The sequence below is a fragment of the Ahaetulla prasina genome, chromosome 2 (genome assembly GCF_028640845.1).
Source record: "Ahaetulla prasina isolate Xishuangbanna chromosome 2, ASM2864084v1, whole genome shotgun sequence".
NCBI lineage: Eukaryota > Metazoa > Chordata > Lepidosauria > Squamata > Colubridae > Ahaetulla > Ahaetulla prasina.
Window position 1 is genome coordinate 184,757,128 of NC_080540.1, and position 108,510 is coordinate 184,865,637.

A 108,510-nucleotide genomic window follows, 5' to 3' on the forward strand; every position below is an offset into this window, starting at 1 on the left:
ACCGAATAAAAGAAATAGATTAGATCAAGACAAGATTCAATCACAAGCCTAAATAGATTAACTTCAAACCAAAACATATGGAAAACAACTAACGGGAGGGAGAATACTTGAGGAAATCAAATCGTTACAATGAACAGATTAAACCGGAACACACACCCAAACACGAAACCCACCCACATTAATATAATCAGAAAGACAAAACACAGAGAACTTAGCAAACACATACACAAAAGGAAAACCCATCAAGTACTCCCGAAACAAAGAAATGAAAAGGGAAAAAGAGTATAAAAAATGTACACTTACTGTATATGGTTGTCAGCTCACCCAGGAACGCGGTCCTTGCAGCTTGCTGGATTCGTCTTCCTGAAAAATAAAGAAACCTTGCTTTCACGCAGCTCGCTTCGATCTCAATTCTTCTAATACATCGGCAACGCTCCAATCTGCTGGAGAGGCTCTCCCAGCCGGGAAATTCGAACCCATTCGGGGGACGATCTATCAGTTCGAAGGTCAGGAAGTTGGCGGAGTCCTGGGGGAAGCTCGTTCCAGAGGGTGGGAGCCCCCACAGAAAAGGCCCTTCCCCTGGGTGTCGCCAGTCGGCACTGCCTGGCCGGCGGCACCCTGAGGAGTCCCTCTCTGTGAGAGCGCACAGGTCGGTGAGAGGCATTCGGTGGCAGCAGACGGTCCCGTAAGTAGCCCGGCCCTATGCCATGGAGCGCTTTGAAGATCATTACCAAAACCTTGAAGCGCACCCGGAAGACCACAGGCAGCCAGTGCAGTCTGCGCAGGAGAGGTGTTACGTGGGAGCCACGAGGGGCTCCCTCTATCACCCGCGCAGCCGCATTCTGAACTACCTGGAGTCTCCGGGTGCTCCTCAAGGGGAGCCCCATGTAGAGAGCATTGCAGTAATCCAGACGAGATGTCACGAGAGCATGAGTGACCGTGCATAGGGCACCCCGGTCTAGAAAGGGGCAAAACTGGTGAACCAAGCGAGCCTGGTAAAAGGCTCTCCTGGAGACGGCCATCAAATGGTCTTCGAAAGACAGCCGTCCATCCAGGAGGACGCCCAAGTTGCGCACCCTCTCCATTGGGGCCAATGACTCGCCCCCAACAGTCAGCCGCGGCTGCAGCTGACTGTACCGGGATGCCGGCATCCACAGCCACTCCGTCTTGGAGGGATTGAGCTTGAGCCTGTTTCTCCCCATCCAGACCCGTACGGCTTCCAGACACCGGGACAACACCTCGATAGCTTCGTTGGGGTGGTCCGGTGTGGAAAAGTACAGCTGAGTGTCATCAGCGTACAGCTGGTACCTCACACCGAAACCACTGATGATCTCACCCAGCGGCTTCATATAGATATTGAACAAGAGGGGCGAGAGAATCGACCCCTGAGGCACCCCACAAGTGAGGCGTCTCGGGGCCAACCTCTGCCCCCCCGTCAACACCGTCTGCGACCGATCGGAGAGATAGGAGGAGAACTACTGATGAACGGTGCCTCCCACTCCCAATCCCTCCAACCGGTGCAGCAGGATACCATGGTCGATGGTATCAAAAGCCGCTGAGAGGTCTAATAGGACCAAGGCAGAGGAATAACCCCTATCCCTGGCCCTCCAGAGATCATCCACCAACGCGACCAAAGCCGTCTCAGTGCTGTAACTGGGCCGAAAACCGGACTGGAACGGGTCTAGATAGACGGTTTCCTCCAGGTACTGGGGTAGCTGACATGCCACCATTTCTCTACAACCTTCGCCGGGCGGGTTGGAGACCGGACGATAATTACCTAAAACAGCTGGGTCCAGGGAAGGCTTCTTGAGGAGAGGCCTCACCACCGCCTCTTTCAAGGCGGCCGGAAAGACCCCCTCCAACAAAGAAGCATTCGTAATCCCCTGGAGCCAGCCTCGTGTCACCTCCTGTGCGGCCAGCACCAACCAGGAGGGACACGGGTCCAGTAAACGTGGTGGCGTTCAACCTACCCAGCAACCTGATGAAATGGTAATTAAATTAAATTACCTATTTTTTTCTGTACGTATATGTTTGTGAATGCATACACAGATGCACGCAAGGATGAAGTTTTGTACGTCTGATAGCCTATTTAGCTATAAATCGAATTTATTGGCAGCCCTACTCATAAGCTGACTTCAATAAGAGAAGACAAAAATGAGGTGATGGGTGGCAGGGAAAAAGTGGAACTGCTTAATTCATTATTTGCATCTGTCTTTATGCAAAAGAAAAAAATAATCCAACCTATCAAAAGCAGCATCATAGGTGACAAAACAGGAACGAAAGTCAAAATAGGCAGGAAAATGGTAAGAGAACTTCTATCCACTCTAGATGAGTTCAAATTGCCAAGACCAAATGGATTACATCCCAGGCGCTGCTGTGCCCATTTCACCAGTAGAATAGGAATAGAATAATAGAACAGAACAGAACTTTATTACGGTCATAAACCAGCAATTTTACAATATATGTTTACAATATATTTAAAAATAGTTGACATTAATAGTGGATAATAACATCCCAGTTAAGAAAATACATGTTCTCAAACAGTTAGGGTCACTCCCTAGTTTCTGTGAGTGGAGAGCTGATAAGTATGTGAGTAAATACAATTTTCCAAAAATTGTTAGAGATATCTCCAAAAAATTGGCACAAGTTGACAGCTATAATTCTGTAACCAATTTTTTTCTTGTGGACATTGCAGCAACACAGAATTTTGCCACTGCATGCGTGATAGCCAAGTTTGAGTCCGAATGAGAAAGCCTACATAAAAATTGTCTGTCCTCCCTGGCAATCTCTCTAATAGGGAGAATATATACTGACTTATAAACTCTGTATAACTCACAGTACAATAAAACATGTGAGATATCTTTGACTTTTCCTTTACCACCCGTTCTCCTCATAGAAGAGAAAAAGGCGGATTTATCAATAGTTCGGTTTTAATTTCTCCCAAAGGGTGTTCCTGGATATTGAATCGAAGACGTACTTAAAATCAAGGAAGGCCACGAAAAGAGGATTTTTTTTATATGTGTATTTTTGAACCAGATGGTGAAGTACCAAGATATGATCCACCATTGATCTTCCTTCTCTAAAACCAGCTTGTTCGTCTTTGATTATCCCGCTCTGAAATTAGCCAATCCTGAAGTTTATAGTTTAGGTATTTGGCATACAATTTACTAATAACACTCAGAAGACTAATGGGTCTATAATTGCCTGGGTCATTTCTATTACCTTTTGTATAAATTGGTATAATAATTGCTAATCCCCAGTCTCTTGGCATATGGCCTGTTTTATCTATAAATGTAAACAGAGATGCTAAAAGTGGAGCCCACCAACTGGTATTCTTTTTTATTATTTCTGGAAGGACATTATCAGCACAAGGTTCCTTATTAGCCTTGAGGGCTTCGATCAACCGGGATATCTCTTCTGGTGTAACAGGGCCAGTAAAGAGTTTGGTCCAAACTAATTTGGCTCTCCTTAGTTACATAGTCGGGGTATGTATATATATAGCTCTCTCAAATATTCTTCCCAGGCATGGATCGGTATCTGATTAGTTGGGGGTAGTGGGGATTTCCCCAATCCTCTAGTGATGTACCGAAAAAGGGATGTATATTTCCTCTTGACTGATGCAATTAATCTATGCCAAGACTCCTTGAGAGCTGCACTTTTCTTTTCTTTTAGGAGGGTCTTATATTATGCCTTCAACTGCGTTAAGTAGTGTGATTCTCAGAAGGGGCATTTTTACTTTTTCTGTACTCCCTATTATATATCCTTTTCAGTTGCACGCAATCTCTATCAAATCATTTTTTATTCTTTAAAACCGGCTTTTTGGAGTGAGCTAGTATTCTGTTAGTGAGAACCAATTTCAAATTTGAAATTAAGATTCCAAACCCCTTTAAGTATGATCCTTCAAACTCATTTCTTAGCAGAGATGTACGTAGTTCTATGGTTTCTGGAACTAATATCCATTTAGTAACTTCCTTTGCATTTTTCTCCATCCATTTAATTTTTACCTGGGTATTTTGGCTCTCTAACCTGGGTAGATAGATTGAGCAGTCCTTAAAAAATTGTGGTGTAATGTAAGAGTAAGAATTACTGAATCATAATCGCTTTCCAGTCCCAAGTCTACCTCCATCTTCTGTAAGAATGTCTGGAGGTTGTATGATATTATCCAGTAATCAACTGTAGATTTTCTTCCTGCTCCCCAATAAGTATATTCTGCTGGGTAGTCACCCCAAGTGGAACCATTAAGGATACAAAGCAGGGGTGAAATGCTCCCGGTTCGGACTGGATCGCCCGATCCGGTAGCAATGGCGGCAGGTGGTTCAGAGAACTGGTAGCAAAAATCTTTGTCCCTCCCCTGCCCATGTCCAACTGAGCCACGCGATCATAAATTGTTTTTTTTTACTTTTAAAAGCATTTTTTCTTTGGCCGAAAAAATGCTTTTAAAAGTAAAAAAAAGCCTCTGATGATCATGTGGCTCAGCTGGGTGCTAGCCAAAAAACAGGGGGTGGGGGGGTCCATTTTTCCTCCCAGCAGGCTCTGCTGGGAAAACCAAAAAATGGGGGGGAATTCATTTTTCCTCCCAGCAGGCTTCAGGGAAACTTCAGGGAAGACTGCTGGGAGGAAAAACGGACGCCCCCCTGTTTTTTGGTTTGCCTAGCAGAGCCTGCTGGGAGGAAAAGGGGTGGGGGGGTTCGTTTTTGAGAGAGAGAGGGTGGGGGAGGTAGAAAGAAAGAAAAAGAAAGAAAGAAAGAAAGAGAGAGAGAGAAAGAAAGAAAAAGAAAGAAAGAAAGAAAGAAAAAAGGAGGGAAGGAAGGAAGGAGTACAAACCTGGCACTAGAGGCAACTTCAGAGGATAATCCAGGGCTGGAAGGGACCTGGAGGTCATCTAGTCCAACCATGCTCCAGCAGGACATTGCTAGTGAGTTTCTGTCTTTTGATCCCCCAGTCACCTAGCCATGCCCACCCAGTCACATACCCCCACCAAGCCATGCCCATCAAGCCACTACCAAACCGATAGCAAAAAAAAATAAATAGATTTCACCCCGATACAAAGGTCCAAATGTACAGTCATCTGTCCTACACACAAACCTGTCCAATTTGCTTTAGGGTCTTTAAACTGTCTGGAATGCAGGAACTCTCCTGGTACAGTCTCATCATAATGGATCTTAAATTGATTAAATAATGCTTGATCGTTTGGGCCCATCCTTGCGTTTAAGTCCCCCCCCTATAATTATTGCTGCTGTGGGGTATTTGTCTGAGTAGCCAAGGATAAAATCTATGCTGTCCCAAATCTTGTTGATCAAATTATTTTTATTAAGTGGAGGAATATAGATATTAAAAATGTTTAATTAAGAGTAAGGTAGGTGGCTGAAAAGGTGGCAGTGATACACATTTAAATTGCAGGGATGTATTAACTAATGTCACAATAACCTCTTTAGCTCTCCCGCCCACCTTACTTGGGACAGCCAGGATAGAGTTAGTTCAATAACCATCTAACTCTATCTCTGCAGAGGCCCAAGTTTCCTGTAAGAAGATGTCAAATTGTGATATATTGTCAAAAAAGAGTTGGTCTTTTGATGGAACAGCCCAACTCGCTATATATCAGGTTATCAGGGAAAGAGGGTCATCTTTTGTGGCTCATCAGGAAATTTCCTTTATACAAAAGGAAGTTGTAGGGTTGTTGTAATGGATTGAGGTGTCGTCATGCATGAAATTGGCCTTTTCTAAAAAGGGGAGAGTGTCATCCTCCGCTTTATTTAAGTGTATTTCACCTACTAGATTGTTTTACTGTTTTATTACTTTGTTAAAGGTTTTCTTCTTACTGAATGTCTTACATGATGTATGGAGGAGGGGGGAGGTTTGTACTGTTGCCAGCGTTTGGCTGACATTGCATGTGTGTGGGGGAGATAGTCTTTCAAACAGACGTTTGAACTGATTTGGTGCGTGACTGTAACGGGAGTTGCCTGCTTCGCATTCCATCTAGAAGATTGACAGAGGGAGAATATCGGAAGTGAAACTACATGTGGCCAAGAAGGAAGATGACATTGGATTATGACTGTTTGAACTCTAGTGGGAGGAGGGTTCAACAGAGGATATGACGTCTGTGTTTTTAGTATACTTTCAGTTCTGGCTTAGTTTTGTTTGCAATCTGACGTGTTAAGTAAAAATCACCAATCTCTTCAAAATGATGGAGTTGGGTCTTTATTTTCTTAAACATTGATCTGAGGCAAGCTGACATTAAGCCAGAACTCAAAAATATCAGTCATCCAGGATCACAACCTAGGGGACTGAAAACTTTTTCTTAACGATGTTGGAGCATGAATGCGGAGCTGATAATGAACAGCTGGCAGACATCTCATCCCAGGACTATTCCAGAGGAGCTGATAAGGAATCTTTTCTGGGGAGAAAGCCAACCCCAGATGAGCCGGAGATGGGAGCAGGCTTGGCAGCCACATCGTGCCCTCCCAAGTATTCAGGAATTTCTGCAGAGTGGCTGGAGAAACTACAAATAGAGGAGAGACGGGAGAAGGCCAAACTGGTTTTTGGAAAGCTTCCAGATCCGGCAGAACTACAATCCGGAGTTACTAGATGTAAGCAGAAAAAAAAACCTCTCTGCTTGGCAACATGAACAGCTAATTAAGGATGAATTACAAATCGCAGAAGCCGTCAGACTGTATCGTGAGGTGATAGAGCGACAGGCAGACCGTGAAAGGTATGAGGTCCCCACCCAGAATCCCTGGAGGGAGGGGGAAGAAGTGAAAACAGAATTTTTGACAGCCACCAGGGGAGCAGCATACAGCAGAGAAATTCTGGAGGAACGAGAGCCTGAGCTGCGTTCTCCAGGGGCTGCAGATTTTGATAGAGGCCGGGGGACCCCTGCTGGACAAATGTTGCCTCGCAGAAGGAAAAAACCTAAAATTCCCTCAATTCCCGGGAAGTTTGAAGGGGACCCTAAGGAATTAGGGTTATTCCAGGCTATGGTGGACAGCCACATGCAGGAATGGGGTGAAGATTATCTGTCAGAAGCCTCTAAAGTGAGAAGAGTGAACCAAGTCTTGAGTGGAAGGGCGGCTTCCTGATACGTGTCCTTGTACCAAGAGAATTCCCCTCTCCTGAGGAACTACCACCACTTTATGGCAGCCCTAACAATGAGATTTGAGGACCCCTTGGCAGAGCAGAAGGCCAAGATTCGCATGAGGTCCATCAGACAAGGGAGGAGACCAGTGGCTGACTACAACCAAGAGTTCAGCGATCTGGTACCTTTCATGAGAGGGTGGTCAGAAGTGGCTCTTTTGGACATATATAAAGATGGCTTAAACGGGGATTTATATAAGTTGTGCAGAGCCTGAGCGTCCCCAACTATCCTGCATGGCTAGTACACCCTGGCAGCAGAAATGAAGATCAACCTAGCCAAGGACCGCCTGCGAAGTGATTGTGTTTGGAGGCAAACCCCAACTCAGTTCCAGAGAGAACCAGCCAAAGATTCTGCTGCAGCGAAAGGTGGGAAGAAGAAACCCACGGGCTGCTTCAGATGTGGAAAGGAAGACCATCGAGCGACTGATTGTCGCACAAAGTTGGCACTAAAGACGACCCCTAGTGGCAAAAAAGCAACGCTGCAGGCGAAACCTAAAATGCGAGAGGTCGCAAAGAGGGGAGCGGATGTCGCCAAGAACGCTCCTCCCATTAAGGAGGAACTTGGGACTCCTTCCGGGTCAGATGACAGTGACCCATCTTCAGAATCAGACGGGGATCTCCTGGTGAGTTGGAAAGGGGGCCCCCTTACCGTTCCAGTAAAACTGTGTGTCCCATCCTCGGGAATGCAGGGGGAAATGCTAACCCTCTTAGACTCTGGGTGTACCCGATGTATCATGAGCCCCGAGGTGGTGGAGAAAATGGAACTAAAGCTAAAAACGATGAGCAGGCCCATAGCTTTTTGACAGCTAGATGGGTTGGTGGCGGGGGGAGGCCCAGCTCACTTTGTGACAAAACCCTTAGAGATGACCATAGGAGACCAGCGAGAAATCTTAAACCTTATTGTGGCCCCAGGGATGGACCAGCTACTCGTACTGGGTCTCTCCTGGCTCCAGAAATAGAACCCGAAAATAAACTGAGAATGGGGTGAAGATTATCTGTCAGAAGCCTCTAAAGTGAGAAGAGTGAACCAAGTCTTGAGTGGAAGGGCGGCTTCCTGATACGTGTCCTTGTACCAAGAGAATTCCCCTCTCCTGAGGAACTACCACCACTTTATGGCAGCCCTAACAATGAGATTTGAGGACCCCTTGGCAGAGCAGAAGGCCAAGATTCGCATGAGGTCCATCAGACAAGGGAGGAGACCAGTGGCTGACTACAACCAAGAGTTCAGCGATCTGGTACCTTTCATGAGAGGGTGGTCAGAAGTGGCTCTTTTGGACATATATAAAGATGGCTTAAACGGGGATTTATATAAGTTGTGCAGAGCCTGAGCGTCCCCAACTATCCTGCATGGCTGGTATATCCTGGCAGCAGAAATGGAGATTGACCTAGCCAAGGACCGCCTGCGAAGTGATCGCGCTTGGAAGCAGACCCCAACTCAGTTCCAGAGGGAACCGCCCAAGGATTCTGCTGCAGCGGAAGGTGGAAAGAAGAAAACCATGGGCTGTTTCAGATGTGGAAAGGAAGGCCACCGAGCAGCTGATTGTCGCACAAAGCTGGCACCAAAGACGACCCCTAGAGGCAGAAAAGCAACGGTGAAGGCGGAAACTAAAATGCGAGAGGTTGCAAAGAGGGGAGCGAATGTCGCCAGAACGCTCCACCCATCGAGGAGGAACTTGGGACTCCTTCCGGGTCAGATGATAGCGAGCCATCTTTGGAATCAGACAAGGATCTCCTGGTGAGTTGGAAAGGGGGGCCCCTTATCGTTCCAGTAAAACTGTGCGTCCCATCCTTGGGAATGCAGGGGGACATGCTAGCCCTCTTAGACTCTGGGTGTACCCGATGTATCATCAGCCCCGAGGTGGTGGAGAAAATGGAACTAAAGCTAAAGATGTTGAGCAGGCCCATAGCTTTTTGCCAGCTAGATGGGTTGGTGGCGGTGGGAGGCCCAGCCCACTTTGTGACAGAACCCATAGAGATGACCATAGGAGACCACTGAGAAATCATAAACTTTATTGTGGCCCCAGGACCAGCCACTCGTACTGGGTCTCTCGTGGCTCCGGAAATGGAACCCGAAAATAAACTGGAAAATGGGGGTGTTGCAACTCCGCACAAGGGCGCAAAAGAAGGAGAAGATAATTTTAAAATCCCCTGACCCCGATCCCACTGAGATACTGGGGTCAATGTTTGAACGGCTGGAGGGGGAGGAAAAAATTTCTAAAGAGTATTGGGACCTACGAGAGGTGTTTAATGAAAAGGCCTCTGACGTGCTACCTCCCCATAGGCCTACAGACTGTGCTATAGACATCCTTCCAGGGGTGAAACTCCCGAAACCGAAATCATACCCCACGACCCAGAAAGAATTGGGAGAATTGTGAAACTTTATAGATAAAAATTTGGAGCGAGGATTCATTCAACTGGTCAGGCCTCGGGTTGCCGTGCCAGTCATGTTCCGGGAAAAGAAAGATGGCACTTTTCGCTTAATAGTCGGCTATAGAAATTTAAATTGTGTATACGTGGAGAATGTGTACCCCATGCCTCTCATGAAGGATATGCTTGCCCACTTAGCCAAAGAAAAATTCTTCACCAAACTGAACTTATGTGAAGCGTATTAGAGTGCGCATAAAAGAAGGGGATGAATGGAAAACGGCGTTCAATTGTCCCCTTGGTTGCTTCCAATTCCGAGTTCTTCCTTTTGGATTGCAAGGGGCCCCTATAGTTTTCATGCAACTAATAAATGAAGTACTCCATGAACATTTGTTTAAAGGGATTCTTGTTTATCTTGATGACATACTTATCTACACGGAGACCATGGAGGAGCATGTGAAGCTAGTAAGAGCAGTACTCAAGAAATTACTGGCCGCTGAGCTTTATGCAAAATTGTCTAAATGTGAATTTCATCAAACGAAAATCGATTACCTGGGATACCGTATTTCCTCTGAGGGCTTGGAGATGGATCCCACAAAAGTCCAGGCAGTATTAGACTGGGCACCCCCTCGCACCCGCAAATAGTTACAAAGTTTCCTGGGATTTGCTAACTTCTATTGCCAGTTCATTCCCTCGTTTGCTGACATTGCCCTGCCAATCACCAATCTCCTCAAAACAAAAGGAAATACTAAGCCCAAACCTTCCTTACCACTGGAGTGGTCAATGGAGTGTCAAGCTGCTTTTGAAAAGTTGGAGCAATTTGTTTGCCGCCGAGCCGGTCCTCGAGCACCCTGACATGGAGTCCCCATTCGTGGTTCAAGCAGTTGGATGTGGCTAGTGATGTGGCAGTTGGAGCTGTTTACTCCAAAACAATGCGAAAGGTGAGCTTCAACCGTGCGCGTACACATCTCGTAAGCTCACTGAAATAGAGCAAAGATGGGCCATCTGGGAGAAAGAAGCTTTTGCAGTGTATTGGGCTCTCCAAACATGGAGACAATTCTTGGAGGGAGCCAAACACCCCTTCGAAGTGTGGACTGATCATAAAAACTTAGAGGCCCTGAAAACTCCCAGAAAATTATCGCCAAAGCAAGCTCGATGGGCCCAATACTTTAACCGTTTTAACTTTTCCTTGCGATACATTCCAGGGGGAAAGACGCCCTTTCCCGTTTACCTCAGTACAATAGTACGCACAAGGAAGTGGCGCCCCCTATACTCCCAGTTCAACAACTAGCCCCGGCAATTACCCATAACCAAGCACAAACCAATGCATCATTACCAGATGACCTCACCAAGTTGCTGAAGGAAGCCTTAAACAAGGCTGGCTGACTCCCACTTTCTTTCTCTCCCTTTCCCAAGGTTGAAAATGAGGAAGAGAGTGTCTCACTGTTGAGCAACTAAGCATCACTCATGTGTGTGTCAGTACATGTTCGTTCACTACATTTTACAGGTTAGCTATCAAACAACTCCTTTTCTTTTTTTAAAAATATAGTATTATGTTAAGATGGTTAATTGTACATTCAGTAAATGCTCAAGAATCTACTGAATAAAACAATAAAGAGCCCAGTTCTTCAGTAGTTATTGCTGTCAAGCAAAGTGTTTAGAGCAGGTGTGGTAATATGAAGCCTTCCTGGTTATGTTAAATTCTATCATTCTGTCATCAGCCTAACCTGTACTGGCCATACAGGTTAGGCTGATGAAAATTGAAATCCGTCATTTGGAAAATTATAACTACTTCTCCTATTTAATAGTTAAGTAATCCTAATTGAATTGCTGTATTCATACAACATGCCAATTCCTGATAAATTAACATGATTTACTAAAATATAACCAATAAGCAAAGCCAACCCATGGTTTTGTTTAAATTTTAGTGTATTGTGTGAATTCATAATATTGAATTAAATAAACCACAAGTAATTTACATGTAGTAAACATGTTTTATGAACATTGCTTTTCTTTAAGAAACAAAATGTACTGTACATCCATTAGGAAACAAGTGACTTGTTTCTTACAATTAAGATTTTTTGATGTTCTCAACTCTCAGCTGTCCGTGGTTTCCTGGTAGATGCTAGGCATTTGGCAAGGATTCAAAACAAGTTGCAAAACAAGCTCAGCTGTCTAAGGTTTCATTTTTAAAAATGTTCTATCTCTTCCGTGCTTACATCTGTAGCTGCACCCAGCCTTCCCCTATTCCTTACAATGCTTGACAAGCAGGCAGACAGCTGGTATTACAAAATATTTAGCTTCCTTCTTTTTCTGTATCCCTGAAGGCCACACCTAGCAGCTGGGACATTATTCTAGGTGATAAAGTTCAACTCTCTAAGCCACAGGTTCCTTTCAGTTTTCTGTCTAGCATCAAGTAGTCCTGCTGTGCTATTTTGGTGTCTCAGGACTGTGAGAGCTGCATTAGAAACACAAACCCAGTACAATCTCAACACAGACTGAAAAGTTTCCTCCTTCCAATGAAACATCAACAAGCAGGAAATCTGAGTTATGATTTACATGACTAATATAGTAGTAATCTTTAAAAAGTAGTATGAAGACTATGGAACAGCTCCCTCTAGATTTGCTAGGGATTCACCAAGGCTTATAATGCATGTATTGGACAGAGAGTTCTGTCAACTAGAACAGCAGCCCCCAACCTTTTGGCCACGAGGGACCAGTTCTGTGGAGACAAGTTTTTCCGCGAACCTGAGGGGTCGTGGTTTCATATGCTCTCTGCATCCAGTGGATCGGGCTTCCCTTGTTGGTGTGGTTCTGGCATACAGCAGACCAGTGCTGGTCCATGGACCAGGGATTGGGGATCCCTGAACTAGAATATACTTACAGAAAGCAGTTTTTGAATTGGGTGATACCCAGTGCAACTTTCACTTCTCTTTTCATCCTAGAGACAAGATACATTTTGTCAGGTACATTTTGCTTAGTCTGAATCCATCTTACCTTGTCAGAGTAATTTCAACAGTATTAATTTTACTTCTACTATGTCTGTCTGTAATGATCCTACTGGATCATTACTTATCCAAAACAGTAAATTCTAGCACCAGTTTGATTTTGTGTTGCTGCACATATTCAAGGAATATAAAGTACAATAACAAACTTAAATTATTTTTTCAGGACTGGGACAATGTATTTCTGACAAAATTGCCAGACCTCTAAAGTTATAAGGTTATAACCTAGCAGATGTTCCAAACTAGGGATGGGGCAGCCTATGGCCATCTAAATACTGCTGAACTACAATTCTCAAAAGCCTGGCCAACCTACCTCATTTGATGAATGAAAGGTTTTCTTTTCTGTGCTCAAATTGAAATGAGCCTAGAGAATTGAGGGAAACAAACTTAAATTATTACTAATGAAGAATTAACAGAGCTGGCTGGAAAAGTTCAGGTATTTTTAAGGAATAACAAAAATTTGTTTACCCCAGTGGTGACATCCAAATTTTTTTACTACCGGTTCTGTGGGTGTGGTTTGGTGGGCATGGCGGGCTTGGCAAGGGAAGGATACTGCAAAATCTCCATTCCCACCCCACTCCAGGGAAAGGATATTGCAAAATCCCCATTCCCTCCCCACTCCTGGGGGATTATTATTATTTTTTATTATTATTTATTCGATTTTTATACCGCCCTTCTTCCGAAGGACTCAGGGCGGTGTACAGCCAAAATAAAACAAAACAATACAATATACAATTAAAACCCAAATTAAAAAACTTATTACACCATTGACTTTAAAACATATAAAACTAAAAAACCCAATAAAATTCATAATAAAAATTTAAAAACCCAATAAAAACCCAATAAAATTTAAGCCAGCCCCGCGCGAATAAAGAGATGTGTTTTCAATTCGCGGCGAAAGGTCCGAAGGTCAGGTATTTGGCGTAAACCAGGGGGAAGTTCGTTCCAGAGGGTAGGAGCCCCCACAGAGAAGGATCTTCCCCTGGGGGCCGCCAGCCGACATTGTTTGGCGGACGGCACCCTGAGAAGTCCCTCTCTGTGTGAGCGTATGGGTCGGTGGGAGGCATGCGGTAACAGTAGGCGGTCCTGTAAGTACCCAGGCCCTAAGCCATGGAGTGCAAAATATTGCAAAATCTCTATTCCCACCCCACTCTGGGGCCAGCCAGAGGTGTTATTTGCTGGTTCTCCGAACTACTCAAAATTTCTATCGATTCTCCAAACTGCTCAAAATTTCAGCTACCAGTTCTCCTGCTGGATTTCACCCCTAGTTTACCCTTTTTCTCCCTTTGAGCAAGTCTGTTCAATAACACTTTTTAAAAAGTATCTTTTGAGTCAGTCTTGACTCCTGGTGTGTACATGGACAAGTCCCTGCAGTGATCTTGGCAACATTTGCAGAAGTGATTTACCCTTTTCTTCTCAGGGCTGAAAGTGACTGACTCAGTTACCCGCTGGTTCCATACCTAAGGCAGGATAAGAACTCACAGGTTTTATAGCTTCTAATCTGGTACTTTTAACCATTTCAACAAAATGGTTCTCATTGACTGGCCTTGCATTTCTAATATCCTTCAAGGATCAGCCTAAAAGGGAGAAACTTGGAACAAACATCTGACCTTACTTGAAGCTATTCTAATTTATCTGTCCCTATAGGAATAAAATATCGATTACTATTTAAGAGCTGACCTGCTTCAAGTCTCTCTTTAGCTGCAAATCCCATTTGGCAAGACCGAATCCTTCCCCTCAGAAGTTTTTAAGTTTTAAAAATCCCATAAAGCCCAGGATCCTGGGTGGGTTCAAAAATTTATTAAGAATCCCAAAGTTCTTGCTGCTACAATTCATGGTCACTAAATTTTGTTCATAGGAGAAATGTTTCTAATATTGCAATAGGAAATACTATTAGAAGGGACTTAATTATAGAAGAGGATTCCAACCTTTTGAAGTGTTTTCTTGAAGAGGGGTGTAAAAATTTTATTGAGGGCCATATCAGCATTATGGTTGCCCTCAATGGGCCAGTTGCATGTAAAACTATGCCTCACAGCGACCAGGTGGGTATGGTTGGGTAGACATGGCTGGGTGATCACAGCCAGGTCACTACGACTAGATGGTCATGGCTGGCTGGCCGCCAAAGTTGTTGAAGATCAGTGTGCAGAGCTCCAGTAACAGCACTGCACCTGCCACCACTGTCTCTGCGGCCCACTTGTCAGCCCAGCCTCACCCACTGGCCCTGCAGCCTGCGAGCATTTCCTTTTCATTGAGGACACCAGCCTCCACGCACTCTCCACATTCTTTATGCACACTCAGGGAAAGCGGCCAGCTGGGCTGGGACATCTCTAAAGTGGACCCACAGACCAAATTCGCATTGTGGGCTGGATCTGGCCTTTTGGCCTTGAGTTTGACAAGTCTGTTCTTGAGAATCATGTATTAAGGATTCTGATTCCATAGCATTCTTAATGGTGCTGATAGTAAGAGGCATCAGAGCATACAAATCTTCAAAGTTTGTAAGCTTCCAGGACTGTGATATGAAGCAACCCCCTTCTATTTACAGTACAGAGCGTTGGGCAAGAGCAGGGATTCACACTTTTTCCCCTACAGACTTTTGGGATTCAACTTTTATTAAGGGGTTCTCAGAAAGATACCTATAATGGTCAGGAATGAGCCCCTTGAAAACAAAAAGAAAATTTTCACGTTAAGAGTATTTCCCAAGATCAAATGTCAGTAAATCACAAATAGATTTAATGTTTTTAATAATTAAATTAGTCATTCCATAAAATGCACCCTTGCAAATCACAATAAATAGAATACATTTTGTCTCCTTTAAAACCTACTATATACATTGATTGGATCCACAAATTCATTACAGGGAACAAGCTTTCAAAACAAGCCTTAAACTTTAGCCAAAGATAAAAGATTCAACACACTTTAGAAGTGCGTAAAAGGCAGGGCCAACCACCAAAATGCCAAGAGGGAAACAGCTACTAATGGCTCAGGAATCATAAGATCTCCTGAAATAGAAACTAAGAAGATCACAAAACGGATGAAAACTTTTTTAAAAAATAAAGAGTTAGTCTCCTATACAATTAGACCCTGTGGAGTTCTGGAACCCATATTTGGCAGAGAAATGGGAATGAATATTTTGTCCACCAAGAAGAAAAAAATCCTAGTCATGTTTTCCATTCAAAGCTAGTTTTCTGCCAACTACCATTTAATATATTTACTGTTGGTACGTTAGTATGATAATCACTATAATTCTTGTTAGGAACCTACTGCAATGCATCAGAGAATTGCTAGATCCTTACATATACATTGAATAGAAGGAGGCAGAATTATATCCCTGAAAGGAAAACACCAAGCATCACAAGACTGCTGAAATTCTGGGGTAGGTGATAATGGAAGGAGGTCCCAGTGTAGTAGCAAATGCAGGCTTTATCTCAAAAAGACCCTAATCTGTTGAACCTGAATGGTATCCAAAATGCTTCTTCTAATTTTGGGGACCATTTCAAGGGAAGAAATGCAAGAGGATAGTAACTAGAGAAGGTCAAGCAGAACTGCTGCAGTGCAATGTGATTCCCAAGGGACTGGCACATTTGGAAAAAGCTATAAATCAGAAGTACAGAGGAGAACTCATATAATATGTATAAATAGAAACAAATAATTCAACACATATTTTGAGGTAGGGCAGAACTATCTTTGTTCCAGAGCTCTGAGGAAAAAAGGACAGTCTTGGGGAATAGAGGCCTAGCAGGCAGGGGAAAGTTAGCTTGGTCCAGACCAGAGGGCTTTTTCTGAAATTAAGCTGGGACAGAGAGGTGCTGCTCAAGGATGCACTGGATGTGTGAAAGCCCAAGATGCTCTGCTAGCTCCAATGGCGTTCGCCCCTTGGCATCCTTCTGCTGCAGTTGGGATTGAGGTGCCAGGAAGCAAACCACATCTGTGTGACCTTCTCGAATAGCAACATGGATGGGCAGTGAGCCAGAAGCATCTGGGACATTGACATCTGCACCATGCTCCACCAAGATTTTCAAGGTGTCAAGAAAGCCAGTGCGGGCAGCATCGTGGGCAGGTGTTGTGCCAGACCCATCTTGGATGTTAGGGTTGGCACCTTGCTTTAGCAGTTCTTCAGCCACAAAGATATTGCCAAACATCATTACCTGTGGAAAGATGGATGAAAGAGGATGAAGTGGGATATTTACAGGCTCACCTCCTGTCAGTAGGTGAGCAGGCAAGCCTTAATCCCATTTCCTGATTATGGGAAGTAATAGGGAAGGCTACCTTCTATTGAAAGCTGTGTTTGTACAACATACTGAGACATAAACAAATAACTGTAGAACAGTGGAGTTGGTTGGTTGAAGAGCCTAGGCAGATCTTCCTGTAATTATACAAGATAGGGTATACCTCTTTTCTCCAAAATAGCTGTAAACAAGCTACATCATGCCCTTTAAATGACCCTATTTGGCTTGAACCCAACAGGAATTGGCTAGCCTGTTTGGCCTATGTCTGTGTGCTATTTATTTAAAACACAACAATTGTTTAAATGCTGGGTGAGATTTCATGCAAAGGTAGAAAAGATAGGACTGACTATAAAAATGTAGTGAGGATCCTGCAGCCTTAATCAATTATTGGGCTGCAATCTAGAATCAATTTTTGGTTGAGGGAGATGTCCTTGAAACAGGGGGGCCCATCTGGCAACAGCCACTTTTCTTAGAAGTGCCAGACCAATGGGAGTGAACTGAGACAGGGGGAAACTACAGAATCGGAGCTCCTTCACCTAAGCCTCTGGTGTCTCGAGTCGACACTGTTCTCTCTCTAGGTGCCTCACTTACTTGCAGTGCTGTCTTGCCAAAGCGATTATGGGAGTCGGGATGCACCAGTTCCAGATGCAGGATATGTCGGACTTCAGTTATATTCCCCCGGGCAGCAGCTCCGGTTAGCCGGTCTCCAGCCCGGATCTCGGCATTTCCCGGCTGCATGCCCGCACAGGCACCTACAGAGAAAAAGGATAGGCGAAAATGAATGAACTGACGACCAGCGGAACAGAATTGTTGTGCTACCACAAGCAGTTTTCTTTTGCAATGAGAGGTGTTGGCACCGAAGCTCCCGCAAAAGATCTACTCCACACCGTCCTGCTTGGAAGCGGCCACTACTTCCAAGATGCAGGAAAAGCGTTCTGTACAGGCGTAGATGCTGCGCATCGCATTTCATCCTTGATGTTTAACAACAGGCCGGCAGGGAGTAGTTAAATTTTTCCCATCTCCCCGGCGGCAGCGGCCTTCCCTCGGGCGGGAATCCTGCTTGCTCTTCGGCGCTTACCTCCACTCCCGGGAAGTAGGCTCTTCTCCAAGTACGTGTCAAGCAGAGCAGAAATCAGCGCTTTGCTCCGCGTTGCCTACCCGGCTACAGGACTGGCCTCGCTGCTGCCCCTAAGGAGGAGTTGGCCCGATTCAAGGCAGCCGCCGGGTCTTGACGAGACAGATCGATGCAGAAACTGCTAGAATGCCGACCCAGGGAGGTGTTTCTGGGGGCTCGGCTCCCTCCGCCTGTACTGTGAAGGAAAGCCGGCGAGGACTGCCGTGGCAGGCAGCGTCGCCCGCTCCTTCGCCTGCCCGTCCAAGCTAAGAGCCGGCACAGATCGTGCCAAGCCCGCCCCACTATTTGAGCTCTCAGCCTCGCCAGGGCAACCTCCGCTCCCTTGACCCCGCCCTCTCATGACAGACGCTGCTTGTGGCTTTTTTAATTTCATTCCGCGCTATTAATTTGGATACATTGTAAGCTGTCCGATTCTCCATTTCACCGCCCTCGCCTGATCCGACCAATCATGAGCCAGCTCCGGGTAATGGGCTGGAGAGCCTCGTCTTTGGATTGGTTCACTAGTGGCGGACTGGTAGGCGGGTCTCTGATTCAAACAGTATTTCGGGCGGGAAGAAGCTATCTCCGGCTCTCCCCTTTAGGTCCCAGGCAGGCAAGGCAAGCCAGAGGTCGCGACCTGGGAGGGGGCGGGAGGAACGCGAGGCGGCTGTCCAAAATTATTCTCGCCCTACCCGTGTAAGCGAGCAGCCAATTCCTTCCCTGTTGAGTTTGGAAATCAGTGTTTTCGACTATCCAACTTTTTCTTGTAAAATCCACCTTGCTGACTCTTGTACACAACAGGAATAATTGCTTTTGAGCAAACAAAACTACATGCATTTTATCTAGTCAGGATTAGCTTCACAGGTGGCTTCTCAACTGCAGGCGCTGGACTTAGTTTTTTTTTTTTTAAAGAAAGCCAAGTCAGGTTTTCTATCCATCACATAGTGGTTTATCTGTCCTTCCATAGAAAGGATTTGGAAGAGCTATTTATTATAGCTCTGCTTTCAATCTTCAGTTATTATACTCAGTTTTGATGAGTTTGCCACAACTCTCTAATACCTCAGAATTTTCACATATCCCTGATTTTTCATGTGTCCTTCACCTCCCCCACCCCTCACTGTAGAGGCAGCCTTTGCCTGTTTTTTCTTGAGCTGTAGTAAAATTGTTTATCTGATTTCCACCAGCCCAGGCAATACTGTCACTTCTGGCAAAGCTCTTCATTTCATCATAGGCAAACATCTCTGCTCTAATTGGTGAATGTGAACTGAGATCAGAATGTCCCTTCTGTCAGTTCATGAACTGGAATAGACATGCTAACAGGTCAGCCAATGGGGACTGTTTGGGCACTGCTTAGGTTCACTGATTTGTATGTATATGATTGCTTCTGTGATTCTACAGCTTCTGTGATTATTGATTCTGTACTTCTGGATTCTGAGTTCTGCTTCTGGCTTGTGCTGTATGGTATTGTATATAAAGAAATTTCTTATATAAATGAATGCTGCTGAATTTTTTATTTGTTTGCTGGTTGGATTGCTGCAAACTCTAATACCTTCCTGGCTTGTGGCTTGTGCTGTATGGTATTGTATATAAAGAAATTTCTTATATAAATGAATGCTGCTGAATTTTTTATTTGTTTGCTGGTTGGATTGCTGCAAACACTAATACCTTCCTGTCCTATTGCTGGTCCCTACCCTCTGCATCATTTTGTCCTTGCCACTTTTAAAGAGATCTTCACATGGCAGACTGCTGAAATCTACTTTTGTTTAAATTTTTATAAATTCACCAGTGAACTGGTAAAGGCTAGATTTTCATTTTTAAAAAATATTTCAAGTTCACTGTTGGGTCATTAGAACAGTGGATGCTTCTTTAAAAGAGAAATTAGCAAAACTACAAATTTCCTCTTTTAACCCAATGTTGTGCGCAACCCCCCCCCCCGAAAAATGAAATATTGGGAAATATTAAAAAAGGTAGAATATTATATTTCCCTAAAGGAGAAATGGAGAAACATGTTTTAGAGACAGAAAGCAGCCCCCAGTCTTTCTTAATAGCCCACAGCAGATGCCAGCACTTAAGGAGATAAAGAGCTTACTGAAAGAGGAACCCAACTATATAGATCAGGGGTTTCAAACTTGATTTCATTGAAGGCCACATCAGGGTTGTGTTTGACCTCAGGGGACCAGGATGGGCATGACCAGCTCAACATCATTCGTGTCAGGGGCACCTGTGGTGGCCTGAGCACTCTGCCAGCGAAAATGGGCTCCTGAGCCCCATTTTCGGCTGTGACGGCCTCCTGCAACCCTTTGCCAATGAAAATGAAGCTTGGCCCTCCCCAGCTCTGTTTTTGTTGAGAGAGGCACCACGGATCGGTCCTTTGCTGTTTCCAGGGTGGCCTCGTGGGCCAGATCTAAGTACCCCATGAGCCAGATCCTTGAATTTGACACCTCTGATCTAGATGGCTCTATTCATAAGCAAAGCAAACACTGCAGGCATAAATCCATTCAAGACAGGATATTTTGAAACTCTTTGCAGCAAAGTTTGACAGCTAATAAAAGCAGAATGGTAGGATTAGTACAGCAGCTCCTCACCCAAGATCCAGCACAGGATGAAAGCCATTAGCCACAAAAGGAATTGCCCAACACCCTTTCAGAACACAAGCCCCTCCATTGCACACACATACACCCAAGTAGCATTTCAGGACCTGTATAAAATCCTGGCACTCATCTAGCTAATTGTTCAGCTGACTCAGAACCACAAACCCTGGTGGCTCTGTTTTTCAATAAATGGACCTTCTTTCCAATCAGCCTGCAGCCTCCATTTTATTTCCAGGATCTTTCACCTTGGAACTGAACCAGATGGATTTTCCTTCCAACAATAGGAAGCAAGAAAAAGTTATGGTTCCCATACTCCTACTGGTACATCAGAGGGCACATTTTAGGAAAGGTGTCAGATACAAAAAATCAAGAGAAGGGTTTTGTACAAAAGATCTATCAGTGGAAACGTCAGGCTGATCCATGGAAAGGAAGTAACTGGTGATTCCTTTTCCAGCATAAATGAGAGATAAAGGATCAGATGGATCCACTAATTTAAGGCATGGAGAAAGAACCAAGTCAATATAATTTCAAACTGAAGAATAGATTGATATCTGGACAGTATACATAAGGTATGTCCAATTTTACTAATTGATTGATGAAGATATTCTACAGTACTTGTTCAGGAATAACAACAGCAACAACATACTTAAATTAAAAATACCTGGAATTATCTGGTATTGGAATAAAAGAATTGGGACCTCCATTTAATGTTAATGCTCAAAACAAATCTATCCAGTCAGGGTAGTAATTATTAGCCTGTAATTAGTATCTCAATAGGTTAATAAAAAGGTATATCCACAAAGCAGCTATTCTGTTTTGCTCATTTGCTTTATAAAACAACTGCAGTTATATCTTAAATTACAGAGTAACAAATCCTTTTTTTGGAAAATCTTTTACTGTAAGCTTTATTTTAACATTAAACAAATGTTAAGCTTGTAACTTGTAATATATTAATAAACTAGAGCAAGTTAAAAGAAGGGCTACCATGATGAAGAAAAGACTGGAAAGCAAATCCTATGAATAACAGAAGAAGGTTGAAAGGGAGCAAGTTTTCAAATATCTGAAGGCTGTCACACTGTAGAGGGTTTAAATTCTCACTTGCTCCAAAGGATAGGATTAGAACTAATGTAAGGGTGTAGATACCGATCAGATATTTGGAAGAACTTAACAATAAGAACTGCCAATTGGTAGAATAAATTACTGCCAGGAGTAATTTCTTCCCTTTCACTAGAGGTTTTCAAAATCATCTCTCAGGGATGGTTTAATGAATCTTGTACTGAGCTGAAGATTGGATTCTTAAGTCCCTTCTAATGCTATCATTCTGTAAAAGAGAAATTACATACTATATACATCTGCATAGATACACATTCATTTGTAGGATAATGGATAGTCAAATGACAAAGGAAATAATAAAAGGATGAGGACCATAATAATATCATTATCTGTTTATCCTGCAGTTCCAAATATTGCGTTTGAAATTACAAAATCCAGATCAAGGAGGGAAGAAGTTAGAAGGCTGTTGGGGGAAGAGAAATGAAAATAATTGACAAATGCCAACATATGGTACACAAAACATTTCTATTTCTTTTTGCTTGCATACAGAACTGCCTAAAATTTTCCTAGTTTTTGTTTATCATCCTTTGAAGGAGAATAGGATAAACAAAAAAATTCCCAGGAAGCAACTTCCAGAGCTGACACATTTTGCTTTGATACGGTCAGACAAATAATTGTTTGTTGACTAGTTTGCTAATATTTAGATGGCACTCCTATCCAGTAGGACTCCTGAGAGCACTGTTAGATGTCCCAAATATTTCATATCTGTAACTCTAACTTCAATTTAAGGGTTCAAACACTGGAGTAAAAGTAAAATGCAAGACTGATCTTTTGGGAACAAAAAGGAAATAAGGATGAATATCATGCCACAATATAATATTAATTTCACTGAAAAAAATTTATTTCTGTCCATTTAAAGATTGTCATACTTTAAAAACAAGAAAATTATTAAGTCATTTCATCATCTTTATAACAAAAGATAGGCAGCTACTATTCTCATTTTACAAAAAAAGAAAAGAGATTAAGCATTTCCCACAATTTCTCAGAAAATTCATGAACAAGTTGATATTTAAACCCAGATCTGCAGTTCTTGATTCCATAACATTGTAGATTCTTCTTTCTGTCACTGCATTTCTCCTGCACACAACTCTCCCTCTGAAGAAACTTGGTTACATTTCAGGATGAACTGAATTCTATTCAGGCACTAGTAAGATGCAACATCAAATCCCCTGGATAAAGTTTTCCAAATAAAGAGACCCACCCACCCACCAGTGGTACTACCACATCTGCTCTTTTGTCTCAGGAATTCTCTAAAAGAGAAATTCTGAATGAAGCAATAACACTAGCACTTAGACTTATATACCACTTCACAGTGCTTTTACAACCCTCTCTAAGTGGATTACAGAGTCAGCATATTGCCCCCAACAATCTGAGTCCTCATTTTACCCACTTTGGAAGGATGGAAGGCTGAGTCAATCTTGAGTCTGGTGAGATTCAATTTGGCAAATTGCAGTCAGCCAGCAGTCAGCAGAAGTATCTTGCAGTACTGCATTCTAACCACTGCGCCACAGCGGCTCTTTTACTTATCAAAGATTTTTCACCAAAAAGCCTTGCAAGGCACAATATATAAACAAGTTGCTTCCATTCAAGCCAAGAAGCAGTATACATGCCATTGTAGGCAACAAGAAGAATAAGAATAGGCTATGATTCTCTCCCAGACCAACCTTAGATGTAATTCTCCAACAACTATCAACCCAAGCTGTGGTTGGATGAAATAAGGACCAGAGCAGCACTTTGCCAGGAAATATACAAATATACAAGATCAGATCCAGATAGAGCCTGGATTAAAAGTCATTCAGACTTCTTCATTCTTGAGAGTATCAGAATCTGTCCAATTATACGATTAATGTGCCCGAAGTTGATAATCTGGAAAAAAAAGTATCAAATAAGTTAAACTTAAGCTCTCATGTAGCAAGGAATCTCCTTGACTGCATATAGTTCTATCTCTTTCAGAGGTGAACTTGCAACGTTTGCTGAGAAATGAAATTTTTCACATATTGAAACTTACTAAGTACCAAAGTTTTCATGTGGAGTAGGACTATTATTGTCTACATATCTGGCAACCTCACAATTACCCCAGGAAAATACACAATTTTACTAAAAGTCAACATCTGGAAATTTTCCTCTAGATCAAGGCTAGCATGATCAACTTGATGGACATTACATTAGATGTGAAACTATTATTGCACTATGGAGTTATGTAAAACCTTTTTTGTCCAAATGAAAAAACATTTGGACAAAATTAGGCTGTAAATAGCATGTTCTTATAACAAGACAGGGCAACTTTTTCAGAAATTTTTACTCTAAGGCAGGGGTGTCAAACTCATGGGCCATGAGCTGGATGCGTCAACTCCACACTCACCCGCATTTTAGTTACAATACATCACATGTTGTGATGTTCTTATACACTGCAAATTTGGCCTACAAAGCGGGATAGCATAGATGCAACAATTTTTGCTGGCTTCATATTTTCTCATTTCAAGAGTCTATCATAAAAGGATTCCATACATTTAAAATTCCAATCCAGAGCTCTTAAGAATAATCATCCATATTCTAGAAAAACAAAAGAATGTGGTGGGAGGAAATAATTTAACATAATTGAACTGATCATATATCTGAATCTAAATAAATGGCTACTTGGTAATTAAAATTTGTCATTCATCCTCCAGGAAAATGATACTGAGTGTAGGAATTTCTATAAAGCACAACACTTCATCTGTTCTGGCTTTGTATTTCAACTCCTATGAGTACAGAGGATTATTTAATAAACAAAAGGGCCAGGGAAAATATTAGTTCTCTTTCATGGCATGCAGATTAACCGTAACTCCCACATATGTAAAATTGGAGATATGAAGGGAACATTTCATGCAAAGATGGGCATGATAAAGGACCAAAATGGCAGGGACCTAACAGAGGCAGGAGAGATTAAGAAGAGGTGGCAAAATTACACAGAAGAACTATACAAGAATGAGCTTAACATCCCTGATAACCACGATGGGGTGGTCACTAACCTTGAGCCAGACATCCTAGAATGTGAAGTCAAATGGGCCTTAGGAAATCTGAGCAACAACAAAGCTAGTGGAGGAGATAGTATTCCAGCTGAGCTATTCAAAATCTTAAAAGACGGCGCAGTAAAGTGCTACACCCAATTTGCCAGCAAATTTGGAAAACTCAACAATGGCCACAGGATTGGAAAAGGTCAGTTTACATTCCAATTCCAAAGAAAGGCAATGCCAAAGAATGTTCAAACTATCGCACCATTGCACTCATTTCACATGCTAGTAAGGTTATGCTTAAAATCCTACAAGCTAGGCTCCAGCAATATGTGGATCAAGAACTACCAGAAGTACAGGCAGGATTTCGTAGAGGCAGAGGAACTAGAGATCAAATTGCCAACATACGCTGGATCATGGAGAAAGCTAGGGAGTTCCAGAAAAACATCTACTTCTGCTTCATTGACTATGCTAAAGCCTTTGATTTTGTGGATCACAACAAATTGTGGCAAGTTCTTAAAGAGATGGGAATACAAAACCATTTTATTTGTCTTTTGAGAAACTTATATGCAGGTCAAGAAGCCACAGTGAGAACTGGACACAGAACCACTGATTGGTTCAAAATTGGGAAAGGAGTCCGTCAAGGCTGTATACTATCACCCTGCCTATTTAAATTATATGCAGAACACATCATGAGAAAGGCGGGGCTAGATGAACCAAAAATTGGAATTAAGATTGCCGGAAGAAATATCAACAACCTCAGATATGCAGACGATACCACTCTAATGGCAGAAAGCGAAGAGGAACTAAAGAGTCTCTTAATGCGGGTGAAGGAGGAGAGTGCAAAAGTTGGCTTGAAACTCAACATTAAGAAAACTAAAATCATGGCATCCATCCCTTTCAATTCCTAGCAGATAGATGGTGAAGAAATGGAGGTAGTGACAGATTTTATTTTTCTGGGCTCCAAGATTACCACAGATGGGGACTGCAGCCAAGAAATTAAAAGACACTTGCTCCTGGGGAGGAAAGCTATGGCAAATCTAGACAGCGTACTAAAAAGCAGAGACATCACCCTGCCAACCAAAGTGCGTATAGTCAAAGCTATGGTTTTCCAGTTGCAATGTATGGCTGTGAAGATTGGACCATAAGAAAGGCTGAGCGCCAAAGAATTGAGGCCTTTGAACTCTGGTGCTGGAGAAGACTCCTGCGAGTCCCTTGGACTGCAAGGCGAACAAACAAGTCAGTTCTAGAGGAGATCAACCCTGACTGCTCTTTAGAAGGCCAGATCCTGAAGATGAAACTTTGGCCACCTAATGAGAAAGAAGGACTCACTGGAGAAGAGCCTAATGCTGGGAAAGATTGAGGGCAAAAGAAGAAGGGGACAACAGAGAACGAGGTGGCTGGATGGAGTCACTGAAGCAGTAGGCATGAGTTTAAATGGGCTCCAGAGGATGGTAGAGGACAGGAAGGCCTGGAGGAATGTTGTCCATGGGGTCGCAATGGGTCGGACACGACTTCGCAACTAACAACAACCCACATATGTGACTGGACATTTTTAAAATATTGATTTTTGCACAAAACCAAACCAACAAGTGTTGGTTGGCAAAGATTATTCAGATAGCTACCAGAAAGACGATTAATAAGTCACGCAAATGGTGGTTTTCTTGGTTTCTGGAGCATATTTGAAAGTTAATGCTATAACTGTGCTCAATATTAAATTTAGTATGCTGGGTGAATGTGGTCAATATCTATAAATAAATCCAGGTTACTCATGGGCTTTAAAGTTTACCTCCACTCTGGGTGATATAGCGGACCCATGGCAGAGCCTGGTACCCACTCTTTTCAATGATCTTCATGTACCGTACCTGGTAAGAGTGAGATAATAGACAAGAGAGAGAAAAGAGAAAAAGAATGCACATTAACTATCTTTAATTCATTCAGATTTGATGGCACCTCAAGGCTTCCACTGAATTTTAACTTCACACTATAATGTGGTCAAAGCATCTTTCCCTCTCCAGCTTAGAATGATAACGATCCCAAGTATTTAGCATATATAGTAATTTGAATAATTGTGAAAAAATTTGCAGCAACTAGTAATAGTGACCTGTTCTTAACTGCAACCATCCGCAGGCTATACAGCTCGCAACCTTCAGTCATCCTAGCTTTCTTTTCTCTTCCTCAATATCACCTGATTTTATATAGTCCTAAGGTAAAAAATGTCCCCATTCCCACTTCATCAAATCTGGCTTACCTGAATCCCAGAGACTGTGAAGTAGGGGATTTCAAATCGGACTGAGATGGGTGGCCGACCTTCCAGCTCCTCGTTCTCAACACTGGGCAGCCCAAAATGGGCTCGCATCAAATATTCTTTACCACCCTGCAAATACAAGAGTCTTTCCTGGTTATCTGAATCCAGATTTCCTGGCCAATTGTTTCCACAGTCTGCTCAAACAACTAGAAGACAAACCCTCACCTCCATTATTGCCAACTTTTTCATAGTTGAAGCTCCATTATAATCTAGTTGGAAGGAATTCATTATCTATTATCTATTATATTATCTATATTATCTATATATTATCTATTATAACACCCTAGGAGTTACAATATTTTTCTTACAATATTTTCTTACAATATTTGTCAGAGACTACAGGATACAATTAAAAGCTCTCCAATAAAATAGTGCCCCAGTCCAAATTCAGCAAAAGAACCATATAACTTACTGAATGTTCCTGGTAAAAGCCTAAATGACTGGAATATACTACTGATATGAAAGATGCAGGACACTGGTCAGAGAAAAACAAAAGGAATTTTTCTTACTGGGAAGGACTTTATATTCCAGATAACAGTATTCTTTTCAGGCAGATATTTTGCATTGCCGATGTTGGTTTTGAATTTGGGTGAGTCAGCATCACTTGGGACAGGCACACTTATCTCCACACCATTGGCCACTGATTGTTTTTTGAACTGACCCTTTGCCTTTTAGAGAAAAAAAAAGCAGAATAAAAAATAACATATGGAAAAAGACATATTTCCCTGAAGAATTAAGTGTCTGACACAAGAGAAAGATCCAAAACTCAAGATGGTTTGGACTCATTTTTTTTATCCAATGAAAACAGTCATGCCCTTTTCTGTAAATTCCATGCCTTTAGAAAATAGAGCATACTGCAGAGTGTAGAATCATAGAGCTGGATGGGGTCTCAGAAGTCTTCTAGTTCAACCCCCTGCTCAAGGCAGGAGCCTTACACCATCCCAGTCAAATGGTTGTCCAGTCTATTTCTGAAAACCTGCAGTGATGGAGCACCCACAATTTGGGAGGCAAGCTATTCTTACTTTTAGGTTGGATCTCTCTTTATGCTTGCCAATTTGAATCAATCAATAGCATTTACAGGAATAAAACATAAGTGTACATTTTATTAGGATCTAGTCTTTTTTATTTTTTTACACTGGAAGTTTTGCAGAGGAATGATGATATTGCTCAAAATAATTCACCTTAACCATAATCTCCACTCGGCTGTGAGAGAACTTCTCAATGACGGATTCGATCCAGATGAGAGGTTTCACCTTGTTGGGATGGGGACAGGGAGAGACAGAATGAAAAATATGCATGAATTTCAAAGCTTCCAATATAATAGAAGATGTAGAATAGTCCAAAGATTATTCCATTAAATATGATGAAATTTATCATCTCCTTGGAATTCATTATAATTAGAAATCCATTAGTTTTAATTAGACCTGCACAGTTGAGCAGCCTTATTTAATGTAGCAACAGCAGGGGTAATATTCTATGACAGCAGTCACCAACTGGTGCTCCGTGGACCACTGGTGGTCTGCGAGAAAATTTTGGTGGTCCGCAGAAAAATTATTTGCATTTTTTATATAGCACTAAATACTATTTATTTTTTAAAAAAAATCATATTAGTGGTCCACGGTATTTAAAATTATGAATTTAGTGGTCCCTGAGGTCCGAAAGGTTGGTGACCCCTGCTCTATGAGACATAGTCTAACTATAGCAGCAATAGCACTTAGACTTATGTATCACTTCACATTGCTTTGCAGCCTTCTCTAAGCGGTTTACAGAGTCAGCCTATTGCCCCCAACAATTTGAGTCCTCATTTTACCCACTTTGGAAGGATGGAAGGCTGAGTCAACCTTGAGCCTGGTGAGATTTGAACTGCCAAATTGCAGGCAGCCAGCAGGCAGCAGAAGTAGCCTGCAGTACTGAACTCTAACCACTGCGCCACTGTGGCTTATCCATCAATAATCATTTATAGAGCTTCTAAATCATTTTTTTAAAATAAATTTTTAATTTTTTTAAAACAAACATAAACAGTAATTTTTTTCTGAATCGAGTATTGACCGAGTCAAAATTTACAATTTATAATGTAAGTACTTCTCAAATATAATTTATATATTTCAATTTCTGTCATAATCTTTTTTTTGTAATTTATTTTTCATCTCTACTTAATATTTATTTTATAATCAATATTACCATCCACCCTAACCTCCAATCTTAATCTTATTTCATTTCATTATCTTATTTCTCCATTTATCATATATATTTTTCAAAATCACCACATTTATAAATTATCATCAATTTGTTTCCTCTTATTTCCTTTTTTCTATTGAAACTCTTTAATTTAAATATAGTCATTTCCATCCTTAGTTTCTATTTTTTTTATTATAGCTTGATATTTCACATTTATCTCTTAATGTCAATTATTTTCTATGGTGGTCCAATTTATCATTTCTTATTTCCCTATTAATCATTTTACCATTTTTCCAGAAACAATATATTTCTTCAGTTTTTACACCACCTTTTTCAGATACAGACATTATCTTAATCTCTTAATCATCTTCTTTTTCTTAATTTCTATTAATATCTTATTCAATTTCAATTTCATTTGAAGTTCCATATCTTAACCCCTTCTAAATACATAATATCATATGTATTCTACCATTCTTCTTGTACCATTCTTTTTGTATTTCAGCAAAGTGTAGGTGTTATATTGGTGAATCCACAAGCAAGAGAGGGATACCTATCTCAGCAGAGGGAAGATGGTACATGAGATCATTCTTGTTGTGAGTAAAGTCCCAGGATATTTTTTTCTCTGTTCCATTTCCAGTAACACTTCAAAGATCTACCTGTGTACTCAGGCGATATGACATAAGCTCAAAATCTCCATCAGGTGGAATGAAGGAAATAGTACGATCATTGTCAAAACGTGATAGTCGCACACACTGGTGGAACTTTACATCCTCGAGTTCTACAGATTTATTTTTTCCACCTGAAAGTCAGAAGTATGGTTATTAAAAGACATATATAATCTCTGGCACACTTTTAGCACTAGATGTATTAAGAAACAATTGCCTGTCTTTGGTTGGAAGCTTCACAAGACTTTAAGTCTTCAATAAAAATAAAGATTCACAAAAGAAAAGGAAAATAATGAGCCCTACTTTCTGATAATTAAATCCTATGACTATGCTGCAAAATAAACATATAAAGTTATGAATAGCTTTGTGGAGGGGAAAACTAAAAACTAAATAAAACTTAACAATACAAAATTCCAATTAAAAATTATAGCATAGTCTATTGAAATTAAATCAAAATGTAAGGTTTAAAGCAAAATTGAAGACTTGCTCTTTTTCCTAACTTTATAACCAATCTGACACATTCCATAGATGGATATGAAAGTGCAAAGACATTATTGATATGAGACTCAAATTTGAGACTCACCTAGTATGTCCATTCCTCCCCAAATGCACATGTCCATTCCTCCCCAAATCACACACTGTGATTTACTTACGTCCTGTGAGCTCAAAAAGGACCCTATCATTGAGGCCCAGACGTAGCTCCGGCATACCAGAAAGGAACACCTTCAATTTAATGGAACCCACTATCTCACTCAGCAGGACACTCCCATTGGCATTAACCTGAAAGACAAAGTAGGGTCTGAGGTCCTCCATTCACTCTCCACACTCTTCTCCATGAGGAAATATGGCTCCTCCTCCTCTTGAACATAGTTATAGAATAGAATAGAATAGAATAGAATAGAATAGAATAGAATAGAATAGAATAGAATAGAATTTTATTGGCCAAGTGTGATTGGACACACAAGGAATTTGTCTTGGTGCATATGCTCTCAGTGTACATAAAAGAAAAGATACGTTCATCAAGGTACAACATTTACAACACAATTGATGGTCAATATATCAATATAAATCATAAGGATTGCCAGCAACAAGTTATAGTCATACAGTCATAAGTGGAAAGAGATTGGTGATGGGAACTATGAAACGATTAATAGTAGTGCAGATTCAGTAAATAGTCTGACAGTGTTGAGGGAATTATTTGTTTAGCAGAGTGATGGCCTTCGGGAAAAAACTGTTCTTGTGTCTAGTTGTTCTGATGTGCAGTGCTCTATAGCGTCGTTTTGAGGGTAGGAGTTGAAACAGTTTATGTCCAGGATGCGAGGGATCTGCAAATATTTTCACGGCCCTCTTCTTGATTCGTGCAGTATACAGGTCCTCAATGGAAGGCAGGTTGGTAGCAATTATTTTTTCTGCAGTTCTAATTATCCTCTGAAGTCTGTGTTTTCTTGTTGGGTTGCAGAACCGAACCAGACAGTTATAGAGGTGCAAATGACAGACTCAATAATTCCTCTGTAGAATTGGATCAGCAGCTCCTTGGGCAGTTTGAGCTTACTGAGTTGGCGCAGAAAGAACATTCTTTGTTGTCCTTTTTTAATGATGTTTTTGATGTTAGCTGTCCATTTGAGATCTTGCGATATGATAGAACCTAGAAATTTGAAGGTTTCTACTGTTGATACTGTGTTGTCTAGTATTGTGAGAGGTGGAAGTATGGAAGGGTTTCTCCTAAAGTCTACCACCATTTCTACGGTTTTGAGTGTGTTCAGTTCCAGATTGTTTTGGTTGCACCACAAGGCTAGTCGTTCGACCTCTTGTCTATATGTGGATTCGTCATTGTCTCGAATGAGACCAATCACTGTTGTGTCATCTGCGAACTTCAGTAGCTTAACAGATGGATCATTGGAGATGCAGTCATTGGTATACAGAGAGAAGAGAAGTGGGGAGAGCACACAGCCTTGGGGGGCCCCTGTGCTAATTGTACAGGTATTTGATGTGATCTTGCTTAGCTTCACCTGCTGCTTCCTGTTTGTTAGGAAGCTTGTGATCCACTTACAAGTCTGTTCCGGTACCTGTAGCTGGTTTAGCTTAGTTAGAAGAATGTCTGGAATGATGGTATTGAATGCTGAACTAAAGTCTACAAAAAGGACCCTTGCATAGGTCTTTGGAGACTCAAGATGTTGTAGGATGTAGTGCAGAGCCATATTAACAGCATCATTTGTTGATCTATTTGCTCGGTATGCAAATTGCAAGGGGTCTAACAGCGGATCCGTGATGGTTTTCAGGTAGGAAAGCACTAGCCTTTCAAAGGTTTTCATGACTACAGGTTTTCATTTACAGTTCATGACTATGCTGAAGTTCCCAACAAAACATGGAAACAAAAACTTCACCACCATTAAATCAGAGTGGGTAATGTTAGGAGACTCAAAAGGTGGAGTAATAATGATAAAATGAAATATGAATGACATCAAATAAAATAATTTTATATTTATTTTAAAAAATTAAACTGAATTGTTAAATTATCCTGTGGTTAGTTGTCTTGTGGCAAGTTGGCCATGGTGAATTGTCCCACAGCGAGTTGGCTGTGGTGAGTTGGCTGTGGTGAGTTGGCTGCAGTGAGTTGGCTGTGGCTGGTTGTCCCATCCCATTCCAGTGATGGAGAACCCATGTCTGAAGGCAAGTCTGATTACCGTATATACTCGAATATAAGCCGATCCGAGTATAAGCCGAGGTCCCCAATTTTACCCCAAAAAACTGGGGTAAACTGGGGACTCGAGTATAAGCCGAGGGAGGGAAATGAGGCAGCTACCGGTCAGGGAAAACCTCCCTCCCTCAGCCGAGAAGGCTGGCGGCTCCCCCGCCCCGCCCTCTCACTGCACCGGCAGGGCTTCCCCGCGCTAATGCAAAAGCCCGCCAAGTTTGCACCATCCGGTATAATGTGAAAAAAAGAAGAAGAAAAAAAAACTCGAGTATAAGCCGTATATACTCGAGTATAAGCCGAGGGGACGTTTTTCAGCACAAAAAACGTGCTGAAAAACTCGGCTTATACTCGAGTATATACGGTAATTGTTCTCACTGTTAATAAATTTCTCCTTAGTTCTGGGTTTCTTCTCTCCTTGATTAGTTTCCCACCATTGTTTCTTGTCTTGCTTTCTGGTGTTTTGGAAAATAGATTGACCCTTCTCCTTTATGGCAGCCCCTCAAATATTGGAACACTGCTATCATGTCCTCCCAGTCTTTCTTTCCACTAGACTAGACATACCCAACTCCTGCAACTGTTCTTTTTATGTTTTAGCTTCTAATAATCTTTGTTGCCCCTCTCTTTCTAAAGTCTCAACATCTTTTTATAATCTGGCAGTTTTCCAGATGTTGTCTTAATAAAGCTTTATAACGCTATACTAGTACTTCACATGATCTTGATTCTCTCCCTCTGTTAATTGGTTTTTTTGGCTGCTGCTGCACACTGCTAGCTCATATTTGATTGCCCACTAGGACTCCAAGATCCCTCTCTTAATGCTATTGAGCCAAGTTTCACCTAATCTGTACCTGTGTCAGATCCCTAAAAGTGATACTGCCATTCAGTTGGGAGAAGGGGGGCTTTGGATTCAATTCATTAATATTGCCTGTGACAACTAATATTTTGTAACTTGCATCCTGGCGCCAAAGCACCTGAGATCTTCTCACCTCTTGGGGAAATATAGGAGGGATGGCCATATGGGATGTTTCACTTTGATAGCCAATGGAAGATAGCCATGGGAATTTATGATTCTCAGAGCAGCTGGCAAAATAACATCTTCACACCTCTGGATTGGCTAAATTTGCATCTGGCTAAAGGGAGGGGTCTCTACTGCTTTAATTCTACTTGTCTTGCCTAAGGGTATTCAGGCACTGCTTTGAATTCATTGCTGTCACTTCTGCTTAATAAAAAGTTCCCTTTGAAATACTTCATTTCAAGAGTTTACACTTTCTTAAATCAGGAGGAGAGGCAATGCTTACAACCTGTATGTTTTGTTTTTCTTGCCTAAGTGTAAGACCTTACTTTTTTCTACATTGAATTTCATTTTGTTGGACAGGATCCAGTGTTCAACTCTGTCCATTTGGATCTTGAGCCTATCATCTCGGATGTTGGCTATTCCTGCCACTTAGTGTCATTTGCAAATTTGATGAGTTCCCCTTTTATTCCCTCATTTAAATCATTTATGAAGTTTTTAAAGAGTATTGGGCCTAAAATAGAACCTTGGGATACTCCACTGCTTCCTTCCTTCCATGTAGATCTTGAGGATTACATGTTGAGTGTGATTTGTCAGTCAGCCAAAGAAAAAAATGAACTTGTGGCTTTGAAGATTAGACATATAAATTATAGAAAGAAGAATATCATGATGTTCTGTAAGTTTAGAGAGCTTAAATTGTACTTATAATTGTTGTAAAGAATATCAGAAGCCTGATTTCTCACCGCCCAGCATACTTTCCACTGAGCGCTGTCCCAATTGAGAGGCTGTCATGGAAGTTGTTTTTTCCCTATTTTCATGACTGTTGTTGTCATACTCATCATTTTTAACCAGGGGTGAAATCTAAAAAATTTCTCTACTGGTTCTGTGGGTGTGGCTTAATTGGTGGATGTGGCTTGGTGGTCAGGTGACTGAATGGGCATGGCCAATAACAATAAATAATAAAAATAATAAATATACAAAACTTGGGAGCACACTGGTTTACCTTCTTTAAAAATAGAGGCACTGGTCTACCAATTGCCTTTTTTTGGGGGAGGCATTGGTCTACCTTCTTTAAAAATAGAGGCACCAGTCTACTAGCTGCCTACAGCGCTGATCAGCTGTAGTGTGGCCCTTTGAAGTACTGCGGCAATCATTTAAGGCCGTTTGCAGCTATATCACCACCAAGAGCTTCAGGGATAGAGAAGAGGAACAGCGAGCCATGGGCGGTGGGGGGGGGAGCAGGGATTTTTGCTACCGATTCTCCGAACTACCCGCCCCCATCGCTACCAGATCACATGATCCGGTCCGAACCAGGAGCATTTCACTCCTGTTTTTAATGTTTTAAAAAAATGTTTCCACAATACCATATAGTAATTACACTTATTTAATTTGTTCCCACTCCTTTTATCTCCATCATTGATCTACTTTCTAGTTCTAAGTCTATTTATTCTAATTTATTCTAAAGGAGTAAATAGCGATAATTTGAATATAGAGGTATTCTACAAACATAAAGATATTTACTTTGAATCTTATAAATTATAGGATTTTAAATGACATAAAGAATCAAAACTTAGATGTATCTGAAAGATATCTATAGTTCTATGATTGAGTTATTAGTCTCTAAACATTTAATTAATTCATATTAACTCAATTAATTAATAGTTCGTAACTAAGTTCATATATTTCTACACAATCTGTTATGGTTATTTATCAAATATATTTAGAATTTCCTTAAATTCTATATTACATATATAAAACTATAAATATATCAAGATCTTCATGTAATCCTATATATGCTATTGAATATACATAAATATAACAGTGCAATAGAGTAACAATAGCTCCAATAATATAAAATTTGTATCAGTTAATATATGGATGGATATAAATATTTAGATAGAAATATAAATAGCATATATAAATAGGCCATCTCTGTTAATGCCAAATTTGGTAACTGTCTTTAAATCCAAGATGTCTCCCTTCTATTTAGCCCACTCACTGTTATTTCTCCAGCCAGCTTTCTCTTTCCAAACCTCATATTTTATCCCAATCCTGGTCCAAGCTTGTTGTCTATCATTAAAACACTTCAGAAGATGCCTCTCCAAAGCTTTTCCTTCACACCTTCCACACAGTCTTTTTCGATATCGTTCGCCACCTTGTCTCCGCTCCCACTGCTAAATCACCACTTTTCCACCTTCTTGGAGTCTCACTCAGCAGCTGATGTGATACATTTACTCAAAGTCACTGAGACTCTTTCCAATTTCAGTCTCTTTTTCGTCCCTCCTCAATGGTATTTCAGGCTTTTTTACCTCTTTTTTCTTCCTACTCCATTCAAACAATCAGGTCGTCACGCCTCTGGATCTGCCATGAAGGCCGATTTCTTTCGCAAAGTACTATTCAGATGAGGGTATATTAATTATGTGGCAAGACAAGAAATTCCGAATAGATACCTTGGACAAGGCACAAGAGTTCTATGACCATTATATAATTGGAGAAGAAGAACAAGATAGTAGAGAAGAAATAGAAAATAAAAGTCAAGAAGATCAGGTATCAGAAGAGAAAATATTCGAACAAGACATAAGAGAAAAGATGGAAACGGAACATTATGAAAGGGAAGGAGCCAGGACAAGAGCACAAAGGGAGACAAGAGCAAAGAAAGGACCAAAATCTACCTACAAACAGTAAGCTGAAAGAAGTAATTAAATTGTTATCACTTAACATCAACGGTATGAATTTTCCGGCTAAACGAAAATAAACACTGACAAAGCTTCAAAGACAAAATACGGATATTATTTGTTTCCAGGAGGTCCATATTAAGAAAAAACACAGCAGTATTCTAGAATCCCCTAAATTAGGAAAACTTCATCTGGCACTGGCATCAAAAAAGAAAAGAGGTATAGCAGTATACATAAAAGAATGGTTAAACCCGAAACAAATTTATGTGGCTGAAGATGGAAGAATTTTAGTAATAGATTTAACAACTCAAAAACAAATGCTCTTATTAATAATATACGCACCAAACACAAACCAGAAGAAATTTTATCACAAACTACATCAGAAAATAATAGTTAGAATGGGATAATTTATGTGTAATAGGTGATTTCAACATGGTGGTGAACAATAAGGGAGACTATATGAGCAAAAAACAAAAAAACAAACAAGAACAAAAGAAGACAATTACCAACCACATTCTCAGAAATGATGCAAGAGTTAAATCTCTGAGATGCATGGAGAGAATTAAATCCAAGGAAGAAACAATATACTTTTTTCTCTAATCCACACAACTCTTGGTTGAGAATTGATATGGCATGGATAAATCCAGAATTGATTAATGGTATTGAAGAAATAGAGATACTATCAAATACATGGGCTGATCACAATCCATTAACAATAAAATGAAAGGGACAAAGGAAAAAAGTGAGATGGACGTTAAAATCAGAGGATATTAAAAGAGAAAACATTCATGGAAATGATGGAAAAAGAACTTGGATTTTTCTTTACAGAAAACCAGAAAGAACAAACAACACTACAAAAATTATGGGACACAATGAAAGCGCAAATTCAAGGTTTAACAATAACCTATATGGCAAGAAGAAATAAGGAAAAGAAAAAATAATAAAAGATGCTTCACGAAAAAGTTAAAGAATTGGAATGTGCATTGCAAAAAGAACCACAGAATAATAAAATCAAAGAAGAAAGAGATTTAGTGAAGCATAAATTTAATTTAACATTACAAGAAGAAATGATACGCAACCTTAAAACAATAAAACAAAACTTTTTTGAATATGTGAACAAACCAGGGAGATGGTTGTCATTTAAACTTAAGAAAGAGAGAATGAAAAAAATTAATACAACAATTAAAGGATGAAGATGGGAATCTCCATTACCAATCGGGGGAGGGAGGGGGAAGTATTATTCAAAATTTCTTTAATAAATTATAGTCAGGAGGATATTCTAGAAGAAAGCATTAAACAATATTTAGAAATAAGGGACCTACTGAAAATACTGGAGGAAATTAGGAAAGTGCTAAATGATAAGATAACTCTAATGGAGTTAAAGGAGGTGATAAAGAAACAAAAAAATAATAAAACACCAGGACCAGATGGGATTCCGGCAGAGATATACAAAAAATTTCAGGAGCCATTGGAGGGAATAATGCTAGAATTGTATAATGAAGTGTTAGAGTGAGCTAAATTACAAAATTCATGGACTGAGGCATTTATAACACTAATACCCAAAGAAGATATGGATACCAAACAGATTAAAAATTATAGACCAACTTCATTGTTAAATGCCGATTATAAAATATTTGCTACGATCATAGCAGAAAGACTTAAAAAATATTGAATGAAATTATCCTCCCCGACCAAAATGGGTTCCTCCCAAAAAGACAATTTAAGAAATAACACAAGAATGGTCATGAACATATTAGAACATTATGAAAGTCACCCAGAAAAACAGATCACATTAATTTTTACGGATGCACAAAAAGCTTTTGACAATCTAAATTGGAAGTTCCTCATTACCCAATTAATTAGTATGAATTTTGGAGAAAAATTTGTAGGGATGATTAAGGTGATACATTCTGATCAAACTGCTAAAATAATAGTAAATGGGAACCTAACAGAGAAAATTAATATAAATTAAGGGGTTAGACAAGGATGTCCACTATCCCCTCTACTTTTTATCTTATCATTAGAAGTGTTGCTAACACAGATTAGACAGAAACAGGAAATAAAAGGATTAATAATAAAAAAAGAATATAAAACACAGGTGTTTGCAGATGACCTAGTCTTTTTCATAGACAAACCGTTAGAAACAGAAATTGTATTAATGCAGGAAATAGAGGATTTTGGTAAAGTAGCAGGACTAAAAATAAACAAAGAGAAAACAAAGATATTAACTAAAAATATTACACATAATCAAAATGAGAAATTGGAAGGGAAATTGGGAATTCAAATAGTAAAGAAAGTAAAATATCTTGGAATTTGGTTGACAGTGAAATACTCTTCAATAAAAGAGGACAATTACACAAAATTGTTACAACAAATACAACAAAAGGATTTTTGGAAAATTGGGCAAAACTACAGTTGTTAATTGGAAGAATTGCAACAATAAGGATGAATATTTTACCTAAGATCTTATTTTTATTTCAAACAGTACCAATAAAACCTGGGATTTTTTTTTGTGTGTGTGTGTAGAATTAAATAAAACAATCTTAAAATTTATTTGGTTAGGGAAGAAAGTTCGAATAAAACTTAAACTCTTATAAGATAGTAGAAGCAAGGGATGTTTTGGACTCCCAGATTAGGAATTTTACCATCAAGTGGCAGCTGTAACATGGTTTAAGGAGTGGATAACTCTTAAAAATAAGAGGATACTAACAACAGAAGGCCACGATCTACAGCTTGGCTGGCATGCGTTCATCTGGGAAGGGAAAAATAAATCTCATACATATTTTCAGAGACATCAGGTAAGAGACCCACTACAAGACGTTTGGGGGAAAATAAAGAGAAAATATTATACAAAAATCCTGAGGTAGTTATCAACCATGGAAACCATGATATACCCCAACGTCTTAGACTGGAATAAGGTGGTGACATATAATGAGCTATTGGATGGACAAGGAATATTAAAATCTAATCAAGACTTAAAAACTCAAGGACTAGAAATAGATTGGTGACCATATTTACAAATTCAAACAAGATATAAAAAAGACTTCTAAAATTACAGCTTCCAAAGAGAACAAAAACTGGACAAAATATTAGGGGCAGAGGAAAAAATGATAACTAAAACTTTCAATGGTCTTTTAAAATTTAAAATGGAGGAAGAAACAGTAAAAGAGATGATAACATGGACCAAAAATTTCAGATATAATGTTGATTTGGAATATTGGGAAAAAATATGGGAGATAAAACTATAAATTAACGATGTTGGCGTCATATAAGGAAAACATCTATAAAATGTTTTATCGTTGGCGTTTACCACCGGCAAGGCTGGCCAAAATGTACCCCAATAGATTGCCAAATTGTTGGAGATGCAACCACGAGCAAGGGACATTTTATCACATGTGATGGACTTGCCCGAAAACCCAGAACTATTGGATAAAAAACAAAAAATGGTTAGAAGAAATTACAGAACAAAAAATTGAGATGAAGCCAGAGTTGTTTTTATTGGGTATTATAAAAGGAAATATAAGTAAAAAGATTCAATATGTTATACTTCATATTACAACAGCAGCAAGAATTACATTTGCCCAGAATTGGAAACAGGAAAACATGCCATCAAACCCAATGATAATAAAATAGTGCTCAATTGTGCAGAAATGGATAAATTAACTATGGAGTTAAAAGATAGAGAGGAAATAGAGTATTACAATAATTGGAATATGTGGTATCACTGGCTAGAAATTAGATGTAAAATTAATGCATAAAGACTATATAGAAAGTTAAATAGAAAATTGTATATATTTATGAATATGATAAAAATGTTAAAGGATAAAAGGAATATGTAAGTACACACACACACACACAAACACACACACACACACACATACATATATGTATAATTGATGTTAAAGAACAAATGTAGAATGTAGTAAAATATATTATGTATTTAAAGGTGTACATAATATATAGAATAATAGGCCATAAATTGGAATTATGAAATTTGAATTGATACCGATAATTGAAAGCTGTAAAAATGGAAATGTGTTTTTAAAACTAAAAAAGGTTGAATAAAGACTATTTTTTTTAAAAAAAGAATATCAGAAGCCATTTCTTTCTGTTATTTTTCCTTTTCTATTTTTCTTTAACTTTTTTCTTTTCTTGCATTGTTTTTTCTCTTTACTTCCTTATTTTTTTTTCTTTTTCTTTTCTACTTTATATTAGTTTATTAGTTTTATCTTTCTAAAAACTAATAAAGTTATATATATTTATATAATTATAAAATTACATATATAACAAGGCGGATGCACAGATGCAGATGCAAAATGGAGATCCTTCTCCATTTTTCTATCCATTGCCAAAATGATAGTCTTCATCTGCTTCATAAGGTCATTCTTTGAACTAATTTTCCATGTTTTTCAGTTGCTCAGTTAAAAATCATTGCTTAAGGTATGACATCCTTATAAAATTCTATGCCGACTACATTTTTTTCAAGTATGTTGGATATATATATATATATATATATATATATATATATATATATATATATATATATATATATATTTACACACACACACACACACACACACACACACACACACACACACACACACACCCCATGTTCAGGGCATAAACTAAAAGTTCACTATTTTTGTATCTTACATACATTAAAATAGCTTTTTGAACCTGTTACAATCATGTTGAAGCTTCTAAAAAACTCATTTATATAATCTTCTACCACAAATAATTGAAATCTGACTCACCAACAGGTTAACAGATTCAATGACATCAATGAAGACCTCATTCTTCTTGTATTTAAGCCCCTCCGATCTCCAAGAGACTGCATTGGTGACAGTGGCTGGAACCCGGGATTTAGCTATCTCCAATTTGTTGCCCTGCTGAGTGATGTACCTATGATGCAGTGAAATAATTCTTCCTGATCAAACATCCTACTACAGTATAGCTTGTCTCATATACATTTTGCTGTCTAGAGTAGCATCAAAATATCAACAGCATTTCAGGGCAGGGAGGGGAAGGGTATGCTGGCACATGTATTTTCCAATGCAAGAAGTCCTTATTAGTAGGACTAAGAATGATCTCTCTCTGAATCCTTCCTAGTTATAATGCTGAGATCTACCTGTATATCTGACAAAAAATTTAAAGGTTCAAATTCAAAAATTAGAATCTAGTTATACATGCACGTTAGGTTTTCAAGAAAGCCAAGTTTAACAGAAGATGGGACTCTATGGACAGAAATGGGAATGAATTAAGTCAAAGGAGGAATAGGAGGATTGGAAACTTATTGAAAATAAGATACCAGAAGTTCAATTTCATAATGTTCCACCTCAACGATAACAAAACAAAGCAGACATTATTGTGGATGCATAGGGAGTTTGACTGAACTCAGAGTTACAGGAAATGGAATAGGGCATAATCATCCAGGAGGTATACCAATAAGTCATTAATATCTGCAGAAAGACAATTAGAAAGCTTAGCGCACAACATGCATTTAGGGCCATAAGGAAAGTTAAAAGCTATAACGACATGTTTTTTTATTATGGTAATAATAAAAAGAATAAATGCAAAGAAGTGGGCCTGCTGCCAAGAGACTGGAAGAGCTCCTCAACTATTTTGCTTCAATGTTACTCCCAAGGGGGATCTGTGTTCAGATGGACCTAAGGGAAACAATTGCCAAAGCTAGAGTGTAGTAACCCAAAAAAGATAGTGATGAGAAAAAGTCTGTCTCCAGGATAAAACTAATTTTAAATGTGAAAATCTGACAGATGTCATGTAAGAGTCCCTTTCTGTGAATCTTTGAAAAATGTAAGTATAAATATCTAAACTAAAAACCTAACATTTTATGCATCTTGGAATTTTGTTTCACTGCAACATTTACAGTTTTTAAAATCCTGAACAGCAAGAGAAAAACAGATATAAATCCTGGAAGAACAAGTAAACAGATTACTTACTCCTGCAAAATTTTACTATCTGTCGTCTGAGGAAACCCAAAGTCCATCAGCTCATCCAGTAGCTCATACACAATGACAAAATTGTCACGGATGCTCTCTTCCTCCAACTCCTTGAAGTATTCAGAAAAAACCTGACAAGGAGAGAATGGATTGAAGAATTGAAGATATTATTACCCTGTAGTTAAGTTTCCGGAATTCTGATTGCTTGGCTCAAGTGTCTCTTTGGAATGTCCAGTTTTGTACACATATAGAACTCGGAAAAGACAACAGGTAGGGACTCAGGTCAAACTATTCACAGGGGCAGGGAGGAGACTATAAAAGAGGCTAAGTATAAAATTGAGTGAAGTAGCCTCCCTTCAACCTAGCCTTAGGTCCTGCAAGCAATATTCCCCAAACTTCTGTTAAAATATCTTCTTATTCAGAACGTCCACCAAATTGAGTGTTCCAATTCCACTATGCCTGCTTCTCTATGTATAGGGTATTCTGCTATGCTTTTGTACTAGAAGTAAATAAATTACATGGAGATGTGGAAGAAAACTGAAAATCCTTACTAGAATGAAGGTTGCTGAAAGAAAAACAGAATTCTTTTGAATGATAAATTGCTTTAGTTGTAGGCCCCTCACTGTTCCCTATTCTAGCTAATCAGCTGTTATTCATGTTCCAATACATCTTCCTCTGAAGATGTCTTAAAAATTACCTTAAAATTACTTTAAAATTATATCTTGTAAATTGTTGACAAGTATTAAACGGAATAAGTGAATGAAAATGTCTTTTGCTGTGGGCTTGATTACTAATCTAAGATTATTCAGATCCTTGGTGCTAAGCTTTGAAATGGATTCTATCATATTGTCAGGACTGCCATGCTGCTGCACCAGCCATGCTTCATCAGATGTCAGTCTGTCATATGCAACAGGGGAGGAAACTGTGGGGTGGGATAAGATGGCAGGCTAGCATAAGGGAAATCAAAACTACTCGTCTTGACATCCCGTGAGAGCTATTGGCCACTCTAAGGTCACATCATGGAATGAAACACCTTCCAGCCTGTCAAGCCAGGGACTATTACCAAAACAATTTGTTTGAATGTAATTGCACAGAGATAAGTGGGGGGAGTGGGGAAGAAGGGAAAAGTTAACCAGATGTCATGGATATGAAAATTTAGATCTGGCTTTGCTACACTGTAACCACTTGGCTATACTTTTGATAAAAGTCTTTCTTTTCTAACTGATCAAGTTGAGACAGCTGACACATATGTCAGTGTTCCAGAAAACCCCTCCTGCAGAAAAGACTCCGAAGCCAACATCTTTCAAAGTTCTTTTACTAGCATAGGTAAACTGGGTGTCAAGGTTCCAGAAAAACCTCTTCTGCATAAAAAAAACTCAGAAGCCATTGTCTTTCAGAGTTCTTTACTAGCATGAGGAAACTGGCACACGATGAGTGAAATTCCAAAACTGAACTTCCGGATTCTTTTCCCAGTTATACAAACCCCAAGAGTCCCACCCCCCTAACCCCTTTGCTGGTCACATGGTCCCACGTTCTCCCAGTTCATTCGAATATCTTCTCGCCATTCCTCCTGCAGATGTGAACACCATCCGACCTTGACCGCTTGAAGAATGTTACCATACCCCTCAACCCCCCTTCTTCCCCTCAGGGGAAAAATGTGGCAGCGTCTGGAACCCTAAAGTCTAGTATGGTTTCCAGGCCTGACAGGCGTCCCCCCTTGGAAAAGAAGCTATATCCTAGGAAAGAAAACAAAGAATTAATAAAGAAGAGTGTCAGTGGTCCACACTTCCCTTCTACCCCCCTCTACCCCCTCCAAGAGGTTTTTTAGGTTTGTCAGGGAAAGTGTCGTGAAATTGTTTAATCAAATTGTCCGCATTTACTTTCCAACTTTTGACCCAAGTAGATTCAGATAATGGATATCCCTTCCAGTGGACTAAATATTGTAATTGACCTCTGTATAGTCTAGAGTCAAGGATTTTCTTGATTTCATAGTGGGTTTCACCTTGGATTTTCAAGGGTGGTGGGGGAGCGGCAGGTTGAGGTCTCAGACCAAATTGTCTAGCAGGTTTTAATAAGCTGGTATGGAATACCGGGTGTATTTTCCCCAACATTCGAGGGAGCTTGAGTTGGACGGTAACGGGATTAATAATTTTTACAATGGGGAAAGGACCCAAAAATTTTGGACCGAATTTTCTGCTGGGTATTCTCAACCTCAGATACTTAGTAGATAAAAAGACTTTATCTCCAATGCGAAAAGGGGGTTGAAGGGAACGGTGTTTGTCAGCTTGGGCTTTGTAATTCCGAGCTGTCACAGCTAAGGCCTTTTTTGTATTTTCCCAACCTTTTTTCAACGAATTCATCCAGTCCGTTAGGGAAACGGAAGTGGGGGGTTGCACGGGGAGTTCAGGCATTGGAACGAAGTCCATGCCGGTGGTTACTTGAAAAGGGGTTAACCCCGTGCTGCTGTGTACAGCATTATTATATGCAACCTCTGCAAATGGTAACAAATCTGACCAGTTTTCTTGTTGGTAATTTACATAACACCGTATGTATTGTTCCACCATCGAGTTCAATTTTTCAGCCGCCCCATTGGTCTCCGGATGGAACCCAGAACTAAGTCCTTGAGACGACCCAATGGACCGTAGGAACTCCTTCCAGAACTTGGCTGTGAATTGAACATCCCTGTCGGATATTATCCTTTTAGGAACTCCATGCAGTCTGTAGATGTGTGTTCTGTTTCCCTTCCCCCAATACTCCCAGCAAAGAGTCAGTCAGAGGCCTCCTTTTCTGATTTATTTACATATATATAAATGTCCTGGCTACGTCTACCCACGGGCCTGCCAAGTTTCTGGAGATAACAAGGAAATTACAGATAAGGCCAGAATTACTCACAAATATATTCTTCCCTCCGTTGATACAGATTGCCCGCCCAAATTCATTACTTTGTCCAAGACAAAAAACCAGGAAGTCCCGCCTCCTATTTATAGTCTCTGCAGATGTCACTGCATGACAATTATGACTTGGCTTTGTCCCAACTCTTCCGCTGCTGTGCACGCCGATCATGTCTACGTAACCTTGCATCACTCCAAAACTGTTCTTGGGGCATTGCCAAATCAGAAGGAGGCTCCATGGAATCAGGCTTTGCCGGCCCCTCCTCCTCCCTTTGAGTGGGTGCCAGGGAGGGAAAGGGCTCAAGAGAAGCAGGGCTGGCCAGGTCTTCTCCCTCACTTTTTGAATCATCCGAGTCCAGGAGTCCGGGTCCAGGAACCTGGGTCACAACACTGTGTTTCATGAAGAGCTTTGCTAATTTTCTCGCCGATGGCAATCCACTGCACACAGTGAAGTGGGCCTGTTTAGAGAACAAATCCACTACGGTCCATATCACCGTATTTCCCCCACTAGGTGGGAGTTCAACAATAAAATCCATGGCAATCTCTTCCCAGGGTCTGGTGGGTTCGGCTACGGGTTGTAGGAGTCCAGGGGGTTTCCCTGGTCTGGACTTCATGGTGGCGCAGGTAGCACAGCTCCGCACATAGTCTTCGACATCTGATTTCATTTTTGGCCACCAGAATTGTCTTCTAGCCAAGTGGAGAGTTTTCAAAAATCCAAAGTGACTTCCTAGGCGAGAGTTGTGGCTTCTCTGTAGTATAGCGACGGGTACATAAATCTTGGTTCCCTTCCAGGGTATTCCATCCCTTAAGGTGAGGTCTGGCAAGTTTTCTTTAAACCAAGCATCGTCAGTGAGTGCTGATTTTAATTCCGCTAGTAGTTTATTTGGTGGGATGTTAGTACCACGGCGTGATCGCGGTCGAGTAAGTGCTTGGCTGGCCGGTTCGCTATCGGGAATCATCGCATGTATTACCTCTTCGTGTTGGCTGTCAAATTGCGGTTTCCTAGATAGGGGATCAGCCAGTAGATTTTGGTCGCTGGGGATGTATTTGAGGGTGAATTGGAACCATTTGAAAAACTGAGCCCATCGAACTTGTTTGGGAGAAAGCTTTCGAGGGGTTTTTAAGTATTCGAGGTTTTGATTGCCAAAATCCACGTTCTCGAGGTACAGGTACCGAGGCGTCCAATTTTTCAAGCGCATAGTCCACGAATGGTTTCCAAGTCTTCCAGAAAATATCTTCTTTATACACACGACTTCTAATTTTAATATCACATGTCATTTTATCATTTAAGGCTAATTTCCACATTTCAGAATTCCACTCTTCTATTCTAAAAAACACATCTAATTTCCAATATCTAGCTATTATAATTCTACCTATTATAATCATAATTCTAATCAATTCTTTTTCATATTTTGTTAATTCTATTTCCTTAATTACCAACAATAATATAGTTTCCACTCTCAATATTATTACTTTCCCCATCATTTCAAATATCATTTTCTCCAATTGTTGCCAAAACTTTTTAACCTTATCACATTTATACCACATATGTTCATAAGTCCCCAATTCCATCTCACATCTCCAACATTTTTTACTAATTTTTTTAACCATTTGTGACAATCTTACTGGAGTCAAATACCATTTCCAAACAACTTTATAATTATGCTCTTTAATCCTTATAGATAAAGTTCTCATAATTCTACTATTCCAATTCACATTCCAATCTGACTCTGGTATTTCAATATTAAGATCTTTTCCCAATTTGTCCTCATCACTCTTTGTAATTTTCATCAGAGTTTATAATCTTATAAACCCTACTAACGAGTCCTTTAGCCCAATTTCATCTTTCATAATCCGAGATACTAAATATTCAAATTCAGTTTCACATCTATTTATCGAATAGTTTTCCTTAACTTTTTGTCCATTTTCTATCTGTATTTTTTCAAACCAACTTAACCCTAATTTTTCAATAATTTCTTTATTCCTCCTTTCATTTTCCAAAACTTTTATCCAATCTCTAATAGTTTCTATATTTTCCTCTTTAATCACTTCATTATGTCTTATATTGTTTTTAATCGGCCAATTTCCAATTGTCTTCCCCAAAAAGATTATATCCGGAATTAAAATTTTAACAAATTTATTCCACATTTTACTTAATCCCTTTAACCAATAACTTCTAATTACACATTTTGAGTTTGCTTTATCTAAAAACCACCTTGATCCAAATTTCTCTATATCCCTTAACTCTAAGTCCCTCCAATAGTTATCTTCACCTTTAAATATTTTTACCACTATCCGGATACCATACGCACAGTAATAATTAAATAATTTGGGGATTCCTAATCCACCTTCCTTTTGATTTTGATACCACATTTTCTTCACTAATCTAGGTCTTTTCCCACCATTACAAAATTTGTCCAATTTTTTCTGATATCCTTCAATATCTTTCTCTGTCAAATTTAGCGGTAGCATCTCGAATAAAAAGTTAAACTTGGGCAGCAACATCATCTTACACATTGCAATTCTACCAAACCAAGACAACTTTAACATTTTATATTTGTCTATCTTCTTCTCAATTTCATTGATCACCACATCATAATTAAGTTTTTTCAATTCTTTAACCTTGAGTGAGAGCACTATATCCAAATATTTCAATGTATTTTTAATCCTTATCCCAAATTGCTCTTGCATATTCTCGCACTCATTACCATTATTATCCATCAATAATTCTGACTTTGACCAATTTACTTTCAGACCTGTCATTTCCTCAAATTCTGGATTTTGGCAATCATGAGGACATATCCGAAGACCCAAATCTTCCTTTTTTATGTATAGCACAAGGGTGCAATAATGTATTTTCTTTTTTGTTTGTTAGAAAAAAGCAATAAAAAATAATAATAATAAAAAAAAAAAGTATTCGAGGTTTTTGTGGTCCGTCCACACCTCGAATGGTTCCTTTCCCCCTTCAAGGAAGTGTCTCCAGGAGAGGAGTGCCCAGTGCACTGCAAAGGCTTCCTTTTCCCAAACTGCCCATCTGCGTTCAGTGTCCGTCAGTTTTTTAGACACGTACGCGCAGGGCATAAGATTGTTGTCGGTATTCCGTTGTAATAAGACAGCGGCTACTGCTACATCACTTGCATCAGCTTGGACCACAAAAGGTTTATTTGGATCCGGGTGTTGAAGAATTGGTTCCATCGAGAATAGGCGTTTCAGATGTTCAAAGGAACGTTGGCAGTCCATTGTCCAAGGTAGGGGTTGGTTAGGTTTGGGTTTGGCGGGTAATGGCCCAGTTTTTAGCAATTCTGTTAATGGTAGAGCTACTTCTGCGAAAGAAGGAATGAATTTGCGATAAAAATTTGCGAATCCCAAGAAACTTTGAAGTTGCTTACGTGTGCGTGGCGGTTGCCAATCCAACACCGCTTTTACTTTTCCTGGGTCCATTTCGATACCTTTGTTTGATATCCGGTAACCTAGGTAGTCTAGGGATTCCTTATGGAATTCGCATTTGGAAAGTTTGACATATAGCTTGGCTGCTAGGAGCTTTTTAAGGACTTGTCTGACCAATTTGATGTGTTGTTCGATATTGTTTGTGTAGATAAGAATATCATCTAAGTAGACAAGAACCCCGTTGTAGAGATAGGGGTGCAGGGTTTCATTAATTAGTTGCATAAAAACAGCTGGAGCCCCTTGGAGGCCAAAAGGCATGACACGGTATTGGAAACTGCCTAAGGGGCAGTTGAAAGCCGTTTTCCATTCATCACCTTTCTTGATGCGGACCCGGTAATAGGCTTCCCTTAAATCCAATCTGGTGAAAATTTTGCCTTTTGCTAAGTGGTTCAACAAATCGTGCATAAGTGGTAACGGGTATGTGTTTTGTATGCAAATTGCATTGATATTTTTGAAGTCAATACACAATCTAAGCGAACCATCTTTCTTTTGTTTAAATAGCACAGGCGCAGCTACAGGTGATTTTGCTGGTTCAATGAACCCTCTGGCTAGGTTAGTGTCAATGTATTTTCTTAGTTCAGACATTTCGGCTGGCGTCATTGAGTACATTTTGGGTTTTGGTAATTTTGCCCCCGGGTGCAATTCAATTGCGCAATCAGTTTGTCGGTGGGGGGGTAAGAGGTTACATTCATCCTCGCTAAAAATGTCTGATAAATCCATGTATGCTTTAGGGATGCGTGGTTCATTAGGAGATGGATTGGATATGGTGGTTGTTGGTTCCCTCTGGTAGTCATTTTGGATAAGGTTTTTTTCGGCAGGGGGAATTGGGTCTAAGGGTCTGAAAGTCCATATAATTTTCCTGAATCCATCCTCCCACTTGATTGTGGGTTCCCATTTGTCCAACCAAGCTAAACCCAGGATGATGGATTCTGACATCTTTGGAATTACTATGAATCTTATAAATTCATGATGGGCTCCAATTTCTAAGCGAACCAGTTGTGTGATTTGGGTCGCTGGAACGCCGCCAATCAAGGTTCCATCTACTTGGTGGAATTTAATTGGGTGTTTCAAGGGAAATGTTTTTATACGCAGTTGGGCGACCGTAGAGGTTGAAATTAGGCATCTGGTGCATCCTGTGTCCACAATAGCCTCTAAATCTTTTTTGGCCCTTCCCCCTGGAATTATTAAGTTTACTTTGATAGCAAAAGGAGGAATGGGTGCACTCACCATTGGGTCGTTTTCTGCTTGGTTTGAGTCATCAGGAGGTGAATCAGATGACGGAAGGTTAGTGGATACTTCAGTAGGGAGGTCTATGGCTTGTCTCGCAAAGCAACTGGTATTCGGATTTTTTCGAGGGGGTTTGTGTGGTCGGGTAGCAGTTGGTGGGCGATACTGTGGGAGGGGTGTTGGGGCTAGGCAAACTGACGCCTGATGTCCTAGTTTACCACAACGGTAGCATTTGATTATTGTTGAAGGCTGAAAGGTGGAGGGTGTGGTTGGTCTTAAGAGGGAGGGTCTTGTAGGTGGTCGTTGTGGAGTTGTAGTTGGTGATTGGCTTTGGAGGGGGTTGAATTCTCTGTCCAGAGCTATGGACACGTTGTACCAGTCATTTAGTTGTTCTGGGATTCCTCTGGTGGAGCAGGCTTTTCTGATGTTTTGATCGATTGCCTCTTTGAAGTAGTGGAGGAGGATGCGATCTGGCCAATGTCTAAGATTACCAGCAACCCTTCTGAAATCCCATACAAACTGTTTTAGAGGCCTGTTACCTTGCTTCATCGTTTTTAAGGTGGTTTCACATTCTACAATTAGGTCATCATCTTGAAACCGGTTGTGAAGTAGTGCCATAAATCCGTGAACATCGTTTAGTTCTGGTGCACGTTCATTGTGTAGTTGAGCTATCCACTCTGAGGCTAGCCCCACGTTCATACCATCCGAGATGGCATTGATTAGGCTTCTTTCTGATGGATATTGATGTCTATATTGTTCAACGTAAGCCTCAATTCTGCTGAGAAAGTAAGCCAGGTGGTGTGGATTCCCATCAAAGGTTGGTTTGAAAGGGGGAGGGGCTGGGTGAGGGGGTGCAGGTGGGTTTAGCTGGCCTGCTTGCGGTTGAAGAGGGATTTGTGGGAGGGCCATTGCTATTGTGGCTGGTTGTTGAGTTGTAAAGGGGGGTGGAATTCCCCCTGGCTGCTGAGAAGGAAGTCCTTGAAATGCTTCAGCTGACGAGGCAAAAATTGGCCTGGGGCCCCCAGGAAAGAAAGGTGCTGAACTGGCTGGTTGCCATTGATATTGGATCCATCCTTGTCCAGAATAAAATGCCCAACCGGGAGGAATAGAAGCAGCAGGAGGCAGTGTAGGCCTCTGTTGGTGGGAAAAGTCAATTGGAGGGGGGAGTTGCAATTCCCCCCAAGTCCCTGGTGCTGCCTGAACTCCCTGCCGTCTGAAGGAGGGAAGGGAGGTCCTCCTGCATTCATCGGAACTGCTTCGAGCTTCAGTAATTTCTCCCTCTCTGGTGGGAGGGAAGGTGAATTTAGGCTGAGCTAAAGGCTCTCGAGGTGGGTGAGCTGAGCTTATACAAGGCCTCACTTCCAAACGCTCAAAAGTTTCCGGGAGGTCTAATAGGGACTGGGATTTCAGGGGGTTTCTCAGGTCCCAATCCAGTGACTCTCCCGATTCTTCGGGTTTTACTGTCCTCCATTGAGGTTGAGAAGAGGGAGGGGGCTCTCCATTCCGCCCCGGGGAAATGTTTTCTCCCAAACGACAGCTTACCCATGAATCGGAGTCTTTGGGCCATGCACCAAGCTGACAAGCAGGCTCTACCACTTCGGGTTTTTGAGTCATATCTTCCGATGGGAAGTAGGTGATTTTGACTAAGTCCTCAGATTCCAACCTCTGTGCTACTTCCACACTTTCAGCTTGCTGCCCTTCCATCTTCACTGGGTCTTTGCACCGCTGTGGAGGTTGTGGAGGCTGGGGCCCAGCACCCCCCTAACAGGCCCCCTCCAAGTGGAGGAGAGGGTACCGTTAAGCAAAAGAAAGTTAAGAGTTTTGGAATAATGTCAAGGTTCCAGAAAAACCTCTTCTGCATAAAAAAAACTCAGAAGCCATTGTCTTTCAGAGTTCTTTACTAGCATGAGGAAACTGGCACACGATGAGTGGAATTCCAAAACTGAACTTCCGGATTCTTTTCCCAGTTATACAAACCCCAAGGGTCCCACCCCCCCTAACCCCTTTGCTGGTCACATGGTCCCACGTTCTCCCAGTTCATTCGAATATCTTCTCGCCACTCCTCCTGCAGATGTGAACACCATTCGACCTTGACCGCTTGAAGAATGTTACCATACCCCTCAACCCCCCTTCTTCCCCTCAGGGGAAAAATGTGGCAGCATCTGGAACCCTAAAGTCTAGTATGGTTTCCAGGCCTGACACTGGGACAGTTGGATGAAAACCGAAACTGGGGATTTGGGTTCCTCCCTCAGTAATACAAACTCCAAAATCTCCACCCTCATGACCCCTCTGCCAGTCACATGTTCCAATCCTCAACTGTCCTATGTTGAAGCATCACTCCGGCCACTCCTCCTCCAGATGTGAGCCTAGCCTGACCTTGACTGGCAGGAAAAATGTTGTTATGTCAATAGCCCTTTCTACCCTCACCCTCCTGTCCTACTTTCCCACACCAAAGAAAGTGGCAGCGTGTGGAAGCCTTCGGCCTAGTATGGCTTCCAAAACTGACAACATATTTATTTACTTAATTATTTAATACTGTTATTTATACTGTATTAGTTATTTATAGCTGTTTGTTTTATAACCAAATCAATGAAGGATCACCTTCTCCACACAGGAGGTCATCTTGTGTGATTATAGGCAAACAATAATTGAATGTACATGTAAATAACCTATTTTCCCAGATTTAGATAGAATTCAGAAGTGGAATAAACAGGAAAATGCAACAAAAAAGTTAAGGAATAGTAAATGTCTATGGAGATTCACATTCATCCAGGTCATGGTTGTCCCAAAGGTGTTTTTCAAGAGGCAACTGGACTTTCTGGTTTTTCACTTCTCATCTAAGAAGCTTCTGTGACTGGATAATATTTCTGGACACGTTCAATTGTATTGATGTCAGAAATGTGGTATGGGTTCCAAACAGTCGAGCTGTATTCAAGAATTGGTCTAGCAAATGTTTTCGATGCTCTGGTTAGTAGTGTAGTGTTTTGGAGAAGAAGCTACGCAAGATTAGGTTTACAACTTTTAAGGCCTTTTTTGTGATGTAGTTACAGTGGGCTTTGGCACTTAGATCATTTGATATGAAAACTCCAAGATCTTTAACAGGGTGGGGGTCATCAGTAAGGTAATGTCCATCAAGCTTGTACTTAGTGTTTGAGTTCTCTTTTCCAATATGTAAGACTGAGCATTTGCTGGTTGAGATTTGGAGTTGCCAAGTTTTAGACTATTCAGATAAAAAGTCAAGGTCTTTTTGGAGGATAGCTGTATTGTTGGTGGTGTTAAATAGTTTGACATTGTCAGCAAAGAGAACACAATTACTTGTAATATGGTCACAGAGATCATTACTTTTTTACATTACATTACATTTACTACCAGCTCTCCAGAACTGGAGTGAACTGGGAGCAACCCACCACTGGTTCAGTTACCTCTTGAAAAAGCACCTTTGTGTTAAGCAATGGCAACTTCCTTTTTCCTTCAGAAGTGTGAAAGAATATTTTTTCCTTGGTTTCCTGAATGTTTGAGAAAGGCTACTTACCTCAACCACTTTATAGAGAAAGGAATATACCAGTGAGGCATTGGCATTCTTCATGGTGATGGCCACCACTATATGAAAGATTAAGGACAAAGATAAGAGACATATATGAACAGTTACATTAGACACCTGTACTCTAAAAAAAATATTAACACAAATGACAAAACTGCATATACTTCATAGTGGTTAGTTGATAGCCATCATGCATAGATGTATTACTGTGGAAAAATGGCACTTCCGTTTTAATCAGAGTTGATTTATCAGGTGCATAAACATGCTTGTTGCAAATAGCATGATCAATAATTCCACTTATGTACCCTTCAAATGTTTCCCTTATTGTGATGCAGTTATGTTGAATGTGTGGAAACATTTTCAGACTTGTAGAAAAAGCAGGAAAGTTTTGTTTTAAAATGGCATGGATTATATAGAACAGTGATGGCTAACCTTTTCCGGACTGAGTGCCCAAAGTGCCCAAAGTGCACATGCGCTCGCGTACGCCCAAACCCCCAAAATGCAATGCATGCACAGCTCCCTGCACACACACCCAAGCATGCACGTGTGTCCCCTGCACACCTCCTGCACATGTGCACATGGCCCCCCTGCACACACCCCAACCCCGTGCATGCACAGCAGAGACCCGAAGACCAGCTGGCCAGCAGGAGGCATGCGCATGCACAGCGGAGCTGAACTGGGGCAATGGCTCACGTGCCATCAGAGGGGGCGCTACCTGCCACCTCTGGTAAATGTGCCATAGGTTTGCCATCACGGATATAGAGCAAGTTCTTCACTTCTTATGTTAAAATCATTTTTATCCTTTTTTTCTTTTTGAGGTGGGTTAGCGTGAGGGTAGCACTAGAATTCACTTCTTAGTTTCTTATCATGTAACAAAGAATACATTTGTTATGTATCTATTGTGACAAGGTTCGTATAACACTCCAAATTAAAAAAGGGGTCACTTGGTTAGTATGCTATGTGAGCATAGCCAATTACATCTTATTCAGTGAACCATAGTTGACTACAATGTGTTAACCCAGCCATACTTACAAAAGCATTAAACTTGTGTTTTGCAAAAATTAATCTCTGCTTATGTCTGATGTTGCATTCTTCTTCTCCAAAGCCAACCGTTGTGCAATTTAGCTTCATTTGTGCTAGAAGACTGAGCACATTCTATTATATGTTTTATGCTTAGATTTTTTTTTTGTTTCAAAGCATGCCAATAATAAGATTTCTGGAGATAATTTAGCCACTTTGACTATTTTTTTTTCTCTAGTAGAAGTAAATAGTTGTATCATACACATTCTAGCTAGCAAATTGCATTGTTTCACAGCTTAGTTTTACTCCCTTCTTGTGAAATATGTAAACTATGTTTGCCTCATTTGTATATTTTTATTATAATCATAATACTTCATCTGTCAGGTCCCGCTAGTTCCTACCATCAAAGGCTGGAGTGGGGGGAGGGTATGGACAAATGAGCAATATGATTGTGTGTATGTGATGGGAAATAGGAATGTGATGAAAATGAGAGAAGTTTGGAACTGGTTTGCACCAGAGGCACAAAGGCCATGCACCCTGGGAAAGGAATGTGAATTGCCCATAACGTCTCAGCATTCTCATAACAGCTTGGCAAGCGCCGATTGTCAAAACATGCACTAGTCACAGAGGGGAGGGGAGAAGGAAACTTTTTCTATATTTTTTTTGCATGGGAAAACCTTAGAGCTAGCCTGACTTTATTGCAACCAACTCCTTTTGTAAAAGAACCTTTTGCTTCAACATAATGGAGTCAAGGGTCTTTCTTTCCTAAGAGATCAGATCAGAGCAGGTCTAACATTAGGCTAGCTTGCAATTGAGATCAATCTGGAGAGAAAATTTCCTCTACTGTGGGGAGTGTGCAAATGAAGTCGGATCAAGGAAGTGACCAGGAAGAGATCAAAGCCTGGGGGAAAACATCCTTGAACCCCTCTGTTGGAGGGCTGGATCTATCCAAAAGGCTGGGAGAAGATGACCTGCCAAAACCCCAATGGTCCCTCAGGGTCAGGAAAAACGAGGAATGGGAAGAGAAGTCCATGGAGGTAATGTTCACCAACAGGAGCCATGGCAGCCGTCAGTGAGAAGTATGCATGGAGATGGAGAGGCTGGAAGAGGAACAGAGTGCAGATGAGGCAGATTGAGAGAACTTGATGCTGGAGCAAACTATAAAGTTCCTGAAAACTGCATTTAACAACCTCAAGGCATGAAAGACACTAACATGGGCTTAGAACCTTACTGACCAGCTGGCTCTAGCCATGATGAGTGATGGAGCAATTGCTTCTGCCACCACAACCACAACAGCAGCAGGCATCTTGGCTGCAACAACCACCTCTGCATTGGTCCTTACAGCCCAACCTGCCCCAGCTGTGGAACCAGATTCTGTATGATGGAGAGGTCACAAGACGCCTGCCCATAGCATAAAATTCAACAGAGAGCCCAAGCACTGGGGTTCTTCCTGGCATATGTCTGGACCTACATGTAGGAGTATGGTGTAGAAATAGTCACCGAAGGGGCAAAGGTGCAATGTGTGACCATGACACTGGAGAGGCCCGCTGCTGAGTGGATGGTCATCCTCCACAATGACAATGCCCTGGAGCTGAGAAACTTTGACTGCTTCATGACTGCCCTTAGGAAGTGCTTTGAGGACCCCTTGGCCAACTGAAAAGCCAGAGATCACATAAAAACCATCACCAAGGGATGAGAGGAGTGGAGAATTCCACAACCTATCAGCTAACCAGTTAGCCAGAAGACATCTTGATCGGCTGCTTCCGAGATGGGCTGAGTGATGAGATCTATAATACCTGCATAACCAGGGATGCCCCCACACCTGCCATGTTGGGTACATTCTAGAAGAGGAAGTGGACATTGATCTGGTGTAATCCAAATATCATCTGAGCTGAAGGGGGTATACCTCCCTGAGAAAAATAGGCAACAAAACCACAGCCACATGAGCAGGGCCCAGGCTGGTGGTCCACAGGCTGCTTCAGGTGTGGAAAAGAAGACCACTCGGCTGCTGACTGCCGAGCTCCATGCCCAACCAAAAAGGCAACCCTGGGAGCTGCCAAAAAGAAGGGAAAGACGTCATAGAGAGCCCATGAAACAGCCCGAAAAGGAGTGGAGGTCATAGAAGGCAAGAGAACACTGACCAAACTGCTGGACAGCCCAGTGGAGTTCAGACTACAATGATTATCCCTTGGTAAATTCCCTGGTCAACCCAGTGAGCATCCCCATAGAACTGATGGTCTAATCCTCAGGCTGCAAAGGGAATTTAATAGCCTTCCTGGACTAAGGGAATACCAGGTGTCTAGTCAAGTCAGCCATGTTTGAGAATTTGGGCATGAGACTTGGGCAACATAGAGTGCCCATAGCATTTTGCCAACTGGATGGCTCAGTGGCAGGGGACATCCTGGGATATTCATCACCAACCCAATAGTAATGATGGGCATGCATACTCTAAACTTTATTGTGTCTCTGGGTATGGAGAGGCCTCTAGTTTTAGCACGATCTTTGCTTTTGAAGTGTTCTTATGGGAACTGGGGGAGGGGCCTATTAAAGATCTGGTGGGCTACTTGTGATGGGAGGCAGGACAAGGACTGTAAGAAACCCATCCCTAAACTGCTACGAGTAACACCGAGGGAGGTGGGGGCTGAAACCAAAGAATGGCCCCATTGGTGATCTTTGGTTCTCCAAAGAATACTGGGACCTATGGGATGTTTTCAGTGAGAAGAGGTCAGATGACTCCCACATCACCAACCCACTAATTGCTCCATAGAAATCCTGCTTGGGGCTAAACTGCCCAAGCCTAAATTGTATTCAATGACCCTCCCAGGGAATTAGAGGAGCTACACGTTTATAGACATCCAAAACTAGGTATGCACGCCCCTTACCTCTTCAACACCAATCACTACAGATCTCAAATGCAAATTGATAAATGCAAGAAGCATTGTTAACAAATTATCTGAATTTATCCTCTTGTTAAACAGTGGCACATTTGATATCATTTTTGTTTGTGAAACATGGCTGAACTCATCCCTTCCTGACTCCATTATCTCAAACAAAGAATATCAAGTCTATCGATCAGATCGTGAAAACCGAAGAGGTGGTGGAGTAATCTTTTAATCTTTTTTGTAATCTTTAACAAAAAGTCACTGAATCTAAAAAATATCCAAGTAGCACATAAACTTTCTCTTCCTGAAACTATTGTATGCGACCTATCCCTTAACACTACTCTTCGATTCTTACTATGCTACAGAGCCCCTGACTATGACATTACCCATGCAAATATGCTAACATGGGCTACCTCTTGCCCATATCCTCTCATCTTCCTGGGTGACCTAAATCTACCTCTCATTAACTGGATAACTAATGAATGTTCAACTGACCCAATCCATACCACACTATACAACGCTGTTACAAACCTAGGTCTTGAACAACTTGTAACTAACAATACAAGACTCAACAACTGCCTTGATCTCATCTTCTGCAACAACCCAATTTACAGACTACAAATTAAAGAACCTTTTTCCAACAGTGACCACTGCATGATTGATTTTCGTGTCAATATATGTCCATACTTAAATCGTTATAACAATAGTATTCCCAACTACAACTTCAAAAAAGCCAATTGCGACCTTATAAACAACGATCTTTCATTTCTGGACTGGCAAAATCTGTTTGCAACCTGCATAACCGCTGAAGACCACTATAGAGTCTTCCTACTCGAAATCAATAGAGTCATTAAACTATATGTACCACAAATGACTACCATGATCAGGAAAAGCAAATTACCCATATCAATAAAAAAGCTTCAATCAAAAAAAAAAAATCCCACTGGAAAAGAAACAAAAAAGGCTATGTTGCAAATTTCAAAATCCGCTACAGAAATATATGCAACCAAATAAAAACTGAATGCACAAATTACCACACCAAGCAAGAAGAGAACCTTCTGCGCACAAATTCCAATTGTGCCTTTTATAATTTTGTTAACAATAAACTTAAAGACTCAAGATCCATCCCACCACTAACAGATGCTAACAACAAAGAATGCAATGACGAAATAGTTAAAGCAAACCTCTTCAACATTTTCTTTGGCTCAGTTTTTGTTAACTCTGATAACACACACCCTACATTCCACAAACGTACCAGCAATGATTATGATGACTTAACTCATATAGATTTCACAGAAGATAACATTGGAAAAGCTCTTCATAACTTAAAACCATCGCTATCTATTGGACCCGATGGACTATGTGCGTACTTCTTAAAAAAACTTTCCATTAATATAATAGAACCCCTAAGCATTATCTTTGATAAAGCTTTCACTACCAGTTCTCTTCCCAAACTTTGATCACTAGCCACACTCATCCCTACCTTCAAAAAAAGAGACCCCAGCTTAGTCGGAAATTACAGACTGATCTCTTTGTGCTGCGTCACCTGCAAAGTCATGGAATCAATCATCAACCAATCCATTACCTCACACTTAGAAACTAACAACCTACTCTCCAATAAACAATTTGGTTTCAGGAAAAATTATCATGTAACTTACAACTTCTCCACTGTAAAACATATGGACTACAAATCTTGATCAAGGCAAATCAATAGAGTCATTAAACTATATGTACCACAAATGACTACCATGATCAGGAAAAGCAAATTACCCATATCAATAAAAAAGCTTCAATCAAAAAAAAAAAATCCCACTGGAAAAGAAACAAAAAAGGCTATGTTGCAAATTTCAAAATCCGCTACAGAAATATATGCAACCAAATAAAAACTGAATGCACAAATTACCACACCAAGCAAGAAGAGAACCTTCTGCGCACAAATTCCAATTGTGCCTTTTATAATTTTGTTAACAATAAACTTAAAGACTCAAGATCCATCCCACCACTAACAGATGCTAACAACAAAGAATGCAATGACGAAATAGTTAAAGCAAACCTCTTCAACATTTTCTTTGGCTCAGTTTTTGTTAACTCTGATAACACACACCCTACATTCCACAAACGTACCAGCAATGATTATGATGACTTAACTCATATAGATTTCACAGAAGATAACATTGGAAAAGCTCTTCATAACTTAAAACCATCGCTATCTATTGGACCCGATGGACTATGTGCGTACTTCTTAAAAAAACTTTCCATTAATATAATAGAACCCCTAAGCATTATCTTTGATAAAGCCTACACTACCAGTTCCCTTCTCAAACTTTGGTCACTAGCCACACTCATCCCTATCTTCAAAAAAGGAGACCCCAGCTTAGTCGGAAATTACAGACTGATCTCTTTGTGCTGCGTCACCTGCAAAGTCATGGAATCAATCATCAACCAATCCATTACCTCACACTTAGAAACTAACAACCTACTCTCCAATAAACAATTTGGTTTCCGGAAAAAATTATCATGTAACTTACAACTTCTCCACTGTAAAAACATATGGACTACAAATCTTGATCAAGGCAAAACAATAGATGCAATCTACATAGACTTCTGCAAAGCTTTTGACTCAGTAGTACACGATAAACTTTCCTAAAACTAAAATCCTATGGCATCTCAGGACCCCTTCACAAATGAATATTTGCTTTTCTGTCTAACAGACAACAAGTGGTCAAAATTGGCAATGCTCTATCAAATCCTGTTCCTGTCAAGAATGGCGTCCCTCAAGGCAGCGTCCTTGGACCAACACTCTTTATACTATACATTAATGATCTTTGTGACCATATCTCAAGTAATTGTGTTCTCTTTGCTGATGATGTCAAACTATTTAACACCACAGACAATACATCTATCATTCAAAAAGACCTTGATCATCTAACCGCTTGGTCTAAAACTTGGCAACTCCAAATCTCAACCAGCAAATGCTCAGTCTTACATATAGGAAAAAAGAACCCAAACACTAAGTACATACTAGATGGACATTACCTTACAGATGACCCCATTCCCGTTAAAGACCTTGGAGTTTCCATGTCAAATGATCTAAGTGCCAAAGCCCACTGCAACTACATAGCAAAAAAAGCTCTAAGAGTTGTAAACCTAATCTTGTGTAGCTTCTTTTCCAAAAACACCACACTACTAACCAGAGCATATAAAACATTTGCTAGATCCATTCTAGAATACAGCTCACCTGTTTGGAACTCTTACCACATCTCTGACATCAATACACTTGAACGTGTCCAAAAATATTTTACAAGAAGAGTTCTCCATTCCCCTGAAAACAACAAAATACCTTATCCCACCAGACTTGAAATCCTAGGCTTAAAAAACTTGGAACTCCGTCGCCTTCGACAAGACCTAAGTTTAACTCACAGAATCATCTATTGTAATGTCCTTCCTGTTAAAGACCACTTCAGCTTCAATTGCAATAATACTAGAGCAACCAATAGATTTAAACTTAATGTCAACCGCTTTAATCTAAATTGCAGAAAATATGACTTCTGTAACAGAATCATCAGTGCTTGGAATATTTTACCCGACTCTGTGGTCTCTTCCCATAATCCTAATAGCTTTAACCAAAAACTCTCTACTATTGACCTCACCCCATTCCTAAGAGGACCATAAGGGGCGTGCATAAGCGCACAAACGTGCCTACCGTTCCTGTCCTATTGTTTTTCTTTTCTTCTTTCTATATACATATATGCTTATACCTCCTTATATTTACTCATATATGTGTTTATATATTATATAATCTTTTTGTATGATACCTACATATATTGTTATGACAAAATAAATAAATAAATAAATAAATAGACAAAAACCTGAACCTTCATCATCCAGGTGGACGCCAGTGATGTCACAGTGGCAGCAGTTACTTCTGCAGGATAATGAGCAAGGGGTCCTACAGCCACACTGAAAAATATGATCATAAAAGCCCAGTCCAAAAAAAAAAACACCAAGAAATCCAAGAAGAAACCAGCATGGTTACACAAAGATCTTTCTGATAAACTGAAAGAATAAGTACAAAAAATGGAAAGAGGGACACATAATTAAGGTAGAATATCAGCCAATAGCCTGAATCTGCAAATATGAAGTCAGGAAAGCAAAGGCTCAGAATGAACAAAGACTTGCAACAAAAGTCAAAGATAATAATTTTTAAAAAGTTTCTTTCAACATATAATTTTTTTAAAAAGTGAAGAAAACAGTCGGTCCATTAAAGACAGAAGATGGCAGGGAAGTAACAAGCAATAGAAAGAAAGCAGAGCTGCTTAACTCATTCTTTGCATAAGTCTTCATGCCAAAACACACAGTAGCTCAACCTATCAAAACATAACTGCAAAAGACAGACTAGAAAAAAAATTAAAATAAGCAATGAAATAGTAAGAGAACACCTCTCTGGTATTGATGAATATAAATCCTCAGGACATCTAGGATCACAGAACATCCTAGAGTTCTGAAGGGGTCACAGATGTTATCTCAGAACCACTGTACCGTGTACCATTTCAAAAATCCTGGAGCAACAGGGAACTAACTACCAAAGGGTTGGAAAAGAGCTGACGTGGTTCCCATCTTCAAAAAAGGGAGGGGGGATAAAACAGACCCAGGAAACAACAGACCTATCAGCCTAACATCAATACCTGGGAAGATACTGGAAAAAAATAATAAAAAAACAAATATGTGAATATCTAGAAACAAATAAAACCATAACTAGTAGCCAGCATGAGGTTGTTAAAACAGATCATGTCAAATTAATCTTATTTCATTCTTTGACAAAGTAAATTAGTAGACCAGTGAAATGCTGTGTACATAGAGTACTTAGACTTCAGCAGGGCACTCAACGAAGTAGACCATAACCTACTTCTTGATAAATTAGAAAAATGTGGGATAGAGAGCATCATCACCAAGTGGATTTGTAACTGGCTGACAAATCGTATCCAATGAATAGTCCTTAATGGTACTACATCTACTTGGAGAGAAGTAAGCAGTGGGGTACCACAAGGTTCCATCTTGGGCCCAGTACTCTTCAATATCTTCATAAATTATTTACATGAAGGAATAAAAGGGGAACTCATCAAATTTAGATGACACTAAGTTGGCAGGAATAGCCAACACCTCAGAAGAAAAGTTCAGGATCCAAAAAGATCTTGACAGACTTGAACAATAGTCTTGATCCAACAATATGAAATTTAATGTAGAGAAAAGCAAGGTTTTACACTTAAGCAAGAAAAACCAAAAGTACAAGTACAGATTAGACAAAACCTGATTCACAAACAATAACTTTTAGAATAGAATAGAACTGGAAGGGACCTTGGAGATCTTCTAGTCCAGCCCCCTGCTAAAGCAGGAGAACCTTTGAATACAACAATACCAAAGGAAAAAGACTTTCAATAATTTGTGGAAAAAGAATTAAAGCTTTTCTTCGAAATAAATAAAAATGAAGATACATCAATTCAAAACATAGGGGACATGATGAAAGCATATTTTAGGGGACTAAAGAAGAACAAAAGGAAAAGACAAAAACAGAAAGAATTGGAAAAAGAATATAAGATTTTAGAGAAAATTTCAAAAAGATAGTCAAAATAATAAAATTAAAAAGAAAATGGAATTGAAAAAACATGAAATAAACTTAAATGAACAAGAATTCCTAGCAAACAAACTAAAAGCATCCATACAGAACTTTTTTGAAAATGAAAATAAACCAGATGTCAGTTTTGGAAGCAGTACTAGGCCGAAGGCTTCCATACGCTGCCGCAATTCTCCTCTGTGGGAAAGGAGGGGAGGAGGGTGGTAGTGCAAGGGATGATTAGACATAACAACATATTTTTCCTGCCGGTCAAGGTCAGGGTTCACATCTGGAGAAAGAGTAGCTGGAGTGATGTTTCAACATGGGACGGTTGGGGATTGGAGAATGTGACCAGCAGTAGGGTCATGAGGGTGGAGATTTTGGGGTTTGTATTATACTAAGGGACGAACCGGAAACCTCAGTTTCAGTTTTCATCCAGCTGTGCCAGTTTACCTATGCTAGTAAAAGAACTTTGAAAGATGCTGGTTTCTGAGTCTTTTCTGCAGGAGGGGTTTTCTGGAATGTTGACATTAAACTGAAACTCATTTTGAGCATTGCAGCACCCCCCTCTCTGGGGGGCCGTTAGGGGGTGCTGGGCCCCAGCATCTGCCAAAACCCCAAGGTGGTGCAAAACCCAGCGAAAAGGTGGAAAGAAAAGAAGAAGTCCTAGATGGGGCGACGGGGCCAGAGACTCAGGAGCTCATCAATACCAGATTCTCCCTGTCGGAAGATCTGGTGCGCAGCCTCAAAGCTGCAGAAAAGGCTCAAGAGCTAGGAGCACAGCCCAGCAGATCTGATTCCTGGAGAAGTTGCCGTTCTGACCGGACTCCTAAAAGGGGACCAGAGGTGAGATTGCCAGAGGGGCGTGGGTTTCCCAGGCAAGCGAAGTTCTCCCAACCTACTTTCCAATCACAGTGGAGAATTGGAAAACCTGGGGGATCTGGAGATTCAATGGAATGGAGTCTGCCCACCCCCCTGAAATCCCAATCGCTTATAGGTCTCCAGGAAAGGTTTGAACGGTTGGAAGTTGGGAGCCACGCTAGTCGCCCCCGTCTCCCTCAAGAAAAATGGATCTTAGCCTAGCCTAGGTTCACCTTTCCTTCTCACAAAGAGGGTGTCAGCTCGCCTCAGATCAGTACTTAAGAAAATAAAGACCCAACTCCATCTTTTTGAAGAAATTGGTAATTTTTACTAAGCAAGTCTGATAACAATTCAAGCAAAGCCAGAACTGGAAGTAAATCAAAACCACAGAGTAATATCCTCTCCTGAACCCTCCCCCTACTAGAGGTCATACAGTAATTATCCAATGTCGTCTTCCTCCTTGGCCACGTGTAGTTTCACTTCCGATATTCTCCCTCTGTCAATCTTCAGGATGGAATGTGAAGCCAGCAGCTGCTGTTACATTCACACGCCAAAACAGTTCAAACTTCTGTTCAAAAGGCTAACTCCCTCCCCCACACATGCAATGTCAGCCGAACACTGGGAACAGTAAAAACTTCCCCTCTCTTCCATAAATCTTGTAAGACAGTCAGTAAAGCAAACTTTTAACAAGGTAATAAAACAGTAAAACAGTCTAGTAGGAGAAATACACTTAATTAAAGCGGAGGCTGACAGAGGGGGAAATTAGGGAGACTCAAGTCCATTCCAGGCCTGCTGGTGGCTCAGCAGACTAAGTCTGTCTGTTATTAACACAGCTGCTTGCAATTACTGCAGGTTCAAATCCCACCAGGCCCAAGGTTGACTCAGCCTTCCATCCTTTATAAGGTAGGTAAAATGAGGACCCAGATTGTTGGGGGCAATAAAGTTGACTTTGTATATAATATACAAATGGATGAAGACTATTGCTTAACACAGTGTAAGCCGCCCTGAGTCTTCGGAGAAGGGCGGGATATAAATTCAAATAAAAAAAACATTGCAGATTTTGTTGCACTGCTCAGAACCAGATTTGAAGATGAGGATCGTATCACAAATAGCGAAGCCACCTTAAAAACAATGAAACAAGGCAACAGACTCTTAAAAGACTTTGTATGGGACTTTAGATGAGTAGTAGGAAACCTCGGCCATTGGCCAGACCACATTCTCCTCCACTATTTCAAAGAGGCAATCAATCAAGAGGTCAGAAAAGCCTGTAGCATAAGGGTGGGGTGCTGGAACAATTAAGAGACTGGTATAACATGTCTATAGCTCTGGACAGAGAAATCAACCCCCGCCACCCCCTCTCTACCGAAAAACCTCCCCGAAGACCATTATCCAGGCCTCCCCTCTCAAAAATTGCAACCCATCAATCACCAATGGTTATAAAATGCTACCGCTGTGGCAAATTTGGACACCGAGCTTCAGCCTGCCTAGCTCCAAAACCCATCCCACAACAGTGTCCAGCAACTGCTGCCCAAGGAAGCAAACCTCCAAGAAGAAACCCAGACACCAGTCGATTTGCAAGACAAGCCGTGGACGTTCCCCTCCCCACTGAAGAAACCAAGGCACCTCCATCAGCTGAAACACCTCCCAACGACCCTGCCGGAGAAGATGACCCGATGGTGAGTGCACCCATTCCCCCCTTCTCTATCAAAATAAACTTAATAGTTCCGATAAGTGGGGAAAAGAAAGAGGTGCAAGCCATTATAGACACCGGCTGTACCAGATGTCTAATAGGGATGTCAGTTGTAAACCAACTAGGCATCAGAACATTACCCTTAAAACATCCAATAAGATTCCACCAAGTCAGTGGAACATTAATTGGCAGAGTCCCAGCCACCCAAATTACGGAATTGATTGGCCTAGAGATTGGAAGACATCATGAACTTATAAGATTCATAGTAATTCCTAAAATGTCAGAATCTATTATACTAGGCCTAGCCTGGCTAGACAAATGGGTGCCCACAATCAAATGGGAAGATGGTTTCAGAAAAATCATATGGAATGTGGGTCCCTTAAAACCTAACCCCCCTTCCAAAAACCAACTGATCCATGGAAACTACCAGGGGGAGCCAGCATCCACTATATCAAACTCACCTCCTGGTGAACCACGCATTCCTAAAGCATATGTAGATTTGGCAGATGCCTTCAGCGAGGAGGAATGTAATCTCCTCCTCCCCCCCATCGGGCCACTGACTGTGCAATAGAGTTACAGCCTGGCATGAAACTACCAAAACCTAGAATGTACTCAATGACACCCGCTGAAATAACTGAGTTAAGGAAGTACATCGACACCAACCTAGCCAGAGGATTCATCGAGCCAGCAAAACCACCACTGGCCGCACCCATGCTGTTTAAAGAAAAGAAGGACAGATCTCTACTATTATGCATTGACTTCAGAAACCTGAACTGCCTTTGCATACAAAACACCTACCCATTACCACTAATGAAGGACTTATTAAACCACCTAGCAAATGGCAAGGTTTTCACTAAATTGGATTTACGAGAGGCTTACTACCACGTCCGCATTTGAGAAGGAAACAAATGGAAAACTGCTTTCAACTGCCCCCTGGGCAGTTTCCAGTTCCAGGTCATGCCTTTTGGGCTCCAAGGGTCCCCAGCAGTCTTAATGCGACTCATCAACGAAACCCTGCACAGCCACTTATATAATGGGGTTCTTGTCTACTTGAACGACATTCAGTGAGAATATGGAAGACCATATTAAATTAGTTAGACAAGTCCTTAAAAAACTCCTGGCTGCCAAACTATATGTAAAGCTGTCAAAATGTGAATTCCATAAGGAATACTTGGATTACCTGGGGTACCGGGTGTCAAACCAGGGGATTGAAATGGACCCAGGAAAAGTAAAGGCAGTATTGGACTGGCAACCCCCAGGCACACACAAACAGCTTCAAAGCTTCCTGGGATTCGCAAACTTTTACCGCCAATTCATCCCTTCTTTCGCAGAGGTTACTCTCCCACTGACAGAATTGCTAAAGACTGGTCCATCTCGTGGCAAGCCAAAACCTAGCCAGCCCCTAGCTTGGACAATGAACTGTCAGAAATCCTTTGAGCAGCTGAAACGCCTATTCACAATGGAACCCATTCTCCAGCACCCAGACCCAAGTAAACCATTTGTGGTCCAAGCAGATGCAAGTGACGTGGCAGTAGCAGCTATCTTAATGCAAAGGAATTCCCAAAATGACCTAATGCCCTGCGCTTATGTTTCTAAAAAGTTGACGGACACAGAGCGCAGGTGGGCAGTTTGGGAAAAAGAAGCTTTTGCAGTACAGTGGGCCCTCCTCTCCTGGAGGCACTTCCTGGAAGGGGCAAGAGAACCATTCAAAGTGTGGACAGACCACAAGAACCTTGAATCCCTAAAAACCCCTTGAAAGCTCTCTCCTAAACAGGTTCGATGGGCTCAATACTTCAAGCGATTTCATTTCAACCTCAAATACATCCCGGAGGTCAGAACCTACTAGCTGACGCCCTCTCGAGAAAGCCCCAATTTGATAGCCGACAAGAGGAGATAGTGCACGCTATGATTCCTGAAACCCAACCAGCGAGTCAAGCTCGTGATCGTGCACAACCATGCCGCGGTACCAACATCCCAGAGGGCAAGTTATTGACGCAGATAAAATCAGACCTTAAGACAGGTGCTTGGCTCAAAGACAGCCTAACAAACTTGACCCTAATGGAAGGACTAGCTTGGAAAGGGAGCAAGATTTATGTACCATCCAATATGCGGCTCATGGTACTCCACAAAAGCCATGACTCTCAGCTTGGAGGCCACTTCGGATTTTTAAAAACCCTCCACTTGACTAGAAGACAATTCTGGTGACCAAAAATGAAAACTGATGTAGAGGACTATGTGAGGAGCTATGCCACCTGCGCCACCATGAAATCAAGACCAGGGAAACCCCCTGGTGTTCTCCAGACCGTGGCCGAGCCCACAAGGCCCTGGGAAGAAATTGCTATGGATTTCATCGCTGAGTTCCCTGCCAGCAGAGGGAATACAGTGATATGGACGGTCGTTGATTTGTTTTCCAAACAAGCTGACTTCACTGCCTGCAGCAGGTTACCGTCGGCGAGAAAATTGGCAAAGCTCTTCATAAAGCACATTTACAGGCTACATGGCTTTCCAAAGAGAATAATATCAGACCGCGGACTCTAGTTTACGGCTAAATTCTGGAAGGACTTCCTACGGTACATTGGGTCATCCCAGGGACTTAGTTCTGCTTTTCATCCTCAGAGTAACGGGGCTGCAGAAAAATTGAACTCGATGGTGGAACAGTATATTTGGTGTTATGTAAATTACCAGCAAGAAAACTGGGCAGACCTGCTACCTTTTGCAGAAGTGGCATATAATAATCCCGTACACAGTAGCACGGTATTAACTCCTTTTCAGATAACCACCGGCATGAATTTTGTACCGATGCCTGAGCTCCCTGTACATCCTCCCACTTCCATGTCCCTGACGGACTGGATGAACTAATTGAAAAAGGGGTGGGAGGACACAAAAAAAGCTTTGGCTGAAGCAGCTGAAAAATATAAAGCCCAAGCAGACAAACACCGCTCCCTTCAACACCCTTTTCGGGTGGGGGAATAAAGTGTTTTTGTCTACTAAATATTTAAAATTAAGATTACCTAGTAAAAAATTTGGTCCTAAGTTTTTAGGTCTTTTCCCCATTGTTAAGGTAATTAACCTGGTAACTATCCAACTTAGCCTCCCCCGAATATTAGGGAAAATATACCCAGTGTTTCACAGTAGCTTATTGAAACCAGCTAGGGAATCTAGGTTGAGACCCTTGCCAGCTGCTCCCCACACTCCTTTGGTAATCCTGAGGGAAACCCACTACAAAATTAAAAAAATCCTTGACTCTAGACTATACAGAGGTCGCTTACAATATTTGGTCCACTGGAAAGGGTATCCATTGTCTGAAGCTACTTGGGTAAAAAGCTGGGATGTAAATGCGGATGCTCTAGTCCAGTGGTTCTCAACCTTTATAGTGCTGCGACCTCTTTAATACAATTCCCCACAATGTGGCGACCCCAACCGTAAAATTATTTTCGTTTTGAATTTATCGCGCCTGAAGCAGTATTGGCTAGCAATCTGAACTGTTTGTGATTGCCTTGAGGACGGAGGCATTAAAGCAGAGACTCTTGCCCTATTAAGTTTATCATGCCTGAAGCCAGATTAGGCTAGCGATTGGGAGTGATTGCAGCTGGCTTGAGAGGGAGACATCAGAGCAAAGATTTCTCTCTTTTTTAATTCATCGCGCCTGAAGCCGAATTCGGCTAGCAATTTGAAGAGCCTGCAGCTGGCTTGTGGAGTCAACCATTGGAGCGTGATTCTTCGACTCACAAGTATACTTCCCATACTTCCGATGGTCTTAAGCGACCCCTGGCAAATCGTCATTCGACCCCCAACAGGGTCCCGACCCACAGGTTGAGAACCGCTGCTCTAGTCAAACAATTTCATGATACATTCCCTGACAAACCAAAAGGTCCTCCTGGGGGGTGAGGGGATTAGGAGGGGACGTAATGGAGGTTAACCCCATTTTTGCTTTTGTCTGTTTTGTTTTCTAGGATGTGTTTTCTTCTGCAAGGGAGAATGCCTGTCAGCTTTGGAAGCTGTACTAGGCCGAAGGCTTCTATACGCTGCCGCAATTCTCTCTGTGGGAAAGAAGGGGAGGAGGGTGGTAGTGCAAGGGATGATTAGACATAACAACATATGTTTCCTGCTGGTCAAGGTCAGGTTGGGTTCGCATCTGGAGAAGGAGTGGCTGGAGGGATGCTTCGACATGGGACGGTTGGGGATTGGAGAATGTGACCGGCAGTAGGGTCATGAGGGTGGAGATTTTGGAGTTTGTATTACTGAGGGACGAACTGGAAACCCCAGTTTCGGTTTTCATCCAACTGTGCCAGTTTACCTATGCTAGTAAAAGAACTTTGAAAGATGTTGGTTTCGGAGTCTTTTTTGCAGGAGGGGTTTTCTGGAACATTGACACCAGAAAGATGGCTAGCATATGAAATGAAAAAAGAGAAGGAGAAGAAAATAATAAAACATTTACAAGATGAAAATTACATTATAGTAATGAAGAAAAGAAGATAATATTTCAAAAATTATATGAAAAACTATACTGTCAAGAGGAAATTTTGGAGGAAGAGATAACAAAATACTTAGAAAAATCAGATTTACCTAAAATAACAGAACAACATAAGGGAATGTTAGAAGAAAGAATAACAATAATGGAATTTACAGAAGCAATTAAAAAACAAAAAATGGGAAGGCACTGGGACTGGACGCCCTACCAGCGGAATTATACAAAACTTTTCCAGAAACAATGAGTAATGTAATGCTAGAACTATATACTGAACTCCTAAGCAAGGCAAAAATGCCAGACTCATGGAAGGAGGCATGTATAACACTTATACCCAAAGGAGATGCAGATTTATAATTGATAAAAAATTATAGACCAATTTCATTACTAAATGTGGCTATAAGATTTTTGCTTCAATAATGGCAAATAGATTAAAAAGACTATTAAATGAATTTATTCACATGGACCAAAATGGTTAAGAGACAAATTAGAGATAACATGAATCCTCATGTTTTAAATATGCTGGAATACTATGAGGCACACTCAGAAATGGCGATGATATTTTTAGATGCCCAAAAAGCCTTTGACAATGTGAATTGGCAATTTATAATAAAACAATTGAAGATAATGGATTTTGGGGAGAGACTTACAAATACTATAAAAACAATTTACGGCAAGCAATCAGCCAGGATAATGATGAATGGAGAAATGACAGAAAATGTTAATATCATTTATTTATTTATTATTTATTTATTAATCGAACTTATATACCGCACCATCTCCCGTAGGACTCAGGGCGGTTCACAGGCATATTAAAACAGTACAATAAATAAACATTAAAACCCAATTAAAACTAGATAATATCATGGCCTGATCACTAAAAAATAAAAAACCTATAACCCAATTAAAACCCATAAATTTAAAAAACTAACCCAGTCCTGCGCAGATGAATAAATGCGTTTTAAGCTCGCGACGAAAGGTTCATGAAGGATACAAGACAAGGATGTCCTTTATCTTTTTTTTTTTTTTTTTACATTTATATCCCGCCCTTCTCCGAAGACTCAGGGCGGCTTACATTGTGTAAGGCAATAGTCTCATTACTATTTATTTTGACTTTAGAAGTTCTAAACAGGAATATTAGGCAAAATAAAGAGATAAAAGGAATAAAAATTAAAAAAGAAGAATACATATTGCAAGCTTCTTCATTTTGGAAGAACCTCAAACAACGGGTCCCAAACTATTAGAACAAATAGAGGGTTATGGAAGAGTGTCTGGCTTAAAAATAAACAAGGAAGAAACAAAAATATTGGTGAAAAACACTACAGAAAAACGTAAAAGAGAGATAAAACAGAAATTGGACATACGAGTTGTGAAAAAAGTGAAATATTTAGGAATACATTTAACATCAAGACGTGTAACGATAAAAGGACAATTATTACAAACTAAAAGAAGAAATTGAGAAAGATTTGGAGAGATGGAAAAATACAATTATCACTTATGGGAAGGATTGCAATCATAAAGATGAATATACTGGCAAGGCTATTATTCTTACTCCAGACAGTACCGATAAAAATTGAAAAAACTTACTTTCAACATCTTAACAACATAATAAGAAGATTTATATGGCAAAGGAAAAAAGCTAGAATAAGTATAAAGAGGTTACAAGATACGAGGCTACGTGAAGGATTTGGATTGCCGAACTGGGAACTATATTACCAGGCAGCAGCACTTACTTGGATGAAGGAATGGGTGGAATTAAGAAACACAAGACTACTAACTCTGGAAGGACATGATTTGCAACTGGGATAGCATGCCTTTTTATGGTATGGAAGAAATAAGATACATATGTTACTTTCATAGACATTATATAAGAAATGCATTGTTATTGGTATGGGAGAAAGTTAGAGACAAATATTATGTGAAAATACCTACATGGTTATCAACAATGGAAGCTTTAATACAGCCAAATACTTTTAATTTTAGAAATATTGTTAGATACAAGGAATTATTAACAGATAAGGGGGCTTCAAATGTGAAATTGTATAAGAATAACTTTGAGGTATTATGGCAAAAAGTTCAGAAGGAAATGCTCAGTTGGAAAAAATTACAATTATTATTGGGGAGAATAGCAGCCATTAAAATGAATTTATTTATTTATTTATTTATTTATTTATTATTTTAATTTATATACCGCCCTTCTCCCGAAGGACTCAGGGCTGTTTACAGCCAAATAAAACAGAGATACAAAAATTAAAAGCATTATTAAAAGACTAATTCAATTAGGCTAAGAAACTAAAACACTATAAAAACTAAAACTCTATTTTAAAACCCCCATTAAAACTATTAGGCCAGCCCTGCGCGATGAAACAACAATGTCTTTAGTTCGCGTTGGAAGGTCTGGAGGTCAGGAAGTTGACGTATCCCTGGAGGTAGCTCGTTCCAGAGGGCAGGAGCCCCCACAGAGAAGGCTCTCCCCCTGGGGGTCACCAGTCGACATTGTCTGGCCGACGGCACCCTGAGGAGGCCCTCCATATGGGAGCGCACTGGTCGATGGGAGGCAATTGATGGCAGCAGGCAGACTCTAAGTAACCCAGTCCTATGCCATGGAGCGCTTTAAAGGTGGTAACCAGCACCTTGAATTGCACCCGGAAGACCACCGGCAACCAGTGCAGCTTGCACAGGAGAGGTGTTACGTGGGAGCCTCGAGTTGCTCCCTCCCGCACAGCCGCATTCTGGACCAGTTGGAGCCTCCGAGTGCTCTTCAAGGGGAGCCCCATGTAGAGAATGTTGCAGTAATCCAGGCGGGAGGTGACGAGGGCATGAGTGACCGTGCATAAGGAATCCCGGTCTAGGAAGGGACGCAACTGGCGTATCAGGCGAACCTCATAAAAAGCTCCCCTGGCAACAGCCGTCATATGATCTTCTAAAGACAGCCGTACATCCAGGAGAACGCCAAGATTGCGAACCCTTTCCATGGGGGCCAATGCCTCGCCCCCTACAGTCAGCGATGGAGTTAGCTGGCTGTATCGGGATGCCGGCATCCACAGCCACTCAGTCTTGGAAGGGTTGAGTCGAAGACTGTTTTTCCCCATCCAGACCCGTACGGCCTCCAGACACTGAGACATCACTTCAACGGCTTCGTTGGGGTGGTTAGGGGTGGAAATGTACAGCTGTGTATCATCAGCGTACAGATGACATCGCACCCCAAAGCCACGGATGATCTCACCTAGCGGCTTCATGTAGATGTTGAACAGAAGAGGTGAGAGAACCGACCCCTGTGGCACCCCACACATGAGGCGCCTCGCGGCCAAACTCTGCCCTTGTCAACACCGTCTGTGACCGGTCAGAAAGGTAGGAGGAGAACCACCAAAGAACGGTGCCCCCCACTCCCAACCTCTCCAGCCGTCGCAGCAAGATACCATGGTCAATGGTATCAAAAGCTGCTGAAAGATCTAATAGGACCAGGGCAGAGGAACAACCCCTGTCCCGAGCCCTCCAGAGATCATCTACCAACGCGACCAATGCCGTCTCCGTGCTGTACCCAGGCCGGAAACCGGACTGGAATGGGTCAAGATAGACAGTTTCATCCAGATGCTGGGGGAGCTGTTGCGCCACCACACTCTCAACTACCTTCACCACAAAACCAAGGTTGGAGACAGGACGATAATTCTCCAAAGCAGCTGGATCCAGGGAGGGCTTCTTGAGGAGGGGCCTCACCACTGCCTCTTTCAAGGCAGCGGGGAAGACACCCTCCATCAAAGACGCGTTGACAATTCCCTGGAGCCAGCCTCGTGTGACCTCCCGGGTGGTCAGTACCAGGCAGGAGGGACACGGGTCCAATAAACATGTGGTTGCATTCAGCCTCCTCAGTATCCTGTCCATGTCCTCGGGAGCCACAGCATCAAACTCTTCCCAGATCACGTCCTCAAGAACTACCTCCGTCATCCCGCCCAAATCTGCCCAATCCGCATCCAGACCATCCCGGATCTGAGCGATTTTATCATGCAGATACTGTCCAAAATCCTCAGCACGCCCTTGAATGAATGTTTTACCTAGATTTTTATTTTTGTTTCAGATGATACCAATAATTAAGAAAGATAAAAATTTGGAAGAATGGCAGATTGGAATTAATAAATTTATATGGGAACGTAAAAAAGTGAGAGTTAAAATGAAAATAATTCAAGACATACGGGAAAGGGGAGGTTTAAAAATGCCCAATTTTAAATTATATTATGAAGCAGCTGCTCTTTCGGTAATAAGTGATTGGTTTAACTTAACAGAAGAAAGGATTTTGAATATAGAAGGTTATTGTGGGAGTGAAATGGCTTTTGCTAGTACGTGCAGGAATGAAAAGTCGGTTAGACCTTCTGCCTGGATGGCAGAAGAGATAGCTTTGTGCAAAACAACTCCCTGATAAAGCCTGCGGTTTAGGTTAAAACACGCCCGTGACTTCTTTGCTCTGTATCATGAGCTGCCACCTGGCAGGAGAGGTTGGAATGCTATTGTTCCTTGTATTTCCCTGTGCTATACTGTCTCAATAAAAGAGTGACTGGGGCTTCGGCTCGACGCACTCACCTCGAGGAAACCATGAGTGTCGGGTCTTAATGAACACCTACATCCCACATTTGGTGACCCCGACGTGATATCTTCTAAAGGAATCCTTTGGTAAGTATACATCCGTCTACTCCCAGGGTTTTGCCAGGCATTGGACTAGCGCTTCAGTAGTTTATTGCAGGTCAATTCTACTTCTACAGAACCATGGGAGGGGATTTCTCTAAAGCTCAGTTAGAGCACGTAAAAGAAATAAGGGAAATTGTCAGACGAAACTATTTTCAATTCAATGCACAAGGGAAAGTTTTGCAAGTTTCAAACTCAGAAATCAGGGAACTCTTGAAATACATCTGGGAACATATGCCAAGTTATCCTGAAGGAGGTAGTGTAAGGGTCGATACATGGAAAAAGGTTGGCGATTATCTTCATCATCATCCTAGGGCACCGGCGCCAATTTTAGGGACGTGGCGCTCGGTCATGGAAGCTATTCAGACGCATACACATCAGTTGCTGTCTGTTCTTACCCATCCTCCAGATAAGCCACCACCATATATCTATCCTCCGTTACCACTAGAAAGCGAGGCATCTGCATTGGCCTCCGTAAATTTAATTAATCATGGGTCTGTCCCTACCATTACTCCATCGGCTCCGACGACTATCACCCCAACTCCGTTGGTTGCCTGTCCTACTAAAAGTGCAGTGGAGGAGGCAATTTTAGCAGGCTTATCCGCTGGACAAATTTCAACGGATGATCTGGTGGAGACTCCTGTCTCTGCCTATCCAGTTACTATAGAGCATGACCCGCAATTAAATCCTATCCGGGTCTGGAAACCCTTGCCTTTGGTAGCTTTAAAGGAAATCCTAGCAGCTCAGAATCAGTCTCTCTTTGAGCCTTTGAAACAACCCCCACCACATGAAAATGCTGCTATTAAATTGACCACTCCTGCCCCGGAGGATATCCTTTCCTGTCCTTCGGAGCCCCTTTTTGATACTAACTCTTCAAGTTCCTCATCTTCACCCTCCCCCCTGATAGCAGAAAATCCTCCTGCATCGAAAACCCCTTGTGTTTCCTCCCCACTCCCCCCTCCTCCTATTTACCCTTCTATCAGTGCAGTGTCAGAAGAAACCTTCACGGAGGGTAATGAAAGAAAAAAAACTGATCTATTCTCCCTCTCTGTGTCCTCTTTTTCCCCCCACCTTTCTGAACTCTCAAAACATACTAAGCTAGAAATTAACCCTGTGCCTGCTGTCCCTTCAGCCCCTTGCCTCCCACCTCCAAAGCATATACCTGCTTCTTCCATCCCTGCTTTGAAAACTGCCTCCCTTCCCCCAGAGTGCCTCTCCCTTTCCCCCATGGGTATGGTCACTCAGACTATAGCCCAACCAATTTGGTTCAATTACTTCCCTATATCTGAAAACAATCCGGAAAAGGTGCTCAAAGTGACTACATGGAAGAAATTGGCAACCTATTTCCATGAAAGTCCAAGAGCCCCTGCAAAAATTCTGTGGTGCATGGTCCTTGAATGCCTCATTTTACATGAAAAAGGACTTGCAGATGTCACTTAGAAAGTTGTCAGGACCTCCTCCTTATCAAAAAATGACTCAAAGGATCCACAATCAAATTCATGACTTAAACTGCTGAATTTTCTCACTTGAGGGAAGAAGATTTAAAGAGGCAACTTCCCCAGGTCTGCAAATGTTGTTTGATGATATGTGTGCGTGTGTATGTATGCAGGTAATCATTTCCAGACCTGCATAAGAATTGTAGAGATAATTGTGATGCTTGATTTGCATGGAATGTGTGTATGTGCAAAACTCATTGAGAAGGTGTGAGATTTCTGTGTTGTCTTTTGGATTTGCAAGAAATGTGTGTCTGTGTGTGTGTGCACGTGCGCGTGTATCTAGAGTGCTTTTGCAAAAAATATGTGCCTGATTGCAATGTGTGTGTGTGTGTATCTGAGCCAGGTTGGGAGGGTGAGAGAAAGGAGGGGCTGGAATACAGCCATTTCCCCGTCAGGATGGACTTTTAAAAAATTTTTCTCTCTGTCCTGGCTGGCTTATCTTAACTACTTCCCCCCCCCCCTTGTTGAGCCAAGGGAGGGCGTGGGCGAAGAGGGAAAACCATTCACCTCCCCCATTTTTTTCTCTCTCTGCTGTGCCGTCTGAGAAGGGAGGGACAAATATGCAGATATATTTTCTTTTCAACCCTGAAAACAATTTTGATTTTAATTTTTAACCCTGCATACAATTTTGATTTTTGATTTTAATTTTTAATTTCTGCCTGATATACATTTATAAATGTTTTCAAAGCACAGAGTTGACTCAAAATGTGTCATTTAGCTTTGTATTTTTGAAGCTGTTAACATACATAATAAGAGTTGAAAGGGACCCTTAGAGGTCTTCTAGTCCAACCCCCTGCCCAGGCAGGAAACCCAACAGCATTTCAGACAAATGGCTATCTTCTTATGTATGGATGCAATTTTTTAAGCAGAAATCTTTTTTTGGGAAATGCACTCAGGTTTTCCACATAAACAGACTCACCCAAAAGCTTACAAAATGTTTTTCTTTTTTGAATCAGACTCAAGGTGCCTCCTATTTGCTGTTTGTATTGTTTATCTTTATTTTTTAACAGCACAAGATGTGCCCTGGTTTAGGCACTATTTCAGAGATAAATTAGAAAGTTACAGGATGTGAAGAGAGATTTAGAAGGATGAGCAGATACTAGTGCTGTGAAAGATTTAATTTGTTAATGAAGCTGAAATAAAGGTTTAATGTTAGGAGTTATGAGTTAGAAAACAAATACTGAGCAAATAAGACAAATGGTGATTTTGCTAAGATATAATGTGATTTGTTTTTGGAAGTTTTGATAGTATGGATTTGTTAGTGAACAACTTCCACACATGAATAAAAAGGGTGGGAGTTGGGCTTTTGTTGATTGTTTATCTTTTTCTCTGTCTTCCACATAGTACCTTTGTTAAAAAACAAAACTGAGATTTGTGTGTAAACCCACCCACCCCAAGTTGTGTCATCACTTCTTTGTCCCTGCTTTTGTGTGGGTATGAATTTTAAAAGTGCTAGAAAGAAGAAAAATGACTTTTTGCCCAGGATGGACCAGCTACCTAGACAGGATAAAGAACAGAGTTCAACTTTCTTTCTTCTCTGTACTTTTGTTTAAATGATTTTACCTGTTCATCTCCTGAAGCATGTGAATCCAGCTACCTTTCCTCATATGGGAATATATTATACCAGTTTATCTGTTTAAATGCTAATCTGTTGTTGTTTCTTTTCAAGTTCTACCTGCAAGCTATCTATTCCCCCTTGGCCCCCTCCCTAATCCTCCAACGAGGCCTTTTCTCACCCAGAAAGGGAGGAGGAGGGGATCCCTTCTCATGTCTTTTAGTCCTGCAGATGACTTCAACCTGTGGAAGTCGAATACATGGGTCAAGATGCTTTCCCCAAAAGAGACACTTCCCAATAAAGAAATGGACATGTAATGAGTAAACATGTAACGATCAAAAGACTTTTTTCAATTCCCAGAAGACAGTTTGGTTCTTTCTTGTTTTATGTATTCATGTAAGGATTGTATTTGAGATTTCTGTCAGCAGCTGCCATCCAAATCAACGGTGAGACTTTGTGGGTCCCTGGCTGACATATCCGTCCCTACCATCAAAAAACAAAAACAGGGGACCTTCCCCCATCTGACACCATTGACATTTCTCTGCTGCAGAGTCATACCGGCAATTGACTCTCTCAAGAGACATCTACCGCTCCTTTGGCCTTCTCTTCCTCCAAGAAGGTGGATTGTGTGTGGCTTTAAAGGAAGAATGCTGCTTCTATGCTGACCATCTGGCATTGTACAGGACTCAAAGAAAAAACTAAGAGACTTAACTTTGATATGGTTTACAAGCTATTATAGTTGTAATCGGTATGATTGCATTAGGATGTATAATTTTACCTTGTATTCTACCTATTTTTGTTAAAACAATTTCTAAAAGTCTATCTTTACTAGCAGAAAAGAAAGCAACTGCACAAGTCATGGCATTGTGGCATAAGCATGATCCTGCCATTATCAATTGCTGACCGTAGAGGAACTCGAAGATGATTACATCTTGCCTGCACCTAAAACCTTTTGCCTGGATGATGACTCAGAAATAGACAAGGATAGTATGGCTAATAATGAAACCGACTGATTGTCTGGCCTTAAAAAATAAAAAAGAAAGTTTGGCGACACAAATAGCGCGAGGGGCACTTCCACCATTAGGAGTGGCTATGAACTATCGAGACCTACATGCGCTCAACAATTGGACTGTAGCAATGTTTAATCAAACTGTATTAGCTTTAAAGTTGGTAAATCAAGAGCTTGCTGAAGTGCGAAAAGTTGCTTTGCAGAATAGATATGCATTAGATATTATGTTAGCAGCAAAAGGAGGTGTTTGTGCTTTGATTCATTCGCATTGCTGTGTATATGTACATGATAATGAATTGAATATCACTAAGACAATAACTGTTATGGAACAAATGATTAAGGATAATCCCTTGGTAGGGACTGGTTCGGGTGCCGTAGACATATGGGGAGCCATGTGGTCCTGGCTGCCTGATGTGTCCTGGATCCGAGGGTTCATTATGACGGTGATCATGGGTGTTATTGCTGTGACTGCATTATGTTGTTGTGTACAATGTTTGCCTTCATTGCTTGCTACTTTTAGACAATGCTTTAAGCCAAACAAACAAGTTGACATTCATATGATAGGAACTGAGGTTCTTGTTAATTCTTCATATCAAACAAAAAAGGAGGAGATGTGGGAGTGAAATGGCTTTTGCTAGTACGTGCAGGAATGAAAAGTCGGTTAGACCTTCTGCCTGGATGGCAGAAGAGATAGCTTTGTGCAAAACAACTCCCTGATAAAGCCTGCGGTTTAGGTTAAAACACGCCCGTGACTTCTTTGCTCTGTATCATGAGCTGCCACCTGGCAGGAGAGGTTGGAATGCTATTGTTCCTTGTATTTCCCTGTGCTATACTGTCTCAATAAAAGAGTGACTGGGGCTTCGGCTCGACGCACTCACCTCGAGGAAACCATGAGTGTCGGGTCTTAATGAACACCTACATCCCACAGTTATGATTTACTATATGGATGGCATGCATATTTATTGTATGATAAAAAACTGGATAGAGCCTTTAAGAATCATGTGTTAAGAATTGCTCTTCTGCGTGTCTGGAAGAAATACTATTACAAGTTGAATTATAAAATTCCTATTTGGGCAAACCCCAGGCATGCAATAGAGAATATAAATATAGAACAGAAACAGGAAATGATTACTTATAAAGAACTTTTATATTTTGAGAGAGGTAATTTACAATTAAATCCTTGCAACAATTAAAAGAAGAAAGGAGAAACTATACATGGTTCCAATATGGGCAATTATGAGCTAGGTGGAAAGAAGACCAGAAAATTGGTATCATGCAGAATGAAGAAAACTTGGTAAAACAAATTATAAATCAAACTCAGGCGCATATAAAGAGATTGTATAATGTGTTGCTAGAAATAGACTCTGAAAGGGATTTAATAAAGGATTGTAAAATGGGCACAAAATATTTAAGAACCAATATTTTTGGAAACTTGGAAAAAAATTCGGGTTAGAAATGTTAAATTTACGCAAGCACAGATTTTGAGGGAAATTTTTTATAAAATGTTTTATAGACCCTAAGAAATTATCATGTATGTATCCAGATATGCAAGCGAAATGTTGGAGATGTGATTGTGATGATGCTACATATTTTCATATTTGGTGGACTTGTAAGGCTTTTTGGATAAGGATCTGGTGGATTATACAAAATGTTTTGAAAAAGAAAAAGTTCCTACCGCAATTTTTCTTATTGGGAATTATTACGGACTCTACAGTAATCGAGACTAAGTTGATTTTAAATTTAATAACAGTGGCAAGACTACTGATAGGACAATACTGGAAGAAAAAAGAGTTACCTACAATAGAAGAATGGATATTGAAAGTTGCTAATTTGGCTGTGATGGCTAAAATCTCAGCCTTTTTGAAAGAAAAATATCTAACTGAATGGAAAAAATGGATTGAATATACGCAAAATAGATATCAGATTAAGAGATATCAGACTGTTTTTGAATGATTAGGATGCATTTATCTTTGATTTGTATGGGGGAAGTTAGGATTTAAGAAGAAGGGGAGGATTATAATTTGTGTTAGGGAAAATTTAGCGAATGATTGTTTTTTCTTTTGAACTATACCTTGTGTTTGTTCTGGGAAGTCGGGCGGGGGAGGGAGGAGGGTGGTTTTGGAGGGAGGGGATAGGGGATGGAGAGGGGGAGGGGGGAAAAAGGGCTGTGTGAAAATTTTTGTAAAAACTTTTTCAATTAAAACAAAACAAAACAGATAAGGGGGAACTGAAGTGGAAACAAGAATTGGAAGAATGGGATTGAACTATACATGCTATATATATGCAAATACAAACAAGATATGAAAAAGATGTTAAACTATATGGTTTTTACTTAGAAAAGACAGAGCTGGATAGTATACTCACAAGAACAGAGGACAAATTAATCAAAAAAATCTATAACCTTTTAGTTGGTATTGAGTTAGAAGAAGAACAAGTAAAGGAAACAATGATAGTGTGGGCTAAAAATTTTGGATACTCAATTGATTTAGACAAATGGCAACAGTTATGGGAAAGGAACTATAAATTAACAATGTTCACTGCCTATAAAGAAAATCAATACAAAATGTTCTATAGATGGCATATGCCTCCTGAAAAACTGGCAAAAATGTTAAAAAATAAATCAGCTAAATGTTGGAAATGTCACCAGTTACCAGGATCTTATTATCATATATCGGGGACATGTCCAGAAGCTAAAAACTATTGGATTAAAATTAAGACATGATTAGAAAAACCAGACCATCTTATTTGTCTCTTGAGAAACCTGTATGAGGGTCAAGAAGCAACAGTGAGAACTGGACACAGAACCACTGATTGGTTCAAAATTGGGAAAGGAGTCCGGCAAGGCTGTATACTATCGCCCTGCCTATTTAACTTATATGCAGAGCACATCATGAGAAAGGCGAGGCTGGATGAATCAAAAGTTGGAATTAAGATTGCCGGAAGAAATATCAACAACCTCAGATATGCAGATGATACCACTCTAATGGCAGAAAGCGAAGAGGAACTAAAAAGCCTCTTGATGCGGGTGAAGGAGGAGAGTGCAAAAGTTGACTTGAAACTCAACATTAAGAAAACTAAGATCATGGCATCTGTCCCTCTCAATTCCTGGCAGATAGATGGGGAAGAAATGGAGGTAGTGACAGATTTTATTTTCCTGGGCTCCAAGATGGGGACTGCAAACAAGAAATTAAAAGATACTTGCTCCTGGGGAGGAAAGCTATGGCAAATCTAGACAGTGTACTCAAAAGCGGAGACATCCCCCTGCCAACAAAAGTGTGTATAGTTTTCCCAGTTGCAATGTATGGCTATGGTTTTCCCAGTTGCAATGTATGGCTGTGAAAGTTGGACCATAAGAAAGGCTGAACGCCAAAGAATTGAGGCCTTTGAACTCTGGTGCTGGAGAAAACCGGGGTGAAATGCTCCCGGTTCGGACCGGCTCGCCCAATCCGGTAGCGATGGTGGTCTGTGGTTCGGAGAACTGGTAGCAAAAATCCCTGGCCCCGCCCCCTGCCTCTGCTGAGCCGCACCATCATCAGAGGTGGGTTTTTTTACTTTTAAAAGCGGTTTTTCTTCAGCAGAAAACATGCCTTTAAAAGTTAAAAAAAAAATTGAGGATCCCGCGGCTCAGCTGAGATCGTCAGAACCCTTTAAAAGGTTTTTTTTTCTGGCCGAAGAAGTTGTAAAACAAAAAAGGTTTTAAAAGGCTCCTCTGGCGATCCCAGCTAAGTTCCTCATCACCAGAACCTTAAAAAACATGCTTTCTACAAGCTCTTCAGCAGAAGAGCTTGTAGAAAACCTCCTTTTAAGAGGTTCTGGGCTGCGATGAAGCACTTACCTTATACTGCTCCTTTCCGGCTGGGAAAGCCATGCTTTACATCAGTTGCATCAGCTAGCAACTGACTCTGCCTGCCTGAAATCCGTCTCAGTCAGCAACTATATTTGCCTGCTGTGCTGGCTGAGGAACTCTGGGAATTGAAGTCCATAAACCTTAAAGTTACTAAGGTTGGAGACCACTGATCTAAAAAATATAAATAAAATAAAATAAAGAATAAAATATTTGTGCAGCTTTCTGAGATTTGGTGCGTTTCTGTAGTGTTTCACTCTAACTAAAACAAACGCACAAAATCTCACAAAGCTGTATGTGGCATTTTGTGTGTGTGTGTGTGTGTGTATGTGTGTGTGTGAGTCAGTTATGTTGTGTTGCGTGTGTGTAAAGTGTGAAAGTTGGTTTTTGAGCTTTTTGTGGCTGTGTGAGGTTCCTGCTTGTTGCAGGGGCCATTTTGGGTGAAGTGCAGCTGCTTTTATATTGTGTGTGAGACAGTTGTGTTTGTGTAAAGTGTAAAAGTTGGTTTTTGAGCTTTTTGTGGCTCTGTGAGTTTCCTGCTTGTTGCAGCTGCTTTTACATTGTGTGTGAGTCAGTTGTGTTGTGTTGTGTGTGTGTGTGAAGTGTGAAAGTTGGTTTTTGGTACCTCTTATTGTTTTGTATACTTTGTTTATTATTTTTATTATTTGTTATTGGCCACGCCCACCCAGTCATCTGACCACCAAGCAACGCCCACCAATTAAGCCATGCCCACTGAACCGATAGGGAAAATTTTTAGATTTCATCCCTGGAGAAGACTCCTGTGAGTCCCTTGGACTGCAAGGTGAACAAACAAGTCAGTCCTAGAGGAGATCAACTCTGACTGCACTTTAGAACAGGGGTCTCCAACCTTGGCAACTTTAAGACTTGTGGACTTCAACTCCCAGAATTCCTCAGCCAGCTTTGTCTTAAAGTTGCCAAGGTTGGAGACCCCTGCTTTAGAAGGCCAGATCCTGAAGATGAAACTGAAATACTTTGGCCACCTAATGAGAAGGAAGGACTCACTGGAGAAAAGCCTATTGCTGGGGAAGATTGAGGGCAAAAGAAGAAGGGGACGACAGAGAATGAGGTGGCTGGATGGAGTCACTGAAGCAGTTGGCATGAGCTTAAATGGACTCCAGAGGATGGAGAGGATAGGAAGGATGGTAGAGGATAGGAAGGCCTGGAGGAACGTTGTCCATGGGGTCGCGATGGGTCAGACACGACTTCACAACTAACAACAACAGGAGAAGAAGAAGAAGAAGAAATGATACAACATATTGATTTAAAACCGGAGCTGTTCTTATTGGGTATCCTCCCAGAGAAAATTAATAAAGAAAATATTTACTTGATTATACAGGTAATAACAGCAGCAAGGATTGTTTTTGCACAAAACTGGAAAGCAGAGAAAATACCTCTGGAAGGGGAAGTTATTAAAAAAAATTTAGACTGTGCAGAAATGAATAGATTAACTTTGATGATTGAAGAAAGAGAGGATTCAGAATATTTTAAGATATGGGATCAATTTTACCATTGGTTAGAAAAAAGATATAGATAAACAAACTAATAATTATGTAAGAAAATGGTATAATTAGAATATTGTACTTGTGAAAAAAATGTAAAAGATTAAATGAAAATGAAGATAGAAGAAACAACAAAAAAGATGAAGTCAAGGAGGAAACACCAAGATGTTACATGGAAGGAATGATTGATGTATTAAATGTTTTTTTGTGTATAATAAAAATCTTTATTAAAAAAAAAGCAGGAGAACCTATACCATCTCAGACAAGTGACAGCCCACTCTCTTCTTAAAAACCTCCAGTTATGGAGTACCCACGATTTCTAGAGACAAGCTATTCCACTGGTTAATTGTCCTCACTGTTAGGAAGTTTCCCCTTAATTCCAGGTTACTTCTCTCTTTGATTAGTTTCCAACCATTATTTCTTGTCCTGCCTTTGGGGAATAATTTGACCCGTCTTCTTTGTGGCAGCCCCTCAAATACTGGAATACTGCTATCATGTCACCCCTAATTCTTCTTTCGTTTAGACTAGCCAGAGCTAAAACATACAGCCATTCTTCATGTGGTTTAGTCTCCAGGCCCTTGATCACCTTAATCATCTTCTCTGAACTCCAGGCCTTTGATCACCTTTGATCATCTTCTCTGAACTTTTTCCAAAATCTCAACATCTTTTTTGTAGTATGGTGACCAAAACTGGTTGCAGTATTCCAGGTGTGGTGTTACTAGGGTTTAGTAAAGTGGCACTAATACTTCACATGATCTTGATTCTATGCCTGTGTTTATACAACCCCAGGATTGTATTAGCTTTTTTGGCGGCTGCTGCACATTGCTGGCTCATACTCAAATGATCATCCACTAGGACTTCAAGGTCCTTCTCACAGTTACTGCTTTCGAGCCAGGTTTTGCCTAATCTGTACTTTTTTAAAAAAACAAGTTTTTATTGATTTTTTAATTCCCCCCCCTACACACATACATAGTTTATGAACAGAGTATTGGCCATATCATATCTTATACAGTTTAACATATCCAAATACATTTTACTTTATTACAATTTCTGCCAAAGTATTCTTTTTCCATATTTTGATCGTATCTTAATATTTCCATGCTCATTTATGTAAATCACATCTTCGTTCACCCTCCAGTTCTAATTTCTCCATTTTTACTAATACTTATTCTCTTTTATTATTTTTAAGCTATTTCAATTTTTATCCTGATATATTCAAACATTTGGGGTGTCTTTCTTCCATTTCATCTCTTCCATTTTACAGCAATCTTTCTTCTCCTTCTCATTCCTCTCCCTCCCTTCTTTTATCCCTCCTATTTTTTTCTCTCCTCTCCTACTCCTTCTCTACTTCTCCTTCCTTCCTCCTCCTCCATTCTTCCTCCCTATCTAACCTTCTCTACTACTATTTCCCCTCCCTTTCTTCCTCTCCTCTTCCCTTTCTTTTTTCTCTTTCCCTCCTTCCCCCTTTCCATCTCTTTCTTTCTTATCTCTCTCTATTGCTGTATTCATTTTCATTTCAATATTTTTAACTATGGTATCCAGACAACCCTGATTTTCCCATTTATTAAGTATATTTCTCAGCATTCCCCTCATATGTTTTAATTATTAACTTTGTCTTCATCTTATTCCATTTTTACCTTACAACTTTTAATTAATACAACCTTCCATCTCTTGTTTTCTTTAAATTCTTATTCACAATTCAATAATTATTTTTCTCTTCCAATAGAATACATAATTTACTAACATTTCAATTTTATTCCATTTTACATCTCAATTTCAATTATTTTCACTTATACACCATACTGTCTTTCACATTTCATCTGCTGGACTATTTTTTAAGCAATATACTTCTTTTTTACTTCTTTTCAGTTTTATATCTTAATTTCAATTAATTTCTTTATTCTTTTCTATATTTAAAATATATTTCTTTACCATCCACTATAATTCTCTCACCTTCCATGCATTCTCAGATAGTAAAACATATATCCCATTATATCTTTCACATTTCATCTACTTCTCCGTTTTGCATTAAACAGCGTATTTCTTCTTTTTTACTTCTTACATTCACTTTATTTCAACCTTTCTTACTTTCTTTTTACAATAATCTATATATTTCTTCTAAATTACATCTTACCTAAAATTTCTACAACTATTTTAATTTCTTTTCCGCTATTCATTTTTGTACTCCTTTTAACCATTTTCTTTCAATCTCTCCAAAATTCCATTTCTTAATATTCTTCTTCCATTCTCTTATCTTCCTCTTTTTCTCTTTCTTATATCTTCCTTTCCACCTCCTTTCTCTAATTTTTACTCTTTTGATTTTCCCCCTCAATCTTTCATTTCCTCCTCTTCTCTTTAGTCTGTCACTGCCAATCCCAGTGTAACCATCTATTTTTTTACTCTTTTAATTTTTCCCCGCAATCTTTTCCCATTTCCTTCTTTTCTTTTCTTTTTTGAAATATCCTTCCCCCTCTCTATTTCTATTCCATCACTGTCAATCCCAGTGTATTTATGTTTCTATGTTTTTATCTTCAATTATTTCCTTTTCAGCATTGTATTCTTGTTCCTCTTGTTTCTTCCTCATAATTTCTTTATCTTTTTTTTACTTTTTAGCCACTTCTCTGCTTCTTTATTTCCCTTAAACTATTCTTTCACCATTTGAAGCATCTCCCTTAATTCCTCATACCCATCCTCCCAACTCTCCATATTCTCAATTTAATGAGAAAGGATTTTTAAATTTATTATTTTAACTTATATATAGTTCAAATACAAGTCCAAATATTGTCTCTTTTTTTTCCTTTTCTATTTCCAAATAAAGTCCAGTTCAGATGTTTCTTTAAATTCTTATTCACAATTCAATAATTATTTTTCTCTTCCAATAGAATACATAATTTACTAACATTTCAATTTTATTCCATTTTACATCTCAATTTCAATTATTTTCACTTATACACCATACTGCATACTTATACACATTTCATCTGCTGGACTATTTTTTAAGCAATATACTTCTTTTTTACTTCTTTTCAGTTTTATATCTTAATTTCAATTAATTTCTTTATTCTTTTCTATATTTAAAATATATTTCTTTACCATCCACTATAATTCTCTCACCTTCCATGCATTCTCAGATAGTAAAACATATATCCCATTATATCTTTCACATTTCATCTACTTCTCCGTTTTGCATTAAACAGCGTATTTCTTCTTTTTTACTTCTTACATTCACTTTATTTCAACCTTTCTTACTTTCTTTTTACAATAATCTATATATTTCTTCTAAATTACATCTTACCTAAAATTTCTACAACTATTTTAATTTCTTTTCCGCTATTCATTTTTGTACTCCTTTTAACCATTTTCTTTCAATCTCTCCAAAATTCCATTTCTTAATATTCTTCTTCCATTCTCTTATCTTCCTCTTTTTCTCTTTCTTATATCTTCCTTTCCACCTCCTTTCTCTAATTTTTACTCTTTTGATTTCCCCCCTCAATCTTTCCCCATTTCCTCCTCTTCTCTTTAGTCTGTCACTGCCAATCCCAGTGTAATCATCTATTCTTTTTACTCTTTTAATTTTTCCCCTCAATCTTTTTCCATTTTCTTCTTTTCTTTTCTTTTTTGAAATATCCTCCCCCCTCTCCATTTCTATTCCATCATTGTCAATCCTAGTGTAATCATCTATGTTTTTATCTTCAATTATTTCCTTTTCAGCATTATATTCTTGTTCCTCTTGTTTCTTCCTCATAATTTCTTCATCTTTTTTTTCTTTTTAGCCACTTCTCTGCTTCTTTATTTCCCTTAAACTATTCTTTCACCATTTGAAGCATCTCCCTTAATTCCTCATACCCATCCTCCCAACTCTCCATATTCTCAATTTAATGAGAAAGGATTTTTAAATTTATTATTTTAACTTATATATAGTTCAAATACAAGTCCAAATATTGTCTCTTTTTTTTCCTTTTCTATTTCCAAATAAAGTCCAGTTCAGATGTTTCTTTAAACTGTTCTAATTTAAATCTTTGATCTTTCCAATCCTTTTTTTAAGTTAGACTGCAGCTGTTTAAACAAACACTCCTCCAGTCTTTCCCATGGTCACCTAAGCACGTCAATTACCCCAGTACCTGGATGAAACTGTTTATCTAGACCCGTTCCAGTCCGGCTTTCGGCCCGGATATAGTACGGAGACGGCTTTGGTCGCGTTGGTGGATGATCTCTGGAAGGCCAGGGATAGGGGTTATTCCTCTGCCCTGGTCCTATTAGACCTCTCAGCGGCTTTTGATACCATCGACCATGGTATCCTGCTGCACTGGTTGGAGAGTTTGGGAGTGGGAGGCACCGTTTATCGGTGGTTCTCCTCCTATCTCTCTGACCGGTCACAGACGGTGTTGACAGGGGGGCAGAGATCGACCCCGAGGCGCCTCACTTGTGGGGTGCCGCAGAGGTCGATTCTCTCGCCTCTCCTGTTTAACATTTATATGAAGCCATTGGGTGAGATCATCAGTGGTTTTGGGGTGAGTTACCAACTGTACGCCGATGACACGCAGCTGTACTTTTCCACCCCAGGCCACCCCAACGAAGCTATTGATGGAAGCCATACGGGTCTGGATGGGGAGAAACAGGCTCAAGCTCAATCCCTCCAAGACGGAGTGGCTGTGGATGCCGGCACCCCGGTACAGTCAGCTGCAATTGCGGCTGGCTTTTGGGGGCGAGTCATTGGCCCCGATAGAAAGGGTGCAAAGCTTGGGTGTTCTCCTGGATGGACGGTTGTCTTTTGAAGACCATTTGACGACTGTGTCCAGGAGAGCTTTTTATCAGGTTTCCCTGATTCGCCAGTTGCGTCCCTTCCTTGACCGGGATGCCTTATGCAAGGTCACTCACGCTCTGGTTACCTCTCACTTGGATTACTGCAATGCTCTCTACATGGGGCTCCCTTGAAGAGCACATGGCTCCCATGTGACACCACTCCTGCGCAGGCTGCACTGGCTACCTGTGGTCTTCCGGGTGCACTTCAAGGTGTTGATTACTACCTTTAAAGCGCTCCATGGCTTAGGGCCGGGTTATTTACGGGACCGCCTACTGCCACCGATTGCCTCTCACCGACCCGTGCGCTCTCACAGAGAGGGACTCCTCAGGGTGCCCTCCGCCAGACAATGTCGGCTGGCGGCTCCCAGAAGTAGGGCTTTCTCTGTGGGGGCTCCCACCCTTTGGAATGAACTTCCCCTAGGACTTCGCCAACTTCCGGACCTTCGAACCTTCCGCCGTGAGCTGAAGACATATTTGTTCATTCGCGCAGGTCTGGCATAGGGTTTTAGCTTTTATTGGTTTTAATTCAAGTGGATTTTATTCTTTTAATGATATTTTTAATATGGGCCAAATTGAATCAGTTTTTTAAATTGTATTTTATTCTGTATTTATTTTGTTTGGTGTTTTTATCTGGCTGTAAACTGCCCTGAGTCCTTCGGGAGAAGGGCGGTATAAAAATTTGATTAATAAATAAATAATAAATAAGCAATGCAATGTTATTCTCTCCTCCAGCCGATGTTTCTCCAATTCACAAATCCCTGGCAACAAAATGTCACTTGTTAATCCACAAAGATGTCTTCCTCAATTAAGTCCTTTTGTTAGTAAAAGATGCTTTCCCTAAACTTTCTTCTCCTTTTAGTAATTTTAATTTCTTCCAAATCCAATTTTAAATCCAGATGGAAAGTTATTTCTTTTAGGGCTTTAGTCTTAGAGTTCCTCTTTGCTTTTTGTTTCCCTTCACTTTGAATTTCCGCGTGCCAATTATTTATTTATTATTTATTTATTTATTATTTACATTTCTATACCGCCCTTCTCCGAAGACTCGTATAGCCAAGTTAAAAAGACATATACAAAAATTAAAACACAATATTTGAAATTTAAAAATCTGAAACCATAAGGCTGAATATTAAAATAACAAGAAATAAAACCACTCAATTAAAAATTACTCTTAGGCCAACCCTGCTCGTTGAAACAAAAAAGTCTTGAGCTCGCACTTAAAGGCCCGGAGGTCAGGAAGAAGGCGTAGCCCCAGAGGCAGTTCGTTCCATAGGGTAGGTGCCCCAACAGAGAAGGCTCTTTCCCTGGGGGCTGCCAGCCGACATTGTTTAGCTGATGGCACCCCGAGGAGACCCTCCCTGTGGGAGCGCACAGGTCGATGGGAGGCTATTGGTGGTAGTAGGCGGTCCCGTAAGTAACCTGGTCCTATGCCATGGAGCGCTTTAATGGTGATCACCAACACCTTGAATTGCACATGGAAGACCACCGGCAACCAGTGCAGCTTGCGTAGGAGAGGTGTTATATGGAAGCTCCCTCTATCCCCCGCGCAGCCGCATTCTGTACCAGTTGAAGTCTCCCGGTGCTCTTCAAGGGGAGCCCCATGTAGAGAGCATTGCAGTAATCCAGGCGGGAGGTAACGAGGGCATGAGTGACCCTGCATAACGAATCCCGGTCCAGGAAGGGACGCAGTTGGCAGATCAGGCGAACCTGATAAAAAGCTCCCCTGGCAACGGTCGTCAAGTGTTCTTCCAATGACAGCCGTGCATCCAGGAGAACGCCTCAGCTGCGAACCAACTCCCTGGGGGCCAGTGACTCACCCCCCACAGTCAGCGACGGAACTAGCTGACTGTACCGGGATGCCGGCATCCACAGCCACTCCGTCTTGGATGGGTTGAGTCGAAGTCTGTTCATCCCCATCCAGACCCGAACGGCTTCAAGGCACCGGGACATCACATCGACGGCTTCGTTGGGGTGATCCGGGGTGGAAATGTACAGTTGAGTGTCATCAGCGTACAGCTGGCAACTCACCCCAAAACCACGGATGATCTCCCCCAACGGTTTCATATAGATGTTGAACAGGAGGGGCGAGAAAACCGACCCCTGCGGCACCCCACATGTGAGGTGCCTCACGGTCGATCTCTGCCCCCCCGCCAACACTGTTTGCAAGCGGTCGGAGAGATAAGAGGAGAACCACCAAAAAAGGGTGCCCCCCACTCCCAGGCTCCCCAACCGCTGCAGCAAGATACCATGGTCGATGGTATCAAAAGCCGCTGACAGATCAAGTAGGACCAGGATAGAGGAACAACCCCTATCCCGGGCCCTCCAGAGATCATCAACCAACGCGACCAAAGCCGTCTCCGTGCTGTACCCAGGCTGGAAGCCGGACTGGCACGGGTCTAGATAAACAGTTTCATCCAGGTACCGAGGGAGCTGATGTGCCACAACACTCTCAACAACCTTCACCACAAAACGAAGGTTAGAGACCGGACGGTAGTTCGATAAAATAGCTGGATCCAGGGAAGACTTCTTGAGGAGGGGTCTCACCACTGCCTCTTTCAAGGCTATGGGGAAGATACCCTCCTTCAAAGAAGCGTTAACAATTCTCTGAAGCCAGCCTCGTGTAACCTCCTGTGTGGCCAGTACCAACCAGGAGGGACACGGGTCCAATAAACATGTGGTAGCATTCAGCCCTCTCAGTATCCTGTCCATGTCCTCGGGAGTCACAGAATCGAATTCCCCCCAAATAATATTCTCAAGAGCTGCCTCCGCCGTCCCACCTGAATCCACCCAATCAGCCCGTCCCAGATCTGAGCGATTTTATCGTGCAGATACATTCCAAACTCCTCAGCACGTCCTTGCAAGGGGTCCTCCCGAGCTCCCTGGAAAAGCAGAGAGCGGGTCACCCTAAACAAGGCGGCTGGGCGGTTATCTGCCGATGCGATAAGGGTGGAAAAGTATTCCCGCTTTGCCGTCCCTATCGCCACTAAGTAGGCCTGAACATAAGACCGTACTAGTGTTCGGTCAGATTCGGAACGGCTGGTGTTGGTTATTCCTGCCAGTTTAGTATAACTTTGAGCAGAACCTTGAAATCCTAGTGGACCAACACTGAGTGGACGATCACTGAGTAGATGATCACATGAACCAGCAGTGTGTGGCAGCAGCCAAAAGAGCTAATACAATCCTTGGTTATAAACAGAGGCATAGAATTAAAATCACATGAAGTATTAGTACCACTTTATAAATCCTTAGTAAGACCACACCTGGAATACTGCATCCAGTTTTGGTCACCACATTACTAAAAAGATGTCGAGACTTTGGAAAAAGTGCAAAGAAGACGAACTAAGATGATTAAAGGCCTAGAAATAAAAAAATGAAAAATTATTTGGGTTTGGCCAATCTAGAGAAAAGAAAGACTAGGGATAACATGATAGTATTCCAGTATTTGAGGGAATGCCACTTTACTTTCCAAAGTACCAGAAGGCAAGACAAGAAACAATGGATGGAAACTAATCAAGGAAAGAAGCAACTTGGAATTAAGGAGAAACTTCCTAACAGTGAGGACAATTAACCAGTGGAACAGTTTGCCATCACTGGTAAGCGCTTCATCACTGGAGGTTTTTAAGAAAAGATTGGACAACCACCTATCTGAAATGGTGTAGTGTCTCCTACTTGACTAGAAGACCTCCAAGGTCCCTTCAAGCTCTATTCTGATTGATTAATGGAGTCAAGTGTCTTTATTTCCTAAGGGATCAAATTGGGGCAGGTTTGACATATGCAAAACTCCAGGTTCTATTCTTGTAATTTTTATTTGCTCATTAGAACAGTTACTATGTGTTATACATAGAAATAAAATTGAAATAAATAAATGGACAAACTGATACGGCTAGTCCTTGACTTACAACCATTCGTTTTGTGATCATTCAAAGCTAAACTGAAAAATGTGACTTATGACCGGTTTTCAGACTTACAAGTTTTCCTGCCCTTTTCAATATTTTTAAAATTTCTTTTTCTTTTCCTATGATAAGAGTGAATCATAACATAATATACTGCAATAGGGAATGAGAGGGGAGGGGAGGGGAGGGGAGGGGAGAGAGGGAAGGAAGGAACGAAGGAAGGAACGAAGGAAGGAAGGAAGGAAGGAAGAAGCTGGAAATGAGATGGATGGAAGGAGATGGGAATGAGAGGGGAGGGAGGAAGGAAGGAAGGAAGAATTGCATGTAGCCCCAAATAACTTTTAGGAAGGGAGGGAGGGAGGGATGGAGAAAGGAAATATTCTAATACATTATTACTAGAATGTTTATTAAGAAGATACATTCAAATATTAAGAACTGAACACCTTTCTTCCTTCCTTCCTTCCTTCCTTCCTTCCCTCCCTCCCTCCCTCCCTCCTTCCCTCCTTCCTTCCTTCCTTCCTTCCTTCCTTCCTTCCTTCCTTCCCTTTCTCTACTATATTGTTTTGCTCATTTCCACATTCTTAAAAAAAACCTAAATTCTCTAAATGGGACCATTTATAGTCAAGTTAACAAATCTGAGCTAAAGCTTTAGTCATGGAGTAAAATCAGTTTTGAACAAGACTTCTAGAGGTCCTTTAGATGTGATTCCTAAAATGTGTGTGTGTGTGTGTGTGTGAGAGAGAGAGAGAGAGAGAGAAAGAGAGTGAGAGAGTGAGAGAGAGAGAGAGAGAGAGAGAGAGAGGGAGGGAGGGAGGGAGGGAGGGAAGGAAGGAAGGAAGGAAGGAAGGAAGGAAGGAAGGAAGGAAGGAAGGAAGGAAGGAAGGATAAAGAAAGAGGAAGAGGAAGGAAGGACCACAAACCCTGGCACTAGACATGGCTTCAGGAGACTCTTTGAAACAGGACAGCAATCTAGGGCTGGAAGGGACCTTGGAGGCCATCTAGTCCAACCCCCTGCTCCAGCAGGAAACCTTATATTGTCTGGATTATTTTGGTGCCTCTAACAGAGAGGAAAATTGCCAGAAAGGAGAAGGACTCATTTTACTCAACCCCTGACCTCTCTTGGCTCTAACAGCCATGTGCAAGCTAGGGAAGAACATCTGAAGGTGTATGTAATGTTCTAAATGTACAGAAGTTATAGTGTGGCAGAAAGTGGACTTGGTGTGTTTTTCCAAATGTAGTAAGTGAAGTTGAATGTGTATAGTTTTAGAAGAGCTTTGTGTGTGTGTATACATACACATACAGTATATATAGTAGATAATATTTATTTATTTATTTATTTATTATTCGTACTTTTATACCACCCTATCTCCTTAGGGACTCAGGGCGGTTTACAGCCACTTAAAAACATATATATATACAAGATAAAAACATTAATTTAAAAAACTTATTACATAGGCCGAATATTTAAAATAGAGATATAAATAATAAAACCCCATTTAAAACCAAATTTAAAATTTAAACATTTAAAAATTTAAAATTCTAGTCCAGTCCTACGCAGATAAATAGATGTGTCTTAAGCTCACGGCGGAAGGTTCGAAGGTCAGGAAGTTGGCGAAGTCCTGGGGGAAGCTCGTTCCAGAGGGTGGCGGCCCCCACAGAAAAGGCCCTTCCCCTGGGTGTCGCCAGTCGGCACTGCCTGGCCGACGGCACCCTGAGGAGTCCCTCTCTGTGAGAGCTCACGGGTCAGTGAGAGGCATTCGGTGGCAGCAGACGGTCCCGTAAGTAGCCCGGCCCTATGCCATGGAGTGCTTTGAAGATCATTACCAAAACCTTGAAGCGCACCCGGAAGGCCACAGGCAGCCAGTGCAGTCTGCGCAGGAGAGGTGTTACGTGGGAGCCACGAGGGGCTCCCTCTATCACCCGCGCAGCCGCATTCTGAACTACCTGGAGTCTCCGGGTGCTCCTCAAGGGGAGCCCCATGTAGAGAGCATTGCAGTAATCCAGACGAGATGTCACGAGAGCATGAGTGACCGTGCATAAGGCATCCCGGTCCAGGAAGGGACGCAACTGGCGAATCAGGCGAACCTGATAAAAAGCTCTCCTGGAGACGGCCGTCAAATGGTCTTCAAAAGACAGCCGTCCATCCAGGAGGACGCCCAAGTTGTTCACCCTCTCCATTGGGGCCAATGACTCGCCCCCAACAGTCAGCCGCGGCTGCAGCTGACTGTACCGGGAAGCCGGCATCCACAGCCACTCCGCCTTGGAGGGATTGAGCTTGAGCCTGTTTCTCCCCATCCAGACCCGTAAGGCTTCCAGACACCGGGACAACACCTCGATAGCTTCGTTGGGGTGGTCCGGTGTGGAAAAGTACAGCTGAGTGTCGTCAGCGTACAGCTGGTACCTCACACCGAAACCACTGATGATCTCACCCAGCGGCTTCATATAGATGTTGAACAAGAGGGGAGAGAGAATCGACCCCTGAGGCACCCCACAAGTGAGGCGTCTCAGGGCCGACCTCTGCCCCCCCGTCAACACCGTCTGCGACCGATCGGAGAGATAGGAAGAGAACCACCGATGAACGGTGCCTCCCACTCCCAATCCCTCCAACCGGTGCAGCAGGATACCATGGTCGATGGTATCAAAAGCCGCTGAGAGGTCTAATAGGACCAAGGCAGAGGAATAACCCCAATCCCTGGCCCTCCAGAGATCATCCACCAACGCGACCAAAGCCGTCTCAGTGCTGTAACCGGGCCGAAAACCGGATTGGAACGGGTCTAGATAGACGGTTTCCTCCAGGTACTGAGGTAGCTGACATGCCACCACACTCTCTACAACCTTCGCCACGAAGCGAAGGTTGGAGACCGGACGATAATTACCTAAAACAGCTGGGTCCAGGGAAGGCTTCTTGAGGAGAGGCCTCACCACCGCCTCCTTCAAGGCGGCCGGAAAGACCCCCTCCAACAAAGAAGCATTCGTAATCCCCTGCCTCGTGTCACCTCCTGTGCAGCCAGCACCAACCAGGAGGGACACGGGTCCAGTAAACATGTGGTGGTGTTCAACCTACCCAGCAACCTGTCCATGTCCTCGGGAGCCACAGGGTCAAACTCATCCCAAATAGTCTCAACAAGACGGCTCTCTGACATCCCACCCGGATCTACCCAATTTTGGTCCAGGCCGTCCCGAAGCTGAAGGATTTTGTCGTAGAGATAACCACTAAACTCCTCAGCATGTCCCTGCAACGGGTCATCCCGCTCCCCCTGTTGAAGGAGAGAGCGAGTAACCCGAATCAGGGTGGCCGGGCGGTTATCTGCCAACGCAATGAGGGAGGAGACGTAGCAACGTCTCGCTTCCCTCATTGCCACTAGGTAGGTCCTAGTATAGGACCTAACTAGTGTCCGATCAGCCTCCGAACGACTGGACCTCCAGGAACTCTCTAGGCGTCTTCTCCGGCGTTTCATCCCCCTCAGCTCCTCGGAGAACCAGGGAGCTGGTTGAGACCTACGCCGGGTCAGAGGCCGCAAAGGCATGACACGGTCCAAGGCCCCTGCCGCGGCCCGTTCCCAAGCCGCGACAAGTTCCTCGGCCGTGCCGTGAGCCAGACCCTCAGGAAACGGCCCAAGCTCCGTCTGGAACCTCTCCGGGTCCATCAGGCGCCTGGGACGGAACCAATCTTCCCTCTAATTTTTCACGAGTCTGAGCAAGCACACTAACTCCCTGAGCGGTCCCTTGGACCACTGTGAGCAACATCAGACGTGTGCACTGTGGTCATGCCAGCATCGCATCCACTCAAGTCACATGATTTATTAAAAGAATCAAATTACAGCATTTACATTTCTGTTATAACACTTTTAATTAAGTGATTTAGCCCACTTACACAATGAAAATTACAAAAATCTTGTTCATGACCTGTGTAGTATGTTAACGCTATTGGAAGTATAAATATTTAATTTTAACTATGGCATAGCATGAGCTTCCAACCAAACCAAGCCAACTGTAAACTCCCGATTTTGAAAACATACTTAACATTTTTATTATAAAGCTCTGACTTGCATTATGAGCATAAGCCATTGTGTGAAGCTCCTGCCATGCACTGGGTGAGATTGTTCTACTGTGGTCTGGGAGATAGTCAAGTAACTCTTTTTCCACAAAATTCAGTATATGACACACACCCCACCCCTGGGGAGGGTCCATTGGAGGATAGCAACCCCTTGTATTTCTCAATCCCTTGATCCTAGATTAACTATCTTTCTAAAGTGCACCCCCACTCCCAAGTCTTTGGGATTCGTTTGATATCTGGGGCTCCCAAGCATTCCTTCCAGGAGAGAAGTTAATAAAACAAAACAAAAACTTTGGGTTGTAATATTCTGGCGCTTCTTAGTCTGGTTTGTGTGTATGTGTGTGTGTTTTACGTTCCTCTCTGACTATCCGAGGCAGAAACCTCCAGGGATCTCCTCCCACCGCAAAGCCAGGCGGGCGAAGCGTTGCTTTCTTTAATAAAGTAATGGTGGATCCCAAAACAGAATAGTTGCGGGAAGAAAAAGAAAATCAGCCAAGATAGAATAGATAAGATGCATGCTCAGCTCTGCTAATAATACTTTTGTACGTGGATAGAAGAGGATAGAAAAGATAATTCGGGGGACCCAGAGAGAGAAAGGGAGGGAGGGAGGGAGAGAGATCCTTCGCACTTAGTTCCCAAATTCTGCCCTAGCAGCAAATCCCAAACGCCACCCCCTCCCCAACTTGCAGCGCAACCTCTCCAAAACCTTCCCGATATCGAGCCTGGGTGGGGGGCTGCTTGGCCGGCCAGCCGGCCGATTTCTCTTCCTCCTTACCTTTGAGCTGGTCGTCTTCCCAGGCCCCGGGGTGACATGAACGTCAGAATTGCCCGCTCTCCAGCTCCGAGAGATGTGAAAGGAGCCCCCGGGCGCTGCGATATCCTCCAAGTGGGTGGGCGCGCGGGGGTTGGGGGGGGCTGGTTGGGTGGGTGGGAGGGCGAGGTTGCCTTCGGCTGACTCGGCGCTGGCGATCCAGGCGGGGGAGGGAGCTTCTGCTGCGGCTCCGTGCCCTCCCCCCGCAGGTGCAGCCGGGGACTCCCTCCTTCCCCGGGGGGTGCTCCGAGCGAGCGAGCAAGCCGGGGTTTCGCGCACTTTCCAAGCTCAGGACAGACGGTGCGAGGAGCCTGCCTGGCCGACTCACATTGAAAAATAGCACAGAATGAATTATATACGTTTATTTTATTTTCAATTCAGGTTGGATTTTTTTTCTTGTGCGCAGCACAGATTTTCTGTGCGCGGAGACCGTGTCAGCAGTGCGCATTTGCACACACGCACAGTTTAGAGGGAACAGTGGACGGAACCAACGTATTGGTTCCGTCTCCCTGCGGTGTTGAGTGGTGGTCAGCAAGTCCAGGCGAAGGAGAGAGTGATCTGACCATGACAAAGGTTCGATGACTAAATCCCTCAAATCTAGATCCTCCAACCACTGACCAGAGATGAAAATCAAATCCAGAGTGCCACCCCCACTGTGAGTGGGGCCATCAACTACTTGAGTCAGGTCCAAGGCCGTCATGGAAGCCGTGAACTCTCGAGCAACTGAAGATGACATGCCGGTCGATGGCAAGTTGAAATCCCCCATGACAATAAGTCTAGGGGTCTCAACTGCCACCCCAGCAAGCACCTCCAGGAGCTCAGGCAGGGCAGCTGTCACGCAGCAAGGAGCCAGGTACGTTACACACAAGCCCATCTGACACCTATGGCCCGACCTCACAAAGAGGGATTCACACCCGGCCATCTGAGGTACAGTGGTCTCCCTCGGCTCTAGATTCTCCTTAATCACAACCGCCACCCACCCCCCACCCCTACCCTGGGCCCTCGGCTGATGAAATGCCCAGAAACCCGGTGGGCACATCTCAACAATATATCTTTTTGTGTGCCTATACACACTATACTATGTAATATATAGGTACACATAAGATATATACATAGGATTAAATAGTATATTTTGGATGTTCAGTAGTAGTAAATAAATAGACAGGGAAATTGTATCTCATTGAGACCTTTGAGGCAAGGAGAGGCCAGGCACTCTAAACCTTACCCTAAAGCAGAGATTCTCAACCTGTGGGTCGGGACCCCGTTGGGGGTCGAATAACGATTTGCCAGGGGTCGCCTAAGACCATCGGAAATATGGGAAGTATACTTGCGAGTCGAAGAATCGCGCTCCAATGGTTGACTCCACAAGCCAGCTGCAGGCTCTTCAAATCGCTAGCCGAATTCGGCTTCAGGAGCGATGAATTAAAAAAGAGAGAAATCTTTGCTCTGATGTCTCCCTCTCAAGCCAGCTGCAATCACTCCCAATCACTAGCCTAATCTGGCTTCAGGCGCGATAAACTTAATAGGGGAGGAGTCTCCGCTTTAATGCCTCTGTCGTCAAGGCAATTGCAAGCAGATCGCTAGCCAATATGGCTTCAGGCGCGATAAATTCAAAACAAAAATAATTTTACGGTTGGGGTCGCCACTTCGTGGGGAATTGTATTAAAGGGGTTGCAGCACTATAAAGGTTGAGAACCACTGCCCTAAAGGTTAGTGACGTCAAGTTGGCCACCCCCACCCAGTCACATGATCACCAGCCACACCCTCCCAGTCGCATGACCACCAAGCCATACCCACCAAACAAGCCACACCCACAGAACCGGTAGTAAAAAATTTGGAACCCACTCCTGGGATATACACATCATTACAGAATTCACTGCCATGAGATTAGGTATCTTTAAAGGATCACAGAAATAGTAAATCTATGCTTGGAAGACCTGTATCAATATTTGTTATTATTATGAATATCTGGACTGCTTAATCTGACAAATGTAATTTTAATAGTACAAAAGTCTACAAAGTTGGCTACTTATCCTGGCTTGTTATATAATTGCTGAAGTATTATATTCCTTTATATATAACTCATCACAATCAATTATTATGTGATTAAATATTTTAGATATTCCCAAACAATATAACCAGGAGTGGGTTTCACTTACCTTTGCTACCGGTTCGCTCGTGCATGCGCCACATCTGTGCATGCACAGAGCATATTTGATGATGTCCGGGCTGGTGGGCAGAGCCTCCCGCCACCGCTACTGGTTCGTCCGAATTGGGGCGAACCAGTAGCAACCCACCACTGAATATAATCTCCTTGCTTTATTGGGTTCTTATCTGAAATATGAACTAGAACTACTGCATTAATCCACACATTATATTGAGGTCCTACTTGAAGCAGGTCAGCTTTTGTTTCAGTTGGTAAACAGAGATAGATTGGAGATACACTTCTTCAAAAAAGGCTACTAAAATTTAGAATAATCTCCAAGGAGGCCCACTTGACACACACATTATTATTAGGAGGTAGGAGAAAAAAATTAAAATGCCAATGTTAATCATTTTAATTTAATAAACATAACAAAACAATTATCTATCAACTGGATTACTGCTGGCTTAATCTGTTTTAAGGCTATATGTTTTATTTGACCCATACTTTTACTGTTTTTTCCTATACTGTTCAAATTCAACTTGAACTGATGTCTCAAGTTATAAATTCATAAATAAACAAGATCATAACACTGGAATTCATATTCTAATTGACTCAAAAAGCCAAATAAACAATTATCATTGTATACTAGCATTGTTACTATATGTTTTATATTCAGAGATTGTATTCCTTTAATTATCAAACTCTTATCATATCTTGTATGTAAGCTTTTCTGAAACACCTACAAGTAACCCTTGATTCACAACCATTTGTTTAGTGACCATTTGAAGTTACAACAGCACTGAAAAAAGTGACTTATGTCAGGGTAATGATGATTTAAAGCTGACCAGCCCTTTAAGACTGAGGATGAGTCAGCAGGGTTATTGTCCTTTAAGAAGTTGTCTATATAAAGGCATAGCTCTCTCCTCGTGTATCTTTCTCCTTGTGTATCACCCTCCTTGTCCTCCTGTATCTGCATTGTAGTTCTCTGTGTAGAGTTGAAGGAGACTGATTGATTGCCTGGCTTTGCTTAGCACGTGTATGTATATATATATATGACTTGTAGATAAACCACTGTTTGTAAGACAAGCCTCTGTGTCCTGTATTTTGCTCCTGGGTGGTCTCAAAATAGCAGTCATGCTGTGCACACACTGACAACTTATGACCAGCTGATCAAAATTCAGGCATTTGGCAACTGCCATATGATCACTATTTGTAACCTTCCCAGCTAGCTTCCAACAAACAAAGTCAATGGGGGAATCCAGATTTGCTTAACAACCACATGATTCACTTAACTGCAATTATTTCCTTAACAACAGTGGCAAAAAAGGTTGTAAAATGAGGTGCAACTCATTTTGCTAACTCTCTTAGCAATGGAAATTTTGGACTCAATTATAGTTTTAAGTTGAGTACTACTTGTACCTTTGAGACTAAACACTAACTTACAGGGTGTGATCCAGCAAAGCAAAACTTACATACCACCTCTTTTTATCCCTTGGTTAATGACAATTTTTAGTGCATATACAAAAGCATTTACACACAACAAAGTACAAAGCAGGGAGACATTCTTAAGTATGGCCATATATCCTCAACCGCTACCGATCTGCTCTTTGTAACAAAATAAGATATTTGTTTTGTTTGAGATATAAATTTGCAGGGTGGCTGAATCCCATAACCTTTTCAGTCTCTGAAAGGATACAGTAGATGTTGCTATGCTTTATCCAAAGGTAGTGAACCTTTCCATGGGAGAGGACTGGGGTCAGGTCGCACTCTTCCTCCTTTTGCATGAAGAGTGGCATGAAGTAATCAATCTCCGACATGCTGACATCTCCTTTATAATTGCGGCTGATTAGTGGCTACAGTAGAGAAAAGTGGTTAAACAATGTAGAATTCAAAAGCATTGAGTATGTATGTTTGAAATAAGCACTGGGAGAGCAGTCTTTCCTTTTACTACAGTGCAAAGCACATCTTTTTCTCCAGCTGCTTCCCAAAGAGATTTAGACATCAGTTTCTACAATTAAATTCTAACACTATATTCTCCAGGCTATGCTGGATTGCATATACAAGACATATTGCATATGGATATATCATTTACCCATCTTAAAAAATAAAAACAGAGGACATATGGATATATCATTGGTTCAGGTTTTCTTAGGCCTCACAGCCGGGAGAACTTGACTTGACTTTTTTCAGTGCTACATGACAGACATGATTTATAGTACCCATAGTTCTGATTTCCCTGAATTAGGTTTCTATTCCGCTGAACATTCCCTGAGTTAGATGCATAGTTTTGCTCTCCCTGAATTAGGCCCCTAACTTTCCCTGAGTTAGTTTTACATTCCTGAGTTGGGTTTCTATTCAGGTAAAATGCATGATTTCCTGAAAAACACGTGGTATTTTGCTAATACGTATACTCTAAAGGCTTGCTGATTGGTGATGTTAAGTTTCTATATGCTAATTCCCTCCTTGCTGTAGTTACCCCTCCCTGCTAAAACTGCATAATAAAAGAGACTGTTGCGATCTAAGGGGGATCTTTTTACAACATTCCTTTTACAACCCCTTTCTTCGTGCTCTCTCATCTTGAAAAACTCCTGGTGTGGTGTCTTTTATTTGGCTTCTTTCGTCCTTGCGAGGACCCACTAAATTGTCTCAGCGAGGGCTGAGACCCGTTCCTGCGGGAACCCAGGACAACATCAACAGGGAACCTTGGACTACAAATAAGTGTTGCAGACCAACAGCAACAATTGCAGGTCCAGGCCAAATAAAAAAGACATACTCCATCAGTAGCAACACTGATGGATGAGCAGATGTGCTTCCATTTATCTGTGGTAAAAAATAAAATCATTGTTTAGATATCTTGAGGGGAAGCTTCAATAGTAGGAGCACCATACTTCAACATGCTCCTTCTGTCAAGAGCCAAAGTATTACTTATAAAAATTATAAAACTGCACTGTGAGCTTGTAAGAACAAAAAGATAAGTAGAATGCAGTGCTTCAGATTTAACATAGTATATATAGATTTGGTATGTTTTAGGTCCACTATCTGAGTAATAAAACAATACAGGGAGACAGTGGATTAACTTTGTTACCTAGATACTATGGGTGCATGTATGTGAAACAGAATATGGGGCTTGTTTAACATACAGAAAATCATAGTAATGATAGTGGTAAGAGTGAACAATTCTCAGCTTACATATTTATTTGATTTATTTATTGAATTTATATTGCCGCCTATTTGCCCATGGCAACTCAAGGAGGCTTACAGACTAAAAGGCCGCATTTAAAACAATAAAAACTAACAAAAAAGAATCAAATAAATTAATATAGTACAATATAACAAAATCACCTCCCACCCATCGCCCCGGCGACAGCAAATCACATGAGCCATTTAATGGGCTCCATTCCACTCTGGGTTCCCCAGGCCCGCTGGCAAAACCAGGTCTTCAGTGCCTTCCAGAAGAGAATTAGAGTGGGGACCATTCTAATCTCTGGGGAAATGATGTTCCAGAGAGAGGGAGCCACCATGGAGAAGGCTTTTCTTCTGGATCCCTCCAGATGTATCTTTCTAGGGGATGGGACCAGCAACATTCCCTGCCTCCCCACTCCGAAAGGTCAGGTAGATGTGACAGGCAAGAGACGGACCCTCAGATAACCTGGTCCCAAGCCATGAATATATTACTTTAATAATGTTGTTGAAATGAAGCCACAATGTAGAACTTGGAAAAGGAAGGAAATAAATGAATACTGTTAATGTGTTGTCTTTACCAACTTTAAATGGTAACTTTTCATAAAAACTTACTCTAAAGATTAGTCTTTTCTCTCAAAAATTACCACATACTGTAATGTTTATGACAGGGATTATAAAGGGTCTGTGCTTTTGTTTATAATGCCATTTTGTTACAGAGTCTCACTCCATTGGCATACAGGTAATTCTTTATTGACAGTATTACTTCAAACTCTTTTCTAGCAGTGGGAGGAAACTCCACAGACCAGTCATGCAAGCTGTTTAGCTAAGTATGCTGTTACTGTCCTGAAATGCTTCCATTTTGATTTCTTGCACGATAGACAGATCCAGCTTTCCTGCCATAAACCTAACCCTCCATGCAATTTTAAAGTAAGCCAATTTATTTTTATTTATTTATTGTTTAAATTTATATATCGCCCTTCTCCCGAAGGACTCAGGGCGGTTTACAGCCAAATAAAACAAACATATAAACATATAAAAGTTAAGAGCATTATTAAAAAACTTATTCAAATTGGCTAACACTAAAATCCAATAGAACTAAAAAATTAAGTTAAAAACTCAATTTAAAAGCCATTTAAAGACCCCATTAAAAACTATCAGGCCAGCCCTGCACGACGAAACAAGAATGTTTTTAGCTCATGTCTAAAGATCCGGAGGTCAAGGAGCAGAAGTAACCCTGTTGGTAGCTCGTTAACAAACTTTCAAGGCAAGCTCTAGCAGGATGGAAAAAATTGTGCCCACAGATTCCTGTTAGGAAAGGCTAAATTTTTCAACTTTTGGAGGATAATTCCTTTGTGACTCCCCATCCCTATACCACAGAGAGCACCACTCTCCCAGGTCTCAGCTCTAAAACAGAAGCAGAAAACATAATTACAGAATTCCTTGTCTTCAATTTCCTAATCCGAAGAAAAATGCAGGGAAAAGACAATGGGTGGAGAAGGAGGCAGACTTGACAGTGCTGATGAAAAAGAATGATCAAGTCAGGAGCTACAATCAAGACATTGAGGCCCTAAATCCGGACTTTTTTTTTTTTCATTTTGTCACAACAGTATATACAATCATCAACGTAAACAATAACCCATCATGAGAGAAAAAGTATATATAAGTAAAAGTATGCAACAACTATGTTAATTTGACATAATGAAGGGAAAAATAGGACAGGAACGTTAGGCACTTTTGTGCTCTTATGCATGCCCCTTTATGCACACTTTTACTCCTCTTTTACTCCCCTTTGTTTAATTTGCATTCCCCCACCCATGGGAGGAAAAGAAAGTAAGGCCCCTCCATTAGGATTCTCCACCAAAAGAAAGCTTTATCTGCAAATAAGCAGGAAGGCCAATATTCGTGGACCTTCATTACTACTGTATCAAGGGAATTATTATTCTCCCTCACACAAACATCTGAAACTGCCACAAAGCGCCAAAGAGGAAGAAGCAAACGATAGTGAGACTTACCTTGCCTTTCAAGTCAAGGATGAAAATTGCTGAGGCCGACATACTGTCGGGCCAACCTACTTCCTCCTCGACTGAGTTTTGCAATCACCTGAGCCAGGTGAGCGAGCTACACCTTCAGGTGAACTAGGCTGTCTTAAAGGGAAAGACACTGTCAGAGGAGTGATGGAAAACCTCCAACAGAAAGGAAAGGAGCAGCAGCATTTGGACCAGTCGTGTGGACATGCAATTGTTCAAGCACACTGCGGTTACTTTCTCAAAGGAGAAGCCAGCTTCAAAGGCTATGTGTCAGATATGGAGGGATGGGAGACGGGTCATAGCCCTGTTTTATTTATGAGCTCTCGGGACAGCCTCGAATTCTTCATTCTTTTTCGAATCTTCTGGTCATTCCCAAACCTTGGTGGCCAGAGAACTGGGTTTACTCCAAAATAAGTGTCTGATAGGAGCACAATTAAAGTTGAAGCATTTATTTTTTCGGAAATGGGGTGGATTTTGTACTGCTGGTGGTGATTTAATTGGAGTGTTGCTTTGACTAATCCGCTATTGGCTGAGTTTACCTGTTATGCTAAAATATGGTTTGCAAACTATGTTTGCAAATTTTATGTGTCATAATAAACTATAAGTAAGCCAACCATATAAATATTGCCTTCTTCAGTGTTCATACAAATCTAAGCTATTATTTGCTTAATAGTGACTTCTTGAATAAACTATTATTGGAAGAGTTCACATAACAAAAAATCAGGTCTCATCAAATCACATGATGGAAAATGAACCCCATGAGATTATCATGATATGCAAATAGCTCAAACAAAATGCTGAACCATCACATGGCTTATTTAAAATGGCTTATTGTACTATCTGAACCCAACTGCTGTGTTTTATAAGCTATGATTTAATGTGCCATGTGAATCCAGATATGATTATTCAAGAAATCATGGTTAATGAAGTCCGATCAAGTCCAGTAGCAAATAGAGGAGGAAGAGGTGCTTCATCGTCCCACGATCTGGAGCCCTTCATATTCAAACAGCCCTCCGCTACCTGGACCCACAATTATCTTTCTTTCAGCAAAATTCCAGGGGATCTGAGGTTTTCCCAGGGGATCTGAGGATTCAAGTAATCCACAAAAACTTCCAGGGAGCCGCTCAACTGAAACTGGCCGACGCTGCTGCCTCCAGCCACTGCTGCTGCCATCTTTAGCCTCCGAATCCATCCAGCCTCCCTCCAACAACCCTACTGCTACCTGGACGCACAGAGATCTTTTCATCCCACGAAGTTACGTACGATCCAAGGTAGAAAGATATAAACAAGCCTCTATTCCATGGGGATCTTTCCTTCCCACCCGCTTCACTCATACACAAATCCATGTGGATCTTTCCTTCCGCTAAGATCTTGAGGCTCCAAACCTTAAAATTAAGGTGAAATAAAAATTAAGGTGAAAGTACCTTAAAAGTAAGAAGCTGGAATTTGAAAAGCTTCGGGGAATTATAAAATATTTTTTTGTTGGAAATCCTGGTTTATACAAAACAAAGCAGACGAGCAGAAAACAGTGGGAAGTACTGTACAAAACAAAACAAAGCAGCCGAATGAAAAGCAGTGGGAAGTAGGCTGCTGTAGATTTCAAAACAAAGTAGTCAAGTGAAAAGCAACAGGAAACGGATTGCTGTTGATTTCGGCTGCTGCTGCCCTTATAACCAACGCTTTTAAACATTTTGAATTAACGCTGCTGCTACTTTTTAAACCACTGCTACCCCACCCTTACATATAATATTAACCAACTAAATTGATTCACTGATTACTGATTTATTGTTTAGTATAATTAATTGATAGTGATTGCTTACTTTAGCATTAATTGTCTAGTTGATTAATTGTCTAGTAGATTACTATTTTAGATTAATTGATTCATTGTCTAACTAATTAATTACTGTTATTAATGCAGTTTTAATTAATTGCCTATCATATTGAAGAGTTAATGTTATTGATTAGTGTATCACTAATTACCAGCAAATAAGAGATTAAGTAATCCATACCAGCAAATAACAGATTATACATCTACAAAACAAATCCACCATGCCAAGCAAAAACTCCAAAAAAGCCACTACCAAAACCTCCCCCCCCAAAAAAAAAACATCGCTACCAACGATGACCTAGATCAGTGGTCACCAACTGGAGGTCCATGAGAAAATTTTGGTGGTCCACAGAAAAATTATTTGCATTTTTTATATTGCACTAAATAAGGGGTCCTCAAACTACAGTTGGATATGTGCAATGAACAGTTGTGTTGCTGCAGAGAGTCTCCCCCTTTGCGGTCTTTTTGTGTGGGTTGGAGGGAGGCAGAAATTCCAACTTGCAGTCTGCTTCAGCCTTCTGGTGTGGGGCTTTGGGAGAAGGTTGGAGGGAAGTGCTGCTGGTGGCAAAGAGCCAGAGAGCCTTGCTCCAGTGGGACTATATCATGGCCTGGAACTGGCTGACCATCTCAGCCCACTGAGCCTCCAGGCATTGGTACCTGGCCTGGCACTCCAGTAGGTCTTCCCTCTGCTTGGAAAGCCTATGCTCAGAGTCCTCAGTGAGGTGCTTCTGCTGAGCCTCCTTCTTGGTCAGATCCAATTTGAACTGAGCTCTTTTGCAACTCTTTCTCATGGTGGCTGCTTAGCTCCAACAACTGCTTCCTGTTGGGGCCCTAAGGAGCCTGGGTGGGCAGGCGAGGAGAGGCTGGGAGGGGAGGGGTGAGTAGAGGCTGGCGAGGCACCCCTCAATGTGAGTGACATCAAGTTGACCATGCCCACCCAGTCACATGACCACCTAGCCACACACACCCAGCTGGTCATTAGGCAGATCATATTAATGGTCTGTGGGATTTAAAATTGTGAATTAGTGGTCCCTGAGGTCCGAAAGGTTGGTGAACCCTGACCTAGATGACTCCAGTTCATGCTTTAAATGTTCTGCAACTATCAAGTTGCAACTATGAAGATATCATTAAATGCCATACATGTGACAATTATACCCATCTCACATGCTTAAAATTAACCAAACAAATAGCAAATCTCATACAAGCATCAGATACATTTCCTTGTCTATGTCCATCATGTTTACCTAAGCTAGACAATCAAAATGTCGAATCTGCATCCATTGACTCCATAGATGCACACTTAGTAACATGTTTAGAAACAATTTTACAAGCAAGTTTACAAGCATGTCTAGGATCTCTTGGGGAAAAAAATAGAAATGATAAATAAATACCTAAATGCTCAAAATACTACCTCTATTCAACAACCACTACCTCAAAATACTACCTCAATTCAACAACAACTACCTCAACCAAAACCTCAATCACAACCATAAGTAATCATCAACCCAACAAATAATACCAACCCACCAAATATATCTTTACTTATCAAAGATGCCATTGAATGTGAACAGAAACATCCAAACGCTATTTTATTTGGCCTGGATGACAACGAATCTAATGATATCACTAAGGTTCACAACATTATAAGAAACTCCCATAAACCAAACATCTCCCCTGATGACATCATCAAAATTTCAAGAGATGGCCCTGAGTTCAAGTACAACGATGGCTCAGTGGCTCCATGATTTTGCAGAGTTATTTGCAAAAATGAGTCCATCAAATGCATATTCATCCATACGATAAATTCCATCGCCAAAACCAACATCAGCCATAACAAACTTTGCTCACGTCCCGACTTATCCATATTGCAAAGAATCCGCTCCCGTGAACTCCAATCAGCACTTAAAAATCATCAAGACCAAGGAGATACTGACTTATACATCGACTACCGTGCCAACTGTATCAAAAGAAAGTCCCACAACTCACATCCTAACACCCA

At 41.2% G+C, this 108,510-nt stretch overlaps 2 protein-coding genes across 3 annotated transcripts; both read right to left on the minus strand.

Annotated features, from left to right (window-relative positions):
• Positions 1 to 15,257: 15,257 nt before the first annotated feature.
• Positions 15,258 to 18,118, minus strand: CDKN2D (cyclin dependent kinase inhibitor 2D). Its single transcript, XM_058173098.1, has 3 exons — positions 17,805 to 18,118; positions 17,318 to 17,478; positions 15,258 to 16,645 (listed from the first exon to the last, which is right to left on the minus strand). Exons 2-3 carry the CDS (start codon positions 17,462 to 17,464, stop codon positions 16,286 to 16,288), a joined length of 507 nt encoding a protein of 168 aa, XP_058029081.1. The 5' UTR covers positions 17,465 to 17,478; positions 17,805 to 18,118; the 3' UTR covers positions 15,258 to 16,285.
• Positions 18,119 to 22,363: 4,245 nt separating this feature from the next.
• AP1M2 (adaptor related protein complex 1 subunit mu 2) lies at positions 22,364 to 104,795 on the minus strand. 2 transcript variants are annotated; one of them, XM_058173096.1, is made up of 12 exons: positions 104,669 to 104,795; positions 101,170 to 101,326; positions 53,125 to 53,192; positions 42,028 to 42,158; positions 40,822 to 40,969; positions 30,342 to 30,468; positions 29,680 to 29,822; positions 28,027 to 28,098; positions 27,355 to 27,513; positions 26,789 to 26,914; positions 26,327 to 26,402; positions 22,364 to 23,410 (listed from the first exon to the last, which is right to left on the minus strand). In XM_058173096.1, the coding sequence occupies exons 1-12, from the start codon at positions 104,708 to 104,710 to the stop codon at positions 23,388 to 23,390; spliced, it is 1,272 nt and encodes a 423-aa protein (XP_058029079.1). In that variant the 5' UTR covers positions 104,711 to 104,795; the 3' UTR covers positions 22,364 to 23,387. The 2 variants fall into 2 exon arrangements, with proteins under 2 accessions (XP_058029079.1, XP_058029080.1); XM_058173097.1 differs by lacking the exon at positions 104,669 to 104,795 and having other exon boundaries at positions 42,028 to 42,157; positions 53,123 to 53,192; positions 101,170 to 101,309.
• Between the last annotated feature and the right edge of the window lie 3,715 nt (positions 104,796 to 108,510).

Coding starts and splice junctions, on each gene's coding strand:
- CDKN2D (XM_058173098.1), bottom strand. CDS start 17,464: ATGCAGCCGGGAAATGCCGAGATCCGGGCTGGAGACCGGCTAACCGGA. Junction 16,646..17,317: donor TTGGCAAGACAGCACTGCAA/GTAAGTGAGGCA, acceptor ATCTTTCCACAG/GTAATGATGTTTGGCAATAT.
- AP1M2 (XM_058173096.1), bottom strand. CDS start 104,710: ATGTCGGCCTCAGCAATTTTCATCCTTGACTTGAAAGGCAAG. Junction 28,099..29,679: donor CATATCGCCTGAGTACACAG/GTAGATCTTTGA, acceptor CATCCCAACAAG/GTGAAACCTCTCATCTGGAT. Junction 27,514..28,026: donor GAGTGGAGATTATGGTTAAG/GTGAATTATTTT, acceptor TTTCTCTAAAAG/GCAAAGGGTCAGTTCAAAAA.